The 102,158-nt window shown below is 41.9% G+C and overlaps 3 protein-coding genes and 1 long non-coding RNA gene across 7 annotated transcripts; 2 read left to right on the forward strand and 2 right to left on the reverse strand.

The window, feature by feature from the left end:
- Positions 1-30,903: 30,903 nt before the first annotated feature.
- On the reverse strand, positions 30,904-42,284 carry BNIP1 (BCL2 interacting protein 1). The gene is made up of 6 exons (XM_046000324.1): positions 42,053-42,284; positions 40,203-40,295; positions 38,386-38,477; positions 35,558-35,659; positions 34,639-34,757; positions 30,904-31,539 (listed from the first exon to the last, which is right to left on the reverse strand). Exons 1-6 carry the CDS (start codon positions 42,134-42,136, stop codon positions 31,343-31,345), a joined length of 687 nt encoding a protein of 228 aa, XP_045856280.1. The 5' UTR covers positions 42,137-42,284; the 3' UTR covers positions 30,904-31,342.
- Positions 42,189-70,082, forward strand: LOC123938712. Its single transcript, XR_006817764.1, has 3 exons — positions 42,189-42,265; positions 69,518-69,576; positions 69,725-70,082. It is a non-coding gene; the product is annotated as an uncharacterized LOC123938712 (long non-coding RNA).
- Positions 48,517-100,796, reverse strand: CREBRF (CREB3 regulatory factor). Of its 4 annotated transcripts, none has more exons than XM_046000320.1 (10): positions 100,697-100,788; positions 82,537-82,587; positions 80,986-81,187; positions 78,856-78,981; positions 75,885-76,971; positions 70,105-70,299; positions 68,455-68,644; positions 66,528-66,601; positions 61,413-61,535; positions 48,517-52,640 (listed from the first exon to the last, which is right to left on the reverse strand). In XM_046000320.1, exons 3-10 carry the CDS (start codon positions 80,992-80,994, stop codon positions 52,525-52,527), a joined length of 1,920 nt encoding a protein of 639 aa, XP_045856276.1. In that variant the 5' UTR covers positions 80,995-81,187; positions 82,537-82,587; positions 100,697-100,788; the 3' UTR covers positions 48,517-52,524. The 4 variants fall into 4 exon arrangements, with proteins under 4 accessions (XP_045856276.1, XP_045856278.1, XP_045856277.1 ...); XM_046000322.1 differs by lacking the exon at positions 100,697-100,788 and adding an exon at positions 99,157-99,787; XM_046000321.1 differs by lacking the exon at positions 82,537-82,587 and having other exon boundaries at positions 100,697-100,796.
- Positions 55,544-55,962, forward strand: LOC123938711 (60S ribosomal protein L39-like). The gene has a single exon (XM_046000325.1). The coding sequence runs from the start codon at positions 55,559-55,561 to the stop codon at positions 55,712-55,714; it is 156 nt and encodes a 51-aa protein (XP_045856281.1). The 5' UTR covers positions 55,544-55,558; the 3' UTR covers positions 55,715-55,962.
- Positions 100,797-102,158: the final 1,362 nt, after the last annotated feature.

Genomic DNA, 102,158 nt, shown 5'->3' on the forward strand with positions numbered 1-102,158 from the left:
TGCTCAGGTACCTGGGAGAGCAGATGACAAGCCAAGCAGGTCCCATTTCTCTCCCCGGGGCCCACTCTGGACATTGCAACTGTTCGCAGAGAAGGGCTATCATGAGCCAGTCGGCCCTGGCAACCAGCACCTACCACCCAACAGAGCACGGAATCCTCAAAGGGACCCTGGGGTGGTCAAGGAGCACCTGGCAGGGACTTCACTCTTTCTTAAAAAATGAAAGCACCAATCTCCAAAACACTGACGGTGCCAAGTGTTGGTGATGGTGGGGAGCAACAGGAAGTCTCATTCACAGCTGGTGGGAATGCAGAATGGTACAGCCACTTTGGAACAGTGTGGCAGTTTCTTACGAAAGTAAGCATACTCATACTAGCAATTGTGCCCTTGATATCCACCCAAAGAAGTAGAAAATTTACGTCCACATAAAAAAGTGCACACATTGGGGGGTGCCTGGATGCTCAGTGGTTAAGCCTCTGTCTTCAGCTCAGGTCGTGATCACGGGATCCTGGGATCAAGCCACGCATCGGGCTCTCTGCTCAGCAGGAAGCCTGTTTCCTCCTCTCTCTCTGCCTGCCTCTCTGCCTACTTGTGATCTCTGTCAAATAATAATAAATAAATAAATAAAATCTTTTTTTTTTTAAGATTTTATTTATTTATTTGACAGACAGATCAGAAGTAGGCAGAGGCAGGCAGAGAGGGGAGGGCGAGAAGCAGGCTCTCTGCTGAGCAGAGAGCCCAATGCGGGACTCGATCCCAGGACCCTGGGATCATGACCTGAGCCGAAGGCAGTGGCTTAACCCACTGAGCCACCCAGGCACCCAATAAATAAAATCTTTTAAAAAATGCACACAGATATTTTATAGCAGCTCTATTCCTAATTGTTAAAACTTGAAAGCAATCAAGATGTCCTTCAGCAGGTGAATGGATGAGTAAACTGTGATATCTCCAGACAACGGAATATTATTCATCCCTAAAAAGAAACAGGCTACCAACCCATAAAAAGACACAGAGAACCTGAAATGCATATTACTAAGTAAAAGAAGCCAGTCAGAAAAGGCTACCCACTATGATTCCAACTCTGTGACATTCTGGAAAAAGCAAAACTATGGAGACATTAACAACATCAGTGGGATCTTTTTAAGAGCGGGATGATTAGGTGGAGCGCAAAGGATTTTTAGGGCAGTGAAACAATTCCGTGTGATACTATAATGCCGGAGACATGTCATCATACATTTGTCCAAACCCACAGGAGGTACGCCACCAAAGTGAACGTGCTATCACCTGTGGACGTTGGGTGGGTGATCAGGATGTGTCGGCGTCAGTTCCTCATCAGTAACAACTGTTACTCTCGTGCCACGTCTTGGTAGTGGGGGAGGCGACATATGGTAGAGGGGCAGGGGATCTTCGGGAATGCTCAATACCTTCGACTCAATTTTGCTGTGAAACTAAAACTTCTCCAAGAACCAAAATCTGTGTTTTTAAAAGTATTCCTTACTATAAAATTAATACATTTTATCGCAGCAAATTTAGAAAATGCTAGAGAGGTGAAAATTACCCATGATGCCCCCCAGAGAGAGCCAGGCAACATCATTTTTTCCCTTCCAGTGATTTCTCTAGGCATGTCTTTTGTCTTTAAATTTTTTAAGGACAAAAAAAACCCAGGCATGTGCCTTCCCCTAACAGTACATCATGAAGGTTTTTGAGGGTGTGGACCCAGCATTCCTGAGTTCAAATCCCAGTTCTACCCCTTAAAGCTCTGTTGCCTAGGGTGGCTTACTTAGACTCTGTGCCTTCTTTTCCTCAAAAATACAGCAGGGATAATAATAGTATCTAGGTCTTCATCTGTGAGGAGAATCAGATTGGTTCTTTACACAAAGCACATAAAACAGTGCCTGGCATATAATAAGTGCTCAGATCACCATCTTTCCATAATAGTCGGTATTTTTGCACAACATGAAGACGCTGCTTTTATTGGCCGCAGTAAAAAATTATGTTGTTCATATACAGTGTAATTTGTTTAACCAGCCTCCCAGCTTAAAATATGTGGGGCCCCTTTGTTTCTCTCAGAACCAACACCGTGATGAACATCCTTATAGATACACTGAACTCGAACCTCTAGACACGGTTTTACAATTTGAACCTGTGTGATGCCCAGTCGCCCTGGAGAACCAGCTGATGGTTCCTCCAGGAGGGGCAGGCCCTGCCCCACACCGGGTGTTTCTGTACGCGGGTCCAGTTTCATCTTCGCCGACCTCCCATGCAGCCAATGGCATCTCAGTCTTTTCAACTCATCTTCACCGCAGGTAGAGGCGTCCCCTGACCTGAGGCTGGGGGGCTCCTTCCCTCTGCTTCAGGCAAAGTGGTCAAAGCCTAACCCAGCCCTGCCCGTTAGATCCACTTTAAGCCCCGTTCAGAACTCTTCCCAAAAGACAGACACCAAAGATTATCCCGTCCTCTTCTATCCTCTAACCAACTGGCACGCTCTTGCCCTAATTCCTGTTGGATTACTCCACTGTCTGCTCTGATAACCAATGCGATCTTTATCACATGTTCTGCCTCCGTGGTTTCCTCTCTGCTCTGACAAAAGCTCCCATCCCCACTTGTGCTCTTGCTCACTTTCTGTTGCTATCTCTCAAATAAATAAATAAAATCTTTAAAAAGAAAAAAAAAAAACTACCCAAGTTTCAGAAAGGCAGAAGGACAGGCAACACTCTGGAGTAAGTGAAACCCAGGCCTGTCTCACTCGGAAACACAGGCTGTTTTCAGCACACTCTGTTGCCTCAGAGGTGAGAGGTAGAGTGGAGATGTGGACAGATTTTGCGGCAGATGTCAGAAAGTCCACCTGGGGGACCCTCTAAACTACACCTCACGTTTGTTCACTCTTTTCCATTTCCACTGCTACCATCCCAGGTCAAACAACTATCTGGTCCCACTGGGATTCTAGCCACAACCTCCAGTGTCCTTGCTCCCCTCTGCCCACCTCTAGCTAGTGAAATCCTACAAAGACACAAATCAGATGGAATCATATCACTCCCCTAATTAAAGGCCATCAACAACTTAAACTTAGGACCAAATTCTTGGGCCTGCTGCTCCAGCCCTTGTCTGTTTCTCCAGCTTTACCCTAGCCCATCCCCTTCTTGCATGAAGTGTACCGATCTGAAGTCTGTCTCTTGAACCAGTGAAGCCCCTTCCCGCCTCAGGACATTTGCGCATGCTCTTCTCTCTGCTGGGAGCTCCTTCCACATACGCATTGCTTGACTGGCCTCTTCTCCACTTTCTGGTTTCCTGTTTAAGGAGTACTCCTCACAGAGGCTTCTGTGACCACTCTATCCAAAATAATCCACCCCCTTTCTAACTTCTTGGTATCTCCTCCTTTGACCATCCCTGATTCCAGAAGAACCCCTTCTCAGCCAAGGGTGGGCATCTGTCCTTCAAGTCTAACTTACACAAAAGAGGGACCTGAGGCTGCAAGAGGGAGGTCTCCTGGGCTACTGGCTGCCACAGGGGAGGGCAACTCTGGAGATCCCAGTCTGGCTGGGATTCCAGGCCCCTCCCTGCACCCTCCAAGCAAATTGGGTGTCTCAGAGGAGGAGGTTTCTGAAGTCTAATCTGGCCTGGCTCACCCTGTTTAGACTCTCCAGGACTCCTGTTACCCTCAGGGAAAGGCAGGCACGTGAGGTTGCCAGAGCACCCCTCTGTCCATTCCCAGCCTCGGCCCGTGTCCTCTCGCCCATGCCTTAAGCCACAGACAGCATATACAGAGGGTTTGCCTGTGCAAGTCCCTATATTGAGGCACAGGGAAGAAGACCAGGTATCACATCCACCCCAACAGAGGTGCCCTACCTGCCTCGACCCACCCCCTGGTCTCCAACAAGGCTACTGGTAATCTCGCTCATCTCTGTGAGTTGGCTGACAAGCATTCTGATTATGTGGTGCAAATCAGGAACAAAATAAAAAGACAAGTCTGGCAAAGGACATAGGAGGCCATGAAGTTGAGGACTACGGCATCAGAGAATCTCACGCAGCTCAGCTCCGTCCTGGGCAACTGGGGTCTGTCAGAGAAGGAGAGTGGACAACCATCCACAAAGAGAAACATGATAAGGAAAATGCTGAGACAGGCAACTTCAAAAGAATGCTTCAGCAAAAAAAAAAAAAAAAAAAAAAGAATGCTTCAGCAAGCCAGAAGGAAAGAGAGGCCCCAGGGAAATCTACCTGCCCAGCGGCCTGTGCTCTGAAATCAAATGCAGAGTGAAGGATGTGGTGAACTTGGCAAGGCCAGAAAAATCACATCTTTCCCAAAATCAATGTTGGATTCCATACTGATTTCCTTTAAGAATTCAAACAACTGTTGGGGTGCCTGGGTGACTCAGTTAAGTGTTTGCCTTTGGCTCAGGTCACGATCTCAGGGTCCCAGGATCAAGTTCTACACTGGGCTCTCTGCTCATTGGGGAGTCTGCTTCTCCCTCTTACTCTCCTTCTGACCTTTCTCTCTCTCTCTCTCTCTCTCGCTCTTGCTCTCGCTCTCAAAAAAACAAATAAAATCTTAATAAAAAAGAATTAAAATAACTGTCAATCTAACAACATTTGTTCACTATTAGATGAATTTATTTTCTTTTTTTTTTAATTTAAAATATTTTATTTATTTGACAGTAGAGGAGGGGTGCCTGGGTGGCTTAGCCAGTTAAGCATCTGCCTTCAGCTCAGGTCATGATCTCAGGGTCCTGGGATTGAGTCCTACATCAGGCTCCGTGCTCAGTGGGAAGCCTGCTTCTGACCTCTACCTGCTGCTCTCCCTGCTTGTGCTCTCTCTCTCTTTCTGACAAATAAATAAATAAAATCTTTTTTTTAAATAAAATAAAATAAATGGAGTCCAAAATGTGAAAAAAAAAATTCTGAAAGAAAAAAAAAAAGACAGTTTGGGACTTTGTCTTAAAGAAAAGAAATGAAAAATTAAGAAAATAAATTCAGGGGCGCCTGGGTGGCTCAGTGGTTTAAGCCTCTGCAAGATCTCTGCCATCACGCATTGTTGGTTCTGGGGACGGGGCTGGCAATAAACAAATAAACCAATACATATATGGGATCATTTGAGGTTGTAGTACTAAGAAAAAAAATTCAGCTGGGTGACATGATAGAGAGTGCTTGGGAGTGGGTGAGATGGGGGGAGGGAGAGAGGTGTTTTAAGCACTGTGGTCTGGTAAGGCCATATATTAGAAGTAACATTTTAGTTAAGTCCTGAGTTTTTAGATGTAGCAGCCATGGAAGGGTCCGGGGAAGAGTTCAAGGCAGAAGGAACAGCTTGTGTAAAGGCCCTGAGGTAGGAATGACTTTGGCATGAAATGAGTGTGGTCGGCGCTTAGCAAGCACTTGGATGTTTGGGTCAGTAGATGGGTGGAGGACTGGATGTGGGGTTGGAGAAGTCAGCCTATGGGTGTGGGACAGATTGGTCATAAGTCTTCACTCCCCTGTATGGCATTTACATCTGTCCATGAACTTCCCTGATTCTTGACTTTGGGCTTGCCCAGGGGAGTTGTTCTGACGAATGAGATGTTAGCACATAGGACACAGTAGAGGCTTGATAGATGCTTTCATGGAGGGGCTTGCTGTCTTGGGCTTCTGCCAGCCCACTGATTCAAGGAGGATGAGAGACACCTGGAGCAGGCCTGGGCCTAACCTAGATCCTGGGCCAAGCCCACCCAACCTCAGCCAAACTCCAGCCAACCCAAAGATGTATGAAAGAAACACACACACACACACACACACACACACACACACACACACACACACACACAGATGGTTTTAAGCCACTGGATTGGTGGAAAGGGATTGTTTCACAGCACTATTTTGGCTACCGTTAACTAATATGAAGCCACTGTAGGAAGCTGGGATTTTATTTCAAGGGGCAAAAGAAGCCAGCTGGATGAATGCTGCCTTAGATGGCCCTTAGCTTCAGGGTCTCTACAACAGATGTAGCAGTCACACACACTCTGTTTGTCTTCCTGTGGGACACATAACATGATTGCATTTCCCCACCACCTTAAAGTCAGCATGCCCATGTCACTTGTGAGCAGAAGTGATATTAACCTATCAATTCTGGAAGAAAGCTTTAAGAGCCAGAACACTACTCAATCTCCCATTTTCCCTCTGCCAGGCAACCAATAAATCTTTCTAATTCCACTTGCTTCTCTCCACTTCCACTGCTCCCAGTCTCGTCCAGGCTACCGTCCTCTCTCGCATGTATGATCACAGCAGCCTCCTAGCCGGTCTCCTCTTTTCCATTCCTGCTCCCTGTGTTAGACAGAATAAGAGTCTCCCGCAATAAGGTCCATAAAGTCTATGTCCTAATCCCCAGAACTTGTGAAAATTTTGCATATGGCAAAAACGAAAACCAAAACAAACCAGACATGCACACACCAAAACCTTTGTAGGTATGATTAGGATAAGAGTCTTAAAGTGGGCAGATTATTCTGGATTATCTGGGTGGGTCCAATGTCATCACCAGGGGCCTTATAAGAGTCAGGATTGGAGTCAGAGAAAGAAATGTGACAACGGGGACAGAGGTGGCAGTGAACGTACCCAGGAGCTGATGAAGCTGGGCAGCCTCTAGAAACTAGAAAAGGCAGGGAAAAGATTTTCCCTAGGCCTCCAGGAGGAATGTGGCCCTGCTGACACCTTGATGTTAGAACTTCCAACTTCTAGAACTGTAAGAGAATACACTTGTATCGTTTGAAGCCGCTGGGTTTGTGGTAATAGAAAACGAACACGTTTCCCTATGGTCTAGTGTCCACACAGACAGGGATCGAGAAGTCGGATGCTGTCACTTCCCTGCACAAGGTCCCCCAGTGTTTCCTGGTGCTTGTAGGCAATCTGGAACTCTTTCCCCAGGCGGCAAGACCTGCCCACATCACCGGCTGCATCATCCACTCCTGCAAGCAGCTTTCTCAGAAAAAGGGCCTTCCTGAGCCTTGTCTAAGCTGGGTGCCCCTTCCTACAGTCTGTTCCACACAGTTGCAAGTGTATTGGTTTGTTGTTGTCCCTTCTAGTCTACGCCCCATGGAAGGCGGAGACTATGCCATCATAGTCTGTACTCACGGAGCAATTATGAACAGCCAGGCTGCACTTGCAACAACATATTTGATCCTCACCATAACCCTGTAGACAGACGCTATCATTATCCTGCTGGTACAGATCAGGCCTGATGTTTTAGTGCCCAGGACATGGAGAGTTAGGGGCAGGGCCAGGACTGAACTCAGGGCCCAGGCAGGTTTAGTCCAGAGCCCACACTTCTATCCTCTGGATTCCACTGCTCTGTTTGGTTCACACTGTCTGGCACACAGTAGCTGCTCAATAAATGCATGGCAAATGGATGGGTGTTCTCTGGAGGTGCAAGTGCCAGGGTTGAGAATGGTGTGCCCTGATTGAAAGAACAGTGGTTACGCAGGAGAGAGCCCAGCTGCATTGGTTGAAAAAAACCACACACATGACAATCAAAAGATGACGACACCAAATTGTCTGGGGGCCATAGATGGCCCCACTGCCCATCTGTTTCCTGTGCCACCCTGCTCCCAGTAAGTGTAAATCTCAAGGAGCTGTTATAATAAAAACCAAGCCCCTCCTTCACAGTGTTTACAGACCAGTAGAGGCCACCCGGCCTCCCTGGAGAATGATGGCTTTTAAACCTGACAGTGTTTCCCCTCAAGGAAATGAACTATTTGGTCCTACAGGAATCATCTTCAAAGCCAGAGAACCTGGTTTAAGCACGGCATTTAGAAGCAACTAATCATGCCCCTGACTCCCACCAACCAGATGGCTGGGCCGCCTTCCCCTGGTGGAGTCAGGGGCCTGCTTCAGCAGCTGTCCAAGCTGTGGGCTGAAATCAAGATGCTGGAATTCATCCTCTCTGCTCTTTCATCCACAGCCTCTGGGACCTGCGGTCCGGAGTCAAGTGTGGGGTGAGCCGCAGGGCCCGCGGTGGGCAAGGCCTCGCAAGCAATTAGCTCCCATGCCCAGACACTTACTCCTTTTTATGTTCCTAATCTCTTTACCAGAAACACTGTGTACTTTGTTCTGAGCTGGGCTGGGAGCATCGCCCTCTTCAGAAGGCACTGGAAAGTCAGGTGTACTCAATGCTGAAGCTGTCAGGCCAAGCTCTATATAGCCTTGAGGCATGGACCGATGGGGCTAGGACAGCCCGAAGGGAGGAGAGACAACAGAGCGTGACAGTGGGGAACACCAGAAATCGAGAAGTAGAAACCAGAACAATCTCTTACATGAAGAAAAGTCCTTGGACCTGTCAAGTTTTGTTAATGTTTGGGAGGCAGCCTGATGGGGAACCAGAAAAGCGGGACATATGGGGGTGATATTTCTCCTAGGAAAGAAGACGCTTTCCTCTAGATTCTGAGATTAAGAACCTGGACCAAAATATGTGGCTATCATAAATGGTGATTAGCTCTGGTGGGATTATGTGCGTCTGTTTCCTTCCTTCTTTTTGAATTTTTGGAATGACCATATATTTCCTTGAAAAACTAACAAAAACACATTTTACACCGAAAAGCAAAACAAAGTCTGACTGTCCCCACAAGGGTCCTCAGAACAACTCTGATAAGTGCTCAATACCTCATTCGGTGTTGTTCTTCGCTGAAGGGCCCAGCTCAGCCCCTAAGCCCAGCCAGCCATCCTCCAGCCCAGCCTCTCGGAGCTATTCACAGAAGAATGGCCCCTGTCACACTGTCCCAAACAAGCAGACACTGGCTTTGAGTCAGTCTGGACCAGTACTTGACATTTAGGCTTTCTTATCCTCAAATGAGGACAAGAAAGCCTGAGCAGGCTGACTTGTGCGCAGTAAGTGATCTATCTGAGCACAGACACCGAACCAGCATCCAGCCTACACAAAACAACCAAAAGCAAGGAAAGATGGTTGGCTGGACTGGAACCTGGAAGGCCAGCCAGCCCTATCCTTCAAGCCTCACTTTCACTGTCTCTCCCAGGTCCACTCACACCCGTTCAGGTGGTTATTGGCTTGACAGTTTCCCTAAGTTCACCTTAAGTGGCTCACTGCTTTTACTTGCCTGATCCTGAACAATAATACCTGTGAGACTGCAGCTTTGACAAGCCAGCACACTTCCCACAGGTACGGGAAAATAAGGACCAAACTACTGAAAAGAAAATGTTTTCTGTGCACCATCTACAACTGTCCTTCATGCCCCGGGGACCTGTGCCTCGCCCTTTGGGAACCACACCGTGGGAACTGCACCCTCACCCACGCCGAGCTCCTGGGTAGCTTCCAGATGGGCTGCTGTTGACACTGCAGTGCTTCCAGGATGAGGCTCCTGAGAGAGCATCCCCTGAACCTTCCCAAGCCCGCACCACAGGGCCAGCCAGAGTGCCTCCCAGAGGCACAGCCCCATGCCTACAGGCCAGTCCTCTCCCCTGCTGGCAGCAGCTGGGGGCCCTGACCTGTCCTCCCTGTCCCCGCAGTCACCACCTTGTCTCCTACCAGCCTGGGACACTGACCCTGTCTCTCATTCTGCAGTCGGTTCTCCACATAATTCTCTCCCCACAAGGTCCTTTTTCAAAATTCTATCATGCTTTCCGGTCACTAGAGTTGAGGTGGTAAACTGCAATGTTTAGCCCACGAAGGGTTCTCGCTCTCTCTTTAAACACAGTGTATGTGATTTCCCTGAATATTTATGTAACACCTGTAAAGATTATGCCAGGAGCTTGGAAAATAAATGCCTTGTGGTTCCTCCTCCTTGTAAGGGTGAAGCTCAAGATAGGAAGGGTCCAGACTCCCTGCAATTTGTCGCACATCATTTTGGTTCCCAGTGGCCTCGTGTGCACTGGCCTCGGGCTGCTGTTTGGAGGAGCCATGGAGCTGTGGGACCGTCCACCAGACCCGCGCTCTTACCCTGTGAAGTCTCTGTGCTTGGCTGCTCTCTCGGGGGGCTCTGTGCTCCTCCATAGCACAGATGGTGCTAGATTTAAACACCCAGATTATTAAATTTGAAAAACTGAGTTATCTGGCCAGGGGAGCTCATGGTCCCCTGAGACAGCCACTAGGAGAGGCTGTGTAGCAGCTGCCCCTTGACAGAGGCATCTGCTCTCCAATTCGCCACAGTCCCCACCACTCCCTATTGTCCCTGACAGTGAGGTGGCACCAGCTGTTCCTCTTGGAACAGAGTGGAGAACAGAGAAATATTTCTTATGGTCTTGTCTTGCAAAACTGGAAAAAATTAAAGCTAGGTGAAGAGGATCCTGTATTTCAAACAGGAAAGCAGATATTTCTTGGGGAAAAGCTGCACCCAGTGTGCTTTACTCATTGGCATGGCTGGCCTGGTGCCTCTAAGCCTTTGGATCCCCTGCTCTGGGGCTAGAACTAAACTCCTCTGCAGGGTATGTTGAAGTTGCATGACACTCCAGTTAGGATCAAAGGTGGCTATAACAAAGCACCCCCAAACTAGAACGGCTTAAGCAAATGAGAAGTTTATTTCTCTTTCAGGCCAAGTTTGTTCCAATTTATGATTTGATGGGATTGGGAATCTGGGCTCTCTTCTATCTTGTTCTGCAATTTATTCTCAATATGCAGCAAGCACCTCCGGCTCTGAGACGGCTCGGCTGCCCATCTGCATTCTAGTCAGGGGGACGAGGGAAAAGTAGAGCAGGGCCCTTGTCTTCCTTTAAGGACACAGTCTTGAAGTTTCACTTAGAACTTGCACTCTTGTCCCATTATCTGAAAGTAGTTGCTTCACCGTACCTACCTAGCTGCAAGGAAGGCTGACAATTGTAGGTAAGTTGGAGTCTATGCTCGTGCCCACCCCAAAATTGTTACAGCACAAAGAGGAGAGAATGAGCAATTTCTGCCACTTGATTAACCCCGCTCATCTCCCCAGCCTCATTTCCCACATATCTCAGTCAGAAATTGGTGCCTTTGCATATACCCTTCCCTGTGTCTGGAATGCGTGCCCCAGCCGGACTCCATTCTTCACATCTAGGGCAAAGTAGCCTTCTCTACCATGCCACTGCCACCTGCCGCAGCTAAGCTCGGCATCTCCCCCCTCGGGCTCATTTTATAGTTTGTAGGAGCTCAGATCTGATGCCAGGCTGCCTAGACTGTGTTCTGATCCTCACTTACACAGTCATGTGGCCTGGGCCATTCACTTAGCTTCCTTGGATCTCTGTGCTCTCATCTGTAAAATGGGACTATTAGGACCTACATCACAGTAAGACATTTAAATGAGAACATAGAAGTAAAGCTGTTAGCACAGTGCCTGGCACACCGTAGGTCCTCTTAGCTTACATTTAAGGGCTCTCATATATTAGCTCTCATTATTATCATTTGTTGAGAACCTAGGCTGTGTCCAGCCCTATGACAGGGGCTAGAAATCCAGCAGTCAATAAGCGTCCCACTGGAACTCACAGCGTGGAGGGGATGTGTGGTGGATCTGCTTATTATTCCCCTGTATTTGCTCTCATCCCCCTACCTCCATGGGCAGAGCAGACGTCCCTGGCTCCTGACGCTGTACTTGGTCATGTGACTTGGTTGGCCAATAGGATGTTAGCAAATGAACAGGCAGCAGAGGCTGGAGGGGTACTCCGCCTGCCTGGCTGGTCTTGTCCGCCTGTGTTTCTGCCTTCTCCATGAGAAGGGCAAGCCCAGGCTGGACTGCTGGTTGTTGAAGAAGGGGAGAAACACGTGGAGTGGCCAGCAGCCTACATCAGCCCACCCCCGCCAGATCAGAGGGCCCAGAAGAGCCACAGAGTTAATTTAACATATATTGTTGGGTGCCACCAAGGTTCAGTGGTTTTATTGTCGTTACACATTATTGCGACCACAGTCAACTGACACCAAAAGAAGGAATTGCAAAAAGCCAGTATAAGAGGACACGGCAAGTGTGGTGATGGCAGCACCACGGTGAGAGCCGCAGTGTAAGCCCAGGCAGTCTGACTTCAGAACCCAAGCATTCAGCCTCTGTACCTGCCCTCTCCTCCTTCTTCTCTTCCTCCTTTCCCCTCCCCTCTGCCCAAGGCTGGGTAAACATGTGCTGAACGAGGTAGGCCACTGGGGCTCAGGGGCCGTCTTTAAGGCTATCTCATCCCAGGGCCTTACCAACTTTCATTGGATGTCTGCAGATTATCCTCACTCTGAATCTACGAGAAAGGCTCCTGAGGGCTATGGTCACCAGGGGTCCCTCTCCAGCTGGGCCTTGGCCAGCATAAGAGCTGTTCCCATCCCTAAATGCCACCCAGCCCAACCCAGCCCAACAGTCCCCAACCTCTTATCGCCACAGGGCCCAGTCCTGGGTGGGAGGACCAGCCCCATCCTACAGCCACAGGCAAACAGAGCCTGTGGGATGGACAAGGATCTGTTGTCTCAGGGAGTATACCGGGAGGTGTGGGGTGGTCTTCCTCTGGAAAGGACCACAGGGTAGTGGCAAAAGCACTGGTTTTGGCACCCACTGGCTCATTTATTATCCTAGCTCTTGCAAGAGGGTTTGCTGAGTACATATGTCTGCTCTGCTCTCCCTATCCCTGCTCACCTTGGCTGCAGACTGGAAAGGAAGGATATAATGGGCAAGATAGGTCTGGAAAGGGGTGGGTTAACAAGCCTCACTGGGTCATCTTTGATCATCACACACTTTGAAAGGACAGAGCCAGGGGAAGGCCATTGCCTGCTTTCATGCTGTTCTACATTTCCCACCCCCTGGTCTGTCGGGGGCACTAGGTGTGTGCTGACCCCTACCCAGCCCTGCCCTGGCTCCCGGGGGTGTCATTATCACTGCATAAACATGCCTCATCTCCTGGGGCATATGGGCAGCAATTTTGTTTTCAGGTTGAAACCTTCACAAATCAATTTCCAAATGCTTTCTATGCACCAGCCTATGGCTGCACCCACCTCCTTGGTCTCCTCGATTTCAGTCTCTGCCCCTGCACAGTGGTTCAAAGGGAGCTTTCTGAAATCTCTTCCCTCCAACAAGTCACTATTCATTTATTCATTCATGTATGCAATCAATCAGTTTATTGAGACACTGTGCTGGAAATTGGGGATATAAGAGTTAATAAGATATAAGGACCCTGCCCCTGTTGGAACTTATAGTGAAGAAAATAATGACATATGGTAGTGAGTGCTGCCCTATGAAGAGATGTGCTGAAAGGCAATAAAAGGGGGCACCTTAACATGGGATGATAAGCTTATGGTGTAGCTGATGCATTGGGGTACCTCCACAGGCCACCTGGTGAACCCCCCAGACTGGGTTCTCATCCTTATCCTGCTGTCTCAGAAGGCTTTTGATCAGCATCCTGGGAGAAGATCTTTATCTCAGGGCTGGACTTGTGTTATCTAAACTGTTATAGGTTGAATTTTGCCCCCCACAAACATATGTGAAGTCCCGACACCCAGTACCTCAGAATATGACCTTATTTGAAAATAGGGACATTGTTCACATAATTAATGAAAATGGGGTCATTAGGGTAGGCCCTAATCCAGTATGACTGGTGCCCTTAGTAAAAGGGTAAATTGGACACAGAGATGGTTGTGCACCAAGGGAAGACGACATGAAGACACAGAGGGAGAGGATGGCCATGTGGTGGTGTAGGCCAAGACTGGAGTGACGTGTCTACAAGCCAAGGAATGCCAGAGATTGCTGGCAACTACCAGAAGCTAGAGGAAGCAAGGAAGGAATCTTCCTTCAAGCTGTCAGAGGGAGCACGGCCCTGTCAACACCTTGATTTCAGACTTCTAGCCTCTAGAATTGTATGACAGTGATTTTCTGTGTTTTTAAGGCTTCTACTCATATACCAAATACTTAGCGAGTAGCTACTCTGTGTAGACACTATGCTAGATCATGGGGACACATGTGGAGGCCTAGAGGCCCAGAGGTGGGGGTTGTAGGTAGGCTGATGAAGAGCCTGGGTCAGGGGTGACAGGACAAGGGCACTCCCATCATGAAGAGGCATTTGTGGGTGAGGCGGCAACCAGAAGCAAGGGAGGTGAGGACCCACTTCTCCCTGATGGACAGGGTCCAGAGGTACTGTGGGGTGATGCCTCGGGGTGGGGGCTGCTCTTTCCTATCCTCATGGCTGAAGCGATTAACAGCTTGTTTCTCTAAATGGGAATTGGTGAGACTTCTGCATCACAAAATACGGTCCCATACAATAGCTGGGCCTTCCTGAGATCGCCCTAGGTGACGTTGGTTGAGTTTGGGGTGTGCCCCAACTCTTCGTTCACCAAGGTGACACTGGTATAATCCAGATGCTACAAAGGCTCCACCCTAGGGCCATGGCGGGGGGGGGGGGTGCTCCCTGCCGGGTACAGTGTTTTTGCTGGCCCCACCACTCCCTCACTAGGCCTCATTCTCACATTCTTACTTCATGCCTTACCCAAGTGAAAGTATTGAGGTTAAGATCTCTGGCTTACCCAGGTTATTGATAATGTTCCAGTTTTCTATTGCTGTGTAACAAACCACCCCAAACTGAGTGCCATAAGACAATAACAACCATTTAACTCTCCTGTGGGCCAAGAACCCAGATGGAGCACCGTGTGGATGACTTGTCTCTACTCCATGATGTCTGGGGCCCTAGCTGGGAAGACTGCAATGGCCAGGGGCTGGGACCACCTGCAGCCTTCTTCACTCATTTGTCTGGTACCTAGGCTGGGATGACCCAAAGATTGGCCCTAGTGGAAACTGACAGCCCAAGCATCTACACCGGCTTCTCCATGTGGATTGGGATGCTCACAGCATGGTGGCCTCAGCATTATTGAACTTCTTACACGGCAGCTCAGTTTTCCAAGGGCAAGGGCTCAGAAGAACCAGGTGGAAGCTGTACAGCCTTTCATCACTTATCCTTAGAAGTCATATAGAATCACCTCCACTGTATTCCAATCATCAAAACAGTCCCAAGCCTTCAGAGTTTCAAGAGGAAGGACATGGAGCCTAAGGACATAGAGACTACTCCAAAAGGGCAGTCTCAGTGGACCCATGGCTGTGTTTCAAAACCACCGTAGTCAGTTATGCCCACTAGGTAGAAAACCAGATTTCCCTCAGGTCTAGGTTTTAGGGTCTGCCTCACTTGACTGACAATACCCAGTCCTCTGCTCAAGCACGGAATGAGGTTCAAACCCCTTGGTATGAAAATCAAAGTTCTTCACAGCCTGTCCAGCCTACATTCCAACCTTCTCCTCTGGCCATCTGCCTTTCCCTGAACCACCTGAACACTCTCACAGGAGATGCCACTCGCTGGCCACCTGTGGGCTGAGGACCTATGACCATCCCCCCAAAGGGGCATACTTTTCTAACCTCCCAAAGGTGCCATTGAGGCTGGCAGCATCCCTGGATTATTCCTCCAGAGGCTCAGACCTTCCCCAGGGGGTGCTGAAACCCATCCAGAGCTCTGGATTCTTGGCCTGAGGATGTTGTCCCCTGTCCTCTGCTAAAGACTCAGCCATCTGTTTTCCTTCCCTGAACTCTGCTCTGCTGGAAGCTGCACAGACACCCCAGCTGGGGCTTCAAAGCCAGGTGGTTTGAGTGGCCCTAAGCATGGGAATCGGAGCTGCTTATGATTCTCTAGAATTCCCGCCCCAATTCATAACCATTCGCAGGGTATGGACAGCTGAGCTCTGTCTGCTTCCTTGAAAGGGCTGCCTTTGAAGCCAATGATGGGGGCACCGGATGGCCTCCTGAGTGCGCACCACACCCAGCAAGGGAAAGACAGAAGCACACAGGGGGCCACACCTGGAAGGGCCACTCTGTTAAAAGGATCCATGGCCCCTGCCAGGAGGGTGAGAAGTGAGACAGGAGGGATGTACTTCTGCCATCCGTGACCTCTGGTCTCCAACCAAATGGATGACTGTGGGGCTGGGGGGTGGTTACTGAGAGTCCAGGAATTAAAGCCATGTCTCGTTTCAGTTGACGAGCTGCAGCCTGATCTCTTCTAGGGGGAATAGACAACTCAAATTCACAAGTACATAAGGCACATGCACTTTGCACTTGGACTTGTGCCCCTGAACAATACTTAGTGAGTCAAGCACAAGTAACCTGAACCCCAGAGTCTAGCGAGAAGCCTTCCTTTCTGATTTATATTCTTCTGCAGTAATCCCTAATGTCTAGGGTTTTCAAAAACTTTGTATTTGGAAATCATTATAGACTCCCAGGAAGTTGCAAAAAAAGTACACAGGATTCCATGGACCCTTCACCCAGCCTCCCCCAATAGTAATATCTTCCAGAGTATAGTCCAACATCAAAGGAGACTGACGTGGATAAGTATGGTTGACTAGACCACTGATCTTATTCTGCACCAGTTTTTACATGTTCTTGAGTGTGTGTGTGTGTGTGTGTGTGTGTGTGTGTGTGTGTGCGCGCGCGTGCGCGCGCATGCGCACATGTGCTATGTTATCTAATCCCATGGATAGACTGGTATAACCACCACTGTAATTAAGACATGGACCCATTCCATCCTCACATAGGAATTCCCTCATGCTACCCTTCACAGCCAGAGCCCCCCACATCTGTCCCCTGGCAGTCTCTAATCTGTTCTCTTTCTCTTTAGTTTTGTCAACAATGGGCTCAGAGGGCACATAGACCTTTGAGACTGGCTTTCTTCACAAAGCATCATCCCCATGACACCCACCCAGGTTGTTGCACAGATGGACAGTTTGTTGCTGAGTAGTGTTCTACTGCAAGGATATACTAGAATTTGATTAGCCATTCACCCGTTGGAGGACATTTGAGTTGTTTCTGGCTTGGGGCTATTAAAGCCACTCTGAATACTCAGCTACAGTTTTCTTTGAGGATGTAAACTTTCATTTCTCTGGGGTAAGTGCCCTAGTGAACATATAGTTTTAAGCTTCTCTGTTCTCTGGCACACATCTGCCAAGGAGTTACAATCTGCAAGGACTTCAGATTTTGTGTTTTAACATGCTGTGCAGTCACTTTTCTAAAGGGAAATCATCTTGTTCTCACATGGGTTTTGGAAATGGGTTTCTTTCATATAGAATTTGCATACGAGAGCATATCTATATGTCAGTATGATTCAAGAGATAATCAGGCTATTCTCCTTACCAGTTTGAAAAGTAGAGAAGAGACAGGCATTGCACCTCCATTCCACACGCAACAACATTAAACTCCGTGGTTGACATGGTATTGTTTCTCACTCTCCTAGTGGGCTAGCTGCAGGCTTTCAGTGGGATCCTGAGATGGGGACAGGGGAGAAAATGCTGAGTGTGCCGGGTCTGGATTAGAAAGATGATGGCAGTAAGGATGACCCAAGCTTCTGGATTCCTAGTTGTCAGACTTTTTAAAGAGATACACCAGACCCACCAAGGGGAGAAAGTAGTTTTACCAAGATGATAATTTCGCTATGGCAGCTGCGGCGGACAAGAGGGGTTTTAGACCTCTCTGGAGCGTCATGAAAAAAATTCATCACACTTTCATATGATGTAACTCTGATTTTAAAATAAATTACAAAGAGGAGAAAACTTACCTAAGAGGAAAATGGAGAGGCTCCTGGGTGGCTCAGTGGGTTAAGCCTCTGCTTTCTGCTCAGGTCATGATCCCAAGGTCCTGGGATCCAGCACCACATCGGGCTCTCTGCTCAGCAGGGAGCCTGGTTCCTCCTTTCTCTCTGTCTGCCTCTCTGCCTACTTGTGATCTCTCTCTGTGTCAAATAAACAAATAAAATCTTTTTTTAAAAAAAGGAAAATGGAATGAAATATTGTCAAAAATCTGACTGAGAATTTCCTTCCACGAATGTAACTTTCGTGTCACGCTTCAGGCTCATGGCCACCTGCAATCCCTGTTTTAATGACGAGTGCTTCAAATTCTTCAGAGTCAGCACTGCCAAAAGGTTTTGTTTTCACAACACAAGTAGTTTAAAAAATATATATATTTAGAAAATTTTGTCTTGCCATCTCAAAAAATTTACGATGCTCAAAACTACATTTTTGTAGTTCTTTCATTTGGCAATTATAATATAGGAACTTCTTTGGATTTTGAATCTGGTCACGTTTCTTCACATCAAGTATTTCTGTGGAAGTGGAGTGGGGCTCGTGACTACTCAGAAGAGATCAAAGACAAAGGAGATGAGAAGGAGGCTGAGTTTCTGGTTTGGGCACTGGGGGCCAGTGACAGGGTGGGGAAGCTGCATGACGGTAATGAGCTTGCAACCCAAACAGGAAACACTCTGGGGCTGGTAAAGCTTTTGATCCCCAATTTCTTTATTCTTGGTCAATGGTCAGATTGAAGCAGGCATCCCATTCTCATCTCTGTGGTCAAGTAGGGCCTGGTCTTGGGGTACAAACCTGTGGTAAGCCAACGGTCAGGCTTAAGGTCAAGGGCCAAATCCCAGACTTTGGGGGCAATTAACATCCCGACTCTAGGTTAAGACCAGTTCATAGTCAACTGAACAACTTGTGGTCAAAGTAAACTACAAGGCCAATGGAGCCTGGAGCCTTTGTCGGGAAAGGTCTGGACAAAAACTGTTACAGTTTAGGCCATATTGATGTGGAGGGCCTTGTCTGGAAGCCTTTTTGGGAAAGGGGTTTGCCTGCCAATTTCCTCCTTTAATTTCTCCCTCCTCCAGTACACAGTGACTGTATGAGTAAGGACCCTTTGAGTTGTAAGTAACAGGAGCCAAAGTAAAATAATTTAATTTTTGGAGGACCTAAATAGGAAGACCAGAAATACAGCTGGTTTCAGGCATGGCTGGATCCTGGGGCTTAAATTATGTCAGGAAGATGCTATCTCTCTGTCCCTCTGTATCTTGGCTCTCATCTATACAGGCTTCCTCAAAGATAGTAGTTTCAGGGTCCCTTCCTATGAGCTTAGCAATCCCAGAGAAAGAGAATGTTTCTTTCTGGAGAAGTCCAGTAAACATCCCAGGACTGATGCTTGGTTGCCTGACTTTGGTTACATGAGCCAATCACTGAGCCGATCTGACTCTGATTTCCCTGGTCACATCTCCAACCCTGGTATCAAGGATTGCGTGAGCTCTACTCTAACCATGTGGACTGAGAGTAGGAAAGGGTAGTTCCCCAAAGAAAAACTGGCAGAGGTGGGATATTCCCAGCTGAAGGGGAGCAGATGTAGGACACAAAGACACAGCAGATGCCCACCCCAGGGCATCTGCCTCTCAACCCTGAGGCTGGGGGAGAGGGACATCCTTTCCTGCCCAAGGAAAAGGAATATGGGTCCTTTCCCCAGACGATTTCCTACCACAACCAAATAACCTCATCTGTGCTTAGCTATACCTACTTCCTGTCTCTCGAGGAGGAAAGTACACCTGGTTAGCCAGGGAAGCCTCCCCCTTAAACTCCGCTCTGCTTCTACCATTTTCATCACTGCAAGACACTACAGAAGAAAGCAATGTCGAGTGTGTTAGAATATATAAGGAAAAACATTGACCTTGAGAGTGGACTCTTTCAAGTCAGAAGGAACTACTAGATGTATTTTGGTCAGAGGACTGATAAAATTCTGGGTCACTAATATTATCTGCTCAAAAGTACCTCTGCTATTTGATTTCTGGTTTTTGGTTCAGAAAATGGTTAAATAATTTGGTTTCAGTTGCTGCCACATTCTTTGTAGGCCCTGGGATTACACGACCACATTTGTTCCTGAGAATAGCTGATGGCAATGCCTTATACTTACTGGGGAGAAGTGTTTGAAGTCAGCGTGATGCTAGTAACATGAGCAGCATGACTGAAAGATGGATATAAATATCATCCCTAAAAGCTCACCTTCCTATGTAAATCCATTTTCCAGAAGGAAGATGTTTGCGATCTCTTTTCTGAGCTGGGATGAGTCAACGCCCCAGATGGGAGGAAGCTGAAGGCTCAAGGAAAAGCTTTTCTAACTGGGAAAGACAAATATTAAGGTTGCAAACCTTAGAATGGCTTGCCCAACTGATTCACCATGCCCTGCTTCCATCTTGCTCAGCACAGTGAATTCCAGAGGTCAAAAACCCAATATCCCCAAACCTGCAAACAACCTACATGCTCCAAAATGGATGAGGTGTGGGGTGGGGGGTGTCATCTGGTTCATTCACTTCCCTAGTAAATATTTATTGAGGGGCTGTTATGTACTAGGGGTTATCTTGGGTAGTAGGTTTTCAGGTAAATTTTTTCTTCTTTGATTTTGTTTTCTAAGTTTTCTCACAAGACCCTATATCACTTTTACCATGAAATGAATCACTTTACCATCAAACATGAATGTTCCTTCAATAAGGACAATGCCCACCACAGGAGCTGATGTTCTGAGGTCAGACTGACAGCATTCTCCAGCTCTCTATTGCTGTGTAACAAATCACCCCAGACACGGTGGAGCAAAACGACACTTGGTCGTTGCTAATTTGTCTCATGGTTCTGGGGATCCTTGGGTTTGGCCGACGTTTCTTCCTTGGGGCCTCTTGTGCTCAGGCAGTTGCAGTCAGGTGGTAGCTGGTGCCGGAGTCATTTTGAAGTCCTCCTCATTCACATGGGCGCTCGATGCTGGCCGTCAGCAGAGACCTCAGCTGGGCTCTAACACCAGGAAATGGCCTCCCTGTTTGGCCGGGGCATCTTCCCAGCATGGTGGCTGGGTTCTAAGGGTGAGTGTCCCAAGAGAGCCAGATGGACACTATATTGTATTATGATCTTGTCTCAGATGTCACACAGCATCACTTCCACTGCAGTTTGCTATTATAAGATCATCATGAAAGTCGGCCCATATTCAAGGGGAGAGGATTTAGACTACACTTTTTGATGGGAAGAATGTGAAGAAATTTGCAAACATCTTTTAAAATGATTGCATAGCGTTTTCCTAAACCACGGTTCCCAGAACCTCCACAAAGCTCCAACGCTACTAGCCACCCCACCCACCATCCCGTGAGTTCCTATCTTGTCCATCTTCTCAGTACCCCTAACCCCACCTTGAACCCTCATGAAAGAGAAACCAAAGACAGTAGATGTCACCACACATACATACACTCTCTCAAAATGTTCTTACAGTGGAACATGAACCCCCTTCCCAAGGTGAACCCTCTCCCCTCACCTCCTCCACAACCTTGCCTACCTTCCTCTCCATTCACCCACACATTCTTGAAATGTGCTAAGTTTCTTCATCTTAAGTAAGCCCATCCCTCAGAGCCTAGGGTAGGGAGACCTCAGGAAGTTAATGCATGCAGCACCTTGATGGCTCAGTCAACTAAGCTCTGACTCTTGATTGCAGCTCAGGTCATGATCTCAGGGTTGTGAGACTGAGATTGAACCCCAGGTCAGGCTCCACATGGCATGGAGACTACTTAAGATTCTCCCTCCCTCTGCCCCCACCCCCTCCTCAAACAAATAAATAAATTAATAAGTAAAGTTATTGCAATAAGCCAGCCCAAGTCTAATTGGGGCAGTAGGAAAAGGGAGAGAGTCAGGGCACCTGGGTGGCTCAGTGGGTTAAAACCTCTGCCTTCGGGGGCGCCTGGGTGGCTCAGTGGGTTAAGCCGCTGCCTTCAGCTCAGGTCATGATCTCAGGGTCCTGGGATCGAGTCCCGCATCTGGCTCTCTGCTCAGCGGAGAGCCTGCTTCCCTTCCTCTCTCTCTGCCTGCCTCTCTTGTGATTTCTGTCAAATAAAAAAAAAAAAAAAAAAAACCAACAAAAAACTCTGCCTTCGGCTCAGGTCATGATCCCAGGGTCCTGGGATCAAGCCCTGCATCGGGCTTTCTGCTCAGCAGGGAGCCTGCTTCCTCCTCTCTCTCTGCCTGCCTCTGTGCCTACTTGTGATCTCTGTCTGTCAAATAAATAAATAAAATTAAAAAAAAAAAAAAGTGAGAGAGTCAAAGGAAAGTTCACTTTGGAAAAGAATGGCCACAACCTTGGAGGTGTGATATGAGGTTAAAAAAGGGAGTTTTGAAAGTGACTTTGAAGGTTTTGGTGTCTGCATTTCATGAATCCTTCCCTAGTATCTTTCTTACTAAATGTGGGAAAGTTTTGTCTTCTTAAATCTCAGAACAGCAAATGGTCACGTGTTCTGCTGAGAAGAGGCTGAGAGGATGAAGCCTTCCAAAGAGGAGAGATCAGAGGCAGCAGGGGCACTTGCTAGGGCCACAAGTGCTTGGAGTCACGACTTGTTCAGGACTCAGGTCCATAGCTACCAGGCTCCAAAAGCTCTTCTTCAGATCCGGAGCCACTCCTGTGCATTGCCAGGAAATCCACCCTTCTCCTTTAGGACAATTTTTTGGGGGTAAAATATACATAAAACAAAATTTATCAATTCAACCCTTTTGGATTATAAAATTCAGTGGCATTAATCACATTCACACTATTGTATGATCACCAGGATCCATCTCCAGACTTTTCCTAAACTGAAATCATCCTAAATGAAAACACTGTCCCCATTAAACATTAAACTGCAACTCCCTATTGTCCCTTCTCATTCTCCCCTCCCCCAACAGCAGCACCATTCTACTTTGTCTCTATCAATTTGACTACAAAGACATCTTGTGGGGCGCCTGGGTGGCTCAGCCTCTGCCTTCGGCTCAGGTCATGATCTCAGGGTCCTGGGATTGAGCCCCGAGTTGGGCTCTCTGCTCAGCAGGAAGCCTGCTTCCCCCTTTCTCTTTGCCTGCCTCTCTGCCTACTTGTGATCTCTCTCTCTGTGTCAAATAAATAAATAAAATCTTAAAAAAAAAAAGACATCTTGTGTAAGTGAGATCATACAGTGTTTGTCTTCTTGCCTCTAGCTTATTTCACTTAGTATAATGTCGTCAAAATATGTCATCCATGTAGTGTGCGTGGCAGAATTTCATTCCTCTTTAAGGCTTAGTGATATTCCGTTGTATGTATAACCACATATTGTTTATCCATTCAGCCATTGATGGGACACTTGGGTTATTTCCACATTTAGACTACCGTGAATAATGCTGCTATGAACATGGGCGTGCAAGTCCACTATCCAGGTCAGATAAACAAACTGTGATTTGTCCATATAACAGAATAGTACTCCACTATACAAAGGAACTATTGACACATTTAACAACACAATTGAAATAATACTCAAATAATTACACTAAGGTAAAAGGTCGATAATTAGATAATTATACCGAGTGAAAAAAGCCACACCCCCAAAATAATACATATATGATTCACTTATATAAGGTGATGAAAAGTACAATGGAGTCTGCAGTGAGAGAAAGCAGATCAGTGGGCCTCTGGAGAAAGTATGGGAGCGGTGGCGGCAAACTCACTTCCGTAGCACATATACTAAAGATTACAAAAGGTCACCAGAACATTCTGGAGGTAACAGATATGCTCATTCCCTTGATTGCGGTGGTACACATGACAAACATCATCAAATTGTACAGTTTAATTATGTGCAGTTTATTATAAATTATATCTTGACCAACTATTTTTTAAAAGCAAAAACAAACAAAACAGGATATATAACATGATCCCATATATATATAGAAGGTAGAAAAGAAGAAAGAAAAAAAATACAGCATTGACTCCCAAATATTTCCAGCCATTCTCTCTAGACAGGATTATTAAATCTTTGGATACAAATTCGTATCTCCTTTGGAAGGAAGAGTTTGTGTGGCTTAAATATGTTTTCTAATTTCCCTGCAATGAAAATGTATTGCTTTCCTAATAAAGCAATCCACCGGTTAAAGGATGCTCCTTCCTACAAAGGAAATAAGTCCCAGCCCGCACAAACCTGCCGCATGAACACGATTGTACCCGCAAAAACGCAGCCCAACTCTGCTTATTTCCTTGCAGGAACCACCCCCTCCCACATCCCACTCTGTGGTTGGTCCAGGCAGGGCTGATGCCACGCCCACATCCACGCTGGCCATGTGACCAGGGCCTCACTAATCAGGACATCCTGGCCCCCTGGCCACAGGGACTCGGGCAGGGAGCCACTGACGGATTTTCAGGAACTCTTAAGGAAAAGGCTCTTTCTCAGGGACTCCAAGCAAAGTGGATATAAGGCTGAAGCTGCCCATGGAGGAAGGGGGAAACCTGCTACCTGGTCAGAGTCTACCTCAGAAGAAAGCCAAGTGGAGAGAAACAGGAGAGGACCAACGGAGACCAGTTTCTAACATCCTTTGTAGAGCATCTGGATCCAGGTGTGTCTAAAGCCACTTACCATTAGGTGAGCCAGTGAATTCTTTCTTTTGCTTATGCGACTGTTTAAGCCGCTGTCTTCGGCTCAGGTCATGATCTCAGGGTTCTCGGATCGAGTCCCACATCGGGCTCTCTGCTCTGAAGGGAGCCTGCTTCCCTCTCACTCTCTCTGCCTACTTGTGATCTCTCTCTGATAAATAAATAAAATCTTAAAAAAAAAAAGAAGTGCTTATTATTAATTTTATTTTGACTGCCATTTGCTGCTTCTAAGCAGTGCAAAGGAGTTGTCACTTTGTGCTCCCCAAGGCCCCTGTGGCTCCCTTTAGGACACCTACCACCCTCTAGGGTAACTATCTAGCTCTAGGTCTGTCTCCAACAGGTTGTGGGCTCCGCAAAGCAGGTGGAATCTTATTCTTCTGTCCTTAGAGCCCAGCACAGAGTGTAGCGGAAGCACACATGTGGTGATTCTGGAATGGATTGGGGGTGGAGTGGGTTGAAGTCATTTCAGCAAGGCAGCCAGGAGCTTGCAGAGTCTAACAACGCACCTCCCCTCGGTCCTTGAATCCACTGGTCTGCAAACCTGTTCAGGTTGTGGCAGAGAATGCAATGGACGAGCCATCTTTTGCAAACTAAGAACTCCTTTCTTAGATACTGTGACATTTCCGTCAGGAGTCCCCTATTGTTCCTACCAGTCAAGCTGTCAGATTAAAATTGATTGGCCATTTCTTCATTTTCCAGTCCATATTCATTTGCTACTTTATAGATTCATTTCACCCAGGAGCATTCTTTGCCAGTGAACAAAATCGCAGAGGGCGGGGGAGGGGAGAGAGAAGAGCAAAGATTTAATAATAATAAACAGAACATTTTACATTGAGCTAATTCTTCCCATTGATTTTTTTTTTTTCTAATGTTTTGAGAAAGATGGCCGATTTGCCACCACCTGCTTTGTCCCATTCAGCTCTCTGCCATCTGAGAAACTCTACTCCATCCTTGGGCCTGACTCCCTGCTAACCCCAGCATCCTCTTCACCTCAGCACCACTTCCCTGAAAATAAAGCTCCAAAGAGAAAGGGGAATGAGGTCATTCTGCGTTTTTCTGGGAATGAATGCAATGGCCACCGGGGTGACTGTGTGAGCTCCACTGTGGGTGACTTGGATGACTTTTGTCCTTTAATATCTCGGCACCCCTAAGAGGTCAATGCTGTTGGGTATCCCTGTGTCCAGATGAGGAAACAACAGAGGGATGATCCCTGCCCAGGGGCATATGGCCAGGAAGACTACAATTAGAACCCAGTCCCCTCTGTAACCAAAGGGCAGATATGGGGCCATTGAAAATCCAAGTTGACCAATACCAGGGGCCCTGGGGCTCTGCTGATGGGGACTGGGGGGGGGGGGGGTGGTTGGGAGGGTAGATAAGAGCCACCCCTCTTCTCACCCCAGCCTGCAGCCCTTCATTCCTGACAACTGCTGAGACTCCAGGCTGGTATCTCTTAGATTAGCCCCCAGCTATTTTTATTCTGCCCTTGTTTAGGGAAGAAACATAGCTTGGGCAAACCCAAGGCAGGGCCCCAGGGGAGACCACCATTAGTCAAGGAAGAACAAGGAAGCTTCTTCTACATTTTACTATTTTTTTGTTTTTCTTTAGAAAAATATCCAAATTGGGTCACCCTGCCAAACTGCCTCCAGCGGAGGCTTCTGCCCTCCTGAATTCACTACCGTATTGTATCTGTCTTCCTTCAGAACAATATTGAATTGTTGAATGAAGTCTCATCTCTTCAGCAGGTGGCAAGAGGGGTGAAGCAGACGGCTTGGTGAAGGGAAAAGGAAGCCCTGGGAGGGGAAATGGGAGGTGTGTCAGGGAGGACAGGGAAGCCGGAGAAGAGCCAGGCCAGTGCCTGTGAGGGAGAGGTCCCTCCTGAAGTGAAGTGGAGGAGTCTCAGAGACAGAGACATCTGAGTGGAAATGATAGAAGGTGGAGATGAGAGAGAACTGGAGCTCACCTGAGAGCCAGTCATGGAGACAGAACTTTGAAATTATTGACAGTGATTCTCTAGATGATTGTTAAACTGTGGGGGGATAAGGATGACCTTGCCTGTGAGGGAATACATAGAAGAGGGAAGCAGTTCTAATAAGCCAGCACTTAAGGCTGAAGAGAAGGTGAAGAAAGAAAAGTGAGGAGGAGTTGCCAGAGAACAAGAGGAAAACCGAGAGGGTGGTTTCGCAGAAGCAGGAGGTTTCTGGGAGGAACGAATGCCCACCATGGTCCACAAATGCTAAGGATGAGGTAGGTGGTGGCAGACATCCTTCAGAGGAACAGCCTGGAGGTAACGGATGACCCCAGGGAGGCTTGTTTCTGGGAGAGTAACTGTAGCAGAAATCAGACTGAGGTGGGCTGGGAAGTGGGAGTGAGGAAACAGACTGTGTCTCTTCTCACATTTTTTTTTGTATCGTAGAAGTTGAGCAGTAAAGGGGAGAAGACAGAGCAGTGGCTCTGCGGGGAAGGCATCATCATCCCTGTCCCATCACAGAAGATTGCTCCCTCCCTCCACAGGTCCCCTGTGGCAGCCAGTGCACAGCAACCGCTGTCATTCTGTGTAGTCCTTAAAGGCAAGGAGTGGGGGCGCTATAGTTAGGTGCAGTCCTCAGGTAATTAACACACAGTGGGAACTCAACAAGCAGTAGGTGCTTTTGATGATGACAGCGACAATGACAAGATGGATGAAGACAACGATGAAAAGCAGATTCTTGTGTAACAGAAAGTCTCCTGTTTGGGGGATTAAAAGAACAGACTCCCTAAGAAGTCTAACTGGTAAGAGTGGCTCCTCTGTCTCTGGGCATTCCTCCTCGTTCTCATGTGCTGTTTCCTCTTTTTTTGGTCATTATTTCTTCTTTATCTACACTCAAATCTCTGGGCAATCTCTTCCAACCTCATGGCTTTAAATCTCATCTATGTGTCTTCTTCTACATTTATACTATGAGCCCTGACTACTCTCCCAAACCCCAGACTCACACATAACTATGTGTGTACCTGGCATCTTGACTAGGGGGTCTAACAGACATCTCGAGCCCAACATGTCCAAAACCCAACTACAGATCTCTTCCTCCTTTACTTACTTAGGCCAAGAATTTCATAGTTTTGGAGCGCTTGGCTGGCATACCTGGTAGAGCATGAGACTCTTGTCTCAGGATTGTAAGTTCAAGCCCCAGGTTGGGCATACAGATTAAAGGGACATTTTAGAAAAAATGAATTTCATAGTTTTAGCTCTCATTCCCTCAAGAATGATACCATTTCCTCACGAAACGTTATCCCATTGGTTCTGTCTTCAAAATATATACAGAATATGACTACTTTTCACCACTTCTACTGCTCAGCCACATATAAGCCACCATCAGTCACCTGGACATGTGCAGTGGTCCTTCCAATTGGCCACCCTCCTCTGCACTTGTCTCATTCACTTTGTTATCTACACATAGGTCATATCAAGTCACTCCTCTGCCCCAAGTGGTTCCCCATGTCCCTCAAAGTACAAGCTCAATCATTCCAATGACCTACAAGGCTTTTCGTGATTTTGTTTCCCACTCTGGCTGATGTCCTGTGTCACTTCTCTACCACTCCTCACACTCTGCTCTAGCCACACGAGCTTCCTTGCTGTTCCTCCCTCAGTCATGCTCCAGTACATGCATGGAAACATTTCTGATGTATGGGTTTTCCCCCCACACCAATAAGCAATTCTAGTTGGAATTCTAGTCCTATAATTCAACTCAATTTGGACACTACCTACTGGTCATCAGATCCCACAGGTTAAAGGCTCAGTGCCACGAAACTGTGGCCCACCCCCACCCCCACTTCAGCTGCCCATCGCAAGTCTAGGTTGTCATGGAGGCTTCTGACCACTAGGCCACAGATAAGAGGTTCCCATGAGCACCACCACCTCGGGTTTGATTAATTCGCTGGAGATGTTCAAAGAAATGAAGGAAACATTTTACTGACTAGATTACCAGTTTATTACAAGAGGCTGTAACTGAGGGGCAGCCAGATGGAAGAGATACCAGGGCAAGGCATGAAGAAAGGATGCAGAACTTCCATGCCCTGTCCAAGTGCACCATCCTCCCTCAATCTCCACGTCCTCACCAACCTGGAAGATCTCTGAACCCAGTCCAGTCCTTTTGGGTTTTGTGGAGGCTTCATTACATTACAGGCATGACTAATTAAATCACTGGCCATCGGTGACTGGACTCCATCTCTAGCCCCTCTTCCCTCCTCTGAGGCCCAGTGGCAATCAGCCCCATCCTTAGTGCTTTCCAAAAGCTGCCTCATGAAGACAACAAAAGAAACCTTTATCACTCTCATTGCAGGAAAGTCCAAGGGATTTAGCAGCTCTGTGCCAGGACTGGGGACACCAGATATATATTTCTGATGGTAAATCAGTGTCACAGATGCTCCCACTGTAGGCCTCTGCACTAGCTCCAGCTGGCCTCTGTGTGGACCCCTCCTCCCTGAGCAGTCCACATGGCTAAGACGTCTCCCTCCTCAACAAGCCTTTGCTCAGATCTTACCTCAATGAGGCCGCACTCATTGACCATCCCCCTTAATACTGCAAACCTATCACTTTTCCCCCAAACACTTGTTTTCTAACAGAATGAATGACTTACTTAGTATCGTAATTGTTTATCAGCTGCCTGTCCTCCCCCACATACTGTAAGTTCCATGACGACATGGAATCTTTGTTTTGTTCACTGAGTGCATTAGCACAGTACCTGATACAAAGTAGGTGCTCAGTAAATACTTGAATGAACAACCTCTTGACAGCTGCTCTGTCCTTTTAACTCCTCGACTGTCATCTAAGCAAAATGTGGAATATAAATTTGCCTGACTGTTAACAGTGAAAATTAAAATCATTTATGAAACATCTCCCAAAAGCTATATAGGTAAACTTTGTACATTTGTATGGTTTTTTTTTTTTTTTTCCAAAGTCTTATCTGGAAAAAAAAAAAAATCCACAGGAATATTCCACGTAGGGGCGCCTGTGTGGCTCAGTGGGTTAAAGCCTCTGCCTTCGGCTCAGGACATGATCCCTGGTTCCTGGGATCGAGCCCCACATTGGCTCTCTGCTCAGCAGGGAGCCTGCTTCCTCCTCTCTCTCTCTGCTTCTCTGCCTACTTGTGATGTCTGTCAAATAAATAAATAAATCTTTTTAAAAATGTTAAAAAGAAAAAAAAAAGAATATTCCACATAGACCAATGGGGAGTCCTAAACACAGCAAGACCATAGAGCAAATGTGAACACTGCCCCCTCACGGTTGAACATGGCAATGGCTGCTTTCTGCCCAGCCAGCCCACTTGGGGATGATTTTGAATCCCCGTGGCTGGGTGACTGGGGTTACAAGAGATAATGCTACTCATGACATTTCAAATTCAACCTATTTGAAGAAGGAAGTAAGTTAAAGAAGAATAAAGTCAAAGGGAGATTTTTTAAAGGAGTACAGAGCCCACACATTCCCATATTGTAAGGAGGATGTTGACAATTAGTGGGAAGTAGTAAAGAAAAATGTTAAGACAAGAAAATCCTAAATTGATAACATCCATCTGCTGCACTTACAGCTGGAATATGAGTGGGAATTTCCCATCTGTGCTTTATTCTCAGCTTCAATTTGACTATAAATAAGACACATGCGTGCACATTTTGCACTGAGTGTCTTCTGAGGCCAGAATTTTTTTAAGAATGATATATATAGAGAAGTGTGTATCTGTACCATGTACACACACACAAACACACACACACTTAACCTAGAACGCGCTCATTAACTAGTCAGTCTGAGGTGTGCAGCCAATCTCTTACACACTTGGTCCTGTGACGATCTGGCACTTCATAACTGAAGCCGCTAACTGTTCACACCCTCCCTCTGCTCAAGCAGATCCAAACAACTTCTGACGCCCAGGCCAGCTTTCACCGAAGCCCGTTTGCTGCAGGAAACCTCAGGGCCCAGAGTCCTGGAGGTGGCCCCATTCGGGAAGCCCACTGTCCAGTCAGAAGCTGCATTTGTTACTTTACATTCTTGTCTGATTCTCATATTGACTCTACAAATGTCTACATGGACTATCACCCCCAGTTTACACGTGGGGAAACTGAGGCTTAGTGACCAAACGTAACTTGCCTATGGTCACATAGTCCCTTAGTAGTAGAGCCAAGACTCAAAACCAAGGTTCAAAGTCCATGTTCTTTCCACTTTCCCCTCTGCCTCCACGTTACACCTCCCAGGGCCTCTGGGGCTATAAATAGTGGGGAGGCTGGATTTCATATGTGAGGCCAGCCAGGCCTATAGCATAAGGAGACACTACCATCTCCCAGCCTGAGCCCTAGTATCCCCCAGGCCTCAACAGAACTCACGTCCAGACAGGTCTCAGCTTATCACTAGCCTTGCTCTCACGGTTATATTTAGCTCTGGACCTCTGAGAGACATGGGCCAGCCCCCAAGACATGGCACACCCCCAGGCCAGGCCCACCATGGTACATAGAAAGAGAAGGATGCCTGCCTGAGCCTTTTTAGATGTGGTGTCAGCCACCTCCAGTGGGGGCTTTTTGTAACCTACTTTTTTAGAGCATACGAGATCTTGTTCTTCTTGCTCCCTGAGGGAGGAACCACAGCTGCTTTACCAAGTATTTGTAACAGTCAGCAGTGTCTGTAATATATTGCATGTGGCTGTTGCTTAATAATCCTTTGTTGAATGAACAAATAAATGATCTAAGTTTATGTCCTAGAAATCTGGACATCAAAAACAGGACACAAATTCCCAGAAGGATACCTTATAAATCCACATGCATTTCATTCTATTAAATATAGTCAAGTTTATTCAAGGAATGGACAAGAGTTTTCCTTATCCTTCTTCTCCCCACTTCTCTCTTCCTTCTACCAGATCTGGCATTAAGGCTATAGCAGGAGAAGTAGAGTGAGGAGGATCCAATCCTGAAGGCTGGCCCCTGCATGCCATGTGACAGCCACACACACCGGGTGATGGCTCCTGGAGTCCCTGTGTCCTGCAGGTGTCCTGGTAACAGGCCTCCTCTTGCTCTACTCACCTTCTACAGGCCAGCCAGCTGCCTGCAGAAAGCTGGGGGGCTGGGTCTGCAAACCACCTGCTGAGCACCTTGAGCAGGCTGCAGAGGTGTACGAGGTGTGCATTGGTTTGGCAGCCTGGGCTGAGCTCAGGAGCATGGACAGATCCTGACACTGGAGCTTAATGGGCAAAAGCTGGTAATTCCAGATCTTACAAAAATGGAAAGAGCCGCTTTTTTACAATATAAAGGACCGTAGCAAGGAAAAGGGCCAGGGCAAGGAAAATGAGAAGCTTGTCCGTCAGCTCTCGGCGATTATATTTTGTGATAAGCTTCCGTCCCAACTGGATGGTCCCTGACATGGACTTAAACTCTTCATTTGCATCCAGGATAGTCCGGGAAGAATTGGCTGAAACAAAAGAGGGAGGGAGCCCGACTCAGAGACTGTAGAGCACCAAATCCAAAGACTTTGCCCTGCTGGCTGGGTAACCAGCAAATAACACTGCACTCTGTAGCATGTTCCCCACAGCCACAAGCAAAGATGTGAGCAGAGACAATCCAGAGGAGCAATGAACAAGGGTTTTATAAGGAAAGCACCTCCCTACGTCCCATCCAGCTCAGAGTGACGTGATTTGTTTATATACAATGTCACAGGGCTACAACTAGGTATTCTCCAATATGAACATCACCAGGGAAAAAAGAATAGAGTTCCTTTCCTGACCATTGATCGCAGTTTTCCGAAGCAGGCAGGCGCTGGTGAGAAGAACCACCAGCCCCAGAATGAACCTCGGTGATTGCGGCCAGGCACTCTAAAGTCTTTTTGGGATCAGAAGCTAGAAGTTACCCAGACTTTCCACCTGAGGTGCACCCTGCCAGGACCCGAGAGTCAGATCTGCTCTTGGTGGAATCCAAAAGAGTTGGGCTGGTCCCTGCCACCAGCCCCATACATATCAGTTCTTCAGTCCTGGGACACCGCTGTAGCTTTAAAGATGTCACACCTAGGCTCAGGCCACTGTATGAAATCCAATGAGAAGTGCATGTGCCTTAGGGCTCACTGTGCTTAGAAGACAAATGTACTTCTGAGTATGGGTATTTGAGCCGGACACTTGGGTAAGAAGGTCTGCCTGGTAAGATTCTCCCCAAAAACCTAACATCATCATAACATCCCCAGAATTAAATATGTTGTTAAGAGGAAGAGTGAGGTGTGAAAGAGCATATGTGAAAATTTCCATTTGTTAAGAGAGAGGGGGATAAACAATATTTAATTTGCTTGTGCTATACATGCTTGGAGGAGCTCAGAAGGATATAAAAGAAAATGTTAATAGTGGTTGCCCTTGGGGAGTAGACCTGATGGCCAGGGGTCAGAAGAGAGAGCTATGTCCAGGGCTGTGCAGTCCAATAACACAGCCCCTAGACACAGGTGGCACTTGAACATGTGTTATGTGGCTAAACCAAGCTGAAATGTCCCTAGGTGCAAAGTACACATATGATTTCAAAGACTTAGTATGAGAAAAAGAAAGATAAAATATCTCAGTAGATTTTGATATTAATTACATACTGAAATGGTAGTATCTTATATGTAATGGGTTAAATAAATTCATAGGTTTCTTTTACCTTTTTTAAGGTGTCTACTGGAAAATTTTAAGTTAAATACGTGGCTCACATTTTATTTCTGTTGGACAATACAGGCCCAGAGGCTTTTTTCTTAATCATGTAATGCATATTACCTTTCATAAAATTAAAAGTCAGGAAGTAAGTAAAAGAAATTACCAGAGGAAACAGAGCAGCATTTATATAAAGACAGATGAAGGGGAAAAATAAACACACACTTGGATAACAAAATCCTTCTCTTGGCCCTTTCTCCATGCTTACTGCCATCCCAAAAAGCTAAGTAAGAGTCAGCTCAAAAAAAATCTAATAGGCCTTTTTCAACTTCATATTATAGAGAATTTTAAAGCATCACCAAAGTAGACAGAACAGTATCATGAAATGCCTTGTGCCCATTACCCATACCCAAGAACCACCAACTCCCTGGTACTCTGGTTCCCATACTACCCCACCCAATTCCAGCAAATTTCAGACACTATATCCCTTATATGCTTAAAAAAACAAAACTATAGTCCTATTAGGCTCTTAAATCAAGCCGAATTTGTGAGCTGTAAGGAAAGGATTAAGAACGCATTCCTCTTTCTTCAATAGTTTTCCCTCCTACAAAATGGGCCCTAGGAACAACCCTCAGCACCCCAGAAGCCATTCAGCATCTGTGCACCCTTCTTACCACTTAACTATCTCATCTGTTTCTGATGTGTGTATAAACTGTGTGTGTGTGTGTGTGTGTGTGTGCGCGTGCAGGTGGGGGCGGGGGGGGTCCTGTCACCTGCATCAAAGCAGAAAAGCCCTCCACTCAAAGGCCAGGTGGTCTCCATTTTGCAGATTCTCCAGGCCTCTTCCAAGGCATGAGCTCCGCCCCCAGCACACACGTAGCAGAGGTGATCAGCTGGTTCTGAGCCTAAATGCCCAGGTTAAGTTTCAAACACAGGGACTGACCCCAGGGACAAGTTGCTTGCTTTGCTTTTCCTTCCTCCTGTTTGAGCAGTGCACTGAAAAAAAAGTGGCTCAAAATTATAGATACATTTTAAGGGTGATAATGGTATTGTGGTTTGGTTTTGTTTGTTTTTTGTTTCAAGAGTCTCTTATCTTTCAGAGAGATATGTTGAGATATTTATAGATGATGTCTGTGATTTGCTTTGAAATAATCCAGATGGAGGCCCAGGAAGGGTGGGGCTGAAACAAGACTGGCCAGGAGCTGACAACTGCATACCGTGCTCTCTGCTTTTGTCTCTTTGTGAAATCTTCCAAAACTGTCTCAAACAGTAAACTCTCTCCTGCTTTCCTATACAGAGGACCCTGAAGAGGGCCAATTCTCTTCTACACTATAAGGGAGACACCATGGGAAGGCTGCTGGAGAGAACCAGGTGCTCAAGTGGCTTCTTTTGTGGCCTCTCACTGAATCTTTTAAAAGACGCTCACAGTAAATATAACACCGGGCAGTATGTCATATGCTGAGGCCTTAGCAGACCAACCAGCAGCCAATACACTAAACATCTCCTCAAGCAATGATTCCCCAACCTGCCTGGTTACATGGTCCACAGAACTCCAGAAAAAAAAAACAGACTGCCAGGCTCCTCCCCCAACCCTGCTGGCACCCACTCTCCAGGAGAAGGCCTGGGAATTCTGCTTTTCACATGAGGCCCTGGGAGTGCTTCTGCTGGGGAAACATTTTGACGGGGCTGTGCAGATCTTCCAGGACAACTACAAAACCAAAAAGAGAAGTAAGAGCAACACACTCCACTCTGGGGAACACCACACTGTCGAAGAAGTGAGAAGCCACACAAGTCAGTGAGCTTGGAGATGAGGGTGTGGAGAGGGGGCAAAGGTGGAAGAGCCTGGTGGCAGGTGTCAGAGCAAGGGCTTTGGGAGAAGCTTCTAACTCCAGGTCTCGCTTTACCTAGCGTCTGCATGGCTTCCTCACTCTGCTGGACCTGCTGGGACATCATCCTGCTGATTCCCATGAGGCTCTCCGTGATGGCACTGGACGTCTGGGCCAGGCTCTCTTTGGTGGTTTTCCTATAAGTCCAGAGTGGGAGGAGGCATGTCAACAAAATCCTGGCTGCAAGAAAACCCATCTTCAAATGAGATCCCATTTTTTTTTAATCTATCAAAATAACATATTTAAATATCAATGATCACAGTCAACACCCGCAAGGGTATGCTGATACCACACTCCTGAAGACTACTAGGTAGGAATGCAATCTGGTGCTACCCTCTGTAAAGCAATTTGGCAATACGTATTAGGAGCCTTAGAAACATTTATGCCTTTGGTCCAATAATCTCATCCCTGGGAAACTCTCCAATGGAAAAATCCAAAATGTGGACAAAGCCTTATGTCCTAAGATGTGGCCTTGTATATTATTTACAATACTGACAAACCAGAAATGTAAAAAGACACAAACGGAATTAGCTAATACAGGGGAATACTATGTACTCTTAAACTTTGTTTACAGAGTTTCTAAAATAACAAGCAAATCTTTGTGCTACAATACTATGTGGAGAAGAGCAGGGCCCTACATTTTATATACTGTATGATTCTGACTTTGCAAAAAAAAAAAATGGTGGGAGGAGGCAATATATCAAAATGCGTGCAACACAGTGACAGTATGGTTTCAGTTTGTCATTAACATTTTTCTTTATTTTACCAATTAATTACAAGTAAGCATGTATTTCTTTCATACTTAAAAAAAATTACCTATATTATAAAGTGCCAGTTTTACACTGAAAACAAGAAGGGGTTTCCTATGCGGGTTTTGCACCTTGCCAACTGCTATCTGTTCTTTCATCAGGGCCCAGAAAGACAAGAAGACAGATACCTTGGCCTTAAGAGGTCTCCTCCCTGGAGAAGTTGTGCTTTCTCTAGATTGTCGATAGCGATTTTGCAAGTGAGATTAGCCTTCCTCCATGAGGTCTGATTGCTGAAATCAGAAGGGTCTTGCATGAGTTTCTGTCAGTCAGATCAAGTCACAGCAGTTCTTCCTTCTGGCAAGGGAGTGAGGGCGAAGGCCATCCAGGAGTGGACACCACAGAGTCCATACCTCCTGCCACTTCCACCTCTTGGTTGTCCCAGCAACTGCTCCAGCTCAGGCAACATCTCTGGTCTGGACCTTGGTGGCGGCCTCTGGGATGTTCTCCTACTGCCCTACTGTCTATAGCTGTCCCTTTCCTTCCAGGGCAGCAAGAGGGAGCAGTCTGGCCATGGCACTTCTGTGCTGACAGCCTGCAGTGGCTTCAGACTTCAAACTCGCCTTGGGGGTACGAGGCCCTGCTCTGTCAAGTTATCGCTAACATTTTACTGCTCTCTGCCTTGTGCACTGGTTGGTTCCACTTCTTGAAGAAATGGAAGAACCATGAAGAACAACCATGTCTTACTCATCCCTGGATCACCAGTACCTACCAGAACAACAGTTTCTGGCCCAATAGCCAATCAATAGGTATTATGAGAAGTAGCAAAATCATAGAAAAGTCGTTTTCCTCAATATTTCTTTTCTTTTTAAAGTTTTAATTTTTTTTCTTTTCTTTCTTTCTTTTTTTTTTTTTTTTTTTTTGAGAGAGTGAAAGAGCACATGTGAGGGCAAGAGCAGGGGGAAAGGCAGAGGGAGAGAGAGAAAATCTCAAGCAGGCTCCATGCTCAGCACAGAGCCTGACACAGGGCTTGATCCCAGGGTCCTGAGATCATGACGTGAGCCGAAATCTGGTGTTGGGGGCTCAACTGACTGAGCCAACCAGGCGCTCCTAAATTTTTTAAATTCCAGTTAGATAACGTGTAGTGTAATATTAGTTTCAGGTGTGCAATACAGTGATTCAGCACTTTGGTCTTGCTCAGTATTTTTTTTTTTAAGATTTGCTGTTCTTTAGACACCCAGGACAATCATAGACAAGATAAACACAAGGTATTAGGCAGAGCCCAGTTTCATGGGATTTATTATTTCTTTACCCGACCTCCCTTATGAGAGACAACTCAAATTTGGTGAACAGCTCCTTGGGGTTAGCAATGTAGCCTTTGTCGATGGACTATAAAAATGTTAACTGTGCCCCTTGGAGAATCAAACTCAAGAACTAGAGCTCTTGGGGAGCTGGTTCACATCAACCGTGCTGACCCAAGATAATTACAAAGTCAAACACAGGGCACGTGAACGGGCAGGGTGTTTTTCTAAGAGCACCTCTGTGCTTAAAACATTAAAATGAGCTCTCTGCCACCAGAACAGCACTGCTATGCTATTCTACACCTGATATTTAAAAAGAATCGATTAAATTTTTGAACTGTTAGCAAGGGGGTTCTGCTGGGCCTTGTAACACAGACATGAGTAAACCACAGTGGCTGCCCTCAAGGGGGCTCAATTTATTGGGGAAAAAGACAAGCAAACAAACATTTGCTGAACACTGTGATAAGCAAGATAACCCGGGCAAGCACAACCAGTTTTCACACACAACTGCCGAAGTAGTCATTTACTGCTTTCTCTCTCTCTCCCCTGTAACTTCACATTGTGAGTGGCCATTCTCAACTTTAAACCCAAGTTAAGCCCATCTTATCTGATGTAACTTACTATACTTTATACAAGGGGTCCTCCTGACTTAGTGTTTATAATCTGAGTATCCTTGGTGGCCAACGGAAGCAAACACCATCACGACACAAAGTATTACAACTGAGCCACTACTGAGCCACAACTGAGCATTTTAACACTGGTCGCCACTCACACATCCCTTCCTATTTATACTAGCCTCTACCATGCCCACATCTTTGTCAGTCTTCTCCCGCTGCTGGGTGTTACAAACACAGCTGTTGCTCAGCAAGGATGATGCTGGAGAATTATTCAAATCAGAAGCAAAACCAGAGACAAATACAGGTCTGGCAGAGTTAGAGCAATTAACAAGTTTGAAGGGAACACCCAGGAGGAGGATGATTAGCAGGGGCTTCAAAAGAGAACAACTTGGCTACCAGAGGACTGGGAAAGCTGATAGAGCCCTCAAATATTTTTGCCACAATGCTTATGATTATGATATAAAAAAGTCAAATGTGAAGGGACAGGTACTGTTTCATGCCACTAGACAATTTTGTTGGAAAGTCCCCCAACTCAATACCCAGAAATAGCACATACCTCAATTATACAAAGGTTAGCACACAGCTACAACGATAACCACCATTTAACACAGCATAACATTTTATATTTTTGGGTGTTTTATTTTTTAAGATAAAGTTCCATTTAAAACTTTCTAAATTTTGGTCGATCTTAAGCAGGACTTTCTCTGGTAGCAACTACCCTTAAAGAAAAAAGACCCTGTGGTGAGTGCTATGAAATGTGTAAGCCTGTATTCACAGACCTGTATCCCTGGGGCAAAGAATACATTATAAGTAAATAAAAATTATTAATAAAAAAAAAGACCCTGTATCACAAAAGCAACCATTTTTTGGTTTTGTCTTAAAAAAATAAAATATAGTATAATGGTAAATATGCTTTTATAAACTATACACAATTTGACCTACCAACAACCACTGCTAGCCCCTGCTTTGAGAACTACTGGTCTAGAGAAGACACTCAGTCTGTGTATAAATGACACAATTAAATCATTAAGGCAGGTTTGTTAGGCAAACCCTTGTACAAGCCTCCCAGGGAGCCAGTGACCCAGCACAGGCCCCACCTACCTGAGCATCTGCTTTTTGTGATTCTCCACTTCCTGGAGCAGAACTTGTTTCTCTGACTCTTTGTCTTGCTCTTTAGCTGACTGCTCAAGCTCCTTTGGGGGGAAAAGAGGTCTATATTAAAATAATTTTAAAAGCCAATATAAAAACCAAAGAGCACTTCTCTTTCTAGGCGGTTATACAATAGCTCTTGAAAACCCTTCTAAAAGAGAACACTTAGAGGGGTGCCTGGGTGGCTCAGCTCTTAAATGTCTGCCTTTGGCTGAGGTCATGATCCCAGAATCCTGGGATTGAGCCCCACATCGGGCTTCTGCTTGGCAGGAAGCCTGTTTCTCCCTCTCCCACTTCCACTGCTTGTATTCCCTCTCTCGCTGTGTGTCTATCAAATAAATAAATAAAATCTTTTAAAAAATAGAGAACACTTAGGAATGCCAGGTAACAGAGAACAAACATTCTTATAAGTATATAGCTGACTTGCAAGAAAGTAAGAATAATCTTCAGGGCCCCAGGGAGAGAAAGGAACTAAGAGTCAGAGCGCTCAACCTGTGAGCTATGCATAGCTGCCCTGGAATGAGAGATTCACTCCTATAATCTGGGGCACACCTGGAATGAAAAGGGAATAAAAAGTTAGTAAATAGGAGCCCCCTGGTCCCACTTGGAGAGAACATGGAAATACCAAACTGCTACACGTCTAAATGCTCACTCTCAAACCCTGTAGCTATTTCATTATCGACGAGTAGCAAACAATTTGAAGGTTCACTGTGTGCCCATATTTACACACATACATTCCTATACATAAAACATGTGAAAATAACAGCCTTTCAAAAATAAAAAATTAAATGATTAAATCGGTGCTAGAGTGGAGGCAAAAAGATGAATTAGGTTCAGTGATATTGCTAAAATTCTTAAGTAAACTCTTATGAAAGAAACTTTATTTTCACAATTGCCTTGAAAATCCCTTAAGAAGGCAATGCACCAGACCCAGACATACTATTTCTGAATGGCCAGTTTTTCTTCCAGCTTTGAAACAGATTGTCCTCTGTTGAACAACGCAAGTTGTTAGGAGCATCTGGGGCCACGTCACAGGAAAATCACAAGTTTTTAAATCCCAGCACCACAAGCAGTGAGACCAGGTGCCCCAAAGCCCACTTAGGGATGGGCAGATCCATGCACCCATCTTATTCTCACTAGGGCACAGCAGCAGAAACAGGCTATGCAAATGGGTACTTCTCACTCCAGCGGTTTTTTGTTTTGTTTTGTTTTTAAAAAAAATTTTTTTAATTTATTTATTTGACAGACAGAGATCACAGGTAGGCAGAGAGGCAGCCAGAGAGAGAGGAAGGGAAGCAGGGTCCCCGCTGAGCAGAGAGCCCGATGCGGGGCTCGATCCCAGGACCCTGAGATCATGACCTGAGCTGAAGGCAGAGGCTTTAACCCACTGAGCCACCCAGGCGCCCCTCACTCCAGTGGTTTTTGAGATAGCACATATATCTTAGCTGGATTCAGGAGTGCTGTATGTGCATATGAAGTGACTGCACACCTTAGAAACAGGAAGGAAGAGGCTAGGCAAAGCACAGGATTAAAAAACCCCAGGAGACAAAAAACAAAACAAAACAAAACAAAACAAAAAACCCCAGGAGACAGTGACGATGCATTCAAAAGTTCCTTACTTTTACCTGGAGAACACAGTAGTACAGTTACGCACACTGTCAAAACGTTTACTAAAGAACCTGGACAGCTCTCAGGCGGAGTTTACTGCCAGGATGGAGCCTCCTCATTGTTCCCCAATCTCCCCACATCTCAGCTCTGCAGCTACTCACCTGTATTCTGTGCCGCAACTGCTGAAACTTCTCTTTTACTTTAGTATTCAGTTCAGTAAGTGCGCTTAATGGTCCTGAACAATCTCGAATATCCTAGGAGACATTGAAGAGGTGAGGGGGGCCTTTCTCGAGGCAATAAAATGAAACGATACCATCTGTACAGTGAGAGTTGGCTTAGACCACAACTAAGGCTGGCCTACTGACTATAATTCATCCTGATATTTGTGGCTTACCTCTGCAACACAAGCGAAAACATTATCATTTACATTTCTCTCATATCTCTTTAAATTAATTTTGAGCAGGTCATATAAAAGCATAAAAAGAAACACAACTGTCTTGAATTATTAGTTCCTAAAGTTTAACAAAACGCCAACTGGTCAGTATAAAAAAGCTTAAAGCAGCTCGTATGTCCAACAAGAATGGACATCCGAAGGTGATACTTAAACTTTAGATCTTTCCAACTTGAAAATCAGGATGCTCAATTCATGGCATCATAGGATAAGGTTAACTTCAACCTGATTTTACAAACCATCTATTATAAATCACACTGTTTACAGACATGTTCAAGGGTAGATTTAGAATTTGTTTCTGGACATTCAAAATTACTGGCGTCAGGTTTTAGAGCAGGCCTTAGACCCAGAGTATGTGGATTCAAATTCTGGCTGTAGCAACTTTTTGGCTGTGTAACAAAAAGTCACTTGAGTTCTCTCTGCCTCAGTTTCCTCATCACATTGCCCACCATGCAGACATCTAATAAGATGAGTCTTATTAGAGGGTACAGAAGGGGACTAAAGCAACTTAGATTACGTGAAAAGGCAATTTTATTTGTATGAATCCTAAATTTATCTTTCTAGACTCATCCCAGAAGTCCTGCAATGTGCATGGAGAAGTGAAGTTGAAGACGTTTTAATGTTTGCATCAAATTTCCTCACTTATTCTCTGGCTTATTTGTTAAATCACACACCCTTGCACCACATAAGGTTTATTCTGCATCTGGTTTCCATGGAGAGTCCTACTGTCCTTCACTTTTTGCCACAGCTAGTTGCAAACTAAGTCTACATCTGTTTAGTAACATTTGTTGGAAAGGGAAATGACGCCTACAATCAAGGTTTAAAACTCCCGGTTTCTTTCTGCTAAATTCAAGGAACTATTTCTACATTCCTAACTCTTGCCTATGCCAACTGGTTACTGCTCTGCTGCCTTCTACCCTTAAATGGCTTAAGGCAAAGCATCTCAATTACCCCATCTGTTCAACAAAGTTGTAGATACTCCCTAAGTCCCTTCTCTAGGCTTTCCCCGTCCGGTCGCAGTCTTGCCACCATCTGCCTTCTGATTCAGGCCTTCGCATTTTACCCGATTTCCTCATTTACAAAGTTTATTTCATCGGGTGCCTCCCGTGTCAGGCAGCCTTTGGTACCAAGGGACACCACACCCTGGCCAGCTGGCCAGGAGGGGGTGGGGCTATTGGCTCCCGGGACGCCACCAAATGGTGGGACAGTTGGGTCGGAAGGCGGGGCCTACCAGGGTGGCAGGTATGTTGTGCGGTGGTCCCCGTAGAGAAGTGTGTGAGGGGGCGACCAATGGGGGCCACAAAAGGGAAGCCTGGTCAGGGGCCGGGGAACATGGGACTGTCCAGACAGGGCAAGACAACAGCAAGTGAAGGGAGAATCAGGGCCAACGGTCAAGAAGACGGGACCAAAAGGGCACCACAACGAGGTAGCCGGCCATGGGGCGGGACCAACGACCTCAGAGACTTGACCAAGTGGTTAAAGCTCGGGAGGGAGACCACCGAGATCACAGGAGGCCACCGGAGCCTGGGTTTAGGGGCGCTGGAGCTCGGGAATTAGTACCTGGATAAGCGCCTTCAACTCCAGGTCGAATTTGACAATCTCTTGGTTACAGATACGGACGTGGACATCTTGCGGGACCGCCATGTTGAGGACGCCAGCGACGGGCAGCGGCGGTGCCCAAACTTATGCGCGTTTGGCGTCGCGTTCCTTCCGCGTGCGGTCTTTCGGCAGCGCCCTCTAGAGACCGGCCTGAAGAGAGCGAGGGTCCAGGCGGTAAGTCCCGGGGATTTTTCCCGAAAACTCGGGATGGATTCAGCTTGGCCTCTTGGCGTGGTCCTAGGAAAACGGAGAAGAAGAAGAGAGGGAGTATCAAGGGCGTTTTAACAGTGGCTTTTCCCCATCTTCTATCTAAGAGCCATTCTAATGACTCCATATTTTTTGCGTAATGGGGAAAAAAAAAGACTGGAAGGAAAGTATCAATTGGGATGTCTCTGGAAGGAGGAGTTAACAATTTTTTATATTTTAAATTTTCTTGTATTTTTCATATGTTGTACAGTGAATATAAATTGTGGAGCAAATGGAAAAAATGAAAAATGGTGTTACTGCTTCTAATGTATGGAATTCAAGGCAGGTCTCTTAGAGCACCCCTGCCAGTTCAACACTTGGTCCAAGGGTTCTAAAAATCACAACTGATCAAGCCCCCTCCCCGCCTATACCTCTTCTACGGCTCCTGGCAGTTTCCTTTTGTGTACAGGTGGATTTATTAAATCTACCTTGCTGGAATAGTTTTGATGGAAATAATTAAGAGCAGACCCTCAACAAATGGTGGCTCATTTGTTTCATTTTTATTATGAAATAGTCCAAGTTTCTTAGCTGGTGTTCAAGGCCGTGAGCTACCTCAGTTCATTCCTCTCCTGGATTCCTCAGGCTCTTTTTGGATCTGTAGCTTTGGAATGTGCTGTTCCCTTTTCTTAGAAGGCTTCCCCCACTCTCCCTCCTATCTCATGTACTTTTGTTCACATCAGCAGGCGTAAATTATGAAGACCTGAATGCCTAGCTGTGTATTTCTCTTAATCCTTCAGCCACAGCTGAAATAGGCAATGCCCCAGTTTTACAGCTCAGTAGATGGACTAAGAGTAGATCACAGTGAAACCAAAACTGAACACCCCTGCCCCATGGTTACCTAACTTGAACGTGGCAGAACCTTCACTGAAAGCCATGTCTTCCCTCAAAAACCAAATATGGCCCCTTGGGTAGTGTTGTACACATGGGGCTATATAGCTTGCCCATCTGTTTCTCCATTGTTCCACATGGCCCCTTAAGGTGTTCATCATCCCACCGCCCCTAACAGGCACGGTATTGCAGGCTTGGGAGTCAACCTTGCTTGACTTCTGCTGGACGACCCACTTCACATCTCTGTGCCTCAGAATCCTCCGGACGCTAACTGGTGGTAATCACAGGGTTGTTTGGAGGATTAAATAAGGTAGTACCTGAAGAGCGTCAAGCATGGTGCAGCAGTGTGGCATGTGTTTAAGAACTCAACGGGCACTAGCTGCTATGACATTACTGACATTTTTGGAACGCTGCCTATGTGCCAGGTACTTTGTGCTAGGTTCTTAATGTGTGTCATCGAACTGAACTCTCATGATAAACCTATGAGGTAGAATTATCCACATTTTACACGTGAAGAAACAGCACAGAGAGAATGACTTGCCCAGTGCAGAAAGTGCTAGTCGAAAGATAATGTGCATTTTAAAATTTGGATACAAACTACCAAACTGCTCTTCAGACAGTTTATATCCATTTATACTCCCACAGCAGTGTGGTACAAATGCCTGCTTTCCCGTCAACGTGCTGTGTTAACAAATACTAAGATTTTTTAAATTTGCATTTCTTTTATCATGAATGAGATTGAGTGCTCTTTGTATTTACTTTGCTCACTTCTCTACTGTGTGGTTTTTCTTTTTCATACCAGTTTCCAGAAGCTCTTTATATAGTAGTAGGATTAGCCCTTAGCTTTTTGCATAGACTATAGAATTTCGACTTGCCTTATGATGGTTTTGGCCTTAAAGAAGCTTTTTAAATTTTTATTTCACATAGAATTTATCGATCTTCATTTATGATTCCTGGATTTGGGATCCAAGTTAGAAAGGACTCCCCGTCCCCACCCCAAGGAATTGCCCCCATTTCCTTCTGTTATTTGTTCATTTATACATTTTGAAATATATACTGGCTTACTGTATGAGATACAGAGCCAACTTTTCTTTTCCAACCCTGTTTTCTGAGGAATCCATCTTTTTCTCACTGGTTCTGGATGCTACATCTACCATAATAAATTCTTACATTTGAATCTATTTCTAAACCTTCTATTCTGTTCTATTGGCCTATTTATGGGCCAAAATGATGTTTAATTTATAGTTTTATGTGTTTGGTTTCAATGCCCAATCTTTTTCTCTCCCCAGCATCTCCCAATTATTTTTTCCCCTATGAACTTTGTGGGTTTTTTTTAAACCCCATTTATATGTTTTGAGATAGCATTAAATTTTTAATATAATTTTGAAGACTGACAGCTTCATGTGGTTGGCTGCCCTGGTTCAAGAACTTGGGTCTTTTTTTCCATTTGTTCACGTCTTCTTCTGTGTCCTTCATGTTAAAGTTTTATCTAGACCCTATACATTTTAAGTTCATTTCTGGTGATTTTTTTTTTAAAGATTTATTTATTTATTCGACAGACAGAAGTCACAAGAGAGGCAGGCAGAGAGAGAGGAAAGGAAGCAGGCTCTCCGCTGAGCAGAGAGCCTGATGTGGGACTCGATCCCAGGATCCTGAGATCATGACCTGAGCTGAAGGCAGCGGCTTAACCCACTGAGCCACCCAGGCGCCCCATTTCTGGTGATGTTTTAAGACTAAAATCTTTTCAAGAAACTGACATTTTTCAGGTCACTCAAAAGTTCTGGATCCTCAGATGGAAGCTCCCTATTTAGAACACATGACCTTGGGCCCCTTTCACATCTGGCTACTTGCTGGAAATTCCTATGTAGCTGACAGTTTCCACGCAATTTTTCTGCAGTAGTTAAAGAAAAAAACATAGCTCCCTTTTTCTCCACCCTGCAACATGCTCCCTTCTAATACACAGACCCAATTCTAAGCCCTTAAGCTAGAGGCCATCTTTGAGGGATAGACGTGCAATGTGGTGACCCACACTCTCACTGTCTTATTGCCAATGCTATTTTTTTAAAGATTTTTTATTTATTTATTTGACAGAGAGAAATCACAAGTAGGCAGAGAGGCAGGCAGAAAGAGTGAGAGGGAAGCAGGCTCCCTGCTGAGCAGAGAGCCCAATGCGGGACTCGATCCCAGGACCCTGAGATCATGACCTGAGCCGAAGGTAGCAGCTTAAACCACTGAGCCACCCAGGTGCCCCGCCAATGCTATTTTGCTTCTATCACCTTTACCCTCAGATCCTGAGATAAGCTTTTGGTTACTACATCTGCTAGTTTTGGGCTTTAGTTCTGCTTCAGATTCTAAGCCTATTATCTCCTTCATACCCAGATATCCATGCAAATATTACCTGTGACCTGGTCCTTTAGGAGTATGAATTGTCTCTGAGTGCAGGAGCGACTGGAGTTTGAATTGGGGCTATCATATAGGCTGGGTCTGAGGTGAGTCCCCTTATCTGAGTCTATTCTCTTTTGTAAAATGGACATGACCACCCACCTCAATGCACCATTGAGAGCTGAGTTACCTGACAGGAAAGCACCTAGGGGGTTTCATAAATGCCAGCCACTCTAGCCTTCTAGACTTCCTAACACCCTTTCCTTATTATAAACCTCTCAGCTGGGATATTAAAATATTTCCCAACTTTATGTCTTTCTGGCTAAAGCGCTCTTCTGGTTCTGAAAGGAAGGGCAAGTGAATGACCCATTGAACTGGGTGCTACCCACAAAATGTTGTTTCCTAAGGACTATACTATTCTGGCTCACTCAGCTCCTTGACAGAGGTCAAGTCCATGAGAGGTTATCTCCACTTTGCTGACAGCCCCAATGTCACTTGAATGAAGCAGAAAGAACTTCAAGAATCCTGGGATATCATGCACACAATCCTATCAATTCTTCTCTAGTATACCCTACCGGATGTGGTTCCTGTGTCCTTGCAAGTATCTCGGCAGTAATGTACCCAGAACCCTCTGCATGTGTAACAGCTCTTGTCTTATTCACATGCTGTCTTCCCTCAGCAAACTCGGAGCTCCTGGATCTCTCTCTAATCTCCTTATAGTCCAGTGCCTAGCACAAGTCTTGGCAGAGTCTACGCTAAACAAATATTTAGCGTTTGGAGGAACACACTGTTCAGTGGTGTTCACTCAGGTCCCCTGACATAAGACTTTATGTATATGGAGACACCTGCGTGGCTCAGTTGGTTAACCGTCTGCCTTCAGCTCAGGTCATGATCCCAGGATCCCAGGCTCCCGGCTCAGGGGGGGAGACGGCTTCTCCCTCTGCCCCTTCCCCTGCTTGTGCTCTCTCTCTCGAATAAATAAATAAAATCTTGAAGGAAAAAAAAAAAAGACTGTGTATATGCCTAGCCTATCTCAGAGACTTACTATGAATTATTAAACACATACAAATGAGGAGAGACTCAAAACAGTTTATCTCCCTTGCTTACCCAAAGAATCAAAGAGGAAAAAATACGTGTAAACTAAACTGTGCTCCAAACTATGAAGAATGCAAATGTTTTCATCAATAAGTAATTCTCCATAATAGCTACATTTCACTAGAGTACTGAAAAATCAGCCCAAAGTATCCAGAATGTTAGTTCTTTATGCTCTACACCAGGAGAGGGGCACCACAAGCCACAGCTCATGGCTGTCTTTAGTCTGGAATTTCTTTGCAGTGGATAATCTTGCAGAAAAGCAGATGGTTACCTTGGTAAGCGACAGAAAAGCAACAGAGAAAGGGCGAAAACATGAGGCAAACAATTCAAAACTTTTTCATCTTTTTTTTATTTTAAATTACAAAGGATGTTGCATACACTGATGAATCTGTATCTGACTAGAAGTGCTGAGGGGTTGGAAGGTGACAGAAAACAAAGGCAACATTTGAATTGCCTTTTCTTCTGAAAAGAAAAACTGCACAACTATTAACCAACATTTAATAGAATAATTTTTAAACAGCTCATGCGTCAACAAGATAAAATTCTTTCTAGACAAAAGACAAGACTGAATCCAATAAAAAGTTTCATAGCTCCAGTTGGGGGAATGGGGAAACAAAACTACAGAATATTTATGATAGCATTACAAACAGGATCCTACGCCACTATGCAAAAGAGGTTGCCACATTGTATGAACAAATGCTCTGAATTCTTGCCCTTCCTCTCTTCTCTTGTGACTTCTTATGTGCGGTCAGCCCTAGTATCATTGTTAATCACAAATGCTAAGTTATAGGACAACTCCTAGGGAAAGAAGGTAAAAAAAAAAAAAAAAAAAGCAGGCAGTGGAATACAGTGTCATAAAAATGTGGTGGAAAGGCAGATACAGTACACACATACACATTTCTGTTATTTGGTTCCGAAAAAAACACAGGGCGAAGGGCAAGACACAGTAATCAGTCCCGCTCCTATCCGCCCAGAATTTAATTAACTACACCATTGTGTTTACATTGTTATGAAAGAGGCAAATCTAGTTTACCCACACTTGGCACACTGAAATACCCAACTCTGATGTTCTTCACTAGTCACCAAGTCTTCAATTCCAGAATATTATTTGGAAGTAGTTTTAAGGTTCTACTCCCTCACTACTACACCCTAACCTCTCTTCTCTAAAGAAAAATGGCAATTTGGCATAATTCAGTTCCCAGGTGTAATTTCTACAATTTTCGGTCAGTTTACTAAGCACGAGGATTATGCTTCAACACATAATCCCACTTGCCTATGGAAGTGTAAAACTGTCAGTAGTACATTTTCATCATCTTTCCCCAACATACTTATTCCTTAAAACGAAACAACCATTCCTACAGTTGACATTCATTGTTACATCCCAATGTGTTTGAAATATTAAAAAAACATGGAGTCATCTTCTCATAATGCCCTTATTAAGATTACAAAGATTACAAAAGAATCCACAAGTATTACGGCACTGTGTGAGACTTGTCATGATCCAAGGGAAGAACAAGACTGCAGTTCTGTGCAAAGTTGTGGAAATGGCCTCAGTTCCATGGGAAATGGTATTCCACAATAGACTTCACTAGAAGGATAATTGAAACCTTTTACTTTAACACTGAAAGCATAATTCAATGCATTCTCAAAATTCAAGTTTCAAGATTTGGAGAGATGCTAACATTCTCTTACATAATTAATTAGAAAATACTTGAACAGAATTGTAGGAAGACTATATAAAGAAAGGGAACATAAGCTTTTGTTAATTCCTGCTGAAGGCAACTTGAATTTGTTTCTTAGAAAGTTAACTAAATCTTAGCAGCTAAAATATTTTTAAATGTATGGAATAAAGAAAAGCACATCCATTCTTGACATTTTGGTGAATAAACTAACAGCTTTATTAATGAAGGCAAACATCAGATAATTGTATGAATATTATATATAAAAAAAGAAATCCAAACTAACAGCATTGTATTTCAAAAGTACTGTACTTCTGTTTCTTTTAAAGAGACTTGTCATCTGTTTTATAAAACAAACAAAACGGGTATTCTTCTCCTAAAAAATTCTGGAAAGATGAAATAGTCAATTTCAAGCTGATGGACTGAACACACCTTTCTTTAAATGCAGACTATTGCTAAGAAGCAAATCAAGTCAAGCATCAGAAAGAAGATGTCGGACAAATTCATGAAAGTCAGAAACAAGGGATGTAGTGAAATGACTCCAAGTCTTTCCCTCTCTGGTTTAAAGACCATTCAAAACTGGTCTTTCATACAAATATAAAATAACTATAAAGAGAGGGAATTGGAAACCATACCCATCTGAAATCCTTCATGATGTTTTTATAATTGCTCTGATTCTCTTACCAAAAAGGTCAAAGTGAACGGTATAGGAAGTGGAAGGGAATGAAGACGTTAAGTTTAAATGTACAAGTAAGGCACAATATAAAGCCACATCATAATCTGTCATGAAGGATATAGGAAAGGACAAGAATCATACATGGTACAGTAGAACAAGCAATCATATTGACTGAAAAAGTGTGGCACCCAATTCAAAACTCAGACAAGATCTTAACAAGAACGACTGGACAGCATGCTTTCATATGGAGACAAACTCTATAAAGAATCCAGTGTATCTGAAATGAGGAAGAACGTTTTTTGTATTTTTTTTTCAATCATAGTAGTACTAGAGTCAAAGTTTATAATTGCTTTTGGAACAATGGGTTTATTTGAGGTGAATTCACAATGCCTTCACTTAAAAGTAAGATTTTGGACTTCATTATGAGCTATCTGTATACCATGTATGAACACAGAAAACCTTTAGAGAGCTCTTCTCTAATGATCTTCACCCAAAAATACATGCCACAATTTTCAAAAACAGAACATGTACAATTGTTGGGGTTTTACATTACCCTTATAAGATTTGTTTGTGTGATACACTAAACGTATATATTTTAATGACAATAGAGGAAGCAGATTATTACTGGCATTAAAGTACAACCATTTCTAGACGGTTTTAAATGCCACAGAGTCCCCTGGTTAAAATGTAAAGCTGCACAGCTTGCCTATGTCATCTTTATGATAAAGTTAAAACAGCAAGAGGATTTAACTTTCACTCTACATTTTACTGCCAGGTTTTTATTTAGATCAAGTATCGCTGCAGCATTCTGACCAGCCCAGATTTAGCAGCAAATGGCAGGAATCATATAAAATGCAATTTTTTTTAACAAAGTGCTTTTCTAAGATATACATACATATATAAATAGGTACAAAATAAAGTGTCAACATTAAAAAGCTCAACTATTTAAAAGCTTTTAACTATTTAACTTAAGTAGTACATATAAAACACTGAAATGCAAGGATATGGAATCTACTAAACAGATTCAGTCTTTTTTTTTTTTTTTTTGAAATGCAAGACCAAAAAATCAAATTCTGGTTTGCAGACAGGAAAAAAGTATCAAAAACCAGAATTCCTAACAGAGCAGCTAGAAAGGGGCAATTTTATAAACCTCATCAGCTGAATCTCTATCACGAAGTGATTTTCCCCTGATTGCAAAACTGCCACATTTTGGAACATGTTTTAATTTACTAAACACACTCTGTCAAAACTTCATATACTTCCAATTTATAAGCCTATGCTTTGCCTTCTCCCATCTAAAAAGGAAAAACTTAAACAATGAGCTTACATTAGCTCTGAGCTTATCATCTGTTGAGCATGAATACACTAACCAGGTACATTTCCACCAAGCACACAGGAAAATCTTGTGCATCACAGTTCAGCTAAGGTGTTAAGACAATCCTTCTAGAAGTTTCCTTTTCATGATGTCAAAGAAGCATATAAGCAACATTGTTCAGTTGTTACTGTGTTTTAGAATCAAACTTTATAAGCTATAGCTTCATATGCTACGGCTTACAAGTAGGGGAGCGGGGGGGGGGGGGAAGGGATAAAGTAGAAGAAAAGGAAACACACTATAAAGACAAAATATAATTAAGGAATAAATTCTCCAGGGGGTAATGGAGAAACAGTTGGAGAAACAGGTAATTTCCCAGCAGCTAGGTCTGAAATTTTTGGTATTTTTTCTGGCTAGATAGGATCTTTTTTAAAGTATAGTTTTTAAGCCACCAGTTTTCAAAGTTCAAAACACAATATTTGAGGATCAAACAGTAAGAGAGACAGAATGGGAAGATCTGTGGGGAAGGTTTATAATGCTGCCTTGACACAAGAAATTTCTCATCAGAGGTAAAGCTTTAACACAGTTAAAACACTGACTAATGAAGCTGTTTGATGTGAGCAAAAAAGAGCACCTAAAAACTAAATGTGTTAATATTTCTCGGTTCTAGAAACTATAGAAGAAGAATAAGTCACATGTAAGGTTGAAGAAGCTAGTTTGAAAATACCTGTACAAAAATATAAAAATCTATAAATCGTTTTTGTTTTTGTTTTAAGCTTGTGTTGATCTTTGAAAATATTACATGCACAATAATACATCAATTGGAAAAGTGGCAACTAAAGAATTAGATATTTTTAGCTTTTTTCTTTCTTTACATATATATATATACATAATACAATAAAAATAATCTGTATTTTGGTTGTTTGGTGGAAGTATACTACAATAAGCTAAATAAACTTTTAATTTTCAAAGTCAAAAACTATTTTACCAATAGCTTACTAAAATGAAATATATTAAAATTTCCTACAATTAAGTGCAGAAATAAAAAGACTTACAGACATCTAAATGGCCACCAACTTATCTACTATGGAAGCGAACTAGAGGAACAGCAAAATAATATTTGTGTGTGTGGATGCTCCTTCTGTAGATAATTGGACCCAAACAGAAATAAAATTCACAGTTCAGTAAGATCCCTAACCCTGACCTTTTCATTTTTCTTTTTTTTTTTCTCCTTTTTTTCATACATTCATACAGTATCATGTAAGCTGTGCAAAACTTTACTTAGACTGGCAGTTTGCCATATCAGTTGCATTTGTCTTTGGTACAAAAAATAAAACAATCGCAATAATGTGCAAGTATTTGTCTTCTTCCGGTCAAGTACCGAAATATGAGTTTTCTAGAGCCATCTTTTTTTTTGTTTGTTTTTTGTTTTGTTTTTTATACAATACACAGACTCTGTGGCATATATCTACATTTCAACATAGTCCTATATACATTCAAAAAATTTGAAAAAGAGTTGGAACAAAAAAAAACATTTAAACCCCATAATTTTTCCATCTATATATCTTGTGTTTCCTCATTAGGGTTTTCATCATACAAAATATTACCAGTTTTATAGTTTCCCCAAAATACAAGGCACAAAGAATATGCTTTTTTTCTTACTTGCACAGACATTATATATATATATATTTATATATATTTATATATACCATATTGAGCTCAGAAAATGAACTTCTAATATGGCACATGGGCATGAGGGCTGGGTTGTGCCATGTACAAGTGAGATTAATGTTTGTGGAAAATTAGAACAAAAGGAATAATTCTAAAAACAATCTAAACTGACTGTTTAAAAAAATGCTTCCTCAATTTTTTTGTGTGGTTCAGAGCATAAACCTGCCACAATATTTGGCTTTTACTAATGTCTCCTCCCAAACGTTTTACTTTAACAGATTTTTGCAATCTGTATCTAAACATTTACTTAAATGTTTGAGTTTCGATTCTGATGACAGTAGCAGTTTTAACCATGGTTTATGCTCTGAAAATGCAATAATCAAGTATTTTGGATCATGCTTCACTTATGCTACTTAGTTCTTAAAACAATGTAACCTAATCATAAATGTTTACATAATGCTAAACTGACATGCAAAACAGAATGAAAATTTACAATGAATAATGTGACAAACACAGACATTTCTGACCGGTCCAATGAGGCTGATTACACTTTTGACGTTGGTATCCTTAGTCCTACAAGGCCTCCAGTGGGATTGCCTTCTGCAGTCTTCTCTAACACTTGGTTAACAAATTCGGAGGTTTGCCCCGCAACTGGGAGACCTGAGAAAAAAGAAAGGCAGCACACTTAAGCACAGAAATGGAGAGGGCATAAAAGGAAGGTGAGAAGTAGGCAGATCTGAGGGTCGGGGTGGCCCCCAGCTTGATACTGGTCCCAGCCAAGTATTCAGCGGCTCGCTACTGCAACCCAGAAATTAATTCTACTCACCAGATTAGAGCTTGCAATTTTTAGATTAGAAAGGTCAAGCCAGGCATGAAGAATGGTTAATCAACATTTTAAAGCATGGTAGATGACAAGCAGCAACAGTCCAAACAATAGTCCAAACCCAAACCCCAGAGCTGTCAACAAGCATCGTTCCCCAGCTGACCACGTTCACCCTGTTCTGTAAGCCAGTCTCTTTCGACTGCTCCAGCATCAGTGCATCCCATGGGTGGGCTTTACCCACACAACTGAAAACACTGACTTGATGTATGTTTTCTAGGTTTCCTTTTCTTCATTTTAAAGAAAAGTGAATGAATAAACAAAGGCGGAAGAGAAGAGGGGGGAAAAGGTGGGAAAGAGTGTAATTTGAATTTTTCCTCTTCCTTCTACAGCTGAAGTCAAAAGATACTGTAAGAAACAAAGTACTGATGCTCCCTGAGCCATGTGATTAAATGCAGCATGACCAATAATGGGACAAACTTGATAGTATGTACCTCCTGAATGATGGAATGAAAGTGATAATCACCTATGATGATTCTTGCCAAGAAAATTTAACTGCATCTAGTCAGGAGGAAACAGACAACCCCAAATGCTGGGACATTTTATAAGACCAACTACCTGAATTTTTCATGGAAAAAAAAGGGGGCTCATAGACTGATCTAGATTAAAGAGGGCAAAAAGATATAAATAAATGCAATGCATGATCCTTAATAAACAAACAAAAAGGCTATAAAGGACATTATTGAGACAACTGGGGAAGTTTAAATATGGACTCCATACAGATATTATAATAGTGTTGAAATACTTGGGTGTGATACTGGTATTATTCCCAAGTAAGAAAATGCCCTTGTTCTTGAGAAACACATGCTGAACTAGTTAGGGATGACGAATTTGTTTAGAAGTTACCTTCAAATACTTAGGAATAAAAACATGGAGATACAGACAAAAATAAAACAAATGTAGTAAAATATTAACAACTGGTGAATCTAGCTGAATGATAAGTAGACGTTCATATACCATTTCTACTTTTCTTATAGGATTGAAGTCTTAAATGGAAAGTTAAGGGAAAAATACTAAATATACATGTTATGTTTTAGTTAAAAATTCAACTCACAGGTCAAAAATGAAGAGCTTAAAAATGATCAGAGAACACATAAAAACTGCAACTATAATAATGGATCATACAGTGAATGACATAAAAAGGAAAAATCCATATGAACAAAGCCCAACATCTTTTGATGACAAAACTAAAACATGTACCAATAAATAAAAAATGACCTAAACTCACCTATTGAAGAAAAACTCCCAGTCTAATAAATAAAATCCAACTTTATGCTACGTATAAAAATCCAGAAGTGAATTTCATGCGATACTTATCAAAATTAAATTTTAACTTGAATGTTTTTTAATAAATTTTATTCTTTTTACAAATAGGGATTTATTCTGTCTAGTGTTCTGAAACATTTCACTTAATGACTTATAAACATTTCTCCAGGCATTGAATGTTCTTCTCTAACATTTGGAATGACTTCATAGTTTTCCATTAAAGAAACCACCCAAGATTATGTATGTTAGCGCTGGACTTTTCAGTCGTTCTAATTTTTTTTTTAAGATTTTATTTATTTGACAGACAGAGATCACAAGCAGGCAGAGAGTTGGGCAGAGAGAGAGGAGGAAGCAGGCTCCCTGCTGAGCAGAGAGCCCCATGAGGGGCTCCATCCCAGGACCCTAGGATCATGACCTGAGCCGATGACAGAGGCTTTAACCCACTGAGCCACCCAGGCGCCCCAACTTGAATGTTTTTAAAAGAGATGTATCTAGTATAAAGTGATTCAGAAAGACTGAAAATTAAAGGGTAGGTAAAGGTGTACTAAGGAAATATAAATAATAAGAAATCTGGATTCGTGATTGCAGTATCAGACAGAACTGAATTCAGAGAAAAAGTTATAAACAAGACCAAAGAAGTATGCTTCATGATGACAGAGATTATAATCCATAATGAAGACCTAGCAGTAAGGAATCCTATTCAAGCACTCCATCATTCAAATAAAACCACAGAAAATATGAGAAAAAACTGAAACACATTAGCAGGGACCTTTCTCAGTTTTACATAGAGTAAATGGACACCTTCTATAAAAATTAAAAGGAAAAAAAGACCTAACTAAGATTACCTAATCAATATATAATGGAGTCTTAACATAAAACATAAAACAAACATGTCCACAGAATGGTTAATTAGGTTGTAATAAACATAACAAATGTAAATAAATGTAACCATGTTAGGTAGCTAAAAAATCTGAATCGCAAAAAAGAGAGATGTTAATAACAAAACTAGAAAATGATAATGTCTACCATCTGGAAAATTTTAAATCTCTCTCAATCAATTCTTGGGCCACAGAATAAATCAAACTTAAAATTCCAAATTATTTAGAAACCAAATATGACATATCAGAATTTATGACAAATAGCTAAGGCAGCTCTAAGGAGAAATTTCCAAGGTATTTATTATTATCAATGAACAACAAAGAATAAAAAAGAAGTGAGTGAAGCATCTAACTGAAGAAATTAGAACTGATGAATTCAAGGGGGGTTCTTTGGGGGAAAGTAAAACGACCTATAATTAACCAATTAAAGAAGTGAGGACAAACACAGTAGACATAAAGCAAGAAATGAAAATGAAGCACTAGCCACTGATACAGAGGCTATTAAAAAACAAAGACACAATCATCCTGCTGTGTGCCGCTCACTGTTATTGACCATGTCTTCTCACAAGACTTTCAGGATCAAGCGGTTCCTGGCCAAGAAACAAAAGCAGAATCGTCCCTTTCCCCAGTGGATTCGGATGAAAACTGGTAATAAAATCAGGTACAACTCCAAGAGGAGGCACTGGAGGAGAATCAAGCTGGGTCTCTAAGGCATCCCACATCACGCGATGACACACCTAATTGGCACCACGTATTTAATTAAGCTCCTTGAAGATCGTGTGTTGTATTCTGTCATCCTGTAAACACCTTTCTGCCTGGGCAATAGATATCATTTAGCAGGGAAAGATTTTTCTCTTACTATAGCTCTGCACCAGTGGGTTTGTTTGGTAATAAACATGAGGTCTTTCAGCTTAAAAAAAAAAACCAAAAAACCAAAAAAACAAAGACACAATCATGATCTTAGGGTCCTGAGATCGAGCCTGTATTGGGTTCCCTGCTCAGCAGGAAGTCTCTCCCTCTGCTCCTACCCCTGCTCATGTTCTCTTTCAAATTGATAAAAAAAAATGTTTAAAAACAAGTTATTTTAAGATAGAAGACTCCTACAATGAAAGTGTGCCTGAAAGATATGACTATAAACACCCATATCCCACTATTATCCCAAATGGTTACAACCTGTGCTCACTTCGGCAGCACATATACCAAATGGTTACAACCCATTATTATTTCAGAAAGAACTCAATGAATTTCAAAATGAACTAAAAGAATGAATAAATAGATAAAGAAGATGTAGTGGGGAGACACACACACACACACACACACACACACACACACACAGGAATATTACTTAGCCATCAAAAATAATGAACTCTTGCCATTTGTAACGGTGTGGATGGAAGTACAGAGTATTATGCTAAGCAAAATGTCAGAGAAAGACAAATACCATATGATTTCAACTCATATGTGGAATTTAAGAAACAAAACAGATGAACATAGGGGAAGGGAAGGAAAAATAAAATAAGATAAAGATACAGAGGAAGGCAAAGCATAAGAGACCCTGAACTCTAGGAAACAAAGTGAGGGTTGCTGGAGGGGAGGCAGGTGGGGGGATGGGCTAAGTGGGTGATGGGCATTAAGGAGGACACTTGATGCATCAGTTGTGTCTCTAAATTCTATGACTGAGACTAATAATACAGTACATGTTAAACTGAATTTAAATAATTAAAAAAAAGACAAAACCAAAGAAACATAAGAGCAGCAAATAAACACAACAATAATGCTTTTAAGAGAAAGAGGGGTACAAAGAAGAAAGAACTTTAAAGAAATTGGGACATAAAAAAATTAACCAAAAGTGAACTTACCTCAGAAGATACTAAAGATAGGCAAAGATCCAACCCACAAACAGTAAGTCCCTGAACAACAATAACTACAACAAAAACAAAGCAAGGAGGGGTGCCTGGGTGGGTCAGTCAGTTAAGCACCCAACTCTTGATCTCAGCTCAGGTCTTGATCTCAGGGTCGTGAGTTCAAGCCCTGTAGTGCGGTCCACACATAGCTTAAAAAAAAAAACAAACAAACAAAAAAAAAACAAACCCCAGCAAGGAAACAGATCAAATACTAAAAAGATCTGAACTACCTATTAAAATAGCACAGTGTACACATGAGAACATCAACTAAAATGAACAACCCCAAGACAAAGTTTACTAAAATTACTGGGAATGAAAGAAAAAGAAAAAATCCTATTGACATTGGCAAAAATAGCAAATGAGTTATAAGGGAAAAAAGTAAGGCGACTATTAGGTTTTTTGGGGGGTGGGGAAATTACTAACTTTTTAATAGCAACATTTTATGCCAAAAGAAAAACAGAAAATCATTTAAAATAAGGAAAGAAAATATAAGTCAAGGATTTTGAATCTGGTAAAACTGAATTTTTGGATGTAAGGAATATACAAACTTATCAACATACAAGGTCTTTACATTTAAAAACAAAAAAAAATAATCTTTTTAAAAAAGATTATTTATTTGACAGTGAGAGATCATAAGCAGGCAGAGAGGCAGGCAGAGAGAGAGGGGGAAGCAGGCTCCCTGCTGAGCAGAGCGCCCGATGCAGGGCTCGATCCCAGGACCCTGAGATCATGATCTGAGCCGAAAGCAGAGGCTTAACCCACTGAGCCACCCAGGTGCCCCATTAAATAATCTTTTACAGTTAAGTTCCTCCCTCTACCTAATAAAGGAACTGAAAATGATTTTAAAGAACATGAAAGATAGAAATGCACTGAAAGAATACATAAAATAAAATAGCCTCAATTCATTTGAAGAAAAAGTAAAGCAAATTCACCAGGACTTCCTATTTGGGTACTGAATTAATAATCTAAGTAAAGGTAAAAAGTAACTGGTTGTTTAGGAAAGTATTGATATTTAGGAACTACTCTCTGCCTAAGATTATTCTCCATGTAAAGACAGTTTTGTTCAAAATAGACTTCTGATGTTTCATAGTGTTAATTTTTTGTATAAATATACTGTCCTTAGTTTTGTTTCATTTTGTATGTACTCTATTTTTTTTTTAAAGATTTTTATTTATTTATTTGACAGAGAGAGATCACAAGTAGGCAGAGAGGCAAGCAGAGAGAGTGAGAGGGGAGCAGGCTCCCCGCCGAGCAGAGAGCCCGATGCGGGACTCGATCCCAGGACCCTGAGACCACGACCTGAGCCGAAGGCAGTGGCCCAAACCACTGAGCCACCCAGGCGCCCCTGTATGTACTCTATTTTGGTATGTATTTACAACTCCACTTTTGAAAAAGTCATTCTGTAAATATAATTGTATATTCAATTCATTTTAGTATCCTATGAACTTACCTAGTCACTATATTTATAAAATCATTTCCCAAAGCTTAGCAAAAGAGAATTAACTACTGATAAGAAATAATCACTGAGGAGCGCCTGGGTGGCTCAGTGGGTTGAGCCTCTGCCTTTGGCCCAGGTCATGATCTCAGGATCCTGGGATTGAGCCCCACATCAGGCTGTCTGCTCTGCGGGGAACCTGCTTTCCCCCATCCCTGCCCCGCCTCTCTGCCTACTTGTGATCTGTCAAATAAATAAATAAAATCTTAAAATTTATGTATATAAATATGTATATATGTATGTATATACATATACATATATATACATACACATATATACACATATACATGTATATATACATATACATAATATATATTATGTATATATTATATACATATATATATAAAGAAATAATCACTGAAATGTCACACCATTTGGAATACTGAAATAGAAAAATTGTGTTTATTTTGTTAGTGAATTACATCACAAATAATCACCAAGTTAATACTATGTTGTGAACATATTACTTAAGCATTTGACTAATTTTAACTGGCTCTGTCAAGAACAAAATCTTCAATTTTCTAAAGTATGAGTGATGGATTACAGGAACAATGTGGAAACAAAACTCTTTAAAAAAATCTAGGTGGTGAAGATGTAATATGGTAACAACTAATACTGAGTATTGAGAACTTATGTGCTTGGCCTGGTGCTAAGTGTTTATATGCACTCTTCCTATTTAATCCGCCCATTGTTCATATTTCACAGATGAAGAAAATGAGGTTGAGGGAAGTCAAGTCATTTCCCTAGGGTCCTAATGTAGTAAGTGGCAGGGCCAAGAGTTAAGTCTAAAACTGATTTCAAATACTCTGATTTTAACCACTACAATAAACAAGCTTTTATTTTTTGAAAACACAATTTTAATTTTTAGACCAGTGGCTATTGCTGGAACCACGGAGAAACTTAGCCTTTTTTTGGTAAAAAGACAGGAAACAAGGCATGCAGATCTAAGGTACCTTACAATAAATAAAATGTTTCAATAATGAAGATAAATGCTCAAAAGTGTCAAATGTTACAAAGAATGTCAAGAAAAAGAAATTCTCAAGTAAGCCTACTGGATGAAGTGATTAGGCCACATGTGAACTACTCAGGTCAAATATTACACAGATGGGTGTTAGATGACAGGCCTAAGTGATGGTATGTGGAGGCAGTGAGAGCACTGGAACTCAACTTACTTCTATGCTTGGTTCGGCCATTTATTGATTGTATAACTTATGTCAAGTTACTTTAATACCTTCCTGTGTTTCTAATTCCTCATTTGTAAAATCAGAATAATAATAATAATACCTCCTTCACAGAGCTGTGAAAGTTGGTAACTAACTAACCTTGACAGAGAGGTACTGGATCTTAGTAAATACCCATAAATTTCAGCTGTTTATCCTTTCCTAACACTTAAGCAATCCTTTCCGGGCTCTTGATCTCTCCTTTAAATCTTCTCCTTTGGCCTTCAAACATGAATGCTGTCAATTCATTAAACTGTTTTGTCAAAATCTTTATGCATTGCTAATTTTACTAATGATTCTAAATTACCCTTCAAAAACACCAGAATAGGGGCGCCTGGGTGGCTCAGTGGGTTAAAGCATCTGCCTTCGGCTCAGGTCATGATCCCAGGATCCTGGGATCGAGTCCCGCATCGGGCTCTCTGCTCAGCAGGGAGCCTGCTTCCTCCTCTCTCTGCCTGCCTCTCTGCCTACTTGTGATCTCTGTCTGTCAAATAAATAAATAAAATCTTAAAAAAAAAAAAAAAACAATATTTCACATGCAGTATGAACACAATGCTAAACTAGTAACTGCAAAGACATGAGAAACTTACTAATAAGTGCATGGAAGCATTCAATGTGTATTTATTTTTTATTAAAGAAAATTCAATCATCTTGGTAGCTGTAAGAAGTATTTCTGTGTAAACAGAAATAAACTACTACTGCTCACTCTAGTCCATCTAAACATCTTGATTTCTTCACAGCAATTGCCACAATTCATTATTTTTTTCCCTGTTATTCTTTGTCTTCCATTTTTAGACTAGCTTCCTAAGAGTAGTGATCAAATCTCTATTATTTATCCCTGTATTCCCCAACACCTGGCATATAGTAGGCACTGGAGAAACTTTGATGAATGAATTTATAGTAACTGGAAGAAAAATTGTCCTAACAGAAATATGAAAAAAATTCCAATATATTTACAATTAAAAAAAAATAGAACAATTTATAGTGTTTGTTACCCTAAAATTCAGGTAAGAAACTAAATAATTATTAAAATGTAAGCTCTAACTCCTTTAAGTGATCCGATTCAATACACAGCATACTGGAGAAAAATGAAGAAAATTCTCAGGTACTGAAGTTTGCCACTCTACATAATGACTACATAAGAACCAGTTTTCAAAGACAATCCTACAATACATATTGCTAAACAAAAAATACATAAAACAGCTGAGTCAGTTTTATGATGCTTCAGGGTTTTCAGGATTGTATTATGCTACGATGTCCTTGGGATGCTACTCATCTGTAAGGTGATCTGCTCTTATGGCAACTACGCTCTTGCACCTCTAGAGTTCTCCTGTATTAGCTACCTCTCCCTTCCCTGTCAGGTAGTACTCTGCCTCTGGTCCTCCTCATGTTATATAATCTATTCAGGGAAAAAACAGATAATTAAGTTTATTAGAACCCTGCGAACTGTATTACTGAGTAAAACATATAGGTAAAAACCTCTACCAAAATATAAATTGCAGGCTTGACAGCTCAGGGTTCTTTATTTTTCCCATAAAAGGTTAAAGCTGCTAGAAGTTCATCTTTCTTAAGTATAAAAACAGTCCAGTGATGAAGTCTAAATAACAAATCGGGATAACCAGCAATACATGTTTATGAATGCAAAATCTCAAAAGACAAAACAACTTGTAAAGAAGAATAACTACAATTAAGAACATTTGAGTTTCTCCTTAAAAGAATGTTTAATATCTCCTTAAATCATGTACCTTACACCACATGTTACTGTTGGGAATTCATCCAATATTCTTACCAAGAGTATCCTTAATGAGCATTTCAAGCTTCTGCCCCATGTTGGGTCCTCTCTCCTCTCTTGGACTCTGTACTCGGTTTACAATCTCTTGCTTGATGGAGTTGATTACAAATAATAAATTATCTGGAAGACAGAACAAGACACTTGGAACATGCCACTAATATGGAAGAATTTTCTTTTTATTCTGTAATAACAGTTATTCAGTTAAAAATGGAAAACTTGTAAGAAAATATTAAGCAGTGATGGTTATAAGCTGTTTTAAAATTTAAATTCAATTAGCCAGCATATAGTACATCATTAGTTTTAGATGTAGAGTTCAGTTATAAGCTTTTTTTTATCCAAAGAAACAAATTTCAAATGATGTGCCGGTTTTGATGACACACTGTAGACATGTATCAATGTCTACTATCCTGTAAGCAACTTAATTGTTTTCATGGCTTTAAGAACTATAATAGTGCCTGTATACTGAATCATAGGATCTTAGTAAATATTTACTAAATAAATCAAATGAAGTCCTTCAAGTCCTCCAAAGACAAAACTTTAAAAACTATCCCCAGTTAGAAGAGAGTTAACCAAACGTAAATAGAAAGAGGTAAATCATAAAGAGCAGAAATCAATAAAACAGCAGAAATATACAACAGAGAAAGTTAACAAAGCCAAAAGTGGTTCCCTAAAAAGAGCAACAAAATTGATATTCACTCCCATCCCCCATCCCTAGCTAAATAGATTGATCACCTATATCTGGAATGAAAAAGGGGTTATCACTTAAGAATCTAGAGATATTGAAAAGATAATAAGAAAATGCTATGTCAACAAATTAAACAACTTGGTAAAAATGGTCACATTCCTTGAAAATGCAACTTAAAAAACTGACACAAGAAGAAAGGAAAAATATGAACAGCTTATTTCAAGTAAAGGAATTAATTTATCCAAAAATATTCCTAAAAGAAGGGTTTTAATGGAAAATTGTATCAAATATACATGAAGAAATAAAACTGATCTTATTAAACTTTTCAAAAAAGAGGAGGAAAGATCATGGCTCAGTTCACTTTGTAAGGTCAAAATAGCCCAAATATTAAAACCTGACAAAAACATTACAAAAAAAAAGAAAATCATAGACCAATATCCCTCTTGAATACAGATACACAAATCCTTAACAAAATATTAACACAAAATCCAACTTAATGTTTTAGAACAAAATCTTATATAATATTTTTAATAGACTCTAATATAAAAAGGACAATGTATCACAACCAAGTAGAGTTTATTCCAAGAATGCAAGGTTGGTTTAATATTCAAAAATCAGTTAATGTAATTTACCATATTAAGAGGTAAATATGTGATATATTACCCAAATAAAGGAGAACATGACTGCTCCAACAGATGCAAAAAGGATTATATGACAATATTCAACACCCATTTGTGATAAATGAAACTACCAAAAAAAAAAAAAGGGAGAACTTAAAGTGATAAAGTGCATCTCATCTTACAAAAAAGCCTACTGTCAACATCATACTTTAAGGTGAAAGGTTCCCCACACCCAAGACTGATTTATTTTTCTTGCCTTATTGTAATATCTAGGACATTGGACGGACATGGTGATTGCCTTGTTTGCAAAGGCATTAATATCAGAAAAGAAATAAAGCCATCCCTATTTGCAGATGATGACTGCTTAAACAGAAAATCATAGGACATCTATATACCTACCACTGGAACTAATAAATAAATTTAACAAGATAACGGGATATGATAATAATATGCAAAAATCCATTTTATATATTAGCAAAGTTTAAAAATAAAATTTCAAAAATAATTCCAATTATAGTGCACCAAAAATTATAAAATGCCCAGGAATAGATCTAGCAAAAGATGTTAAGCATCCTACACTGAAAACTATAAAACAAGGCACAGAGAAATTAAAGGTGAATTAACAAATGTAAAGAAATACCAAGTTCATGGATCAGAAGACTACATTTTGTTAAAATGACAATTCTCTCCAAATTGATCTATAGATTGAAAGCAATCCCAATCAAAATTTCAGTAAGCTTTTTTGTAAAAAGTGATTCCAAAATGTATATGGTCGTGTAAATGACCTAACATAGCCAATGCAACTTTGAAAAAACAAAACTGTAGGATTAACAAGAACTTATACTTACCTGACTTAAGATTTACTGTAAAACTACAGTAATCAAAACAGTTTGTACCCACATAAAGGTAGACAAATGATCAGTGGAACAGAATACAGAGTCCAGAAGTAGACTCATATGTTTAGGGTCAAATAATTTGACAAAGGTGAAAAAACGACTGAACAGGAAAAGGAAGGTCTTTTTAATGAATGGTGTTTGATCAACTGGATAGTCATATCGGAAAAAAATGAACATGAATTCTCAACCCATACCATAAATAAAAATTAACCTAAAATGGATCATAAACCTAAATGTAAAACCTAAAACTATATGAATTCTGGGAGAAAACATACAAAAAAGTATTTGCATTTTGGAGTTGGCAAAGTTTTTAAGAACACTAAAACTATGAAATATAAAAGGAAAGCCTGGCAAACTGGAATTCACAAGAATTAAAAATTTTTGCTCTTTGGTAGCTCTTGGGTTACCCCAGTTTTCCATGACTTGGTTCATTTTCCAATTGGGGATGTCTTAGGGATGTCCCTTCTCAGTGTGGTCTTTTGTATTTACTTGGGCACTTAATCTTTAGCAGAAACGATGATGAATTCATTAACTCCTGTGTTTACATATTGTTAATCCTTCACCCTCTAAATGCCCGGTAAATTCCATTTTAACATCTTAAGGGATACAAACTGTTTAATCCTAAAATAAAGGGGTTAGAAAGGCAGGGTATCATGTTGTGCTTAATTCTATGTAGAACAAAACATATAATGCAGAGTAACTAAGACCTTCAGAATATAAATAAATAAAAAGGATAAGGATAATGAAGTAAATTTATCATAAAGTTTATTTCATTCTGAGATTATTTGTCTCAATTTTTTAGTGCTAAAACATCCTTCCTTGTATGAAATTATAGTAGTTGTAGATGATGTTCTTTTTAATGTCTTCACCTGGCAAAATATAAAGTTCACAACCCTACAGTTACCAAATTCCAAATTCTTTTTCAAATGTCACTGACTTGTGAGTTACAAATTCCAGAAACTTAGGTTAATAGGCGGGTAGTGGATAATAAGTGTTCCACAAAACAATAACAGACCATCTGACAGATATTTCAAGGAATCGAGGGCACCATTCTCTTGAGAAATGTACTAGAAACTCTAGGAAGATTTTTCAAACTACACATGGCAAACTGCACAAGAGCATCTCATAGGTTCTGAAATGACTTCTAAATCAATAGTTAAGGCTGGCTGTTCTTTCCCAGAAACTGGAGAAGAGAGGCTAGTAAAACAGAAGTGGAAGAGAAAGAAATGAATGTTAAGAGCCTCTCCTCCTTCATGCTAATTGAGAAGAAAATGGTACCTTTTAAAGATGGGCCTTTTTCTACATGAAAATATAAGATGCTTTAAGTCAGCTTTAGAAACAAGAAAAATTTAAGACAGCTACCATAACTCAATTTGAGATAGAACAACACATCCAGAAACACACATACTCCTGGCCGTTACCAACTTCCCAGGTGTTCCCTAACCCAGAATATATTTACATCACAGACCAAAGCATGTGTGGGGGGCCGTGCATCAGAAGACAAATGCAAAAATATCTGACTATAATTATGGATATACATATATACATAATTATGGATAAATACGTTAACTGAACAAAACACATATAGATGCCTACAACTGTCCAAGGAAACACAAACCCAGAAGGCTCCCAATGGCCCATCACATCTCCCTGGAGCCCAAGTCATCTGGTTCTAAAAGAGAATATGAATGCATATGATACTGTAATCATTATGTGTATATATACTCACAGAGCTCAAGGTCAGAACGCTTCAACAGCAAGAAAGAATAATATGAAAATGGGTAGATTTCCTTTCCAACAAACCAACTATTGTTTTACCTAATTCATTTACCTGATGAGAGTTCCTGAGTGGCCATTAATATATAAAACCATCAGCTCATTTCACAAGTTGTAGACTTCACAATAGGAAATCCTCTTTCTGCCCTCACAAATGGAAACAAGATAATCAAGATACAAATTAAGAAAACTGCACAAAGTTTACTGAGCACCTATGTGCCAGAGTAAGTTACTCTGGAAACAAATAGTAACTTACCATTTTACCACTCATCCACTTTCAGATACAACTTAGCCCAAGAGCTATACAGTGAAGAAGACAATTTTAGAGGCAAAAGAACATACGAACTCTAATGACACCAGGCTTAAGGATTAGTAAGAGAGTGAGGAGGAAAGGAAAGGTGGTTCTTATTACAGAAGATCAAAAGGAGAGCTTTCCAAACCTCTAGTGTACGGTAAAAGGGTTCCAGGTGTTTGAGATGCTAATCCTCTCAGCCCATAGGGGCCTCCCTTTCCATGAGCAGCCTACTCTGATAGATTCCAAGATACCTCAGAGATGATAATTTTGACACGTGCCCTGTTGTGAAAGACTGGGCGGTACCAAGCTAAACCAACAGTTACCAAATAAGTGCTAAGATAGTTGCCTAAGTGTAATATGGGGGTAGTGTTAAAAATATGGACTCTTGAGTTCTACTTGCACAGATCCCAATTCATTGGATCTGGGGAGAAGCCTAGAAATCTGTACTTTAGCATGTACACAGATGATTCTAACAAGCAGTCAAATTTGTAAAATACACATCTAAATTATCCACTCAGAGATTAAAATAAACACTAGTCACTAAAACTGGCTAAGACAGCAACATAATTGTAAAATGAAGTAGGAGATTATTGTGGTCACAAGTAGACAAGCTCTTCAGGAGAGAGAGGAGATCTGGCATGGAGAGCCACAGATACAGACACTCACTAAAAGGAGAACATGAATGAATAAGAATGAGTACATAACTTACTGAATGAATGAACAAAAAGGAGGTTGGCCTAAAACTTGGCAGGATACAAGGCAAATAACAAAACCAAAGAAAAAGAGAATGGTCGGCAAAGTAATAGGAGATTAATCAAATTCTTAAAAGTTTAGGTTTACCATATTCTGTGTTGAGGCCCCATAATTTCACTTTATTAGCTTCATACTGGGCTTTTTTCTTTAATCGACAAGCCCTGTGAAAGGAAGGAGCAATTAGTTCACTTCTTTTTTTAAGTGAACATTCAGAATATACTTCTTTTTGCTGCTGTCAAACATTTTCTAATAACAACCAGAAATCACTGCCTACTGATGTTTATATCAAGGAACTCAGTTTCCAAAAACCACACAATATAAATAATTTTTGAAAATTTTAGCACATGTCCAAAAATAATGACAAATACACTAAAGTAAACAACAAAAACTGGCAATACCAAGAGAATGTAAAGTAAGTGGAACCATCACATGTTGCTAATTGGGATTTAAAATACCACATGCGGGGCGCCTGGGTGGCTCAGTGGGTTAAAGCCTCTGCCTTCGGCTCGGGTCATGATCCCAGGGTCCTGGGATCGAGCCCCACGTCGGGCTCTCTGCTCCGCGGGGAGCCTGCTTCCTCCTCTCTCTCTGCCTGCCTCTCTGCCTAGTTGTAATTTCTCTCTGTCAAATAAATAAAATATTAAAAAAAAAAATACCACATGCTGCTACTTTGAAAAACAGTGATTTTTAAAAAATTTTACATTATTACTTCAGAAATAGATACTTTGGCAATTTCTTATAAAGTTAAACATATACTCTTGGGTATTTACCCAAGAGAACTGCAAATTTATGTTCACACAAACACCTGTAAGTGAATGTTTATGGTGGCTTTATTCATAACTGACAAAAAGTGGAAGCCGGCCCAATATCCTTCAATTGGTGAATGGACACACTGTAGTATATCCCTACAAAGGAATACTATTCAGCAATAAAAAGGAACAAACTATTACTCAACAATATGGATAAACATGAATCTCAAATGCATCATGTTAGATCAAAGAAGCCAGAGTCAAAAGGCTACATATCATAGGATTCCATCTGTATGAAATTCTAGAAAAGGCAAAACTGTGGGGACAGAAAACAGATCAGTGATTGGAGGGATGAGGGGTGACAGAAGGAGTTTCCTTTACAGGGAGGCATGAGGAAATTTTTTTAATGGATGATTACTGGTGATTGTGGTGGTGTTTATATGATTGGATATGTTTGTCAAAACCCAAAGAAGTGTACCACAGACAAGCCTGGGCGGCTCAGGTGGTTAAGCAACAGACTCTTGGTTTTCCCTTAGGTCATAATTTCAGGGTTGTATCAGGCCCCACATTGTGCTCCAATGCTCAACTTGGAGTCTGCTTGGGATTCTCTCTCTCCCGCTCCCTCTGCCCCTCCCCCTACTTGCACTCACTCTCTAAGTAAATCTTTTTTAAAAACCCCATAAAAGGGGCACCTGGGTGGCTCAGTGGGTTAAAGCCTCTGCCTTCGGCTCAGGTCATGATCCCAGGGTCCTGGGATCGAGCCCCACATCGGGCTCTCTGCTCAGCAGGGAGCCTGCTTCCTCCTCTCTCTCTGCCTGCCTCTGTGACTACCTATGATCTCTGTCTGTCAAATAAATAAATAAAAATCTTAAAAAAAAAAAATTAAAAAAAAAAAAACCATAAAAGTGTACATTAAAAGGCATACATTTTACTTCAAGTAAATCATACCCCAATTAAAAAAATGACTTACCATAAAACAAAGAAAAACTATGATTAAATTTTTACATTTTTATAATACAATGCACTTGAGTCCATTCACCTCTCCCCTTTAAAAGCAGAACACCATCTTCTGGTATTATGAAGCATAAACAAAGCATAAATACCATCTTTTATTTTCAAAGGAAAAATTATAATATTCTCATTATAATATTTATAAAAGCATATTTCTGAACAAATGGTTGACGGTCATCTATAAAAGCTCACTGAAAGTCTAAAACATCACCACCAAGACTTTATTTACACAGGTGAACATGATTAGCAGTTACCTGGAAGCGAGCTTATTTTTTTCCTTCCTTGACCTTGGCCGGGCTGTTAAGGGTAGCTCACTGACTGGAGTCAGATCACTAATCACCTTATTCAGTTTCCGTAGTTCATTGCCTATCTGGAGTAGTTTTTTAGGATTTGGAGTCAGGTCTTCTACGTCAGTTCTCCGTGATTTCTTTACTGCGTATTTTCCTACAGGTGGTTTAAAAGAAGTTTAAATTAGATCATTTTATTTTACCAAAGACATATTCTACAGACATATTTTAAAACCACATTTCACCCTTCCCTCTTTTTTCTTTTTTAGAAGTCTTGGCATGTTTCAGAAGTCTCAGCACGATATGCTAAAAGGGCTAGCCTCCTCTCCTTCCCACCTGTGCCTCTAAGAAATTAGGGAAATATGGCACAGCTCCAGTCCCTGCCAAGTCCTTCTCCACCTTAAAGTTTCTAGCCCTGGTATGACAGAATCTTAATTACATGCATAGTGGTAATAAGCATCACAAACCTCGGGACTGGAGTACAAGTTCACTGCACCCAAAAATCAGGGCAAGGGTAGAACATACACCCAGAAAAGAAACAGATTTTACTCAAACCAAGATGTTTTGATGCTACGACTGAAAATTTCCCAGACATATACTCTGGTGCTGGATTCAAAAGGCCAACAAGTAAGTATTGCCTTTTGTGAAAGCTCTTCCTTGGTTAGTTTGATAAATAACATTACAGAAGACTTGGGGGTCTTGCCCTATCACTGAAGGCAAGAGAGATGGCCTGGCCTTCTGAACTACAATATACCAAACAATTTTCCTCATACTGGCCATGTGCTACCTACCATTTACTGGACCTGTCTTTTCATTTCTTGTAGAAAACTAATGTGAAGGCCAAAACTAGGTCTATTCACTTAGAACAGTACAGTACAGACTGAGTGCCAGTCGAAATGAGGCACAAATACACTTCTGATATAATTCCTGTGTCAAAACAAAATTGCTTAGCAACTTACATCTGTAGCATGAGAGATTACTAAAACTGTTCACTGAGTGCCAAACTTACTAGTGCTCTCCGCCCTTTCAGTATAGATTTTGGATCATACAAAATAAAAGAAGAAATTCTACTTAATTACATCTTCCGAGGTAAACTTCGCCTAAGATTATAAGCTTCTCCCAACTCCTACCATTCAACTCTTCTCTCTCCATTTCTTTTCTCTACAATTATTACCTTTCCTCTGTTTCCTCTTCTTCCCATCACCATTTGATTCCAATCTCCCTATTTACATTTCAGCCTGGAGACTAGACAAGAACGGAAGAGAAAGATGCTGCAGCCCATTCTCTTCCTCCCCAACCCATTTGGTCTATAGCAACTGTGGCAGGTCAGGAATCAATCAGCAGTTTCCTGGTCCCTTCCTGGGCAGGGTAAGTAGAATAGGAAGTGACCAGAATTCATTTCTGCACAGAGCTTCCTCCCTGTTTAGGTGATGGCTCTCACTACCGGTAAATGCTATTTGTGAGTATCTCTGCAGAGATAGCTAATACAGCAGCTCTCCTGTTCCCCTCTCCACTTCACTAGTAAAGGCTGAGTATGTAGGTACATGGACAGTAAACATTATGGTTTATGATCTCTGTATTAGTGACACGAAATGCTTGACCACAATTCCCTCTTACCATGATGTAAGCCATTTTTCTGGTACATATTACTTGGCAAGGTGTCTCGGTTCCATTCAGATGGCCTTAGCATCCTCTCTTGCTGTGATGGGGTGAGCTGCTCACTATACTCCCAGAAGTACCTTCTTTTACCTCTCTTCCGAGAGGATATTGAAGTCATCTCCTTCAAGTCTTCCACAGAATCATTTTCATAGCCTTAAAAAAAAAAAAAAAGGAAAGCCCCCCATCCCCAATTTCTTAAGGTCCATAAATTTCAATAAAGCAATCAGGGCAAATAAAAAGATCTCTTCCATTTGTCACTTGATGTATTTCCTTTCATCTGAAAACATCACTGGCATGTCAAAGGTAACAGACCAGGTCTATAAAATGACTTTTAATATGGAAATCTCTAACTCATAAAACATTCAGAGAATAATAATCATAGGTAACTATACTGTTTATCCTCCTTATAGTTCTCTCTGGTTCATATGAGTTAGTGTAGGACATCTTTTTTTAGTATCTTTATATAGGCGCTCACTGAGAGAATAATGAAATATAGCTCCAGAAATGTCAAATGCACCATTAGATCACGGTACTAAGACCCTACACTATGATTTAAAATGCCTTCCTCCTAAAATTTATGCATCCAAAACATTCCCAGACAGACAAGTGTGTGCATTTCTATGATTGTATCCTACCAGAGTTTTGTGAGACAGTAACCTGTCCACAGAACAGGTTTTCTGCCTACCTCCCACCCTACCCCTTTTATAAAAGTACAAAAATGAGAGTGCTCTCACAGACTCTCATAAATAACACATATGCCTAGTTTAATATTTTACTGGAAGCAATATACATTTACTTCACTTTTTTAAAAGTTATTTTCCTTACTAAGGGGGAGTTTCAGAAACAACTTAATTCTGAGCTGCTAGAACTGTTGGTCAGACCTCACGCAGGATGACCTACAAATCTAAAATATCCTCAAAGAATGCCCATCTTAGTGTACACCACGTCATTACTGCTAAGTACATGGAGGAGTGGAGATGGACCCCACGTAGGATGTATATAACACTAAGGTGGACAGGAAAACTTGGGTAGCACTGACAAAGCAGAATGACCACTTTGTCTCCTAAAAACACGACTTCTCTGGAACTGATGATGATGTCTGCAGAAATACAGTGATGATATCTGCAGAAATACAGCTCCATTTGTATGACATTCTGGAAAAGCCAAAACTACAGGCAAAACTAGAAAGTGGTTGCCAGGAGTTGGGAGTGGAGGGAGGGGCTGACTCTAAAGGAATACAAGGCAGGGGCGCCTGGGTGGGAGTTGGTTAAGTGTCTGCCTTCGGGTCAGGTCATGATCCCAGGGCCCTGCCCATGGGGGGAGCCTGCTTCTTCCTCTGCCTGCTGCTTCCCCTGCTTGTGCTCTCGCTTGCTTGCTCTGTCAAATAAATAAATAAAACCTTTTAAAAATAATAAATAGGGGTGCCTGGGTGGCTCAGTGGGTTAGGCCGCTGCCTTCGGCTCAGGTCATGATCTCGGGGTCCTGGGATCGAGTCCCGCATCGGGCTCTCTGCTCTGCGGGGAGCCTGCTTCCCTCTCTCTGTCTCTCTCTGCCTGCCTCTCTATCTACTTGTGATCTCTCTCTGTCAAATAAATAAATAAAATATTTAAAAAATAATAATAATAAATAAAGGAACACAAGGGAAATTTGGGGGGGGGGTGATGAAACTCTTCTGTATCTTGAAGGTGGTAGTGGCTACCAGCACTACAAGCACTTGTCAAAACTCACAGAAGTGTACACTTAAAGAAGGGCGAATTTCATATTTATACTTACTATACTTCAATAAACAAAACCTTTTAAAAGAGAATCAATTTGGAGACCAGAAGGATTTCAAAGGCAACAATCAAGAGAAGCTTCTGTAGCATGCTGGTATTAACAGCAATAAAGTGCACATGTGGTAGTTTAAAACAGAATGGCAAGGAGTGTGACAGTGAACTCTAGTTTCTTAGAAGAAATGATGAACAAGTCACACCATCATTTCTAGAAGTCTGATTTTTAGAACTTGTGTTACATACATAAAACAATGACTTTGGCCTATTTATTTATGCCAGTGCCACACTTCCAATTAAGGATTTCATCTTGTTCCAGTGATCAACCTAGCTTTCGGAAAGATGTAAGGGCCACACGGTGCCACCAGAAATGGTATTTTCCAAACACCTGGCTCCACCAGGCCAAGAAAAACTTATTGGCTTGAAGAAACTACTGGCTCAGAGCGATTAACCTAGTATGGCTGGGAACACCTCAACACAAGCAGATGAACCAACAAAAACACTTCCAACTTCCTACCAATGTCAAGAACTGGTGTTCCACAAAAACAAAACAACCAAACCACACCAGAAACAGATTCACAAACACAAAAAACAAACCATATACAAGATACGGAGGAGGAAAGTAGGTAAAGGGGATTAAGAGGTATAAATTCCCAGTTATAAAGCCAGTCAGTCATGGAATATAAAGTACAATTTAGGAACTAGTCAATAATGTAATAATTTTGTATGGCGACAGTTGGTAACTAGACTTAATGTAGGGATCATTTTGTAATGTACATAAATATTGAATCACTATATTACACACTGAAACTAATATTATATACCAACCATATATAACTAAAAATAAATAAAAACTTAAAAAAAATAAGTAAAAAAATAAAACCCAACCCTTTGTATGGTGGCAGACAGTAACTAGACTTATCATGGGGATCATGTTGTAATGTATAAAAATATCCAGTCATTATGATGCACACCTGAAACTAAGAGGATATTGTAGGTGAATTATACTTCAATAAAAAAATAGAAGAACTAGTATTACATATTTAAATCTACCCTGGCCCAAAGCATAAAGGAAACTTTTTCATATACAGCTTCCTCAGGCATCCCATCCCTCTGATAACTGTTTTGATATTCTCCCCTGTTTAGCAACCCTCCTCAGGTGGCTTGGACTTCTGGCAAAATACTGTCCTTTTCATTTAATATACTTATATATTTCACTTACAGATACTTTGAGACTTCTGACAGCCGGGTAAAAAAGGTATCATTAACCCCATTTACAAAAAGAAACATGCTCATGGAGGCTTTAAGTGACTTGGCAGAGCTAGAACTGACTCAAGTCCCATGACTCAAGGAGTCTAGCTCCTATTGGGCTTATCTGACATGATTACAAATGCAAGTCAAAAAGGCTACATTTATTGTGTCAAATTCTAACCATACATCTTTGGTTAGTGCAGACTACTGGTAAAGTCAATCGTGAAAATGTTTAGTACAGATTACAAAATAAACTTTCATTCTGGGGGCCCAATTCTTAGTATTACACCATGTAATCCCAATGACCTCAAACAGTCATAGCCTGTCCACAGAATAGACTCTATTAAAACTTGGGAGTGAGGCCAGAGGAAGGACTGAAACTCCATTTTACACCTTTCCTGGAGCTTTGTAGGCTCAGGCACTGTTGTAGCCAACTGCCAAGAAACAGCATCAAGGGAGCTAGTCATCACAAAAGGGCCTTTGTAAACTGCTGCAAATTAAACCAATCAACCCACTCTAAAACTAGCACTCTGAAGAAACCATAACTATCCTCACTTTCCTGCTTCAAAGAATTTCTTCGTGCTTCCCACCAATAATTCACTTCTGTGTTCCTGAAGTCCCTTGTTTAGCTCTTTCTTCTAAGAAAAAGGGAAATTTTCATTAGCAAATGTGAATAAAGCCCAAATAATACCACAAAATTGTGTTGATTTTGTGGTTAAATCATGTCATTCATTAACATTTGTGAGAACTGTCCAAGTAATACTAACCAAAGAGGCTTTACTTCAAGTCAACTGGAAGGGAGTGAATTAAATGCCATCCAAACATTCAGCATTGTTAAATAGAGTCAAGAGGAGAGTTTTACCCAGCCAATGCATCTCTGTTTCAAAGTAGTGTTGGATACCACCAACAAGCTCACACAACAGGATTCTTCTATAGAAGACAAGGCAAGAGAATGTGGCACAACAGGACAACACCAGCTATAACACTGGTTCCCCTCTCCTACCCATGAGAGTTAAAAGGTTGACAAAATGCAAATGAAGGTCAACTTACTAAGTGATCTCTCTTCACAGACCTAGTCATCTCTAACACACGTATCCAGGTAAAAACACACTACAAGATAAAAGCAAAACTACAACCAGAAGTGGAGTAGACAGCATAGTCCTTGGTGATGGCAGGATTTACTGACTCCCTCTGACTTACATGTTTCTTTAAGCATCTATTGGGACAAACCCGTCCTTCTCCACATTTTCCATTTCCCTTAGTTATTACCTATCTTCCCTTTGTCTCACCCTCCTGCTACCCTCCTACCCTGATCCTAAATATGGAACTCAAAGCGATAGGGCTCATCGGTCAGACCTTGAAGACTACTCATAAACAGCACTCTGGGCTTACCATGGGAGGGAGCTATATAACTTACCACTAGCTACAAAGACAACTTTCCCTGAAATAATTCAAAGCAGATTTTTTTTAAAGATTTTTTTTAAGTAATCTCTACACCCAACGTGGGGCTTGAACTCACAACCCTGAGATCAAGAGTCACATGCTCTACTGACTGAGTCAGCCAAGTGCCCCTCAAAGCAAATTTTATTAAGTTATTGAGAGAAAAATCTTCCTGCTAAGTAGAAAAAAATAAGTGTTCTATCTAGACTATGCAGAGTTCTAAAGTAAACCCAAAAAAGGCATAAAACCTTTTCCTCCAGATTAAAGTACTTTTTCCTTACTTGAAACTCCACCTGAGTCAAATTTGGTTGAATCAAATACACAAATCTAAGCATTTGTGTAACAGAAAGATTTCACTACAGCAAAGTCTTTTTTCTAGCAATAATAGTGCTTCACCAGCTATACCATATACCTACTACAGCTTAAAAACCTTTCTGACAATTAAATACCAATTTTTATACTGCCAGAAATTCCAGCAATTATAACAAAAGAGCTCTCTTGCAATTTCTAAGGTTTTAAAAATAACTTAGTTTTTTATATACAAGTTACAGAATCAACACTATTTTTGAAAAAAACAACTTTTGCTTAAATTTGATCCTCACTTCTTTGTGCATTTTAAACTGTGTACCACTTGGCAATACCATTTTCATAAATACCGCACAAGCCAACAGTGGCAACAGCCCAAGCATGTAAATGCTGAATGAAGTGAATCAATTCCCACAGGTTTCATTTTCTTCCTCCCTTTTATTTATATGTACTGTGTATAAAAAAAAAGCAGAGTATCATTCATGCTCATTAAATTACAGCATGTATTTTTCTTAAATGGAAAAAAACTGTGAATGAAAGATGGGAGAGACACAAAGAAAAAGCTTTTTTTTTTTTTTAACATTATTCATGAAGTAGGTCTTGTTGGTTATAAGCATGAGTAATATAAAGCACCACTGCGGCCCTCTTAACTTGCCTCAACTATAATAGAGGGACATGTATATAAATAGAAATATTTTTAAATCAATCAATTCTTGGCATTTTTGCACAGCTGCTCAGAGAGTAACAAATTAGTCTCTTAACATAAATTAAAAAGAAGCCCTCGAAGAATCAGCCTATGAATCACTATATGAGCAAAAGTGATTATTTTAGAACTGCCTGAATAGAAAAAAAGCAATTACTTATTTGAGCCAAGATAGTAAGTCATTTAATCCCCAAGCTAAGGCAAAGAAAACACGCCTATCTCAAGATAGGAGAAAGGTCAGTTTGGTAAGCCTCCAAGCATTACCATACCTGGCTCAGAGAAAGTGTCACTAATATCATCATCTTTGTCATCTTCATAATCCTCTTCCTCCTCCTCCTCCTCCTCATTTTCAGAAAGTTCATGCTCACTACCAAATCCTTCATCATGGTCCTCATCATCAACATCGTCCTCGTCTTCCTCATCTTCTTCAGGGCTGCATTTGGTTGGCTGTTCACCCAAGTTGTCAGAGACAAAAAGGGAGTAATTGTGCTCTTCTTTTTTCTGGGATGAATCTGAGACCAATGTGCTGGCGGAAAGGCTGCTACTCTCTCCTGCTGCAATTGACCCAGGACCCTCCTGGGACAGGGGACTGAGTAATAGTTCCTGGGTTTCTTTAAAAGGCAAAGCTGGAGTGACATGACCCTGAAGAGGCTCCACCCCTTTCTTCTCGGGTCTCTTTGCTACTGCACCACAGTAGCAGGTGTTCTCCTTTGCTGCATCTGCGTGAATCTGGCTCAACAAGGGCCGACTCTGCTGCACTGGATTGATCTTTACCTTTGCCTTTTTTACATAGTCTTTACATTCAACATGAAAGTTCACCTTTTCGTTATGATACACGTTGGTCTTCACCATGATCTGTGTGCTTGAAGTGGGTTTACTTGCTTTTTGGACACAGTCTGACAAAGGGACCTCAGCCTGAAGAGTTTTAGAAGAACACACAGGGGCGGCTGCTCTGCTTGAGATCTTTTTACTAGGGAATGAAGAGGGCAAGGGATTCTGTTTGACACTGAAAAGTGAATCAGGGTAATAAAGGGAATCAGAAACAGACTGAGAGTCCTCGCTATTAAGCTGGGCCAAAGTTGGAGTTTTACTTATGACCTCTTCATCTTGGTAAGGGCTAGAAAAGTCATCAAGACCCAAGTAATCCACTTCTTTTGTTCCCCAGATGTCACAGCTGGTTAGCTTGGTGTACTTTGTTAAGTCTTCACAATACGTATCCCACTGTTCCCAGTTTGAGGTTAAAGCGCCCTCATTATCCAGGACATCTGTGAAAGACTCCAGATTTTCAATGTCTTTGCAGTCCTCCAAAGAAAGGAAGCTGTCTCTAGGATTCTGTTGATAGTTCATCTCTCTATCCTGAGAAAAGTTAAAAAAAAAAAATCACACACCATATTTTAGGAAGGAATTATTCACCTCCATCCTCACATCCGTGTACCAAAATGATAAGTCAGTATTTGACCTCTGGTCTGTTTTAAGATAAAGGCTCTTTACATGTCACTTTACCAGTCCATATAATATCATTTCCTTGGGCAAGGAAAACAAAGGGGAAAATGCCCCTCAAGAGGCTTAGGTCTGGTCTAAATATCGAGGACTCTTGAACTTTACTACAAACACTCTTTCTGAAAAAGGTTTACATTTCTTGACCTTTGACTTAAAAATTTGGGGATCTCCTTTGAAACAAGCTTCGATTAAAAGCAAATAATGAAGACCTTACCTTCATCACAGAAGAACCTGTCTTCTGAAGTGAGAACTTAAATATAGAGGCAAAGAGCAAATCAAAGAAGAGTTGAAATTCCACCACAGAAGGGTAAGATCTTTGATTAGACCTGGTTAACAACGCTTGGGCATGGGGACTACAATACTCCTCACGAATGTAACAGAGACAGGATTTTAAAAATGTGTTAGTGAGACTATGCAGCCATTAAAAAGAATGCAGTTAAAGTCTAATGTACTAGCAAGAGAGGCTGCTTACCAGATGTCTTTACATTAAAAGGATTAAGTTACAGAATACAGTATCTATGAATGTCTCATCCAACTTAAAATACTCATGTATTTATATATGAACAGAAGGACTCTGTTAGGAGTACTTATCTTTGGGGAAAAGGTTTAGAAGGTGGAGGTTCAGGAAGGAAACGAGGACATTTTCATTTTTCCGGTTTGTTTTGATTTTTTGCATTTGTGTGGGGGCTTTCTTGCTTTGTTTTTGCTTATGGGTGTGTGTGTCTGTGTTCCAAGAGCTTTAAAGAAGTACAGTTTGCAGACCACAAAATTCACCTGTATTAAGTGTACAATTCAATGATTTTTAGTAAATTAACAATTTGTATATTTAGTCTTGCAGTTTTTATATACTTCCATGTTGCTTAAGTTGTATGTAATTAAAGTTATTTTTTTAATGTTCTTCTTAGGAATCTTGGGTTTCTATTTACCTTGGGAATAAGTGATAAGTATACTGCTTGGAATTACTATTTTTACCTCATATTCTCTGTGTCATATGCTTTGCTCAATGTTATCATTCCTAAATATCCCAGTTGAAGAGTCCCTTAGCAGTCCAGCATATTAAAAAAGACAGCTTCCCATCATCATCAAAAACTAAACTTGAAGATATTTAGATAAACTCTTCTCTATTTTCTTTTATGTGTGTGTGCATGTATTTATATATAAATTATTACTTTTATAATATGCATATTTTAAAATTCCAACATAATTAACATATAGTGTTATTTTAGTTTCAGGCATACAATATAGTGATCCAATAATTCTACACATTACTCAGTGCTTATCATGGTACGTGTACTCTTAATCCCCCTCACCTGTTTCACCCATCCCCCTCACTCTCCTCCCCTGCTCTTACTATTTTCAATGGGTTCATAAAGCCTTCTAAAATTACTAGACTGACAGTCAAAAAGGACTTGACATCCTTTTTTCTTTTCAGGCATTTTAAATAAAAACAAAACTACAGGGGCGCCTGGGTGGCTCAGTGGGTTAAAGCCTCTGCCTTCAGCTCGGGTCATGATCTCAGGGTCCTGGGATCGAGCCCCGCGTCGGGCTCTCTGCTCCGCGGGGAGCCTGCTTCCTCCTCTCTCTCTGCCTGCCTCTCTACCTGCTTGTGATTTCTGTCTGTCAAATCAATAAAATATTTAAAAAAAAAACAACAACAACAACAACAAAAAAAAAAACAAAACTACACAATATTTTTTACCCCAAATCACTTAAAGCAGAATCCAAGAAAATGTTACTTACCAGTTCATACATGAAATCTGGATCTGAACTGTTTGCTAAGAGATCTGTGCTCATCAGAGTCTGCTCTGAGAAGGTGTGGCTTCGAAAGGCATCCCCAAAAGGCGGATCCATTCCGCTTACACTAGGCTACAACAGAGTGATTTTAACTTTAGAAAGTTAAAGACTACTCCAAGACCAATTTATTACACATAACTCCCACACCTACTAACTTCTTAGTTTTACAACAATTCTGTATATTTTCTACTCTTTAGCACATTTGAGAGATTTAACTAGCATTACATTGTGAACTTAAATTAGGAAAATAATGAAGACGCACTAAAAATAGAAAAAGAGATAGTGGCAACTGTTACTAATACCTAACTTCTAAAAACTAAAGCTTATTCAGCCACTAGAATCAGCATTCACTACCTAATGAGTACTTTTATTCGGCTATATAACATTTCTTCAAACCCATCTCTAACAACACTTCCTCTTCTATCTTCCCAATATGGAGCACTCCCTCCTATCTCCTGGGGTCTGCAGAGATAGCAAGTTGGTCTCATTCTGTACTCCTAAGTGACTCCAGTGTCTTATTTCCACAAACAATCTGGAAGATAATTTGGGCACCTTTAGTGCAACCGATGCCTCCAGGAATGTGATGATGAAGATACAGGATCAGCCAAACATCCCAAAATCTTACTGGTGAGACCAGAAACTTGGGCATGAGCTCAGCAGCCTTAATACTGATCCCAGAAAAGGGTACAAGTCATTCTTTAATAAATAAGGGGGAAAAGACTTGGCACCAAGAGTTGATGCTCCTTCTTTTCTCTCCAACCCACTTTTCCATTTCAACATCTATACAAATCACTCCAGAAGGAAGTCAGGGCCCACACTCCTAAAGCAGCCCAAACAAGTGAAAGGCTTCACTCTGAAATCTATCTTGGATGAAGGAAGGGGATGTGAAAGAATAAAAATTCCCTCTTTGCCTTTTTGTTCTTATTCTGCAAGTTTTTGCTAAAATTTAAAAAAATTCTATTCATCTATTTGCTTACATTTCTCTATTCATATACCTTCTACCTACTACAAACTGGCCTTCTTACATGCTCTCCTATCATGTTTTTCTTCACTGGTACTTCCCAATCCAGTCTTTTCTTTCTCTAATTTTCCCCAACCCTACCAGGCTGCAAGCTCAAAGTAAGTGTGTTTATAGCTCTAACTTCAAGTAGTCCACAAGCAGCAAATTAAACTCTAAATGGGAAGGAATTCCAAATCAGTATGTGTAATCCACTTGGCCAGGAGATTGGGGTGGAGCTAGGCCACTGGTCTTCTTAATATCAACTAGCAAATCCCCTTTCTTTGCCTCTGCTGCCTGCCTCTGAGCCACTGGATGATCCCAGCAAGGTGCTTATTTTCTGTTCTCAAGGCATAAATCTGCCTGGACCTACATGAAGCCACCTAAGAGTCCTTGCCCTCTCCTTATTTCCACGTTTCTCCTCAGCACTGAACCCAAAGAGGGAAGAGGGTAAGAGCTAACCATTGGAAGAGGACAGGAAGAAGTCTGGATGTGCAGGGCTTCTTTTCTTATTTCAGAGATTGCCTCAAACCAGGACTGATCAATTCAAAGTAGTTACCATAATATAAATAGTTCTAATCATTCTCAGTAACCTTTTCTGAAAAGTATATATATGAATGGGGAGTATATGTGTATATGTGAAAGAGAAAGGTTGAAATTTCTCACCATTTCCTCCTAACTACTTTTAAATTCAAAAGGCATAAATAGAAAGGAATAAAGGAATAACTGGGAAACAGGAAGCAGACAAGGAGATGGAAGTGGGCTTTCTGTGGCAGATTAATTTTCAGGGGAGTTGGGTGAGCCTCCTTAAAACCAGCAGATCTGGCCCCCTACTAACGAAATTTTCATTCACCATATTTCCCATGTCAAGCTCATTAAATTTCAAAGTGTAGCAAAGGAGGAAACAGAAGCAATGGAAGGATGGACATGTATTCAAAACTAGCTGAGATCAGAAATAAAATGTCTTAAAAAGGGAGTTTGTTAAGCTGTGTTAAGATTCAGAGAACTTACAGAACCAATAGTATGGACTTTCTGCAGTGGGAAAATATAAAACTTTGCACCTACTCTGTATGATTTACCTGAGGCATTTCCAAGCCCAGATCCTGTGAGTCCGATCCCAAACTTTGTTTTTTCCTCGTTTGTAAATTCTTTTCCAGCTTTACTTTTAATTTCAAGATCAAAGACGATTTTCACAATAAAAGGCAGGTTTTCCCAGAATGCCTTCAATTCAAACGCTTGGATCAGTGCTTTTTATTTATTTTTTAGTATTTCTGTGTGAATCTGTCAAACAACAACACAAAGTAACTTCACTGAGCACCATTAAAAACAAGCTGACCTTTCAAAAATGACATTAACAAAGAACACTTTAGAAGAGTAAGGCTTAATGGTTGCAATCTCAAGAATTTGGTCATTTCTTAGTACCAACTATTCTGAAATTCACCATTCCTCTCTTTGTTTCTAAAAAAGGATAGGTCAATAACCAATTGGCAACATTAAAAAAGAAAAAAACCACCCTGACAAAATTAACTGAGGTCTATCTTTTCCTGTGATCTGAAAGATGTATCTAATATTAAAGTAAAGCTCCCATTCACTTTATGTTCTGCATGAGAAAGTACGTCTCAATATTTAATTCCATGTATTGCATAATCATTACCGCAAAATTAACCCACATTTTAAACCTGTTATATATCTACAAGAGGGACACCTGGGTAGCTCAGTCAGTTAAGGGGCTGCCTTTGGCTCAGGTCACGATCCCAGCATCCTAGGATTGAGTCCCACATCAGGCTCCTTGCTCCGTGGGGACCCTGCTTCTCCCTCCGCTTCTGCCTGCCACTCTGCCTGCTTGTACTCTGTCTCTCTGACAAATAAATAAATAAAACCTTAAAAAAAAAGAAAGAAAAAAAGAAGAGTAATGAATACATAAAAATCAACAACGGTGCCTGGGCTGCTCAGTCAGTTAAGCGTCTGCTTTGGCTCAGGTCATGATCCCAGAGTCCTGGGCTCAAGTCTCTGTCAGGCTCCTTGCTCAGTGGAGAGCCTGCTTCTCCCTCTGCCTGCTAATCCCCTTGCTTGTGCGCTTGCTCTCTTGCTCTCTGACAAATAAATAAAATCTTTAAAAAATGTTAAAAAGGAATTATTCCAATAAGTTTTTAACATGTTTATGTTGGGGGGGAAATAGGAAAATACTCCACAGGGGGTTTCAGGGATTAAACAATGATTGTAAATCCCACCTCCACAGAGTCTTGACTGTGGTAGAGCCTTAAATTTAAATGTTAATTCCCTTTTCCCTCCTCTGCGAAGGCCTCAATTAAGGGAGACTGAACAGCTATACTCACTTCATCATCTTTTTCTACATCAGTGGCCCTCAAAGTGTGATCCCAAGACCAGCAACATCAGTATCAACTTGGATTATGTTACAACTGCAAAATTTTGAGCTCTAGTACAGACCAACTAAAGCAGAAACTCTTCTCCCAGTTAAGTGTTTTAACAAATCCTCTGGGTGATTCCGACTCTCCCTAAAATTTGAGAACCACTGACCTACACTCAGTACCTTGCTCTCATTCAGTCAAGTTGCAATATCCTTTCTTAGACTGATGTAAAAAGCCAATTTAAGCTGAGCTGCTCCATACCTAATACATCTGGACTGGAGGGGCAGAGTGTTACATCAGTTTCAAAGGCCTCTGCAGAACAAGAAAGAAACTGTCAACAAGAGATTCAATAACTGTTCCACATAATTAAATGGGTAAACTGACAACCATTTCTATTTCCTGGATCTTTGCTAGGCTCTCCCCTCTGGTGGGCTGTCATTCCTACCTTGCTGTTCTGGCTTAGGAAACACCATCAAGTGCCCAGGCTGAGCGTACAAACAGAATTAACTATGCATTTCAATCCCATGCTACAGTTAAGGCTCCTGACAAAGGCCAGTTCTGGTCCAGTTCCTCCTTATGTGGCCTCATGCCTTGATCCTACTGCTGACATACAATCTCAGTCCTAATTCTTCCCTTGATTCCTGTGAGAAACAAGATCAGTTGCCCTTCCTCCCTCCCTCCTTTCCTCCCTTCATTCATCCCTCCCTTCTTTCCTTCCTTTAAGGGTGGGGAGGGACAGAGGGAGAAGAAGAAAGAGAATCTTAGTGATGTGGGGCTAGATCTCACAACCCTGAGATCATGACCTCAGCCAAAATCCAGAGTTAGATGCTCAACTGACTGCGCCATCTAGGCATCCCCAGTCACCTGCCTTTTCTAGACCTATGACTTCAACTCCAAAGAGGTGTGTGATTCAAGTAATGCATTCAATGAAGTGGGTCAGTATAATCCTGGTCTATAGCCTGGATATGAGAGAAAAGTCTAATACTCTCTAAAATCTTAAGTTTATCCTTACTAAGCAATAGGGCTGAAGGCTCGCAAAAAGATTAAGTTCTATTAAAACAAATACTTATTGCCATCAACTAAAGACACCCTCTACCAATAGCGTGGTTTATCCGGGAAAACACTGGACAAAAAAGGAGCTAAGTTTCAGTCGCATCTCTCACTTGCAAACTATGTAACACTGGGTAGGTCAATCTTTCTAGGCCTCATTTTTCTCATTTCTAGAAAGAACACAATACTACTAATAATACTAGTTTCTTAGCCACCAAATTTTCTAAGCCATAAAACCATAAAATAGAAATGCAAATAGAAGTAACCCCACTTTTTGAAGTCCATGTTACAGCACTTTGCTTTTACAAAGACCTACCCTGGTACCTATTTTTGTTAACTGAAGGAAATCCAAAAAGGATTTTTGTTTTTATGAAAATAGGTAAAGATAGTGTTAAGTGTTTGTTGTGTTTGGGGCCCTTGAAGAGACAGAACACATCCCAAGCAGAGGAACAAATGCCCCTCCCAGCTTGTTCCCCAGGAACCACCCAGCATCGCAGCACCAAGCTGCCACAGGTCTGAACTGTGTCTATGAACATCCGTGCTTTATACCGATTTATTTTGTGCATGCATTGGCTAGGTGTATCCTAAGGTATCAGAAAATCCTATGAGAGGTTATTCCCTGAGCCTGGGAATGCTCAAAAAATTTTCCACATAATTAATGGTAAGTGCTTCTCCACTTTATGCCGTTTCAGCTTTTGAAAGGTTTCATAGGAGCACTCTACTTTTGCAGAGCAGGAGAAACCTTTATTTTTTTTTATTATTTAAACACTTGACCTCAAAACTAGGTTGTCAATGCAGTTAGCAAAAAGAGCACTTGTTTGGACACTTGACAGGAGAGCTGGAATCCAGTTTTGATCCCATAATTAAAACTAAGCAGGCTTATGAATTTGAGCAAGTTATTTAAGTTTGTGTCTTAGCACACTATTGAGGAATCACAAATATTCTCCTTTAACTATAAAAGGAATGTTATGAGAATGAATGAGATATTAAATTAGGATGTACCAGTAAAATAAAAAGTGATGATTATCAATAGGTACTTTTTGGCAATGCTTTCTTTTGTTCCACAGCTCATCCATCTCAGAAATTCAACATCTGTGACAGCTATTGGCAACAAGGCTGAATGTTTTAAAGACACCAATTCCCAAAGTGAGGATATCCACCATGTGACGAGTTGAGCACATCCTCCTGGGACAGTTAAATGTCCTTAGTTGCTTCTCCCAGTCTCTCAGGTAGCAGCAAACAGGATGAGTGAAGGGGCCAATGCTACCCCAAGCAGTAGAAGGTCTTTTAATTCTCTAAAACTAATGACCCAAGGTCACAACCAATTGTCTTTATCTCCAAGGTTTTGCACCCATTTTCCAAAATGCCTGGTACCACTCCAAACATTTATTGTGAAAGACCATGAACAACAAAAGTGGAAGGAAAAGAAAAAAGAATAAAGGTTTCTACAGCAATTACCACTGCACAGAATCTTCCATAATGATACACTGCTCCCAAATCATCTCCTATACCAGTGAGCCAAATACAAAGGTACACTGATATTTAGATGGCCAAACGACAAGAGGAAAGTGTAACAACTTGCTCTTCAGGATGTCTTCACACTTCTTGGGGCTCAAGAATACCCGTATTTTATTCAAAACTTTGATACTAAAATCATGTACACTAAAAGCAACAGTCTACTTTCCCAATGTGTACCCAAAGAAATATTGGTCTAAGGAATGTTAAATGGTTATTCAGTAAAAGGGTTAAGAGATCTGGAAAACACCACATTAAATAAAACAGATATCCTGACTCTACATAAGGCTTCTTGCAAACTTTAAGATGCTAGGTGCTAATGTGCATTATTAATCACCAATAGGTGACTAGAGCAGATATGATTTCCCAAACTTACTTGATCCTAAAATCCTCAACCCTGCCCTCAAGCAGACCCCAAGACTAGTGTTATTAAAAACAACAAAAAACCCCACAACACCCTAAAGGAAAGGCTAAATCAATTTCCCTAGTTATGAATTCCTTTTTTTTTTCCCATAGATTTTTATTTACTTGAGAGAAAGCCCACAGAGGGAGATACAGATTCCCTGCTGAGCAGAGAGCCCAACATGGGACCCTATCCCAGTAGGAATGAGCTACCCAGGAATCCCATGAATTCCTTTTTTTCACAGCTCTGGCTCACCAGTTCTCAATACAGTTTTGTGGGTTTTTCAAGGGAGAGAAGACTGTTGTCTGTTAGAAATATTTGCCAACAGATTTTCTGTACCTGGGCTCATTCAACTCAACAACAGCTCCTAGGCACAGGAAAATACTGTTAACAGGAAACTAGCTCTCTGAAGCAATGTGATAGGGTTTAGGGCAGGCTGCCCCAATATGCCACCCTCACATATTATTTTTAATTGAAGTTACTTAGAAAGAGCTAGTGCAATAAAGACACTCTGACCTTTCCTGTTACCCCGAAACCAAGAAATAAATTTCCCCATGTGAGAGCTACCCTCCTTGCACCTGGGAGATAGAAAGCATCATTACTGCCAGAGATAGGCAATTCAGAGCAAAGAAGGCTATATAAATAAACCTTTTTATTTCTTCATTAATTTGCTACCCCAAGCCCAAACATCTTTGTCTTTCCAACTCTTAACGGATTTATTGTTTCTTTGTCTCAAAGGTATAAAAGCTGCCTGCTTTGGTCACTTCTTTGAATCTCGTATTTTGAGGAGCTCCCATACATATAAAATTAAAATAATTTGTTTTTCTCCTGTTAATCTGCCTTGTGTCAACTTAAATTATATCAAATCAGCCAAAGAACCTAGAAGGGAAGAGAGGAAAAGTTTTCCTCCCCTACAAGTAATTTTGAGCAAATGACTGATTTCTGAGCAGTAATGGTATCATTTGAAGATGGCCACAGCTCAATATCTTTCATAGCCTTTTCTACCAGGTCCTTCCCTGTTTTGGTTCTCCACTTCAAAGTATGTTGAGGCTTACTATGTACATTAGGAAAGGCAAAAGGTGAAGTAAGATGACAGGTAAGACCAAAGGACTTACAAAAGCTCATCCCTGGGACTGCTTAAGCCATTAATCCAAACTTTGAAAGCCAAACCCAAGAGCTGACCAGAGTGCCCCATGCAGCTTACACACATCCAAGAGCCCCCAAATTTTGCCTTTTCTGAAACTGAGAGTTTCAGCTAATTCCCGAGAGTCCACATATTTTTCAAAGGTTGAAAAATATGAACTATAAATGAAAATGTCTTATGAAAAAGCAGATACTATATATATGATGGCTCAAATCCCTACAGCCCCCCTTTTATAAGCCACTGGCTTAGGGCACTGTTCCCATTTAGTTGGTTAACTTAAGGAAACTGGTTCCTCACAATAGTAAGTAGCACTTTTTAAAAATATATATTTTATTTATTTATTTGACAGAGAGAGAGGTTACAAGTAGGCAGAGAGGCCGGCAGAGAGAGAGGGAGAAACAGGCTCCCCACTGAGCAGAGAGCCCGATGCGGGGCTCGATCCCAGGACCCTGAGATCATGACCCGAGCCAAAGGCAGAGGCTTAAACCACTGAGCCACCCAGGCGCCCCAGTAAGTAGCACTTTTGAGTCATCCAACATTCATCAGAGTAGATGTTTAAAAAATTTTTTGACACACCCATTAAGATGGTTATTATCCAAAAAAATGGAAAATAACAAATTGAGGATGTTGAGGAGGATGTGGAAAAACTGGAACCCTTGTGCAATGCTGGTAGGAATGCAAAGTGGTGCAGCTAGGAATCTTTAGCAGTTCCACAAAGTTATACATCCAGCAATTCCACATCTGGATACATACTCAAAAGAGTTGAAAGCAGGGACTCAAACAGATACATGCACACCCATATTCACAGCTACATTATTCACAATATTCAGAAGGTGGAAACAACCCTAGCACCCATCAACAGATGAATGGATAAAATATAGTAATTCATGGAAGGGAACATTATTCAGCCATAAAAAGGAGTGAAATTCTCATTATAGATGAACTTTAAAAACATTACACTGAGTGGGGTGCCTGGGTGGCTCAGTGGGTTAAAGCCTTTGCCTTCGGCTCAGGTCATGATCCCAGGGTCTTGGGATTGAGCCCCACATTGGGCTCTCTGCTCAGTGGGGAGCCTGTATCTCCCCCTCTCTCTGCTTGCCTCTCTGCCTACTTGTGATCTCTGTCAAATAAATAAAATCTTTTAAAAAAGAAAACTGCACAGCAAAATAATGAACAAAACGGTTCTACTGAAAATAGTTCTTCAGATGTTTACTGAATCAAGCCACTACCTGCTTCATGGCACAGCAGAAATTAGAGATCTGCAAATTCCCAAACCACGGAGGAAACATGCTGCTCATGCAACAAACACAATGGGTAAATGGTGGGTGCCACATTCTCCCTTTATTATGTGATATACATTCTGTGAACACACCTTCAGGCGAATCCCTAGTCTCTACTCTTCAACCGCAGTTCTCTGGACTCCAGAATATAGATAACAGGTAAGTACACTTTTTCTAACTAGATGATTATAGTTTATGTTTGGAATCACCAGCAAAAGACACCCATTATTTACTTTCCAAACCCTGCTGCTGATGGTCTTCAAGAAAAGAGGAGGCTAAAGAGAGAGAAAACCTATCTTTTCCCTTAGAAAATATATCTTTTCCCTCAGAGAAAAACATCATTTTCCTAGCCAAGCAGTACTCTTCGTGTCCCTATAAGCAGATATGATCCTTTTATCATACCACTTTGTACACTCTTTATCCCTGGATCAATCCAATAGTACCCTTTTATCCTCACACTCAGAGAGTTTTAAAAATGTGGAGGTTGAGAGTTAGGTTTGCCACAAACATTTCATTAAACAAAATTATTTTACTAAGAATCCCGAGGAGCTAAGAAAAGATACTAAACTTCAAAAATATCTCTCCTTAGAATGCACTGTTGGAGGAAGACACAAGACCTCGCAGAATTTTATTCCATTCCTTTCCAAAGGATTCTGCTGAACTTTAACCTTCTGCCTACAGAGAAACATGGGATCTTAATTTTAAAAACCCTTTGGGAACCAAAAAGACCATTAAAGTAGGTGTCTGGATCAATATGAGTTGAGCAGGAGGAGCTACTTTTTATTTCTGAAAACTTATGAATTACAAGATACTAGGAGTTTTCTGCAGCATTGATATGTCGATTAAGTTGTTCAGAGCGCAACAGTGAGAGCACGGGGCAGTTTTAGATAGAACCAAAGAATGTATTTCTAACCCTAGCCATACTTGGTTACCACTGGCAACAAAATATTCACAGATTATATTTGTATCACTGTTTATAGACTACAAACATATTGCTATGCCTTGTCATTTGATAAAACAACTTGGTAAAGTAGTTAGGGTATTAGCATCACTGCCATCCACTACCCTCCATCCAACCATTTTTACATTAATAAAGTTCGACAAGGATAACAGATTTATCTGAGGTCATTCAGCAAATGTCTCTTTGCAAACCCATCATTATAGAGACCACCTCTACTTGCAGTACCTTTTCTCCAGAGGGCTCCCAAGTCTGCATCTTCAGTCTAAACACATGAATGCATGAGCCTTGCCATCTGAGAACCAGGTATTCCCATGTTCATTCACATCCCATGATCTCAGACACACACAACATGCCACCTCCCTCTTCAAACATTTCCATTCTGTCAGTACTATCATCATTCTCAGACATCCAGCCATGGAACACTGATCTCAACACTGACTCTTTTCTTTCTCCTCCCCAGTTCTTCGTTAAATCATGCCAGTTCTCTTTAACAAAGATATACTGACAACTTACCTTGTACCCAGCACACATGCATCTGTTTGTCTTCGCCCTTCCCATCTTCTCAACCCTTTACTTGGGCCTCACCATTTTATATTTACCATTCTAATAGTTGCCCTACAGATCTTTCTGTCGCCAGCCCCTCTCTTTCAAGTTCTTATGTTCCATTCTATTTTCTCCCTAAATCACCACTTGCTACTGGCGCCATACTAATGGTAAGGGTTTCTCTTAGAAACTCCCAACCATTTCTTGGATAATCAAAATACTCAGACACAATGAAACTATCTTTCCAATCTCACCTTCCACTACTCTTCTATAACACTAATATTTGGTTGATCTTAAAATTTCACCAAATCCTTGAGGTACTTAAAATCACACTCTCCTCCACTCAGAATTTCCAACAGTGAGGCTCTGGTCTTTCATGCCTTTGCTCACAGTGGTTTTTCTTTTCCTCCTCCCTAGTTCCTTGTCTCCACTATCAGACTGTAAGGTCTTTTGAGAACAACCATTATATTTCCTCTCTATTTCATTAGCGCCAGAAGCAATGCCTTGCCCAGCAGAGGCATCCATACAAGAGTTGACCGACAATGAATAGGAAATCCCTTAAGACCATAGGTTCTTCAGAGGTGCAACTTTCTTCATATACAAAGAGGACACTGCAAGTCAGTCAGTCATTTATATACAGCTGACCCTTGGATAACAGGATTGAACAGTGTGGGTCCACCTTTACGTGGATTTTTTTCAATAAATACAGTATTAGTACTGTACATGTATGTTCTCTTCCTTACGATTTTCTTAATATTTTCTTCAGCTTACTTTATTGTAAGAATACACATACAAAATATGTGTTAACTGTTTATGTTCTCCATAAGGCTTCTAGTTAACAGCAGGCTATTAGTAGTTAAGTTTTGGGAGCGTCGAAAGTTATACACCAGAATTTCAACTGCATGGGGGGGAGAGGGATGGTCGGTGCCCCCTAATCCCCATGTTGTTCAAAGGTCAACTGTATGTTTATCATCTTTTATGTGCTCTGAAATTATCTAGTAAGTAGCCTGTTAATTTGAGTCTTGAACCACTATAGTATCATATAACAGAAATACTTAAAATTGTACTCCTGAGAAAGACAACTATCATATGCTCTCCCTGGTATGAGGATGTGGAGATGCAACATGGGGGGGTTAGGGGGGTAGGAGAAGAATAAATGAAACAAGATGGGATTGGGAGGGAGACAAACCATAAGTGACTCTTAATCTCACAAAACAAACTGAGGGTTGCTGGGGGGAGGGGGGTTGGGAGAAGGGGGTGGGGTTATGGACATTGGGGAGGGTATGTGCTATGGTGAGTGCTGTGAAGTGTGTAAACCTGGCGATTCACAGACCTGTACCCCTGGGGATAAAAATACATTATATGTTTATAAAAAAAAATAAGTAAAAAATTAAAAAATAATTGTACTCCTGAATTTCCTTTTACACTTCCAGGGAAAGTATTATTTGAATTTCAGTCGATTCCGAAGACGAGAGAGAATTCTTATCTAGTGAGGAGAGGGTAGAAGAAGGAATAGGGTTAATATTTATTTAAACCAACTGAATCCAGGCACTGGACTGATACAGGTCACACTGTTCTTTCTCTCCCCACCCCCATTTTAATTCAGACAAATATTTTATGCAGATGAAACACTGAAATTTAAAGAATCATTTAGTTTTCTGAGCTGTTCAGCAGAAATCTACAAAATGTAAAAAGGGAACAGAAGGATTAAAGGCAGCAGCATAGAAACAGTGGTGTAGACAAACACATTTGAGCCATACTGCAAGAATCCAGGGGAACAGCTGCCCCAAGACACTCTGGAGATATCCTAACAACTTCAACACTCTGGTGATCAGAGACCTAGGCTCTTCCTCAAACTCTGTCTCCTCCCTCCTTTCCCGATTTGACACTTTGCAAAAGTAGCAAGAATATACACAATTTTGAAATCCTCTTCAAACTCCTTCCTATTGTGTGAAATGGGCTACACCACTGGCACAGGGCTATAGAATAGCTGGTACAGAGGTTTTGGCGTAAGGCTACAAAGAGGTTGTGAAAACCGTTTTTCAATCATTTATTTCAACACTCAGAAAGGTTGGCTGCCTCTTTGGCTCTACTACTCCTACAGGCTTGCTCTGTGAGAAGCAAACTCTAGATTTGAGATAAAAGGTTCTGTTTTATGAGTGTTTGGAATTTTATTCCAGATTCTTACTTACCTTCTTTTATTTGTAAATACAAGAATTCCCTGTCTTACTTTGCAGGGATTTTGTGATTCACAATAATATGTGCCCTGACACAAAACAGATACTAAATAAATCGTGGTTATTTTTTATCCTAAGATTCCTTTCTTGTTATATAAGATGTTCCTGGAGTGTTGCAGCTACTGAGAGTATAAACCCTAACTCAACTCAGAATCCTAGACTGTCTAAATTCCACACTTAGTTATCACAAAAACCCAACTGCTTGGAACTAGGGTAAGTAAGGGATCTGCAGGCAACACAGGTCATTCAACATCCCTGCCTTGGCTGCATGAGGGTCAATGTCAATTATGCTGGTTTAATCAGCAAAAAAATCTTTCGATTCACAAAGTAATTCATAAGCTTCAAACTAGTTATCTCTGTACACAATAAAGAACTGGCAAGTAGGGGTGCCTGGCTGGTTCAGTCCATGGAGCAGGGGACTCTAGATCTCAGGTTCTAAGTTCAAGCCCCACACTGGATGCAGAAATTACTTAAAAAAAAAATCTTAAAAAAAAATTCTTGGTAAGTAAATTACAAGAGGAAAGGGCTTCTTCAAAGAGATTATTGCTTTAATTGTTCAAACAATTACATACAGCTTATCTCTTTTTTATACTTAGTTATACTGGCTTTACCAGATATGCTAGGTAACCCAAGGAAATGGACCTACACAAAATTTATCTTTATATTCATAACACCTTACACAGTTTCTAAATAATACAATTTCACAGTTTATACTATACTTGACTCAACAGGATTCAGAATAAACCAAAGGAGACGGACTACCCCAAGTGCTGGGAAAACATAACCATGAATAGAATCAGCAGCTATCAGAGAAGTACAAAGAGTAACAAGAACCTGATCCCATCAGACACTCGGAATTCTTATATCACTCCTAGCAGAGGAAAGAATAAAATTCGTTTATAGTAATTCATTACTTTTTTAACTTAGGAGTCTGGACAACCAGCAAGTTATTATGCTAAACCATTAGGTAGCAAAGTCCCAATAAGATCACTCTACCAGGACTATATACATTTTAAAAGGAAATACAAAGTTAACTGAGGATTTAAAGTAAAAGCCTCAAACTGGACTACAGCCACAAATCAATGCCTACATATGGGTTTTGTTGGGCTCATTCACTGGTGTTTTTAAAAAATTAAATTTTTAACTGCCAGCATTTAAACTGGAAATTTCATATAAGATTTCTGAGTCCTGTTAACAAATGCCACTCTCTTGGAGAAAAAAAAAATCATTGGGTACATATTCCCAGCAAGATCACTTGAATCACTCCACCTGAAACAAAGTACCCCTTTAAACTGGCCTGTGCTCCCTAGCTTGCTCCATTCTCTACCCATTTCCATTTCACAGATGAGGGCCTAAGCCAACAGGTGTCTAAGCTTACAGATGAGTTGCTGTTAAAACCACAGCACTAGCAAAAAGCCTGTTTGTGAATACAGTTAACTTCAGGACTTTCACTCTTAAGCATTCTGCACTGGACCTCCAAATAAAAGATAGTTAACGGTAAGAGAGGTATTTAAAAGACCTGTACATAAAGGTTCAAAATAGCTTTATTCACAATGCCTAAAATCTAGAAGCAAACCCAAAATGGATGGACAGATTTGGGGATCCATGCAGTAACAAGTACCCAAATTATACTCGAAATGACATGAAATCTCAAAGCATTATTAACATTAAAAAGTAATCAGACTCAAAAGACAACACATTCTATGACTGCATTTAAATGAAATTCCAGGAAAGACAAACGTACAGTGATAGGAAGTAAATCAGTAACTGGGGCAAAGGGTCAATGAGGGAACTTTTTGCGGTGATGGGAATGTTCCATATCATGACTGTAGAGGTAGTCAGATGACTGCACACATTTTTCAAAACTAAAAAGTTAGGTAAATTTTCGTTTACACCAGTTATACCTCAGTAAAGCTGAGGTGTTTAGAAAACACTATAGAGTACTACCATCTCTACCTGGTAAGTTTGAGAAAGTTTCAGGAAAATGTAAGATTTGAATTGAGTCTTATTGTAGAACAATTTAAAGGTGTATTAAGAAGTAGAAAACACAGCATATAAATGGTCATATTCTGCACTGTAGCCTATGAGAAAGGGCATCTCTGAATACAAAGGAAAATGCTTCATAAAAGGAAATTCACAGAGATGGATAATTAGTACTTGGAAAGTTATCAAAACCAAGTTGATCTCACAAGATTTCCCAAAAGGGAATCAACTCAGACATATGTTGCTGTTCAAATGCAAAGAAGCAGATAGTGTTAAAGAATGTTTTTATTTTTAAATGAAGCAAAATGAAGAGGAAAAATAAAAGTCAAGGGATGCCCGGATGGCTCAGTTGGTTAGGCATCTGCCTTTGGCTCAGGTCATGACCCTGGAGTCCTAGGTTCGAGTTCCACATCAGGCTCCTTGCTCAGTGGGGAGCCTGTTTCTCCCTTGGCCTCTGCCTCCTGCTCTCCTTGCTTGTGCATGCTCTCTCTGACAAATAATAAATAAAATCTTAAAAAATCATGAAAAAAGTAAGAGTCAAAAAAAGGGGGGAAAGAAACCCAAAGGGAATATCGGAAGGGATGGAAGCAAGGAGGTGAAATAAAGGTCAGGGACACATTACGTCAGAATAAAAGGTATCTTGGTATTGACAGATTACAAGAGAGAAGAGAGGTGTGTCAGACCTGATGAAAGACTAAAAGAAAAACCAAAAACTGTGGGTAAAGAGACCATCTAATCGAAGTCAAACCCACAGAGTAAAGGAACCAGAAACTTGACAGTGTTGAGCACACCTAGGACAAATAGAGAACAAGAGGAAAACAAAAAACCCCTTTCCTCCTAAGTCTTACCAAGTAGTCTTCTCCTCCTCTTCCATCTATCCCTTCTCCATGGCCCCGTCCTAGGTGAAGCCTTCTCATATCCAAGCCCACCCCACACATCATATACATCTTTTATTTTTTAAGTAGGCTCTATGCCCAATGTGGGGCTCAAACTCATGACCCTGAGATCAAGAGTCACATGCTCCGACTGCACCAGCCAGGTGCTCTGCATATACCTTTTATACCTCCTTGACTGGACTAGAATGCTTCCTTCACTGGTCTTCAAAACCTAGTTTAAATGAACCTTTTCTGTGAAGCTTCTCCACACTTTCCTCCAACTTTCTCAGGCAGAGTTAGTAGTTCCTCTCCATATTTTCAGAACATGTTGTTCTAAAAATTATCCTCATGTTAAAATGTAAGGTCTTATTTTCTCTAGTAATCTACAGGCAATTCTAGTAAAGGATTCACCAGTAAGGATGAAAACCCTTGCTAACAAGCATTTCACAAAACCGTAAAGTCCTTTTACAAGCAAGACATTTTTACATCTTATACAACACACAAGTAGGAAGCTTCTAGAAGCCTTGCTCTTTAAAGGAATTCTGTATTGAATCTTTTGAACAAGAATACAGGCACCCTACCCCTAGTTTCTCCCCATACCATCAAGGACCTTTCCTTAAAGTTTTATTTTTACTTTTTTTTTTTTTTAAGATTTTATTTATTTATTTGGCAGAGAGAGAGAGATCACAAGTAGGCAGAGAAGCAGGCAGAGAGGGGGGAAGCAGGCTCCCCGCGGAGCAGAGAGCCTGATGCGGGGCTCAATCCCAGGACCCTGAGATCATGACCTGAGCGGAAGACAGAGGCTTTAACCCACTGAGCCACCCAAGTGCCCCAAAGTTTTATTTTTATAATGCTTTAAATTTCTGCTGAGTGGCAAAAATATAACAGAGAAGGCAAACTGCATCAGGAATAGTATGTAGCAGTCAAAGAAGAAAATTCCTCTCTAAAATAAAAACAAAAGCACCTTAAACTCTCAAAGGCAGAACATTATATACTAAAGAAAATAAGTGTGCAAGAAGAATCTGAAGAAAACTGGAGGACACAAAATCAGCAAGCTCATAGTGCTTTCACGGGAAACTGAAAACGTCAACAATACACAAAGATAAGTAAGTAAAACGTGACTTTGTAACAAAGATGTAAAAGTAGGCCAGAATAGCAGGATGAAAATAGAGTTGCTGGGAATTAGTGGGAAGATGGGTGACTTAAAAAGTTGTTTGGGGAGGAGAGTTTCAATATAGATTTTGGGAGAAAGGTCATCAACTGGTGAAAAAGCACACAAGGCTTGGCCAGCAACACAATGGGATAGTACTGCAGTTACCAAGTCCCACTGCAGTCCCCTGCAACAAACTCTCTCCATGACTAGCCCTCTCCATGTCACCCCTCCCTGGGGTGAATCAGACTTATTAACAAAAATGATTTTACAATATTTCCCCCCAAGACGAGAAACATTGCTATACAGACAAATAACTGTCACAAACTCTAAGAAATAAGAGGTTCCACTCATATTTGCCAAACACCCAAAGATCCAAGTGTGCCAAGAGCTAATGACAAATCTCAAGAAAAAGCACAGGTTGTGTGTGTGTGGGGGGGGTCATGCTTAGAAGGAATATTCAACAAGTCTAACTAATGGAATGTATCTGAAAAAAATTAACACAAGAATTCAAGGGATTTTTGAACATCATCAAAATAACTTTTCCATAAACTTTCTCAAAATAAAATGGTAAATTTTTAAATGAAGGCTTTGTGTTTCAGCAGATGGTGATTAATACCTCCCTTCCAACTAAGTCCAACATCTCTACTAATAGTAGACTGACTTACTACCTTCCAGATAAGTAGTTTTTAGCTATGCATTCATTTGTTTAGGAAGTTCAGAAACACTAAAAGAGGGGCACCTGGGTGGCTCAGTGGCTTAAAGCCTCTGCCTTCGGCTCAGGTCATGATCCCAGGGTGCTGGGATCGAACCCCGCATCGGGCCCTCTGCTCAACAGGGGTCCTGCTTCCTCCTTTCTCTCTGCCTGCCTCTCTGCCTCCTTGTGATCTCTGTCAAAAAAAAAAAAAAGAAAGAAAAAAAGGAAACACTAAAAGGTGTCAGGCACAGAGTGAGGCACTGGGGATATAAAAATAAAGAGGCAGACTCTGACCTCAAGTTGCTCACCAGGCAGATAACATAAATGGGTAAATACTGTACTGTGGAACAAGTGCTAATAAAGGTAAACTGAGAGGTCACTAAACTATGAAAACAAAAACTGAATAGAGATTTGAGAGGTGGTTCTAATCAGCCAGAAATATTGGCATAGTCAAACTACAAGAGGTTGAGAATACAGTAACTGATATTTCCCAGTATCCCACTGAGATAGAAAACATCATTAATCTCTCCCATTACAAATTAATAAACTGAATTACCCACAGTCACCCAGCCAAATAGTAGGCTAACTAGAACTAGAAATACAATTACAGGCCTCATGATGCTTTTCCATTTTAAGAGGTCAATATATTCTCCTTTCTCAACTGTCACGATTGCACTTAAAACTCAGTTCGAATCAACAAAACTGGAGAAATACTACATAGAAACAAAGCAAAAAGCTACCCATGAAAAAATTAAGTATTTGTCTATGTAATATTTTTAGGGTTTTAGCATCTCCGCTTCAGTGGGCACTTTGCACTACTTCACATTTTCCAAGGAAAGGGAGGGGTAGCAACCTGTATCTTTGGGATCATGTCTGAAAAAGTATCCTATCCTATTTAGATAATTCTACAAACATCTCAGGCAACAGCACCATCGGTATGGCTTCCAAATTAACCGCATGATGTATCAAAGAACTCAGAGAGTTAAGTATTTACTCACTTGACTAACATCTCTTCAAACGGCTGTAAACAGTTTTGTTAGGAATGATACACTAAATGCCACTTTAAGACCTCAATAAGACCATACCCTTGACTATATGAAGGTTCTTAGGTATCATAATCTTAAAAAGCAAAAAACTTTTCAATGAGAATGCATCTCTAAGATAAAAAGGACTTAACATTCCAACATTTGCTTTAAAACTTTTTTTTCAGGGGCACCTTGGTGGCTCAGTGGGTTAAGCATCTGACTCTTGATCTCCACTCGGGTCCTGATGTCAGGCTCACGTGTTCGAGCCCCGTGTTGGGCTCCACACTGAACGTGGAGCCTACTTTAAAAAAATAAAAAAATAAAGTGGTTTTTTCAGGAAAACATTTATTTGCAAAAGAAATAAAAATACAGACTACAGTGCTGCCTTGTGCTCTTATTCTAAAAATTCTTCAGGGCAAGAGATAATGTATATTCTGTAAGTGCTCAAATTACTAGCTGAAGTGCATGTTTATATATTCTACAGTATCTTTACATCTAAGTAATTAAAACCCAGTGACTGATGTCTTAGGACAGGGGTTGATAAACAAACTACAACCTTCAACCACAGCCAGTTCTTGTAAATAAATTTTATTAGAATACAGCCCCAAACATATTATCTATGGTTGTTTTCATGCTACAATTTGCAGAGCTGAGACAGAGACTACATGGCCCACAAACCTAAATATTTACTATCTGACCGTGAACAGAAAAAGTCTTGTAGACTCCTATCTTAAAATCATCAGACTAACGACCTGACAAATTACGTCTAGCTTACGAGTTTATCTAGCCTGTTAGATGAACTACTGAATACAATGAAAGAGATTTTTTCTCCCAAACACGCAAGTCAAAACCCACAGGGAAACAAACCTCTGCTGATTAATTCCAAGACATAAAATTGTCAATCCTGACTACAAACTATATTTAAAAGCAAACAGTGGATTTAGTTTAACTCTTTTAAAAACTGTGCTACAATAATAAAACATACAAACTCATTGTACTTTCACAGTCACTTGTATTGTTAACCACCAGAATAACCATACAAGTTATTCTCTCAGTCTTTAAACTGGCATCCAAGAACCCACACAGAGTGAACTAGTAAACCAAGTAGGACACAGTCTTTCTAAGGGTCTGTTTTCACTTGTCCAGACAGAGAAAGGATGGTAAGTGGAACATCCAAAATCTCTCCTCCTGGATGTGTTTAGTCTCTTCTATGCTTACTAGCCTAAAAATTCCAAAGCTGATATATGTCATATAAAAAAATTACACCCAAGTAACTTGCGTTAGCTCTATATGCCATTCTTACTTTATTCTTTAAAGTAAGCAGTAGACCCAATGTGGTGCTTGAACTCACAACCAGAAATCAAGAGAGGCATATCCCACTATCAACTGAGCTAGCCAGGCGCCTCTCTCTTTGCCATTCTTAAGAAAAATCAATAAATAATAAACTAATACTTTTATTTGCTGTAAAAGTTGTATTTAAGAACTGAAGTCTTAAAAAAATCAGGGATTATATTTTTACATACCGTTCTTAACAGAACTGACTCAAGCATGTCAAAACAATACAGAAATTGACAAATCATTTATTTACCAATTATTATTTTCCCTCTGGTTAACAAAATAGGAGATAATGCAAATTCCTAAATAAATACAGTCAACTCCTGAATGGCCTCTGCATGATACCCAACGTGCTTAACCAAAGTGCATCAATAAAAGAGTCTGGTACCCTTGACTATACCAGTGCAGTCACAGGTTGTAAGGTTATGTTAACATAAATCAAACATTTAATAAGGTTGACAGGATGCCAAAATAATCAGAAAACAAAGTAAAATAAATGATTTTCTAATTACTCATACCATTTCCCCCCTCATCTCTGGTGTTTCCCCAGCTATTGTGGATGAAAAGAAATGGGAAAAAAAGTATTTAAAAGTACAATTAAGAGACAACCAGTTTACCGCAGATTACCAGATTCACATAAAAACCGTTTTAAAAAGAAATCAGATTTTGATCCTATTCCTCACCTGCAGGATATTCACAAGACAAAGTCCTAAAGAACCTTCAAATCTAAGAAATTTTCTCAAGGCTCAGTTTTCTTATGAACTTGACTCACGCGAGCTACAAATTTATGTAAGCAGGAGGGGCAAATTACTACTAGGACTAGGACTAGAAAGTGCGGGGGCGATCTTTAGAAGGTACCCTGACGAAAAAAATGGAAACCCCACCCAGCTCTTAACTTTCTCCGCTTTTTCTAGTCCGGGTTTTCTGTGCAAAATCCAGAAAAGCAGAACTTCCTCCTCACTGTCTGCCTCTATTGAGGCCTTGCGCCGAAATTCAGACCGCTAGCTATCCAAGCACCTTCTTAACGTAGTCTTAAAGCTCAAGTCCGCTCAGAAACAGCAAAAAGGTTTGCTTTCTTGGGTTAGAGGAGAGCAATTACAGGGTTTGGCGGCCGTGTTTGTCAGGAAGGGTAGGGCCGAGAAAGAGGGAGAATCCAGAGATTGAGCTCCATCTAGTCCCAGGAACCACCCCCAGGGGCGGCTAGACTGCCCTCGGTACTTCCCTGCCTCCTCTGCTCGGGAGGGGAGAGCGGTGGGTCGGGGTCTGGCTCCCCTGAGCTACTTCCTGGTCCGATTGGACTCGCCTGCGGACACCCGAAACGCCCCCGGCCCGGCTCCCTCGCCCTTTGCCCTGTCTCCTCCCCTCTCAGTGACCCACCACCACCGGTCCCCTCCCATCTAACATGGCCGCCCCACCCGGCCCACCCCCGGCACAGCCTAACCAATTGGGGGGACCCGCGGCACCGCCTCCCCCACGTCCATTGGCGCAACAGCCTCCATCCGCCTGTCCCATTGGACGATGCGGCCTGCCACTCCGCGCTGAGGGCTCCGCCTACGAGCCGCTTCAAGCTGCTTTGAGAAGACATATAAACAAATCCCGGAGGGAGGCCCCTCTCGCCTGTCTCTGGGGCGGAGACGGGAAGGGGGAGCGGCTACCCCAGAGACAACCCTGCCTGGATCCCCCCCCCGCAACCCCCAGCCAGCGCTTCCTTGTCTCCTGCTTGCCCAGTTCCAACCTTCGCGGCCCCGGCCCTTCCTCACACGCCCCTCTCTCTCCTCCCCCGCCAGCCTCGCCTCCCCTCCCTTTCCCGGCCCCTCCCACCCGCTCGCTTCTCTGACAGGCCGGTAGCCGGCAGCTACGGCCCCAGGCTGAGAGACAGCAGTTAAGGGCCGGGCGGCCTGGCAGGGCAGACGCCTGGCGTTGCCCACCCCTGGCCTAGCCTGCCGCCCACCCGTGGGTCCCCTCTACAGCCGCGCTATGCTTTTATATAACCGTCCCGGGCCGGGGGTGGGGGAGGGGAACCGGAGACCCCGTGACCTGCAGGAGGCAGCCCGAGGCCCGCGCGCCCCCAGACTCGGCCCTGGTCCCGGCTGCCCCGCGCCCGCCCGGCTCAGAGCCCCGGCGCTGCTGCCTCGTAGGCCAGCGGCCCTCCTCCGCCCCCCGCCCGGCTAGTCCCCCAGCCCAGGCCCCTGCAGGCTCCGGGCGGAGAACAGCAGAGCTCACCTGTGGGTGTGGGGGCGGCTCAAGGGCTGGGTCCGGTTCCGCTGCAGGGGCCGCGGCCCCTCTCCATGCTGCCTCGGTTTGTTTTGTTTATGTCCTTCCTGACGGGTTCCCGGAAATCGCGTGACTCGCCCCCCTCACGTGGGCCGCGGCGAGGAGGAGGAGGGAGGCGGGGGCCCGCCGGCCTCCGGCCAATCGGGAGGCGTTCCGCAATCCGGCCAATCAGGAGCTGGTCCCGGCTGGGCACCCCTGTCACATGACACCGGAGGGGCGGACTGCCGGGAAAAACCAGGAAGAGGGGGCGGAGCGGGGGCTCGGCGCCTGCCACTGCAACGTGGGCGTGGGTCGTCTTTGATACAGAGCCACACTCACGTTTGTAAAGGAGGTTCGTTTACAAAAACTCTCCCATGCAGCATTTAATCTGATCTCACAACTGCACAGTGAGGCCCGAAGTGTCGTATACCCGTTTATATTTACGTTTATGCACATTTGCATTTACATTCCAAGTTAGTGAAACTCACGGGAACCGAGGGCACTGACTTAAGAGAGGGAGTGCATCAACTCTCTGTTTTATGTATGTCTTCCACATCTGAACCTCTTAATTCACGGAGACTGACCTCGTCTTCAGTCATTCGTTCATTCAGCTAGTATTTATTGCGTACGTAACCCGAGACACTGGGATCGATCAGACCGCGGGCACCTTTAAGAGAAAGAATACCTGTACACTACTGTAAAAACAGAATGCTACCAGAAGCGCCTAGCAAACCTTCATAACACATGTGCCCGAGGTTCCCTTGTGCTCCCTAATCCTGTTAATAACAGCAGCGACCCTCTGCTACCGAACGTGTACTATGTAGTGGGCTCATCATCTCATTTAGTTAATCCTACAGGTACACTCAATGGTAATATGCCGATTTTTGCAGATGGGGAAATTGAGGCTCATAGGGATTACTCGCTCCAAGTCAGGAAGCTAGTAAATGAACCAGCCGGGCCCAGAACCCAGGTCTGTTGTCACAGCCTGTGCTCCCAGACTGCTTTTTATACTTCTTAAGGGCACAGAATTTATCTTCTGAGCACAGAACAGAAATAATGACTTTAGTAAGCATGGAGAAAGTTGGATTAGAGCACAGAAATGCTTGGCCAGATTCCCTCAGGATGTCAGTTTTCTCAAAGGAGTGAATGCCTTAGAAATCGTTGCTCTCCTTTGCACAGATCTACGTAAGTAGTATAATGTTAATGTCAAAACCATGGACTTTGGAAAGACTTCTAAAGATCTTAAGTTTCAAGAGCGCAGGGATTAGCCCTGCTGTTTCTCCTCTGCCTTTCATTCCTGCCACATAGGCAATCATTAAATACTGGTCGAATAACAGCCTGGATATGAATCTTTGCTCTACCATGTGTTAACCAGCACAAATTATTTAACTTCTGTAAGGCTCCTCTGTAAGTAACTCATGGGGTTGATGTG

The sequence above is a fragment of the Meles meles genome, chromosome 3, assembly GCF_922984935.1.
Source record: "Meles meles chromosome 3, mMelMel3.1 paternal haplotype, whole genome shotgun sequence".
NCBI lineage: Eukaryota > Metazoa > Chordata > Mammalia > Carnivora > Mustelidae > Meles > Meles meles.

Bases quoted from the DNA above. Each gene is read 5' to 3' on its own strand.
- BNIP1 (XM_046000324.1), bottom strand. From the start codon at position 42,136: ATGGCGGTCCCGCAAGATGTCCACGTCCGTATCTGTAACCAAGAGATT. The intron at 40,296-42,052 runs GTACTAATTCCC...AATGTCTCCTAG, and splicing joins AGTTGAAGGCGCTTATCCAG to GATATTCGAGATTGTTCAGG. The intron at 38,478-40,202 runs GTGAGTAGCTGC...TTCCCCCCAAAG, and splicing joins AGTTGCGGCACAGAATACAG to GAGCTTGAGCAGTCAGCTAA.
- LOC123938711 (XM_046000325.1), top strand. From the start codon at position 55,559: ATGTCTTCTCACAAGACTTTCAGGATCAAGCGGTTCCTGGCCAAGAAA.
- CREBRF (XM_046000321.1), bottom strand. The intron at 76,972-78,855 runs GTAAGTAACATT...AACTTTTCTCAG, and splicing joins CAGATTTCATGTATGAACTG to GATAGAGAGATGAACTATCA. The intron at 66,602-68,454 runs GTAACTGCTAAT...TTCCTTTCACAG, and splicing joins AAAAATAAGCTCGCTTCCAG to GGCTTGTCGATTAAAGAAAA.